Source organism: Oncorhynchus mykiss, chromosome 3 (genome assembly GCF_057628025.1).
Source record: "Oncorhynchus mykiss isolate SJ-2025 chromosome 3, ASM5762802v1, whole genome shotgun sequence".
Lineage (NCBI taxonomy): Eukaryota > Metazoa > Chordata > Actinopteri > Salmoniformes > Salmonidae > Oncorhynchus > Oncorhynchus mykiss.
This window is the reverse complement of record NC_143024.1, coordinates 66,864,604-67,008,782: the sequence shown is the minus strand read 5'-3', so window position 1 is coordinate 67,008,782 and position 144,179 is coordinate 66,864,604. Positions and strand designations below refer to the sequence as shown.

At 43.8% G+C, this 144,179-nt stretch overlaps 2 protein-coding genes across 5 annotated transcripts; both read left to right on the top strand.

The window, feature by feature from the left end:
* The first annotated feature begins 59,522 nt into the window (after positions 1 to 59,522).
* On the top strand, positions 59,523 to 74,520 carry LOC110520228 (isocitrate dehydrogenase [NADP] cytoplasmic). Of its 2 annotated transcripts, none has more exons than XR_016494782.1 (9): positions 59,523 to 60,000; positions 61,536 to 61,664; positions 70,177 to 70,468; positions 71,403 to 71,505; positions 71,928 to 72,105; positions 72,374 to 72,525; positions 72,967 to 73,107; positions 73,187 to 73,443; positions 73,543 to 74,520. XR_016494782.1 is itself a non-coding variant. In XM_021597395.3 (9 exons), exons 2-9 carry the CDS (start codon positions 61,543 to 61,545, stop codon positions 73,634 to 73,636), a joined length of 1,245 nt encoding a protein of 414 aa, XP_021453070.2. In that variant the 5' UTR covers positions 59,523 to 60,000; positions 61,536 to 61,542; the 3' UTR covers positions 73,637 to 74,520. The 2 variants fall into 2 exon arrangements, 1 of the variants encoding a protein (XP_021453070.2); XM_021597395.3 differs by having other exon boundaries at positions 73,281 to 73,443.
* Positions 74,521 to 83,984: 9,464 nt separating this feature from the next.
* Positions 83,985 to 137,266, top strand: LOC110520227 (pleckstrin homology domain-containing family M member 3). Of its 3 annotated transcripts, XR_005049715.2 has the most exons (10): positions 83,985 to 84,117; positions 86,038 to 87,093; positions 101,726 to 101,969; positions 102,194 to 102,975; positions 111,831 to 111,976; positions 112,365 to 112,558; positions 121,118 to 121,181; positions 128,785 to 128,942; positions 129,255 to 129,580; positions 132,277 to 133,028. XR_005049715.2 is itself a non-coding variant. In XM_036974620.2 (9 exons), the coding sequence occupies exons 2-9, from the start codon at positions 86,583 to 86,585 to the stop codon at positions 132,437 to 132,439; spliced, it is 2,262 nt and encodes a 753-aa protein (XP_036830515.1). In that variant the 5' UTR covers positions 83,985 to 84,117; positions 86,038 to 86,582; the 3' UTR covers positions 132,440 to 137,266. The 3 variants fall into 3 exon arrangements, 2 of the variants coding, with proteins under 2 accessions (XP_036830515.1, XP_090086082.1); XM_036974620.2 differs by lacking the exon at positions 129,255 to 129,580 and having other exon boundaries at positions 132,277 to 137,266; XM_090229956.1 differs by lacking the exon at positions 132,277 to 133,028 and having other exon boundaries at positions 129,255 to 129,708.
* The last annotated feature ends 6,913 nt before the right edge of the window (positions 137,267 to 144,179 follow it).

The following is a 144,179-nucleotide window of genomic DNA, read 5'->3' as shown; positions in this document are numbered from 1 at the left end:
GTAGCGGGGCAGGGGAAAAAGAGGGTGAAGCATCGGGGATAGCTGTATTAGAAGGGGTGGGAGATGAGGAAATGTTGGACGGGCAAGGAGGCATGGCTGAGTCAAATAGGAATCCTAACTTAACGAAGTGGTGATTAAAGAGCTGAGCCATGTGCTTCTTGTCAGTAACAACCACATCATCAACATTAAGGGACATGGGCAGCTGTGAGGAGGAGGGTTTATTCTAGACCCACAGAGAGACCCACAGAGAGAGAACTGCTCCTTAAAGTAACTAACTTTGGTCTTCCCGGATAGTGCACTTATTTCTCATTTGCCTGAACGATAGCCAGTCAACTTGAGTATGCGTGTGCCGAGCCTTTCGCCAAATGCAATTCTTGAAGTGGAGTAACTCTGCAAGATCACGGTCGAACCAGGGGCTGAACCTGTTTTTAATTCTCATTTTCTTTATGGGGACGTGTTTGTTAACAATACCACTGAAAATATCAAAAAAGAAGGTCCAAGCGTCTTCAACAGAGGAGATCAAGCTGATTCTATACCATTTTACAGAGGCCAGTTCATGAAGGAAGGCTTGCTCATTAAAGTTTTTTAGCAAGCGTCTATGACAAATCAGGACAGGTCGTTTCACTGAGCAGCCATTATGAACACAGGCTGTAAAACAGTGATCACTAAGATCATTACAGAAAACACCAGACTGATACCTATCAGGATTATTTATGAGGATAACATCAAGGAGAGTAGCCTTTTCTGGGTGTTTGGAGTCATACCTTGTGGGATTGGTGATAATCTGAGAAGGATTTAGGGAGTCCCATTGCTTTAGGTCACCTAGCAGGACAAATTCAGACTTAGTGAAAGGGGCCAGGAGAGAGCTAAGGGCAGGTGGGGTACAGGCCGGTGTTGACAGAGGACGATAGCACCCAGCAATAGTCAGCAAAGAGCAATTTTTTTTATATATATATTTTTGAACCTTTATTTAACTAGGCAAGTCAGTTAAGAACAAATTCTTATTTACAATGACGGCCTAGGAACAGTGGGTTAACTGCCTGTTCATGGGCAGAACGACAGATTTGTACCTTGTCAGCTCGGGGATTTGAACTTGCAACCTTCCGGTTACTAGTCCAACTTCAAATATAACCAATAATAATAATAATAATATAACCAATTTGAAAGTGTAATGCTTAAAACCAGCAAATCAAATCATGATGAGATATTTGTAACTATGTATGTGCAGTGGGGTCCAGAATTGTATAAAATGTATTATTCAAATACTGAGTCATATTATAAGGTCCAGAAATGGGGAAATGATATGATATACTAAAACAATTGCTCAATGAAAGATTTTGTATAACGAGTAATATTTTTGTTCCTCAAAAAGGTAGGGGTCCACATTATTGACACCCCTGTTTTCAATACCTCACCTTGCTAGGATAACGACACTTAGCCTTTTTCAAAAATGTTTTATGAGTTGGAGAAGACATTGTGAGGGATCTTACACCATTACTCCATACAGAATCCTTCCAGATCCTTGATATCCTTTGTCTGGCCTTTTGGGCTACCCTCTTCATTTCAAAACGTAGGTTTTCAATGAATTTCATGTCCGGAGACAATCCATTTCTTTGTGGATTTTGGGTTGTCTTTCTGGAAGATCCACTTGTGGCCAAGTTTTGGCCTCCTGGCAGAGGCAACCAGGTTTTTGGCAAAAATATCCGGGTACTGGGTAAAGCTCATGATGCCGTTGGGCCCCAGGACAAGTGGAAGCAAAATAGCCCCATAACTTACTTGGTAGCCCTTTTCTGCAGTCAATGACCAAAAGCTCGCTCTTTGGCTTCATGGGTGGAATGTTAATATATATATAATTTTTTTTTACGAGGAAGATCTGATCTGACAGTTTGGTTATATTTCAGTCTTCTGCGATATATTGATATACTGTAAATAATGTGTAATATTGTGATGCAAACTCACAATTGAACACATTTCAAGTTAATATCTGACTTGGTAGAGGCATCCTCTTTTCATAACCCTCCGTGAGGTGTATACTTTTGTTTCAAATAGGATTTGTTTAAGACTACCAAGAACCAGTCGGTGTTACCCTAATTCAACCCACTGCAGTAAAAGGTTGACCAAAATATCTTTCTTTGAGCAATTGTATTAGTATACATTGAATTTCCCCCCCAAAATGTGCATACAATATAGCTCAGCATTTTAATCATTTATTTTATGCAGTCATTTTTGCTCATCTTTATCAAGGGTGTCAATCATGTCATTCCCCATTGTATGTACACTGAGTGTACCAAACATTAGCAACACCTGCTCTTTCCCTGACAGACTGACCAGGTGAATCCAGGTGAAAGCTATGATACCTTGTTGATGTCACCTAAATTCACTTCAAATCAGTGTAGATGAAGGGGAGGAGACAGGTTAAAGAAAGATTTCTTAAGCCTTGAGACAATTGAGACATGGATTGTGTATGTGAGCCATTCAGAGGGTGAATGGGCAAGACAAAATATCTAAGTGCTTTTGAACGGGGTATGGTAGTTGGTGCCAAACGCACCGTTGCGTGTGTGTGAAGAACTGCAACGCTGCTGAGTTTTTCAAGCTCAACAGTTTCCCATGTACATCAAAAATGGTCCACCAACCAAAGGACATCCAGCCAACGTGACACACCTGGGGGAAGCATTGGAGTTAACATGGCCCAGCATCCCTGTGGAACGCTATCAACACCTTGTAGAGTCCATGTCTCGATTAATTGAGGATGTTCTGAGGGCAAAAGGGGGTGCAACTCAATCTTAGGAAGGTGTTCCTAATGATTTGTCCACTCCGTGTATGTATATACAGTACCAGTCAAAAGTTTGGACGAACTCATTCCAGGGTTTTCCTTTATTTTACCTATTTTATACATTGTAGAATAATAGTGAAGACATCAACACTATGAAATAACACATGAAATCATGTAGTTACCAAAAAAGTGTTACACAAATAAAAATGTATTTTACGTTTAAGATTCTTCAAAGTAGCCACCATTTGCCTTCATGACAGCTTTACACACTCTTGGCATTCTCTCAACCAGCTTCATGAGGTAGACATCTGGAATGCATTTCAATTAACAGGTGTGCCTTGTGGAATTTCTTTCCTTCTTAATGCGTTTGAGCCAGTCAGTTGTGTTGTGACAAGGTAGGGCTGGTATACAGTAGATAGCGCAATCTGGTAAAAAACCAAGACCATTTTTAGGATAAGAACAGCTCAAATTAGCAAAGAGAAAATACAGTCCATCATTACTTTAAGACATGAAGGTCAGTCAATCTGGAAAATTACAAAAACTTTGAAACTTTCTTCATGGGAAGTCGCAAAAACCATCAAGTGCTATGATGAAACTGGCTCTCATGAGGACCGCCACAGGAATGGAAGACCCAGAGTTACCTCTGCTGCAGAGGATACGTTTATTAGAGTTACCAGCCTCAGAAATTTCAGCCCAAATAATTGTTTCACAGTGTTCAAGTAACAGACACATCTCAACATCAACTGTTCAGAGGAGACTGTGTGAATAAGTCATTCGTGGTCAAATTACTGTAAAGAAACCACTACTAAAGGACACTAATAAGAAGAAGCGACTAGCTTGGGCCAAGAAACACAAGCAATGGACATTAGACTGGTGGAAATCTTTCCTTTGGTCTGATGAGTACAAATTTCAGATTTTTGGTTCCAACCACCATATATTTGTGAGACGCAGAGTAGGTGAGAGGATGATCTCCGCGTGTGTGGTTCCAACCGTGAAGCATAAAGGAGGAGGTGTGATGGTGTGGGGGTGCTTTTCTGGTGACACTGTCAGTGATTTGTTTAGAATACAAGGCAAACTTAACCAGCATGGCTACCACAGCATTCTGCAGAAATACGCCATCCCATCTGGTTTGTTTTTCAACAGGACAATGACCCAACACACCTCCAGGCTGTGTAAGGGCTCTTTGAGCAAGGGGAGTGATGGAGTGCTGCATCAGATGACCTGGCCTCCACAATCATCCAACCTCAACCCAATTGAGATGGTTTGGGATGAGTTGGACCACAGAGTGAAGGAAAAGCAGCCAACAAGTGCTCAGCATATGTGGGAACTCCTTCAAGACTGTTGAAAAAGCATTCCAGGTGAAGCTGGTTGAGATAATGCCAAGAGTGTGCACAGCTGTCATCAAGGCAAAGGGTGGCTACTTTGAAGAATCTAAAATATATTTTGATTTGTTTAACACTTTTTGGGTTACTACATGATGTTGCTACATATATGTGTTATTTCATAGTGTTGATGTCTTCACTATTATTCTACAATGTAGAAAATAGTAAAAATAAAGAAAAACCCTTGATTGAGTAAGTGTGTCCAAACTTTTGACTGGTATTGTAGGTATTAGTAGTTGTAGCAGTAGTTTTGTTAGCTGTAGGACTATTAGTAGTTGTACAACAACTTTTATTTGCTTTTAATGTAAGATTTTGTTCGAAATTATTATTATTATATCATTGTTATTATTATTATTATGTTGCTATATTATTCTTGTTACTAAGTATTGTTTGTTTTGTTTTTACATTTGGACACTTACAAATTAGATTCTGCATCTCAAGAGATTTCAACCTGCAAAACTTCAAATAATTAAAAATGTTTTTTGGGGTACAATGACATTCCTCTCCTCTCCTCCTCTTTCACTTCCTGTCTTCTTCCTTTTCCTATTCCTAGTGTATATGGATTCCTTTCATTAAGAACAGTGCATTTGTTGTGACACAATCCATGATTGTTTGTGACAATCTAATGAATGAATCCATCTGTGACACATACGCATTTTGTTACGTTACAGCCTTATTCCAAAATGGATTTTTTTTTAAATATCCTCATCAATCTACACATAATACCCCATAATGACAAAGTATAAAAAAAGGGTTTTTAGAAATAAAAAAACTGAAATACATGATTTACATCAGTAGTCAGACCCTTTGCTATGAGACTCAAAATTGAGCTCAGGTAATCCTGTTTCCATTGATCATCTACGAAATGTTTCTACAACTTGAATGGAGTCCACTTCTGGTAAATGCAATTGACTGGACATGATTTGGAAATGCACATACCTGTCTATATAAGGTCCCACAGTTGACAGTGCATGTCAGAGCAAGACCTCCATCATTATTAAATGGAAGAAGTTTGGAACCACCAAGACTCTTCTTAGAGCTGGCTGATGGTAAGTGATGTTTACTCTGACAGAGCTCCAGAGTTCCTCTGTAGATACTTCCAGAAGGACAACCATCTCTGCAGCACTCCACCAATCAGGCCTTTATGGTAGAGTGGCCAGACAGAAGCAGTAAAAGGCACATGACAGCCCACTTGGAGTTTGCCAAAAGGCACCTAAAGGACTCTTTTACAATGAGAAACAAGATTCTCTGGTCTGATGAATCCAAGATTGAACCTTTTGGCCTGAATGCCAAGTGTCAGGTCTGGAGGAAACCTGGCACCATACCTACAGTGAAGCATGGTGGAGGCAACATCATGCTGCGGGATGTTTTTCAGCTGCAGGGACTGGGAGACTAGTCAGGATCAAGGGAAAGATGAACGGAGCAAAGTACAGAGAGATCCTTGATGAAAAAAACTGCTCCAGAGTGCTCAGGACCTCAGACTGGGGTGAAGGTTCACCTTCCAACAGGACAACGATCATAAGCACACAGCCAAGACAATGTATGAGTGGCTTAGGGACAAGTGTCTGAATGTTCTTGAGTGGCCCAGCCAGAGCCCAATCGAACATCTCCGGCGAGACCTGAAAATAGCTGTGCAGCGATGCTCCCCAATGGGAGAAAGTCCCCAAATACAGGTGTGCCAAGCTTGTAGCGCCATACCCAAGAAGACTTGCGGCTGTAATCGCTGCCATAGGTGATTTTACAAAGTAGTGAGTAAAGGGTCTGAATACTTATATAAATGTAATTCTAATTTTAAAAAATGAAGAATTTGTCATTATGGGGTATTGTGTGTAGATTGATAAGAAAATAAAATATTGTATCAATTTTAGAACAAGGCTGTAATGTATCAAAATGTTAAAAAAGCCAAGGGGTCTGAATACTTTCCGAATTCACTGTAATTACTGTAGCTTGGCTGTCTTTCTTACACACACTCACATACATTGTGCACACACACATTGTACACCATACACATGATATACAGACTAGACAGATTTCCCTGGGCATTTTTCATTCATGCAGACAGCCGGCTACAAAGACTCTCCCCTGCCTGGTTCCATTCATGTATAATGTACTCATGTGCAGGCAGGCACGCTTCGACACACACAGCACAGTCAGAATGGTACCATACTTCATTCAGCTTAAATTGGACACAGACAGAGACCCAGTCATTCAAACATTCTCATACACACTCCAATGTAGCCTATCATCTCCATATCAATACAACAGGATATGGCCTTAACATTGCTTAGCACAAAAACACAGCTCTCTCATCAATGTCCAACCACACTGACACACAGGCACAAGCAACTACACACATGCACACACATCGTCACACCACCACTAACCATGCAACATGGAATCACCCAATGCAGAAAGGTCCATCTCATCGTTGGGGTTGTCTGTGTGTGGACATGGATTGTTGAATGCCTTCTGACAGATGAGGTGAAAGCAAAGCTCAGTAGGATGTAAAAAGGAGAACAGAAGGAACATTGTGGAATTGAGAAGATACAGTATATTAGACTTTCATAGTCCTGCTTTGAATCATGACCTTGGAATAATAAAACAAAGCATAGGACGTGGACAGAATCAGAACATACACAACATTCTACAGTGATGACACTCCTAAAAACCAAACGTGGAAGTGTAAGCTTAAAAGTTCCACCAATTTTATTCCACTGAATAAAATGATTTACCAAGTCAAAAGACCAAACTGGCACCCCTTCAGTCAGTGAAGTATAAAAGATGTACCCTTCCAATCAAGACCATTGTCTTTAGGTCGGCCCTAATTCAACACCCTCCAGCAAAACACTTCTAAGTACCAACACCACCGTATCAATCTATAAACGGCACATGGAAACACTAGCAGAAAATTAAAAGCTGAAATGTCTTGAGTCAATAAGTATTCAACCTTTTTGTTATGACAAGCCTAAATCTGTTCAGGAGTAAAAATGTGCTTAACAAGTCACATAATATGTTTCATGGACTCACTCCGTGTTCAATAATAGTGTTTAACATGATTTTTGAATCACTACCTCATCTCTGTCCCCCACACATACAATTATCTGTAAGGTCCCTCGGTCGAGCCGTGAATTTCAAACACAGATTCAACCACAAAGTTTAGGGAGGTTTTCCAATGCCTCACAAAGAAGGGCACCTATCGGTAGTATCCCTGAGTATCACTTTGAGCATGGTGAATATATTAATTACACTTTGGAAGGTGTATCAATACACCCAATCACTACAAAGATACAGGTGTCTTTCCTAACTCAGTTGCCAGAGAGGAAGGAAACCGCACGGGGATTTCACCATGAGGCCAATGGGGACTTTATAACAGTTACGAGTTTATTTATTATAGGGACAGTACACATTAATCAACATCCATTTTACAATAATGCAACATCCATGTAAATGTGCTGGGGTTAGCCAAAGTATAAATTGCACCCGTAGTCCCAGGGTAAGTAAGGACCATTACACAACCACAACACAAATACAAATACTCTACATCCAATACAATATGAATATAACAACAACTTATTTTTTTTTTAAAACACTATCATCAACTGTCGTCTTACATATGAGGAACCACAGATAACTTTGTGTACAGATGTGTACAGGTTTGGATAGATTTGAGCCATGTTTTCAATTTAAAATTACAATAATAATCAGTGCAAGTCCATAGGCATTGCATACCAGTATATTTTAGTACTAACAGAGAAGGCCGATTGACCGAGTTTACTGTGTTGAAAAGGGACAACACAATCCCCTCTAGTTACTGCCCTTGTTATCCTGGAGGTGCTTTCCTTCAGCATGATATGCCGGCATAGAGGTGGAGGGGCAAGACCATGCAGGATCTTAAAGACAATGCTTGCATCTACATACTACGGAAAGCTGTCCAGACTGAATCAATTATGTTTGTGAATGATGTGACAATGGTGGTAACTGTTTGGTTTGTTATCATAAATCTTAAGTGTTTGTTTGTAGAGTGATTCAATTGGTTTCAGAATAGTAGTTCCTACTTGTGACCAGCATGTGAGGCAATATCTTCAACGGCTGTGATAGAAGAAAACTGAGGATGGATCAACAACATTGTAGATACTCCACAATACTAACCGAATTGACAGAGTGAAATGTAGGAAGCTCGTACACAATACAAATATTCAGAAACACGCTTCCTGTTTCCAACAAGGCAATAATAATGCAAAAAATGTGGCAAAGCAATTACATTTTTGTCCTGAATACAAAGTGTTATGTTTGGGTCAAATCCAAGACAACACATTACTGAATACCACTCTCCATATTTTCAAACATGGTAGTGGCTGCATCATGTTATGGGTATGTTTGTAATCGTTAAGGACTGTGGAGATTTTCAGAATAAAAAAATGGAATGGAGCTAAGTACAAGCAAAATCCTAGAGGAAAACCTGGTTCAGTCTGCTTTACACCAGACCCCTAACACACAAGGCCAAATCTACACTGGAGTTGCTTACCAAGGAGACAGTAAATATTGAAAATATTGAAAATCTATGGCAAGACCTGAAAATGGTTGTCTAGCAATGATAAACAACTAATCTGACAGAGCTTGAAGAATTTTGAAAAGAATAATGGGCAAATGTTGCACAATCCAGGTGTGGAAAGCTCTTAAAGCCTTACCCAGAAAGTCTCACATCTGTAATCTCTGCCAAAGGTGCTTCTACAAAGTATTGACTCAGGGGTGTGAATACTTGTGTAAATTATATATTTTTCTATATTTTCTTTTTTTTATAAATGTGAAAAAATATATGTTTTCACTTTGTCATTCTTGGGTGTAGTCCCCACAAGGATAGTAAAACAAGGAAAATTCTACCTCGTTGAGAAATTAAGGAAAAAGGCTATTTTAAGCTCAGGGGTTAGGTTTAGGTTTAGGGTTAGGGTTAGAATTAGGGTTAGGGTAAGGGGTTAGTGGTTAGGCTTAGGGTTACGGGTGAGGGTTAAGGTAGGGTAAATAGGATTTTGAATGGACATTTATTTTAGGTCCCCACAAGGATAGAACATAGCGTGTGTGTGTGTGTGTGTGTTTGTGTGTGTGAGGGAGGGAGAGTGTGTGTGTGTGTGTGTGTGTGTGTGTGTGTGTGTGTGTGTGTGTGTGTGTGTATGTAAGAGCGAGCAGAGGATATCTAATGGAGTGAATAGGGTCCACGGTGCGCTGGACACTGCCTGGCGTGTGTTCTGGGAGAGGCCAATTAAGTGGTTATTTGTAGAAGCAGAGTGGCAAGTGTGTGCGCAAGCGTGCATCTGTGTGTGTTTGTGTGGCTCAGAGAACACCATGGCTTCTCCCAGGCGCTTGCTCTCTCATTCTGATTAGTTTAGCCCAGGGTCGGGTGGAACAGAGCAGGCCAAAGTGATTTCTAATTAATCTGCAGGGCCGAGTCATCAATACAACTGTATGGCTGGAGGAATGAGGATTGGAATGAATGGGCAGGATAAACACACCTTGTTCCTCATGGACTTAGCCCTAAGAGGGTTCAAAGGGGCGGAAAGGATGGTATTTTATCTTTATATTGAAGATTTTTGTGTGTTCCCTGGTCTAAATAATGCCTTTAATAATGAAAGAAAACAGGTTGACTTTCTACCTCAGGCCTAAGAGGGGTGATGGGATTGGGATTCTGGGATGGGATTCTCGTGGTATTATAATTTTATTGCAGGTTTTTGGACGGGTCTATTTTTCCTTGGTCTAATGGCTTTATTAGTTAATGGTTGTAAACAGTTTGACTGACACTGTTTATTTTGATTTATTTGTAAACAATCAATAACAACCTAATTGTCTGTGTGTCTAACTACCTTGTAAAAAGAGAAGGATCATGCGGTAGTAAACATATTTCATAGATGTTTACAATTCAAACCTTGGTCCAAATGTTCTAATTGATGAGGCATAACATAGAACAGCAAGGCGCCTGGACTGGGCTCATTTACAGTTGTTGGTGGTTTAATATAAACTGACCCCCCCCCCCCGTGAGACATGCTCTATAGCTCTTTTTTGGTTTTTCTGACTTTAATTATTCAGAGTCTAAGACGTTGGGGAGGAGGGGGTGACAAGCTGACATATGGAATTGTTTTAAGAAGGTCAAACTATGGATCATTTAGCTATTTGATTTATAATTGTATGATCCCTTTAGGTATTTAAAAAATATCCTCCCCAAAAACAATTGATAAAATATTGATTTTGGACTTTACTAGTGAAGCCCATAGAAACGCATTGAATAACACGTTCATAAACGGTAAAAAAGGGCAGTCAGAAATAAATCAGAAGAAAAACACATTTTTGTATATTAAAATAACATCAAATTGATCAGAAATACAGTGTAGACATTGTTAATCTTGTAAATTACTATTGTAGCTGGAAATGGCAGATTTTTTATGGAATATCTACATAGGCGTACAGAGGCCCAATGGTACGTTGCATTAGCTAATCCTAGTTTATCATTTTAAAACAGCCGCCTCACAAATACTCGACTGGCAGCTTCATTAAATAGTACCCTCAAAACACCAGTCTCAATGTCAACAGTGAAGAGGTGACTCCAGGTTTCTGGCCTTCTAGGCAGAGTTCCTCTGTCCAGTGTCTGTGTTCTTTTGCCCATCTTAATCTTTTATTTTTATTGGCCAGACTGAGATATGGCTTTTTCTTTGCAACTCTGCCTAGAAGGCCAGCATCCCGGAGTCGCCTCTTCACTGTTGATGTTGAGACTGGTGTGTTGCAGGTACTATTTAATGAAGCTGCCAGTTGAGGACTTGTGAGGCGTCTGTTTCTTAAACTAGACACTCTAATGTACTTGTCCTCTTTCTCAGTTGTGTACCGGGGCCTCCCAATCTTTCTATTCTGGTTAGAGACAGTTTGCGCTGTGCTGTGAAGGGAGTAGTACACAGCGTTGTAGGAGATCTTCAGTTTCTTGGCAATTTCTCGCATGGAATAGCCTTCATTTCTCAGAACAAGAATAGCTGATGAGTTTCAGAAGAAAGTTCTTTGTTTCTGGCCCTTTTGTGCCTGTAATCGAACCCACAAATGCTGATGCTCCAGATACTTGACTAGTCTAAAGAAGGACAGTTTAATTGCATCTTTAATTAGGATAAGAGTTTTCAGCTGTGCTAACATAATTGCAAAGGGGTTTTCTAATGATCAATAAGCCTATTAAAATGATAAACTTGGATTAACTAACACAACGTGCCAGTGGAACACAGGAGTGATGGTTTCTGATAATGGGCCTCTGTACACCTAGATAGATGTAGATATTCCATAAGAAAATCTGCCGATTCCAGCTACAATAGTCATTTACAACATTCACAATGTCTACACTGTATTTCTGATCAATTTGATGTTATTTTAATGGACAAAACATGTGATTTTCTTTAAAAAACAAAGACATTTCTAAGTGACCCCAAACTTTTGGACGGTAGTGTATATAAATATATTTTTTTACACATATTTAACTCCTTTTTTGGGCAGGCACAAAACTACTGTACATTCATACTTCCATTCATTCTTTTAACTGTTACCGGTTACCTTCAGGTGAGTCCCATGACAGTTGTGGGGGTCATAGAGCAAAACGTAGAACGCCATCATGTTCGTGAAAATCACCCATTTCCACAGTGAGCAATGGTTTGTAGCTCAAACGGTCCAGATGCCCGACTTCAGACGAGTCTCTTGACACTTGTGGGGGTCGTAGTGCAAAACAGAGAACACCATCTACCCTTTTCAAACCTGAGAAGACCAATTTTCAGAATGTCTCATTGTCTGATAAACACCGCTCTAGCTCTGCCACCTTAGATGCTGAAGTGCGATACTGGCGACTGTGGTGGAATGAGACGCACCCAATGCAAAACAAACTGATATCTCTAGCTTAAACTGACAGATTTTGATTGGGATTTGTTTGTTATGTAACTTAAATTGACACACCGGTGCATAAATCGACTCCAGGGGGTTAAAAGCTAGCTTGATTTTAATAACAGCTGACATCTTGAAAGCAAACAATTTCGTAAGATAGTACAAATAAATAAATAACATTGCTAATGTACTGTAAAGACCAGCAATGCCAAAAAATATAAACCCTGTTTATTCTCAATCTTTGCCAATACAGTTATAAATACAATCCAGTGAGGGTAGCCGAAATGTAGAACCTAGAGTAAGGGATAAACGCTGACGTTCTGAACATTACCTTGGAAATAATGGACTCCCTTTGCGGAGTCAATTTTTTCCAAGGTAATGTACAGAACGGAGGTGTTTATCACCAACTCATTGTTCTAAACAGAGGCATTTATCCCACTTATACCACAGTTGCCAAAGTAAACAATACTAAAGCGCAGATTTACCAGTTGAAAAAAAGTTGTATATTTTATATATATATTTTTTTAATAAATTTATATTTTTAAAACAGAATTCACTCTTTTTCATACTTTGGTTGCTAGAGACACAACACTGTTGTTCATTCTATATGTTCCGTTGCCATACTTGCTGGCAATGATCTTGAACTTTGCTTGCTAACCAGCCAACTAACTACGAATAACAAAGTCACGACCTCTGCAGCCAATTGAACACATTTGAACTCTATATCTGACATGGTACAGGTAGGTGTCTTCTTTTTAAGCCCAAAACTGTGTGCGATGTGTACACTTTTGTTTTAAAGTAGATTTGTTAAGACTACCAAGAAACACTGTGTGACTCGGATTTGGCCAACTGCAGTAAAAGTAAAGCAAAGAGAAATGACAGTCCATAATTACTTTAAGACATGAAGGCCAGTCAATCTGGAAAATGTCAAGAACTTTGAAAGTTTCTTCAAGTGCAGTCGCAAAAATCATCAAGCGCTATGATGAAACTGGCTCTCATGAAGACCGCCACAGGAAAGGATGACCCAGAGTTACCTCTGCTGCAAAAGATGCGCTCATTAGAGTTAACTGCAACTCAAATTGCAGCCTAAATAAATGCTTTGCAGAGTTCAAGTAACAGACATCTCAACATCAACTGTTTAAAGGAGACGGTGTGAATCAGGCCTTCATGGTCGAAATGCTGCAAAGAAATCACTACTAAAGGACACCAATAAGAAGAAGAGACTTGCTTGGGCCAAGAAACATGGGCAATGGATATTCGATTTTTGGTTCCAACCACGGTGTCTTTGTGAGAGTTGGTGAATGGATGATCTCCACATGTGTCGTTCCCACCGTGAAGCAAAGAGGAGGAGGTGTGAGGGTGTGGGGGCGCTTTGCTGGTGACACTGTCAGTGATTTATTTAGAATTCAAGGCACACATAACCAGCATTGCTACCACAGCATTCTGCAGCGATACACCATTCCATCTGGCTTGTGCTTAGTGGGACTATAATTTGTTTTTCAAGGGCAACGACCCACAACACACCTCCAGGCTGTGTAAGTGCTATTTGGCCAAGGGGAGTGATGGAGTGCAGCATCAGATGACGTGGCCTCCTCAATCACCCGACCTAAACCCAGTTGAGATGGTTTTTGATGAGTGGGACCACAGAGTGAAGGAAAAGGAGCCAACAACAACTCCTTCCGACAGTTGAAGTCGGAAGTTTACACACACCTTAGCCAAATACATTTAAACTCAGTTTTTCACAATTCCTGACATTTAATCCTAGTAAAAATTCCCTGTCTTAGGTCAGTTAGGATCACCACTTTATTTTAAGAATGTGAAATGTCAGAATAATAGTAGAGAGAATTATTGATTTCAGCTTTTATTTCTTTCATCACATTCCCAGTGTGTCAAAAGTTTACATACACTCAATTCGTATTTGGTAGCATTGCCTTTAAATTGTTTAACTTGGGTAAAACTCTTCGGGTAGCCTTCCACACCCTTCCCACAATATGTTGGGTAAATTTTGACCCATTCCTCCTGACAGAGCTGGTGTAACGGAGTCAGGTTTGTAGGCCTCCTTGCACACACACGCTTTTTCAGTTCTGCCCACACATTTCTATGGAATTGAGGTCAGGTCTTGTGATGGCCACTCTAATACCTTGACTTTGTTGTCCTTACGCCATTTTGTCACATCTTTGGAAGTATGCTTGGGGTCTTTGTCCATTTGGAAGACACATTTGCGACCAAGCTTTAACTTCCTGACTGATGTCTTGAGATGTTGCTTCAATATATCCACATAATTTTCCTCCCTCATGGTGCCATCTATTTTGTGAAGTACACCAGTCCCTCTTGCAGCGAAGCACCCCCACAACATGATGCTGCCACCCCCGTGCTTCATGGTTGGAATGGTGTTCTTCAGCTTGCAAGCATCCCTCTGATCCTCCAAACAAAACGATGGTCATAATGGCCAAACAGTTCTATTTTTGTTTCATCAGACCAGAGGACATTTCTCCAAAAAGTACGATCTTTGTACCCATGTGTAGTTACAAACCATAGTCTTGCTTTTTTTTATGGCGGTTTTGGAGCAGTGGCTTCTTCCTTGCTGAGCGGCCTTTCAGGTTATGTCGATATAGGACTCATTTTACTGTGGATATTGATACTTTTGTGCCTGTTTCCTCCAGCATCTTCACAAGGTTCTTTGCTGTTGTTCTGGGATTGATTTGCACTTTTCGCACCAAAGTACGTTTATCTCTAGGAGACAAAATGCGTCTCCTTCCTGAGCAGTATGACGGCTGCGTGGCCCCATGGTGTTTATACTTGCATACTATTGTTTGTACAGATGAACGTGGTACCTTCAGGTGTTGGGAAATTGCTCCCAAGGATGAACCAGACTTGTGGAGGTCTACCATTTATTTTCTTAGGTCTTGGATGATTTCTTTTGATTTTCCCATGATGTCAAGCTAAGAGTCACTGAGTTTGAAAGTAGGCCTTGAAATACATCCACAGGTACACCTCCAATTGACTCAAATTACGTCAATTAGTAGATTCTAAAGCCATGACACATCAGAAGCTTCTAAAGCCATTACATAATTTTCCGGAATTTTCCAAGTTGTTTAGAGGCACAGTCAACTTAGTGTATGTAAGCTTCTGACCCACTGGAATTGTGACACAGTGAATTAAGTGAAGTAATCTGTCTGTAAACAATTGTTGGAAAAATTACTTGTGTCATGCACAAAGTAGATGTCCTAACTGACATGCCAAAACTATGGTTTGTTAACAAGAACTTTGTGGAGTGGTTGAAAAATTTGTTTTAATGACTCCAACCTAAGTGAATGTAAACTTCCAACTTCAACTGTATGCTAAGAAAAAGCATTCCTCATGAAACTGGTTGCATTCCTCATGGAAAAGCATTCCTCATGAACTGGTTGAGAGAATGCCAAGAGTGTGCAAAGCTGTCATCAAGGCAAAGGGTGGCTACTTTGAAGAACCTCAAATATTACATATATTTTGATTTGTTTCAAGAAAGAATTGTGTTTACTACATGATTCAATGTGTGTTATTTCATAGTTTTGATGTCTTCATTATTATTCTACAATGTGGAAAATAGTACAAATAAAGAAAAACCCTTAAATAAGTAGGTGTGTCCAAACTTTTGACTGGTACTGTATATAGCAAGTCTGTCACACCCTGATCTGTTTCACCTGTCCCCATTATTGTCTCCACCCCCTCCAGGTGTCGCTTGTTTTCCCCAGTGTATTTATCCCTGTGTTTCCTGTCTCTCTGTGCCAGTGTATTTATCCCTGTGTTTCCTGTCTCTCTATGCCAGTTCGTCTTGTATGTTTCCAAGTCAACCAGTGGTTTTCCCGTTCGCCTGCTTTTTGCATTCTCCTTTTTCTAGTCCTCCCGGTTTTGACCCTTGCCTGTTTCTGGTCTTTGTACCCGCCTGCCTGACCATTCTACCTGCCTTGACCATGAGCCTGTCTGCCCCTCTGTACCTTCTGGACTCTGATCTGGTTTTGACCTTTTTGCCTGTCCACGACCATTCTCTTGCCCACCCCTTTGGATTAATATACATTGTAAGACTCCAACCATCTACCTCCTGGGTCTCACCTTGTGCCTTGATAGTCTGTTTGGTTACCAAGACAATACTGTAGCTATGTAGTAAACTTGCTACCTACTTCAATGGATGTTGAACACATTTCTACCTGCAAATGAACACATTTTCAGTGGTAAATCTTAGGGATGCACGATATCGGTAAGCATATCGGAATTGGTCAATATTAGCTAAATATGCCAATGTCGGCATCGTCCCGATGTCTAGTTTAACGCTGATGTGCAAAACCGATGTCAAAGATAGCGTGCATACCTATATAACGTAATGACATCACGAAAAATACAGCGCTACATGTGCAACACAGAATTCCTAACCTGGTCCACAATGTCTGCTGTGTGGATTTATTTTGAAGTTTCAAAGGAAGATAAAGGCTATTACTTCCCAAGGAGGGGAGAAAGTGAAATCTTTCAATACTACAAACCTATTTACTCAATTGAAAGTGCATCACCCCCAGACGTTCAGCGACAAAAGCAGAAAAAAACTAAGCACACACTTCCAACAACTAAACAAGTTAATGTCGAGCAGCCATTTGAAAGAGTAAGAAAATTTCAGTGAGACAACTCAAAGGTGAAATCATTAACGCCAAGATAATGAAATTCATTGCCCTTGACAATCAACCGTTCTCTGTCGTGGATGAAGTTGGCCTTCGCAGACTGGTCAAGCACTTCGAGCCCCGGTACACACTACCAAGTAGATGTTGCCCTGCCAGAGTTACACAGTATTGTTGAAACGCACATCCATGAGCTACTTGCTATGGGCGTCACTGCTATTAGCTTCACAACTGACATTTGGAACAGCGATGTCAGCCCCATGAGCATGTTCAGTCTGACAGCACAGTGGGTCGACAATGATTTCATACTGAGGAAAGCCGTATTGCATGCTCAAGAATGTCCTGGTTCTCATACCGCTGCTGCCATTTCAATGCCATTTGAGAACATGTTTGAAACTTGGAAATATTAAAAAAATATGGAAATACGCTCCATTCAAACAACTGACTCGCGAAATAAGCACCTCAACTGCGTCTGCAGCAGACGTGATACCCTCTGTCATGGCATTGAAACGTCTGGTCAACAAAACTGCCGACACAGACCGTGGGTTTAAAACTTGCAAAAGTACACTACTAGAGGCTGTGAACAAGCGAGAGTCAGTGGCATTCTCTCTGAGCCTCTTTACTGCATCGCCACCATGCTCGATGCAAGGACTACTACTTTGATGTAGACAAGAAACAGGGTTTACGTGAAATGTTACAGACACAGCTGGACAAGATGGAAATGGTGACAGTGACAGTGTGCACCGAGGAAGAGGACCCACGACAGAAGAGGCCATGGACAGACAGAGCTGAAATTTCACTGCTTGACGTGTATGATGAAATCCTGGTTGAGAATGAAACGACTGCACAAATGAACACCGAAACAGCACAGCAAGTCAGTGAAAGAAATAGGTTTTGATGATGTTTTACTGGTAATGGGGACATACGTAAATGCCAACAATAACTTTTTGGTCTGTGTGTGTGTGTTTCAACTATTTAACTGTACTAGAATGTTTAAGGCCACTAAAATGTTAAATATCAGTTATCGGTATCAGTTTTTTTGGCAAGGAAAATATTTGATATCGATATCAGCCAAAAACGTCATATTGGTGCATCCATAGTAAATTTATTAACTTATAGCTATGGAATAAAATGGATAATCAACTCGGGGCTTTATGCATTCTATAGAAAATAATGCAACTCTGTGGAAGCTAGTTTCACTCTGCTAGAGTTGTGGAACACACCTTCCACGTCGTTCATTATTTTCCATAGAACACATAGACTCTCGTTGATTATCCCTTGCATAATGCCCATCTAGTCCATAAACAAACACACACACGCCCACGTATAGTAGCAGGTACACACACAAATTCAGAAGGAGCATTTTCTGAGAGTGAAGAACTACCTCCGCTGGCAGTGTCTCAAATAGTTCTGTTTACCTTCCATCTCATCAGTGACTGGGATGCTAATGGGAGGTGACAGTCCCCTGGCTGAGTCTGCCATGTTGATTTACTACTTACAGGACATCAGTCACTTCCAACAGGACAGGATGAAGAGAGAACAGGATGGGACACTCCCTGTTTGGCTCACCACTTAAGTCGCTCAATGAGAGTCCATTGGACTCGCTCATTGAATGAGAGACCAACTGTAGCCGTTGGATGAAATGCAGACCTCAGGCCATGTAAATGCTTAATTTAAAAGCCCAATATTCATCTAAGGGTTGAGGGCTGGGAAGGTAGGGGAAACAAAGTAGCGTGGAGACTGGGTACATGGTATGGTGCAGGGCTCAATCACTACACCTGGAAATGATTGGCCGAGTGCCTGTGAGATTATTAACAGCATCATCCCCAGCTTCCAATTGGCTCATTCATCCCCTGTAACTACTCCCCCAGGTCGTTATTGTAAATGAGAATGTGTTCTCCGTCAACTTACCTGGTAAAATAAGAGTTAAATAAAATCAAATAAAAAAATCTTAGAGATAGCAGGTAGATTAGTACAATTGATAATCCTAGGAACTTGACATTAAATCAATAAATGATGGTAAACTGCACTGTCACTTTTTGGGTGACCTGATCAAATTCACATAGAACTGTGTTATATACATGTCAGTCATTCTCATTGAAATCAAGTCTAAGATGTGGTAGATCTGTTCTATGTGCTCTATCTCTATGCCTTCCGTTCTTAAGTTTTGGTTTTGCCTCTTACTCTCGTTTTTTTACACCAGCTTCAAACAGCTGGAAATACAATATCTTTGTTATAGAAAATATATTTCACAGCGGTTTAGACGGTACAATGATTCACTACAATATACTTGCTTGTTTTGTCACAAACTGAAATTAGGTGAACTATTAGAATTTTTGCAACCACGAAATGGTGGAGTGATTTCTGCATAGTGCATCTTTAATCAAAACATGGCACAGTATAATACTGGTTCAAATCTGGATTGTTTGCCCTTTTCACCCAATCTCTCTCGTCACCTTCTATCCCTCTACATTTTACCTTTCACTTGCCACTCTCGCCCCCCCCCCGCTCTCTCTCCCTTTCTTTATCCCTCTTCCTCCCTCGCTCCTCGTTCTCCTCTCTTTCCTTCCTCACATTTACATGTCTATGATAGCCTGTCTTGTCTCCCCTCTACCCAGTGGCCATTGGAAAGCCTTTGTCTCCCGTCTACCCGGAGGCCATTGGAAAGCCTTTGTCTCCCGTCTACCCGGATGCCATTGGAAAGGCTTTGTCTCCACTCTACCCGAAGGCCATTGGAAAGCCTTTGTCTCCCGTCTACCCGGATGCCATTGGAAAGGCTTTGTCTCCCCTCTACCCAGTGGCCATTGGAAAGGCTTTGTCTCCCCTCTACCCGAAGGCCATTGGAAAGCCTTTGTCTCCCCTCTACCCGGATGCCATTGGAAAGGCTTTGTCTCCCCTCTACCCAGTGGCCATTGGAAAGGCTTTGTCTCCCCTCTACCCGGATGCCATTGGAAAGGCTTTGTCTCCCCTCTACCCAGTGGCCATTGGAAAGGCTTTGTCTCCCCTCTACCCGGAGGCCATTGGAAAGCCTTTGTCTCCCCTCTACCCGAAGGCCATTGGAAAGCCTTTGTCTCCCCTCTACCCGGAGGCCATTGGAAAGCCTTTGTCTCCCCTCTACCCAGTGGCCATTGGAAAGGCTTTGTCTCCCCTCTACCCGGATGCCATTGGAAAGCCTTTGTCTCCCCTCTACCCGGAGGCCATTGGAAGGCTTGTCTTGTCTCCCCTCTACCCGGAGGCCATTGGAAAGCCTTTGTCTCCCCTCTACCCAGAGACCACTGGAAAGCCTTTGTCTCCACTCTACCCGGAGGCCATTGGAAAGCCTTTGTCTCCCCTCTACCCGGAGGCCATTGGAAGGCTTGTCTTGTTTCCCCTCTACCCGAAGGCCATTGGAAAGCCTTTGTCTCCCCTCTACCCGGAGGCCATTGGAAAGCCTTTGTCTCCCCTCTACCCGGAGGCCATTGGAAGGCTTGTCTTGTCTCCCCTCTACCCGGAGGCCATTGGAAGGCTTGTCTTGTCTCCCCTCTACCCAGAGACCATTGGAAGGCTTGTCTTGTCTCCCCTCTACCCAGAGACCATTGGAAAGCCTTTGTCTCCCCTCTACCTGGAGGCCATTGGAAGGCCTGTCTTGTCTCCCCTCTACCCGGAGGCCATTGGAAAGCCTTTGTCTCCCCTCTACCCGGAGGCCATTGGAAGGCTTGTCTTGTCTCCCCTCTACCCGAAGGCCATTGGAAGGCTTGTCTTGTCTCCCCTCTACCCGGAGGCCATTGGAAGGCTTGTCTTGTCTCCCCTCTACCCGGAGGCCATTGGAAGGCTTGTCTTGTCTCCCCTCTACCCAGAGACCATTGGAAGGCTTGTCTTGTCTCCCCTCTACCCAGAGACCATTGGAAAGCCTTTGTCTCCCCTCTACCCGGAGGCCATTGGAAGGCCTGTCTTGTCTCCCCTCTACCCGGAGGCCATTGGAAGGCTTGTCTTGTCTCCCCTCTACCCAGAGACCATTGGAAGGCTTGTCTTGTCTCCCCTCTACCCGGAGGCCATTGGAAGGCCTGTCTTGTCTTGCTTGAGGGGAAATACAGGGCTGTGCTCTCCCTCTCACACACTCCACTGCCTCCCACCCAGTCCCTTCCTTCCCCCAGCCTGGCCCAGCAAGCCTGGCCTCGCCACATTTTGTGTGCGTCCCAAATAGTAGTGCACATTAAAAGAAATAGTGTGCCATTTGGGATGCAGCCATGGTTTGAGTGCATTCAGAGAATGACTAATAACAGACTGGATGGAGGCCAGGCTATCCTCCAGGCATCTGGGGAAACAGCTCATATACTTGAAGTGGATTTGTCTCTGATGTTGGTCCCCCTTAAATGCTTTCTCTATTTTCTATTTCTATTTTCTATGAAGACATCAGTGAGTGGCAGGGCATTTCTTCCCCAGTGGACCTGTGAGGCTAATAAAGTACAGTGTTTCTCGCTCTCTCCCTTTCTTCCTCTCTGTCTCTCCCCCCCTCGTTGTCTCTCCCACCCTACATCCCTCTCTTTCGTTTAGCTTGTGTTCCATGTTAGTGCATTACTCTCTCTCTCTCTTCACTCCACCAATGTGCCTCCTGTCTGTTTCACTTTATCACCTTCGTTTAAAACACAGGCTGAGAGGCGCTGGGTCATTTTGTCTCATTCTGTCCTGTCATTTATTCTTCCTCGTCTTGAACACACCCCAACATCCTCTTTAACGACTTCATCTTGTATCTATTTTGGAACTCTCTCTGCTCCTCCGCAAGGTTGAATTGAGACACAGGGAGCTAAAATACTGTAAGTTAAAGCAATTGCCACGCTCAAATCAAATAAGCCCGAGGGGAGAGAGAAGGTAAAGAGACATCTTGACATTTGAACACCTGTGTGTGTGTGTGTGTCTCTCTTTCTCTCTCTCTCTTTCTCTCTGCCTCTTTTCAAAAACTCCTGGAGCTGGATCTATACCTGGCCCTTTATAATTTTGGATTGGTCGAGGCGAGCCACTCAATGTCATGACCCCTCTTCTCATTTGGTCTTTGTTTGCGCAGGAGTACCAGGCATTATAGGGAGGAGCAATTACAGGAGGGCTATACAGAACACAATTATGGTGACACAAGCCATAAACCTTAATGATACACTACTGAACACCAGCGTACCTCTGTGACACTATACTGTATGGCCAGTGCCATATCTCTATAGGCCTATACTAGAGGTCGACCAATTAACAATCGGTAATCTGCATTTTTGGAAGCCGATTATGGCCGATTACATTGCACTCCACGGGGAGACTGCTTGGCAGGCTGACTACCTGTTATGCGAGTGCAGCAAGGAGCCAAGGTAAGTTTCTAGCTAGCATTAAACTTATCTTATAAAAAACAATCAATCTTGACATAATCACTAGTTAACTACACATGGTTGATGATATTACTAGTTTAACTAGCTTGTCCTGCGTTGCAAATAATCAATGCGGTGCCTGTTAATTTATCATCGAATCACAGCCTACTTCACCAAATGGGTGATGATTTAACAAGCGCATTCGCGAAAAAAGCACTGTGGTTGCACCAATGTACCCAACCATATACATCAAATCCTTTCTTAAAATAAATACACAAGTATGTTTTTTTTAAACCTACATATTTAGTTAAAATACATTCATTAGCAGGCAATATTAACTAGGGAAATTGTGTCACTTCTCTTGCATTCTATGCAAGCAGAGTCAGGGTATATGCAGCAGTTTGCGAACTGTGTGAAGACCATTTCTTCCTAACAAAGACTGTAATTAATTTGCCAGAATATTACACAATTCTGACATAACATTGAAGGTTATGCAATGTAACAGCAATATTTAGACTTATGGATGCCACCCGTACGATAAAATACGGAACGGTTCCGTATTTCACTGAAAGAATAAACATTTTGTTTTCGAAATGATAGTTTCCGGATTTGAACATATGAATGGTATAAGGCTCGTATTTCTGTGTGTTTATTATATTATAATTAAGTCTATGATTTGATAGAACAGTCTGACTGAGCGGTGGTAGGGAAGCAGCAGGCTCGTAGGCATTCATTCAAACAGCACATTCCTACGTTTGCCAGCAGCTCTTCTGAATGCTTGAATACAGCGATGTTTATGACTTCAAGCCTATCAACTCCCGAGATTAGACTGGCAATTCTAGTGCCTTTTAGAACAATCAATAGTCAAAGGTATATGATATACAAATGGTATAGGGAGAAATAGTCTTAAAATTCCTATAATAACTACAACCTAAAACTTCATAACTGGGAAAATTGAAGACTCATGTTAAAAGGAACTTAAACATGAGCTTTTTCTACATGGCACATATTGCACTTTTACTTTCTTCTCCAACACTGTTTTTTGCATTATTTAAACCAAATTGTGCATGTTTCATTATTTTTTTGAGACTAAATATCTTTTTATTTATGTATTATATAAAGTTAAAATAAAAGTGTTCATTCAGTATTGTTGTAATAATTGTCATTATTACAAATATATATATATATATATATATATATATATATATATATATATATATATATACACATGTATATAAAATAAAAATCTGCCAATTAATCGGTGTCGGCTTTCTTTGGTCCTCCAATAATCGGTATCGGTATCGGCGTTGAAAAATCTTAATCTGTCAACCTCTAGCCTATACAGTATGTCTCTGTGTATGACCATACTAGTCTCATTTTATTTGTCACGTGGGCCCGATACAACAGGTGCCGTTTTTACAGTGAAATGCTTGGTTACGAGCCCTTCCCAACGATGCAGAGTAAAAAAAAAATATTATAATAAAAACAGTAACACAAGAGGAATAAAATACACAAGAATGGAGCTATACAGGGAGTACCAGTACCAGATCAATGTGGAGCTATATACAGGGAGTACCAGTACCAGATCAATATGGAGCTATATACAGGGAGTACCAGTACCAGATCAATATGGAGCTATATACAGGGAGTACCAGTACCAGATCAATATGGAGCTATATACAGGGAGTACCAGTACCAGATCAATATGGAGCTATATACAGGGAGTACCAGTACCAGATCAATATGGAGCTATATACAGGGAGTACCAGTACCAGATCAATGTGGAGCTATATACAGGGAGTACCAGTACCAGGTCAATGTGGAGCTATATACAGGGAGTACCAGTTCCAGGTCAATATGGAGCTATATACAGGGAGTACCAGTACCAGATCAATATGGAGCTATATACAGGGAGTACCAGTTCCAGGTCAATGTGGAGCTATATACAGGGAGTACCAGTACCAGGTCAATGTGGAGCTATATACAGGGAGTACCAGTACCAGATCAATGTGGAGCTATATACAGGGAGTACCAGTACCAGATCAATATGGAGCTATATACAGGGAGTACCAGTACCAGATCAATATGGAGCTATATACAGGGAGTACCAGTACCAGATCAATATGGAGCTATATACAGGGAGTACCAGTACCAGATCAATATGGAGCTATATACAGGGAGTACCAGTACCAGATCAATATGGAGCTATATACAGGGAGTACCAGTACCAGATCAATATGGAGCTATATACAGGGAGTACCAGTACCAGATCAATATGGAGCTATATACAGGGAGTACCAGTACCAGATCAATGTGAGGCTATATACAGGCAGTACCAGCACCAGATCAATGTGGAGCTCTATACAGGGAGTATCAGTACCAGATCAATGTGGAGCTATATACAGGCAGTACCAGTACCAGATCAATGTGAGGCTATATACAGGCAGTACCAGTACCAGATCAATGTGAGGCTATATACGGGCAGTATCAGTACCAGATCAATGTGGAGCTATATACAGGCAGTACCAGTACCAGATCAATGTGAGGCTCCAGTGCCTTGCGAAAGTATTCGGCCCCCTTGAACTTTGTGACCTTTTGCCACATTTCAGGCTTCAAACATAAAGATATAAAACTGTATTTTTTTGTGAAGAATCAACAACAAGTTGGACACAATCATGAACTGGAACGACATTTATTGGATATTTCAAACTTTTTTAACAAATCAAAAACTGAAAAATTGGGCGTGCAAAATTATTCAGCCCCCTTAAGTTAATACTTTGTAGCGCCACCTTTTGCTGCGATTACAGCTGTAAGTCGCTTGGGGTATGTCTCTATCAGTTTTGCACATCGAGAGACTGAATTTTTTTCCCATTCCTCCTTGCAAAACAGCTCGAGCTCAGTGAGGTTGGATGGAGAGCATTTGTGAACAGCAGTTTTCAGTTCTTTCCACAGATTAAATTGGATTCAGGTCTGGACTTTGACTTGGCCATTCTAACACCTGGATATGTTTATTTTTGAACCATTCCATTGCAGATTTTGCTTTATGTTTTGGATCATTGTCTTGTTGGAAGACGAATCTCCGTCCCAGTCTCAGGTCTTTTGCAGACTCCATCAGGTTTTCTTCCAGAATGGTCCTGTATTTGGCTCCATCCATCTTCCCATCAATTTTAACCATCTTCCCTGTCCCTGCTGAAGAAAAGCAGGCTCAAACCATGATGCTGCCACCACCATGTTTGACAGTGGGGATGGTGTGTTCAGCTGTGTTGCTTTTACGCCAAACATAACGTTTTGCATTGTTGCCAAAAAGTTCAATTTTGGTTTCATCTGACCAGAGCACCTTCTTCCACATGTTTGGTGTGTCTCCCAGGTGGCTTGTGGCAAACTTTAAACAACACTTTTTATGGATATCTTTAAGAAATGGCTTTCTTCTTGCCACTCTTCCATAAAGGCCAGATTTGTGCAATATACGACTGATTGTTGTCCTATGGACAGAGTCTCCCACCTCAGCAGTAGATCTCTGCAGTTCATCCAGAGTGATCATGGGCCTCTTGGCTGCATCTCTGATCAGTCTTCTCCTTGTATGAGCTGAAAGTTTAGAGGGACGGCCAGGTCTTGGTAGATTTGCAGTGGTCTGATACTCCTTCCATTTCAATATTATCGCTTGCACAGTGCTCCTTGGGATGTTTAAAGCTTGGGAAATCTTTTTGTATCCAAATCCGGCTTTAAACTTCTTCACAACAGTATCTCGGACCTGCCTGGTGTGTTCCTTGTTCTTCATGATGCTCTCTGCGCTTTTAACGGACCTCTGAGACTATCACAGGGCAGGTGCATTTATACGGAGACTTGATTACACACAGGTGGATTGTATTTATCATCATTAGTCATTTAGGTCAACATTGGATCATTCAGAGATCCTCACTGAACTTCTGGAGAGAGTTTGCTGCACTGAAAGTAAAGGGGCTGAATAATTTTGCACGCCCAATTTTTCCGTTTTTGATTTGTTAAAAAGGTTTGAAATATCCAATAAATGTCGTTCCACTTCATGATTGTGTCCCACTTGTTGTTGATTCTTCACAAAAAAATACAGTTTTATATCTTTATGTTTGAAGCCTGAAATGTGGCAAAAGGTCGCAAAGTTCAAGGGGGCCGAATACTTTTGCAAGGCACTGTATATACGGGCAGTACCAGTACCAGATCAATGTTCAGAGGTACAAGGTAATTGAGGTAGATAATTACATAAAGGCAGGGTAAAGTAACTAGGCATCAGGATAGATCTCCTCTTGTGACACTAGTACTTAAGTACGGCCAAATCAGCAATCAACAGGAGAGGACATCATTTACTACAACGTCACTCTCACTTTAAGCCCATTAGGCGATTGACAGCTAAGTGTAATTAAACAGTTTTGTTTCTAAAGTAATGCATTACCCCCCAGTCTTACAGGGCTCCAGAACATCAGTTCATCTTGGTGTTCGACATTCCCATCACTTTTAATTCAGTGGTGAGACCATCAATATTGATTGGCTTTAAACAACGTTGAAGCAGACAGTCATTGTTAATAATATATATGTGTTTGTGTATCTATTGATCCCAGAGAAGAGTGCCTACTTACTTCTTGACACGTAGGACTGTATATCTGACCTCACCCCAATTACTGGTGTGGTGCATATGCAGAAAATACTCTCATGTAAAAACTCCCAAAACTCCCATGTAAAAACAAGAAATGTGACATTCTGAAATCTTACTGCTAGAGGCAGTATTGTAACAACACTGAATGTGTGTCCCAAATGGCACCCTATTCCCTGATCAAAAGAAGCACACTATATAGGGGAAAGGGTGCCATTTGTGATGTAGTCTTATTGAATGACCCACTCTGTATGCACCCTAGACTGCAGTGTTTTAGTAGATAGTCCTCCTAAAACATAAAAACATCTCTCATTTCAATTAATTTACTACTGCAAGGTGATGACTCTACAATCTCCACATAGATAATACCCTTTTATAATCAGAATGACAACTTGTATGAAGAGACTCCCCCGCCCTCCTTTCGGCAAATAAGACCACGACACGATTTTGTTCCTCCCTCCCTATAGGCAGAAACTCAAAACAGGATGTACCCGTGCTAAGGACTATTCAACACTGGTCTGACCAATCGGAATCCAGGCTTCAAGATTGTTTTGATCACGCGAACTGGGATATGTTCCGGGTAGTATACGCTGATTCGGTGAGTGAGTTTATAAGGAAGTGTATAGGAGATGTTGTACCCACTGTGACTATTAAAACCTACCCTAACCAGAAACCGTGGATAGATGGCAGCATTCGCGCAAAACTGAAAGCGCGTACCACCGCATTTAACCATGGCAAGTCGACTGGGAATATGGCAAAATACACAGTAGACATTCCCTCTGCAAGGCAATCAAACAAGCAAAATGTCAGTATAGAGACAAAGTGGAGTTGCAATTTAACGGCTCAGACACAAGACGTATGTGGCAGGGTCTACAGACAATCACGGACTATAAAAGGAAAACCAGCCACGTCCCGAACACCATCTTGCTTCCAGACAAACTTAACACCATCTTTGCCCGCTCTGAGGATACCACAGTGCCACTGACTCGGCCTGATACCAAGGACTGTGGGCTCTCCTTCTCCAAGACCGACGTGAGTAAGACATTTAAACGTGTTAACCCTAGCAAGGCTGCCGGCCCAGACAGCATCCCTTTCCATGTCCTAAGAGCATGCGTAGACCAGCTGGCTGGTGTGTTTACGGACATATTCGATCTCTACCTGTTACGGACATATTCAATCTCTCACTATCCCAGTCTGCTGTCTCCACATGCTTCAAGATGGCCACCATTGTTCCTGTACCTAAGAATGCAAAGGTAACTGAACTAAATGACTATCTTCTGTCATCATGAAGTGCTTTGAGAGACTAATCACGGATAATTTCACCTCCACCTTACCTGTCACCATAGACCCACTTAAATTTGCTTACCACCTCAATAAGTCTACAAACGTGCAATCGCCACCTCACTGCACACTGCCCTATCCCATCTGGACAAGATGAATACCTACAATTGAAGTCGGAAGTTTACATACACTTTAGCCAAATACATTTAAACTCGGTTTTTCACAATTCCTGACATTTAATCAGGCTAAATTCCCTGTCATAGGTCAGTTAGGATCACCACTTTATTTTAAGAATGTGAAATGTCAGAATAATAGAAGAGAGAATGATTTATTTCAGCAATTATTTCTTTCATCACATTCCCAGTGGGTCAGAAGTTTACATACACTCAATTAGTATTTGGTAGCATTACCTTTACATTTTTTAACTTGGGTAAAACGTTTCAAGTAGCCTTCCACAAGCATTCCACAATGAGTTGGGTGAATTTTGGCCCATTCCTCCTGACAGAGCTAGTGTAACGGAGTCAGGTTTGTAGGCCTCCTTGCTCGCACATGCTTATTCAGTTCTGCCCACAAATGTTCTATAGGATTGAGGTCAGGGCTTTGTGATAGCCACTCCAATACCTTGACTTTGTTGTCCTTAAGCCATTTTGCCACAACTTTGGAAGTATACTTGGGGTCATTGTTCATTTGGAAGACCCATTTGCGACCAAGCTTTAACTTCCTGACTGATGTCTTGAGGTGTTGCCTCAATATATCCACAATATTCCTCCTTCATGAAACCATCTATTTTGTGACGTGAACCAGTCCCTCCTGCAGCAAAGCACCCCCACAACATGATGCTGCCACCCACATGTTTCACAATTGGGATGGTGTTCTTCGGCTTGCAAGCCTCCCCCTTTTTCCTCCAAAATTAACGATGGTCATTATGGCCAAACAGTTCTATTTTTGTTTCATCAGACCAGAGGACATTTCTCCAAAACATACGATCGTTGTCCCCATGTGCAGTTGCAAACCATAGTCTGGCTTTTTAAAGGTCGTTTTGGAGCAGTAGCTTCTTCCTTGCTGAGCGGCCTTTCAGGTTATGTCGATATTGGACTCGTTTTACTGTGAATATAGATACTTTTGTACCTGTTTTCTCCAGCATCTTCACAAGGTCCTTTGCTGTTGTTCTGGGATTGATTTGCACTTTTCACACCAAAGTCCATTAATCTTTAGGAGAAAGAATGCGTCTCCTTCCTCAGCTGTACGACGGCTGCGTAGGTCCCATGGTATTTATACTTGCATACTATTGTTTGTACAGATAAACATGGTACCTTCAGGCTTTTGGAAATTGCTCCCAAGGATGAACCAGACTTGTGGAGGTCTACAATTTATTTTCTGAGGTCTTGGCTGATTTGTTTTGATTTTCCCATGATGTCAAGCAAAGAGGCACTGAGTTTGAAGGTAGGCCTCGAAATACATCCACAGGTATACCTCAAATTGACTGAAATTATGTCAATTAGCCTATCGGAAGCTTCTAAAGACATGAGATAATTTTCTGGAATTTCCCAAGCTGTTTAAAGGCACAGTCAACTTACTGTATGTAAACGTCTTACACACTAGAATTGTGATACAGTGAATTAGAAGTGAAATAATCTGTCTGTAAACAATTGTTGGTAAAATTACTTGTGTCATGCACAAAGTAGATGTCCTAACCGACTTGCCAAAGCTATAGTTTGTTAACAAGAAATTTGTGGAGTGGTTGAAAAATGAGTTTTAATGACTTCAATCTATATGTACATACATTTCCGACTTCAACTGTATGTTAGCACAGCTGAAAACTGTTGTCCTGATTAAAGAAGCAATAAAACTGGCCTACTTTAGAATTGTCATGTATTGTCATGTTGTGTCTTTCTGTCCTTTCCTTTCACCCTGTCTCCCTCTGCTGGTCGTATTAGGTTACCTTTTCTCCCCCGCTTTCCCCCAGCTGTTCCTTGTCTCCTCTTGACTACCTCGTCACCCCTTCTCCCACCTGTTCCCCTTTTCCCTCTGATTAGTCCCCTATATCTCTCTCTGTTTTTGTTCCTGTCCTTGTCGGATTCTTGTTTGTTGTGTTTCATGCCTGAGCCAGACTATCGTCATGTTTGCTGTAACCTTGTCCTGTCCTGTCGGAATCTGCCGGTCTATCTGAGCCTACCTATGTTTGGTTATTAAAGAAGCTCTGTTTAAGTTAGTTCGCTTTTGGGTCCTCATTCACTCACCGTAACAGAAGAATCCGACCAAGAATGGACCCAGCGACTTCGGATCCTCTCCACTCAGCCGTCGAGATCCAGGGAGCGATGCTAGGCAGACACGAGCAGGAATTGTCTGCTGCTCGACATGCCGTTGAGACCCTGGCCACCCAAGTCTCCAACCTCACAGAACAGGTTCACCATCTCCGCCTCGATCCACCGGCCACTTCCAGGGCTTTCGAATCTCCGGAGCCCAGAATCAATAACCCGCCGTGTTACTCTGGGGAGCCCACTGAATGCCGCTCGTTCCTCACCCAGTGTGATATTGTGTTTTCTCTCCAGCCCAACACTTACTCCAGGAGCACTGCTCGTGTCGCCTACGTCATATCTCTCCTTATTGGACGGGCTCGTGAGTGGGGCACGGCAATCTGGGAGGCAAGGGCTGAGTGTACTAACCAGTATCAGGACTTTAAGGAGGAGATGATACGGGTTTTTGATCGATCTGTTTTTGGGGAGGAGGCTTCCAGGGCCCTGTCTTCCCTATGTCAAGGTAATCGATCCATAACAGACTACTCTATTGAGTTTCGCACTCTTGCTGCCTCCAGTGGCTGGAACGAGCCGGCTTTGCTCGCTCGTTTTCTGGAGGGTCTCCGCGCAGAGGTAAGGATGAGATTCTCTCCCGGGAGGTCCCATCCAGCGTGGATTCCCTGATTGAACTCGCTATTCGCATTGAGCGACGGGTTGATCTTCGTCACCGAGCTCGTGGAAAGGAGCTCGCGTTCTCCGTTGCCCCCCTCTCCGCATCACTACCATCTTCCTCTGCCGGCTCGGGAGCTGAGCCTATGCAGCTGGGAGGTATCCGCATCTCGACTAAGGAGAGGGAACGGAGAATCACCAACCGCCTCTGTCTCTATTGCGGTTCTGCTGGTCATTTTGTCACTTCATGTCCAGTAAAAGCCAGAGCTCATCAGTAAGCGGAGGGCTACTGGTGAGCGCTACTACTCCTGTCTCTCCTTCAAGATCCTGCACTACCTTGTCGGTCCATCTACGCTGGACCGGTTCGTCAGCTTCCTGCAGTGCCTTAATAGACTCTGGGGCGGAGGGCTGTTTTATGGACGAGACCTGGGCTCGGGAACATGACATTCCTCTCAGACAGTTAAGGGAGTCCACGGCCTTGTTCGCCCTGGATGGTAGTCCTCTCCCCAGGATTCAGCGTGAGACGCTACCTTTAACCCTCACTGTTTCTGGTAATCATAGCGAAACCATTTCTTTTTTGATTTTTCGTTCACCTTTTACACCTGTTGTTTTGGGCCATCCCTGGCTAGTTTGTCATAATCCTTCCATTAATTGGTCTAGTAATTCTATCCTCTCCTGGAACGTCTCTTGTCATGTGAAATGTTTAATGTCTGCTATCCCTCCTGTTTCCTCTGTCTCTTCTTCACAGGAGGAGCCTGGTGATTTGACAGGGGTGCCGGAGGAATATCACGATCTGCGCACGGTGTTCAGTCGGTCCAGGGCCACCTCTCTTCCTCCACACCGGTCGTATGATTGTAGTATTGATCTCCTTCCGGGAACCACTCCCCCCCGGGGTAGACTATACTCTCTGTCGGCTCCCGAACGTAAGGCTCTCGAGGATTATTTGTCTGTAGCTCTTGACGCCGGTACCATAGTCCCCTCCTCCTCTCCCGCCGGAGCGGGGTTTTTTTTTGTCAAGAAGAAGGACGGGTCTCTGCGCCCCTGCATAGATTATCGAGGGCTGAATGACATAACAGTTAAGAATCGTTATCCGCTTCCTCTTATGTCTTCAGCCTTCGAGATCCTGCAGGGAGCCAGGTTTTTCACTAAGTTGGACCTTCGTAACGCTTACCATCTCGTGCGCATCAGGGAGGGGGACGAGTGGAAGACGGCGTTTAACACTCCGTTAGGGCACTTTGAATACCGGGTTCTTCCTTTCGGCCTCGCTAACGCTCCAGCTGTCTTTCAGGCATTAGTCAATGATGTCCTGAGAGACATGCTGAACATCTTTGTTTTCGTTTACCTTGACGATATCCTGATTTTTTCACCGTCACTCCAGATTCATCTTCAGCACGTTCGACGTGTCCTCCAGCGCCTTTTAGAGAATTGTCTTTTTGTGAAGGCTGAGAAGTGCACTTTTCATGCCTCCTCCGTCACATTTCTCGGTTCTGTTATTTCCGCTGAAGGCATTAAGATGGATCCCGCTAAGGTCCAAGCTGTCATTGATTGGCCCGCCCCTAAGTCACGCGTCGAGCTGCAGCGCTTTCTCGGCTTCGCGAACTTCTATCGTCGTTTCATCCGTAATTTCGGTCAGGTGGCAGCTCCTCTCACAGCCCTTACTTCTGTCAAGACGTGCTTTAAGTGGTCCGTTTCCGCCCAGGGAGCTTTTGATCTCCTCAAGAATCGTTTTACATCCGCTCCTATCCTTGTTACACCTGACGTCTCTAGACAGTTCGTTGTCGAGGTTGACGCGTCAGAGGTGGGCGTGGGAGCCATTCTTTCTCAGCGCTCCCTCTCTGACGACAAGGTCCACCCATGCGCGTATTTTTCTCATCGCCTGTCGCCGTCGGAACGTAACTATGATGTGGGAAACCGCGAACTGCTCTCCATCCGGTTAGCCCTAGGCGAATGGCGACAGTGGTTGGAGGGGGCGACCGTTCCTTTTGTCGTTTGGACTGACCATAGGAACCTTGAGTACATCCGTTCTGCCAAACGACTTAATGCGCGTCAGGCGCGTTGGGCGCTGTTTTTCGCTCGTTTCGAGTTCGTGATTTCTTATCGTCCGGGCTCTAAGAACACCAAGCCTGATGCTTTATCTCGTCTCTTCAGTTCTTCAGTAGCCTCCACTGACCCCGAGGGGATTCTCCCTGAGGGGCGTGTTGTCGGGTTGACTGTCTGGGGAATTGAGAGGCAGGTAAAGCAAGCGCTCACTCACACTCCGTCGCCGCGCGCTTGTCCTAGGAACCTTCTTTTCGTTCCCGTTCCTACTCGTCTGGCCGTTCTTCAGTGGGCTCACTCTGCCAAGTTAGCCGGCCACCCTGGCGTTCGGGGTACGCTTGCTTCCATTCGCCAGCGTTTTTGGTGGCCCACCCGGGAGCATGACACGCGTCGTTTCGTGGCTGCTTGTTCGGTCTGCGCGCAGACTAAGTCCGGTAACTCCCCTCCTGCCGGCCGTCTCAGGCCGCTTCCCATTCCCTCTCGACCGTGGTCTCACATCGCCTTAGATTTTGTCACCGGACTGCCTTCGTCAGCGGGGAAGACTGTTATTCTTACGGTTGTCGATAGGTTCTCTAAGGCGGCTCATTTCATTCCCCTTGCTAAGCTTCCTTCTGCTAAAGAGACGGCACAAATCATCATCGAGAATGTTTTCAGAATTCATGGCCTTCCGTCAGACGTCGTTTCGGACAGAGGTCCGCAATTCACGTCTCAATTTTGGAGGGAGTTTTGCCGTTTGATTGGGGCTTCCGTCAGTCTCTCTTCCGGCTTTCACCCCCAGTCTAACGGTCAAGCAGAACGGGCCAATCAGACTATTGGTCGCATCTTACGCAGTCTTTCTTTTCGCAACCCTGCGTCTTGGTCAGAACAGCTCCCCTGGGCAGAATACGCCCACAACTCGCTTCCTTCGTCTGCGACCGGGCTATCTCCTTTTCAGAGTAGCCTCGGGTACCAGCCTCCGCTGTTCTCATCTCAGTTCGCCGAGTCCAGCGTCCCCTCCGCTCAGGCTTTTGTCCAACGTTGCGAGCGCACCTGGAAGAGGGTCAGGTCTGCACTTTGCCGTTATAGGACGCAGACTGTGAGGGCTGCTAATAAGCGTAGAACTAAGAGTCCTAGATATTGTCGCGGTCAGAGAGTTTGGCTCTCCACTCAGAACCTTCCCCTTAAGACGGCTTCTCGCAAGTTGACCCCGCGGTTCATTGGTCCGTTCCGTATTTCTCGGGTCATTAATCCTGTCGCAGTTCGACTTCTTGTTCCGCGATACCTTCGTCGCGTCCACCCGGTCTTCCATGTCTCACGTATTAAGCCCGTTCTTCGCGCCCCCGCTCGTCTTCCCCCCCCCCCCCCCCCCATCCTTGTCGAGGGCGCACCCATCTACAGGGTCCGCAGGATTTTGGACATGCGTCCTCGGGGCCGTGGTCACCAGTACCTCGTTGATTGGGAGGGGTACGGTCCTGAGGAGAGGAGTTGGGTTCCCTCTCGGGACGTGCTGGACCGTGCGCTGATCGAGGATTTCCTCCGTTGCCGCCAGGTTTCCTCCTCGAGTGCGCCAGGAGGCGCTCGGTGAGTGGGGGGGTACTGTCATGTATTGTCATGTTGTGTCTTTCTGTCCTTTCCTTTCACCCTGTCTCCCTCTGCTGGTCGTATTAGGTTACCTTTTCTCCCCCGCTTTCCCCCAGCTGTTCCTTGTCTCCTCTTGACTACCTCGTCACCCCTTCTCCCACCTGTTCCCCTTTTCCCTCTGATTAGTCCCCTATATCTCTCTCTGTTTTTGTTCCTGTCCTTGTCGGATTCTTGTTTGTTGTGTTTCATGCCTGAGCCAGACTATCGTCATGTTTGCTGTAACCTTGTCCTGTCCTGTCGGAATCTGCCGGTCTATCTGAGCCTACCTATGTTTGGTTATTAAAGAAGCTCTGTTTAAGTTAGTTCGCTTTTGGGTCCTCATTCACTCACCGTAACAAGAATAGTTGAGTATCTGGAGCATCAGCATATGTGGGTTCGATTATAGGCTCAAAATGTCCAGAAACAAAGACCTTTATTCTGAAACTTGTCAGTCTATTTTTGTTCTGAGAAATTAAGGCTATTCCATGCAAGAAATTGCCAAGAAACTGAAGATCTACAACGCTGTGTACTACTCCCTTCACAGCACAGTGCAAACGGGCCCTAACCAGAATAGAAAAAGGAGTGGGAGGCCCCAGTGCACAACTGAGCAAGAGGACAAGTACATTAGAGTGTCTAGTTTGAGAAACAGACGCCCCACAAGTCCTCAATTGGCAGCTTCATTAAATAGTACTCGCAAAACACCAGTCTCAACGTCAACAGTGAAGAGGCGACTCCAGGATGCAAAGAAAAACACACATCTCAGACTGGCCAATAAAAAAAAAAGATTAAGATGGGCAAAAGAACACAGACACTGGACAGAGGAACTCTGCCTACCGGAAATGTTTGACCCAAATTACACAATTTAAAGGCAATGCTACCAAATACTAATTGACTGGGAATGTAATGAAATAAATCATTCTCTCTACTATTATTTTGACATTTCACATTCTTAAAGTAAAGTGGTGATCCAACTAGCCTAAGACAGGGAATTTTTACCCTGATTAAATGTCAGGAATTGTAAAAAACTGAGTTAAAATGTATTTGGCTTAGGTGTATGTAAACTTCTGACTTCAAGTGTAATTGCAAAAGGGTTTTCTAATGATCAATTGTCCTTTTAAAATGATAAACTTGGATTAACTAACACAACGTGCCATTGGAACACAGGAGTGATGGTTGCTGATAATGGGCCTCTGTATGCCTATGTAGATATTCCATAAATAATCTGCCGTTTCCAGCTACAATAGTCATTTACAACATTACCAATGCCTACACTGTATTTCTGATCAATTTGATGTTATTTTAATTAACAAAAAAATGTCGTCACTACAGACCCTGGTTCGATCCCGGGCTGTATCACAACCGGCCGTGATCGGGAGTTCCATAGATTGGTGCAAAATTGGCCCATCGTCGTCCAGGTTTGGCCGGGATAGGCCGTGATTGTAAAATAAGAATTAGTTCTTAACTGACTTGACTAGTTAAATAAAGGTTACATTTTGTATTATTTAAAAAATTAAAAATCACAGAACTGGATCGCTTCTACAGACAGTGAGTCACGTGGCATGCTATATAAAGCAGGCAGATAGACATCGAGGCATTCAGTTAATGTTCGATTGAACATTAGAATGGGCAAAACAAGTGACCTAAGCAACTTTGAGTGTGGTATAATCGTTGGAGCCAGGCACACTCTTCTGGGTTTCTCATACGACAGAGTCTAGTGTTTACCGAGAATGGTGCAACAAACAAAAAACATCCATTCAGCAGCAGTCCTGTGGGGAAAACGGCTCATTGATGAGAAAGATTGAAGGAGAATGCCAAGAATCATGCAAGCTAACAGGCGGGCCACAAACAGACAAATAACGGCACAGTACAACAATGGTGTGCAGAATGGCAACACACAACTCGTCGATCCTTGTCACGGATGGGTTATTGCAGCAGACGACCACACCGGGTCCCACTCCTATCAGCTAAAACCAAAAAGAAGCAGCTCCAGTGGACACACAATCAACACTGGAGAATTGAGAAGTGGAAAAACATGTCCTGGATCAGGACAGCGAGTTCAGTTTACTCGACTGGCCTGCGCCATCCCCAGACCTCAACCCAATAAGCACCATCTGTTTGTTTGTAGCATGATTGTATCGCCATCCAATCTGCAGCAACTGCGTGATTCCATCGCGTCAGCATGGACCAACATCCCTTTGGAACGTTTCCAACATCTTATTTTGAAGGCAAGGGGGGGTCCGACCAGGTACTAGATAGGTGTACCTAATAAACTGTCAACTGAGCGTATACAGTGCCTTGCGAAAGTATTCGGCCCCCTTGAACTTTGTCTCCATCCATCTTCCCATCAATTTGAACCATCTTCCCTGTCCCTGCTGAAGAAAAGCAGGCCCAAACCATGATGCTGCCACCACCATGTTTGACAGTGGGGATGGTGTGTTCAGCTGTGTTGCTTTTACGCCAAACATAACGTTTTGCATTGTTGCCAAAAAGTTCAATTTTGGTTTCATCTGACCAGAGCACCTTCTTCCACATGTTTGGTGTGTCTCCCAGGTGGCTTGTGGCAAACTTTAAACAACACTTTTTATGGATATCCTTGGGATGTTTAAAGCTTGGGAAATCTTTTTGTATCCAAATCCGGCTTAAAACTTCTTCACAACAGTATCTCGGACCTGCCTGGTGTGTTCCTTGTTCTTCATGATGCTCTCTGCGCTTTTAACGGACCTCTGAGTCATCACAGTGCAGGTGCATTTATACGGAGACTTGATTACACACAGGTGGATTGTATTTATCATCATTAGTCATTTAGGTCAACATTGGATCATTCAGAGATCCTCACTGAACTTCTGGAGAGAGTTTGCTGCACTGAAAGTAAAGTGGCTGAATAATTTTGCACGCCCAATTTTTCAGTTTTTGATTTGTTAAAAAAGTTTGAAATATCCAATAAATGTCGTTCCACTTCATGATTGTGTCCCACTTGTTGTTGATTCTTCACAAAAAAAATACAGTTTTATATCTTTATGTTTGAAGCCTGAAATGTGGCAAAAGGTCGCAAAGTTCAAGGGGGCCGAATACTTTTGCAAGGCACTGTGTACAATAGTAAAGATGCACTTTAATTAGGAATGCAAGAACAACAAAGAAATGTGCTGCTATAGTAAAACACTTGCATAGTCACACAGCAGAAACACACTTTCAGAAATGATAATGACCATAACACTTATTAGCATGTACAGGCTACATGCAAACAATGCTAGCATGTAATGGTGCTAGAAAACAACATTACAACTTATCTTACTTATCTACAAACACCTAGCACATCACACCAAATATTCCCCAGAGAATATCCCCAAACTGACATGCCAGTGGATGCACAACACGTTAGTTAGGAAACAGCATGTGAAAGGACCGTCAGCATCAAACACTACTGCTTCTTTCTCAAGACGGCAAAACAATCTCTAACATAAGGTGTGCGGGGCGGAGCCATGGAGTGAGTCCAAGCGCCCTGATTGGTTGGAATGAGTGATGGCTTGAAAGTTGATTGACAGGGCTGCAGGCCAATCAGGTTGAAAGGGCCACCCTTTTTTACAGCCACCCCTGGATTTCTGGTGGAAATTCACACATCTTAAAAGGCCTCAGTGAAGGGCTTAGTCCTGAAAGGCAGGCCAGGGGGGCAGAGCAGTGAAGCAACAGACCGGGTCGAGTCCAGTCCTTGTGTGCATCTGGCCGAATTAGAGGGGCAGCTGATTACAACTGTCACTTTAGAGGACCATGGGTGCCCAGGAGGGTGCCTGCTCTGGTGCACGTAAGGGGCCACCCTGTGAGTAGGGTGCACAGCTTTGTGGGAGCAGTGTCTGGCCACCCTATGGGATGCCACAGAGGTGGCGGAGGATCCTTTAACTCAGCTGGTGCAGGGCCGCTGGGGCCCACTGAGTACAATGCCGGAGGCTGGCCACAGCTGAAAGAGGTGGCTTGCCTACCGTGACAGAGGAATGTGGCACACCGGCCACAACTGTCATTAGCAGCTCACTGGCTGCTGCTGGGGTGGGTGACTCTCTCACCACAGCTGGAGGCGATGGCTCCCATGGTGGAGCAGGTGGGGACCCCTGGGCGAGGCCCATCAGGGACCCGAAGGCAGGGGCTGGCTGGGCCCCAGAGATGAGGTCAGGTGGTTCCCTAGGTGCGGGGGCCAGAGGGTCTTCCATTGCAGGAGGTGGGCGGCCCCCCAGAACTGGAGACAGCAGGTCCCCCGGGTCAGAGAATGGTGGGTTCCCCAAGTCAGGGGACTGAGGGCCTAGCACAGCAGGAAACTCAGGGCCTGGCAGGAAACTCAGGGCCTGACAGGGCAGGGGACTTGGAACCTATTACTAGGTTGAGGACTGAGGACTGCAAGCTTGGGAGGCTAATTCAGTTTATGGATCTATACATGGCCAATGTCCCCTGAAACAACAAAATATGACGTTTTACAGTCAAAATACCTGATTTAAACATAAGTAAAGGCTCATGGATAATGGTAAAATATTTTTGTAATGTCATCTTGAGGAAGTATATACAGAACCCAACTTCAATTCACTGAAAAGGTAAATAATCTGCTATGATTAAACATACAGTATATAATAAATTAGAGCCACTGTATTTTCCCCATTTGTCACAAATGTGAACGCTAAGATATTTTCATATTTTCCACGAGCATCATGGATTTAATGTATTGAACATGAAGGCACAGTACCAGTCAAAAGCTTCGATACACCTGCTCATTCAAGGGTTTTTCTTATTATTTTTTTTCATGTCAATAGGTTTGTTTAGTGTCTCTTGCACAATGGTAGATCTGGTTTACGTGAGTTTTGCTGAATAGGCACAATGCACACTTTTACTCAGTCACAAATGACAGCTCCAATGAATAATCCCCCTATGGTGAACGACACTTGAATGAGAGATTTGTTTTCATCGTTCGCCTGTAGGGCGTTCTGCATACCCCCTATAGTGAAAGAGATGTGATCTAGAGGCTTGTAGATTTATGACCAAAGTTCCCTCTAAACTCAGCAGGGGAACAGTAGCCCCAAGAATGCTACGCATATCCCTGGGACTGCCGCGCAGAAGAAATACTGTATCAGCTCACAGATTGAACTTCACTCAATTTTCTAGAGTTTTCCCTGTTAGTTAACACTATCAATGTTTCCCTTTGCTGTGGCAATTGGGATCGAATCAACCCAATATTAGCCATGCTCAATGCAACATACCTAAACAAAACAAACTATGCAAAAGATTTTGTTGTAGGCAGAACATATCGGAGTAGGATTATATTGCAGTGATACACATGACTCAGCTTTACTCTACACAGACCAGTGCAGGCATAACCAGTCAGAGCTGCAGTAGGCCTACATGCAAATAGATCATTACATATATGTGCCATTTACTTTGAACTGGACTGTGTTTACAGCCGGGTAGTGAGGAGATGCTCTTGTTTTGAGCGGCATGTATCCAAGTGTGCACATTTTGTTCATATCCTTTGCTAGTTAGTGAGTTGTTAGCCCAGTTATAGATCATGTGTAGTCAGCAATAGGAGAGGGACTGCTTCCTACAAGAGCACAAAATGTGTACATCTTTGAAAAGTGAGTTAGGTAAAGAGCTTTTTGTATGTCTTAAAGGGGCAGTGTTGTATTTTGAGACAAGCTTGGATAAGCTAAGTAGCCAATAGGCAGAGGGTAACATAATTTGTCTGATTCTCTGTAATAATTGTATGGAAATAATAATGCATTTTATTTTGTCAAGTGGTTTCTTGCATCAAACACCACAACACTATTTTCAGCCCCCTCCTTGTCTGAAGGACAAATGGACAAACAGGTTAATGTCAAGCCCTGAATGTTGTTTTCAAAAGTCTCATGGAATGGAGGCCTACATTGAACACCACACATTGGCTTCTACTGTGGGCTGAATGATATAACAGCTATTTCCATGTTAAAATGTTTTGTGATGGATTTTCTCCATTGTATTTGATGGTAGGACACTCTGGTTATACATTATGATCAAATAGGTCACAGTATCCTACTTGGCCACTGTTAAAACTGTAACTTAAAGCGGGTACAGCCTCAGTGTTCACAGTAAACGCGCGTTGGAAGTTGCAAAGATTTTTCAAAATGTTCAAGTTTGAGCTCAGCAGACCTGAAATTTGATCAGTACCGAGAAGAATTTGAGGGAACATTGATCATGACTCTTTTCAGTTGATAGTTCCCCAGTAGGGGGTGCTGCATTCTCTGGGCATTACTGAATGAAATTAACAAAACGAGAAGAAACATTGGTTCCTCTACCTGAACCAGTCAAAAAGATCCATCAGTAAAAATAGCCAAATTTCCCATCACTACTCTCTATGTGTTCTGTTCCTCTCCGTGTCTGTCTGGCACCCCAACAGGCTTGCCCCGGCAAGAACCAATGGGAATAGGCAACTGTAGGCGCAATGGATTCTGGTCATTGTAGTCCCACAGTTGAGAGGACCGGCGCGTTGAGATGACAAAAAAAAAACGAACTAAATGGAATTCAAATAATTGAACCAACGTCAGTGAATTAGTTATTTAAAAAACTAAAATAAGCAAAACTTTTGGCTAATCGCTGAGCATTACTAGGCTATGTAGGGAATAGGGTGTCATTTGGGATGCACACCCAGTCATTATAAATGTGCAAGAGCAACCCTAATTGATGGGCTCATTAATTGTGCTCTTAAATCCCAGTCTGAATGAAAAATGCAGTTAGGCTATTGTGTCTCTCAGAGACATGAAACAATCTATGCTGTACTGCAGCAGGATCATGAATGTGTGTGTTGTTCTGTGTTCATCTGTCAAATCTTCTCTCCTTCTCCTCCCTCTCTCCTCCCCATTGCTCTCTCTCTTCACCCCACTCTCCCGCTGTGAGGCCTCTTCCCTGGGGCAGCCATGATCCTGTCCACAGATGATAATGAGAAGCAGATTGTGCCTCTGACCTGGAGCTAGTGTCCTGCCCTGGGGAGCAGCCTGGTAGAATACAAACACCCAACACAACACACACTCTTTATACAACACTACACTGCTTCCTTCTGCCCTGCAGCCGTTTACACTGAGCCAAAACTGCTGAAACGGTGTCTGTCTCCGTTCTTATTGGTATACGCCGTTGGTCCTGCGTGGCCATTCTTTCAATTAAATTGGAGATGTTTCCTTGACCATTCATCGAGAGACTACTAGTTGTTTCTACACAACATATTCAAATAATAATATTCTCTTTGTATCTAGACAAAATGTGTAGTGTGCATCGTTCCTGTCATAGTGTCATAGAGTGCATAGTGCGTACTGCGTAATACACTACAGCATGTTTCATACCAGTGGATACACTAAACCACTACCAGGGCCAGTGCCACATCACAATCTTTATCCCCCACCCAGAGAACACAATGATTATTGTCTAAGACAGCCCTAGGAAAGACACCTGGCTGTGATAACCATGCTCTGTTGCTAATCAGCCCAATTTCCCTCCCTACTTTCATCACCTCACAATGGACCACTTCAGCAGAGCAGGTGAAGAACACCTATAGCCTGGAGATGTGTGCCATACAGAAAACAGTCAATTGGAATGGGTGGTGGAGACTGGTAGAAAGGTATGTATGGGATGGAGAGGTGGTGGGAAGGGAGGTGGGGGGACTATGAAGGGAGGAGAGGGGAGTGAGGGGAGAGAGAGAAAGACTGGCAAGTGAGAGAGGAAGAGGAAGCGAGGGGAAAGGAGAGATTGTGTCTGGTCTGTCCCACAGAGGTCCATCTGCTGAACAGACGTACCCTAACCTGATTATCACAGACCGGGATGGCAGAATGAATATGGCTGATTGACTTATTAAAAATGTGAGTGGTTTATGTCTGATTAAGGGGTTTTAAGGGAGAAAGAAAATAAAGTGATTCTAATATAGGACTTGCAAGTGATGGTCATGGTGATGTTGATAGTTGTGATGGTCATGGTGGTGGTGGGTGTGATGGTTGTGGTCATGGTGGAGGTTGTGATGTCATGGTGGTGGTGGTGGTTGTGATGGTCATGGTGGTGGTGGTGGTTGTGATGGTCATGGTTGTGATGGTCATTGTTGTGATGGTCATGGTTATAATGGTGGTTTATGTGATGGTCATGATGGTGTTTGTGATGGTAATGGTGGTGCTGGTCATGCTCATGGTGGTGTTTGTAATAGTCATGGTGGTGGTGGTGACATATGGCAACTGTACATCCCAAAATACAGTCATGTTTGGATGGGGATGTGAGAGTGGGTGATGAGTCAATTACGTAACCACACCATGAAATACAGAAAGAGACTTTGTAGCTTGGCCTGTTGTTGTATATCAGAGAGTGGTGGTAAACGGCATGCGTCACACCAAGAGGGATGAAAGAAGGTGCCATCGCTCTCAACCAATTTGGGAAAAGTAAAAGCATACGTCATACGGAGAGGGAGCTGATGAATAAGGTCAGCATCATCATGTTTCCTTCCAGAAGTATGATTCAGGTTCGAGGTGTGACACTGGGGAGACAGGTGTATGAATGTGAGACTAGGCATGGCTTGGCTGTGGCCTTTAGGCCCCACAGCATCTGCTACAGTGTTATGATGAGGTGGATAAACATTCCTTGTGAATCTGGAGTCAGGCACTCAGTTGATCGTTTGGAGCCAACTGGGTTTGAACCGTTGTCTCCTGCGCCCTGTACTCTACAAGACTGTTTACTGTTTACTGTTTACTGTTTAAGGTTACTCATCAAACCAGTCTATGGGCCCTGGTCAAAGGTAGTGCACTATATAGGGAATAAAGTGCCATTTGGGACACATTCAGGGTAGAGTAAGTACAGACTAGAGACTGGGACAAAGCTAAACTCTGCTTTGATTCTCTCTCTCTTTACTGTGTTATTGTTGGCTTAATGAGAGCTTTAAAAGGTGTTGTGTTGCTCTGTATGTGTCAGACCGTTTATAAAACACAAATCTCTGTGTTTGTTTGTCGCAGGCAGCATCGAGATGCAAGAACAAAATGGCTTTGTATTTAGCTCCGCAGGTGCTTTGTAAAACGCTTAGGCTCCGACTCTCTGCAGATCCCACTTCTGACAGCACCAAGGCCATCATGAATCCTTGGCGTCCATGGGAGTTAATTGCAATGACTGCACTTAGATTGCTGGAGGTGGATAATTAGGGAGAAGAGTAAACAAACACCACAAATAGAAAGAAAAGAAAGGCCTGTGTCTTTGTAGCTCTAACAAGAGAGTGAGTGGATCTATTTTGGGTGAGCCAGAGTTCATTTGGATGCAGGATATTAGGAAAGAAAGTGTATGGAAGAGCCATCGTTCGTTAATCTGGATATCACTGTATACAGTTGAAGTCGGAAGTTTACATTCACTTAGGTTAGAGTCATTAAAACTCATTTTTCAACCACTCCACACATTTCTTGTTAACAAACTATAGTTTAGCAAGTCGGTTAGGACATCTACTTTGTGCATTACACAATAATTTTTCCAACAATTGTTTACAGACAGATTATTTCACTTATAATTCACTGTATCACAATTCCAGTGGGTCCGAAGTTAACATTCACTAAGTTGACTGTGCATTTAAACAATTTGGAAAATTCCAGAAAATGATGTCATGGTTTAGAAGCTTCTGATAGGCTAATTGACATCATTGGAGTCAATTGGAGGTGTACCTGTGGATGTATTTCAAGGCCTACCTTTAAACTCAGTGCCTCTTTGCTTGACATCATGGGAAAATCAAAAGAAATCAGCCAAGACCGCAGCCAAGAAACAATTGTAGACCTCCACAAGACCGGTTCATCCTTTGGAGCAATTTCCAAATGCCTGAAGGTACCACACTCATCTGTACAAACAATAGTATGCAAGTATAAACACCATGGGACCACGCAGCTGTCATACCGTTCAGGAAGGAGACGTGTTCTGTCTCCTAGAGATGAACATACTTTGGTGTGAAAAGTGCAAATCAATCCCAGAACAACAGCAAATGACATTGTGAAGATGCTGGAGGGAAAAGTATTTATGTCAACAGTAAAACGAGTCCTATATCGACATAACCTGAAATTCCGCTCAGCAAGGAAGAAGCCACTGCTCCAAAACCGCCATAAAAAAAAGCCAGACTATGGTTTGCAGCTGCACATGGGAGCAAAGATCGTACTTTTTCGAGAAATGTCCTCTGGTCTGATGAAACAAAAATATAACTGTTTGGCCATAATGACCATCGTTATGTTTGGAGGAAAAAGGGGGGGGGGTGGGCTTGCAAGCCGAAGAACACCATCCCAACCGTGAAGCATCTCAAGACATCAGTCAGGAAGTTTAAGCTTGGTCGCAAATGGGTCATCCAAATGAACAATGACCCCAAGCATACTTCCAAAGTTGTGGCAAAATGGCTTAAAGACAACAAAGTCAAGGTATTGGAGTGGCTATCACAAAGCCCTGACCTCAATTATATAGAAAATGTGTGGGCAGAACTGAAAAAGTGTTTACGAGCAAGGAGTTCTACAAACCTGACTCCGTTACACCAGCTCTGTCAGGAGGAGGGGGCCAAAATTCCCCCAACTTATTGTGAGAAGCTTGTGGAAGGCTACCTGAAACGTTTGACCCAAGTTAAACAATTTAAAGGCAGTACTAGCAAATAATAATTGAGTGTATGTAAACTTCTGGCCCACTGGGAATGTTATGAAAGAAATAAAAGCTGAAATAAATCATTCTCTCTACTATTATTCTGATATTTCACATTCTTAAAAAGAAGTGGTGATCCTAACTGACCTAAAACAGGGATTTTTTTACTAGGATTAAATGTCAGGAATTGTGAAAAACTGAGTTTAAATGTATTTGGCTGAGGTGTATGTAAACTTCCAACTTCAACTGTTGTCGTTGGAAGTTTAAACACAGGACAGACTTTTTCCCTTCTGATTTCTGGCTGCTCGGTGGATAGTTGAGTCACTTGGTTGGTTTGGACTACAGTCAAACTGATGAAGTGACTACATTGTGTTCTTATGACTGAGGGTGCCAAATGAATTAGGCTAAATGGTTTGGATAAAGTCAGTTACTGAGGGTGGGTGCTCAAACTAATGGTAGGCCTCAATCAAGTCTATATGGTAAATGATTTATTGTGCTCAATGAAAGTCTATGGTTTAATATCAAAGAACCTACAAGCAGAGATCAATTGTTCACGGGAATCACATCTTTGAGGAAATCTTGGTTTGAAAGACCCCTGAAATGATAAGCAAGGTCATGCATTCTAACTCAACAATGGAGCATCTCGCCTGCTCTCAAGAAAGACCAAGGACTGTTTTTCCTCCATAATTTAGTTTAGTTTTTTCAAAGGAGAGCTCTCTTGGAGTCATACAACACAATGGATGCACATGCCAATGACAGAGAATTGAATACAAATCATTACTAACAAGGGTGAGCAGAGGAAATGTCTAGGAAATCCATTGATTGACAGGTGAAGCACACCCAAACACATGCCCTCACACTGCAGCATACACCATTCAATAATAACAGACTACCCTGATTGCCCGTATCTATGTAGGCTTATGCTGGTGTTCCAATACAACAGTCCTTGTATTACAGAGACTAAATTACTGCATATACTGCTGAAGAGCCACATTAAGGTAGAAAACACAATTTGATTATTTCCAATATTTTCAACTAAATGAAAAAAGCTACCTAATAAGATTAGTTATAGCTTAAAGGGGTACCAATTTCCACCAGCAGTGCTGCCTCTGTCTATACCAGACTACTAGCTGTGCATAGGTGCTCCGACCACTAGGGGGACCCAAACTATTTTTTTTTTATATGTACATGGCATAAATCATGGCAAAAGGGCCCCAAAACGCAAGAGGGATCACGACCTGCCCACCAGACTAAGTTATTCCATATCAATCACAAGTGTTGGTAAAATGAGCTGCAGTGAGTGAGTGAGCCTTGTTCGTCGGCTCTTATCTTCCTCTAGAGGAGAGGGTGAGGACGGATCGTTGGAATGGATGAGATTGGATCTGCCTCTCTCATTGTTCACTCCGGTGTCAGATGGTGCTTTTATCAAGCTTTCACACATAAATGGTTTAGGGGAAAGACTCATTCACCCAACTCACAGACTAAGGCAGGCTCCATCACAATGGATCAAAAGGCATCTGCAAGTTTATGATGTTATTTTTATGTTTGATAATCCAAGATTCTTCACTAACAGTATGTGATGAATTTGTTTATAATTATTGCTAAATATTAAATCTATGAAATGAAATCCTTTAAGAAAAAAAAACATATTCAATATTTTTAAAGGTTTAATTTAAAAAATCATTTCCACATTGAAAAGGCCTAATGTGCTCTGTAAGAATAAGAAAGCATCTATTGATAGGCCCACTCTTGTGTTTTTGTTTGTAATGTTTTGTGTTAACAATTTTCACGAAGGATGTATAGATTTTTGTAACACACCTGAATTTGTGTTTTTCAAAATGCATGGAATTTCAATACAAATCCAAAATACACGCAGCGAGACACACAAGGCTCGAGCAGCCCTGCTTGGAACTTGACCGCCCACATCCCCAGCATGCGTCCTAAACCCAACCAACGCGCACGGGCTGCTCATCGCATCTGTTCACAACTACCCTCCTCTGACAGAAGCCGCTTTGAAACTCCCGCTTTCAGAAAGTGTTTACTGATTTAATTATATAAAAATAGGCAGCTTTAAAAGAACATGAATTAACATATCGTTCTCTGATCAAAACACATATCAAAGTTGGAGACAGCTGAGGTGAATGGTGATAGATGGACATCAGCATCCAGTGCATTATTAAACAATGGACCGCAGTATTGCAGTTTAACAGGTGCGCTATCGCGGTATTCTAATAACGCCGACACTTATTAATCAAGCGAGCCCTGTTTATCCATGTCTATCCACGTGCACAAAGGTATTAAAGCTTGGAAATGGTTTTATGCAACGTTGACGATCCAAACATGCGTACGTGTGCATGTGCGCTCATCGCTATCATAAAACTAGCACCTATATTTAAGATTAACCAACCCAATGATAACAAAATGCATATTTTCTTAGCGTTTTATTGTTCCCCTCGACAATATAACGTCCGTGATGAAGTCCAAATTATTAATACAAAAACTGATTTTCTGAATGTTAAATCAGTCATGTCCCGATGTAGGAATAACTGCATTTTGCTGTATTATTATGCAGCACATACTTAATAGTAAGCAGAGAAAGGGTTAGAATACGATGTGTTTACAAAAAGGCTACATAGACCGCAAAGCACCAGAACGTGCTCAGTTGCGCCAGACAGAAACCATTGAACAAAGAAATCCCACAAAGCTAGCCAACGCCAACTTTTATTTTAAGCCAATTTTCGAAAACGTCAGCTATCGATTATAATAATAGGTAAAGTCCAGACAATGCATTAACGCACGAAAATTGATGATACATTGAAGTGAAATCAATGTGGGTGCTTTGTCAATAACAGCGTACTGGGTAGGATATAAGCAGGCTCTGACAGTCCAAAGCAATAGAGGCTTTTAGGCGACCTATGACCTGGAGGTTGGCTACTTACGGGTGCCATCGAAGCGGGTGGCGATAGTGTCCAGGAAGGTGTTCTGCGGGGCCAGCAGACCCCTCATCACCGGCATCCTGGTCCGGGTCGACTGGGTCCTTCTGCCTAGGCGACCCGGGGCAGTGGACTCCTGGTCAGACCCGAACCCGGGCAAGAACCTGGATGTTCCGGGCGCGCATCCTAGCCCCTGGAGGAGCGCGCCGATCCGAGATACGCGTGGCTCCACTTTGAGACCGGGGTTGTGACCATATCCTTCAAAAGAAAACGTGCATACAGGGTCTTGGAGAACACAAACCTGGCACCAGCTTTTAGCTATAGACGACCAGCTATAAATAACTTAGTGTGTTCATCTGTTGCAATGACTCGGTTTCGGTGCTGAGGCTGTGAACTGAACTCCGGAGGAAAGCTCCTCCTCGGCAGTATACAGTACAGCGCGCGCTCTCCCCCTTCGCTGTTCCCTCTCCCCCTCGCGGTTGCTTAGTTTCTCTTAGTTACTTATGCGAGCAGATGTCATGTCACGTGATGCATTTGGGGGACTACTTCCAGAGACCTATGCTCCTGAGTGCATTGGAGAGGCTTGGCAGGGTGATGATCCCTTGTGATGCCCACAGACTTTCCTTTGGGTTGAATGAGGATTTGACACAAGTAGAGCCCTCTTGAACAGAATAAAGGAGCTCCACTGTTGTAAGCATGTCATATACCATATCTCTCCAACTCACTCCATAATCCAAAAGTGTCATTCCATGAAATGAGTGCTTTGTGTCCCTTTGACATTTTAAGTAGGAATTGTGCAACAATATGTAATTTTAAAAGCCTGCTATATTCAATGAAGTGCCCTTTAATATAGACCACATAGAGAATTTAATAAATCAGATTTCATATGAATAATGACTTCTGCATTTTGACATGTCCCTACATGCACCCTCTGTGACTTCCAATAATATTTTAATCCACTTAACCTCAAAGTTTTCACCATCATTGTAAGGCCCTAGTTATTTTGTTGCTTTGACAAAGTAATTTATGAAGATTATTTATTTAATGTGATTAATTTTAAGGTTAAAAAAAGTCCCTCAGTTTAAGGGCCACCCTGTTTCGTGAACCGATCTCTCGTTTTATTATGGTGAAACTATTCCTTTTCCACAAAAAAATTCTAAAGAATCATTGAACATCTAATAGTCAAATCATAGTGTAAAAGCAGGTGGGTTGGTTCTACCCTTTTTGGCAATGTTCCGGTGTTTTGTGGTACAAAACTGAGTGGGTCAAGCATAGCATGTCAACTCTGTTACCCATAGACAGACTAGACATTTTTAAACAATTTTTAAAAAATTGTGAAGCTTGCATTCAATTGCCCATCCATGTTGCACACAACAATATCTCCATTCCCCCTGTCACAAGCGGATTTATGGCTGATTTAAGATTAATTGTCAACCCTGCTACTTTATTTGGCACTTGTGTAGTTTATCCGACCCTCTCTGCCTAGTCATCGCCATTTTACCTGCTGTTGTTGTGTTAGCTGACTAGCTGTTGTTGTCTCACCTGTTGTTTTAGCAAGCTCTCCTAATCAAGACCTGCGATTACTTTATGCCTTGCTGTATGTCTCTCTCAAATATCAATATGCCTTGTATACTGTTGTTCAGGTTAGTTATCATTGTTTTAGTTTACAATGGAGCCCCTAGTTCCACTCCTCACACCTCTTGATACCTCCTTTGTCCCACCTCCCACACATGCGGTGACCTCACCCATTATAACCAGCATGTCCAGAGATAGAACCTCTCTTATCATCACCCAGTGCCTGGGCTAACCTCCGCTGTACCCGCACCCCACCATACCCCTGTCTGCACATTATGCCCTGAATATATTCTACCACGCCCATAAATCTGCTCCTTTTATTCCTTGTCCCCAACGCTCTAGGCGACCAGTTTTGATAGACTTTAGCTGCACCCTCATCCTACTCCTCCTCTGTTCCTCGAGTGATGTTGAGGTAAACCCAGGCCCTGCATGTCCCCAGGCACCCTCATTGGTTGACTTCTGTGATCAAAAAAGCCTTGGTTTCATGCATGTCAACATCAGAAGCCTCCTCCCTAAGTTTGTTTTACTCACTGCTTTAGCACACTCTGCCAACCTTGATGTCCTTGCCGTGTCTGAATCCTGGCTTAGGAAGGCCACCAAAAATTCTGAGATTTCCATACCCAACTATAACACTTTCCATCAAGATAGAACTGCCAAAGGGGGAGGAGTTGCAATCTACTTCAGAGATAGCCTGCAAAGTTCTGTCATACTTTCCAGGTCTATGCCCAAACAGTTTGAACTTCTAATTAAAAAAATGAATCTCTCCAGAAATAAGTCTCTCACTGTTGCCGCCTGCTACCAACCCCCTCAGCTCCCAGCTGTGCCCTGGACACCATCTGTGAATTGATCGCCCCCCATCTAGCTTCAGAGTTTGTTCTGTTAGGTGACCTAAACAGGGATATGCTTAACACCCCGGAAGTCCTACCAACTAAGCTAGATGCCCTCAATCTCACACAAATCATCAAGGAACCAGGTACAACCCTAAATCCATAAACATGGGCACCCTAATTGACATTATCCTGACCAACTTGCCCTCCAAATACACCTCTGCTGTCTTCAATCAGGATCTCAGCGATCACTGCCTCATTGCCTGTATCCGCTACGGGTCCGCAGTCAAACGACCACCCCTCATCACTGTCAAACGCTCCCTAAAACACTTCTGCGAGCAGGCCTTTCTAATCGACCTGGACCGGGTATCCTGGAAGGATATTGACCTCATCCCATCAGTTGAGGATGCCTGGTCATTCTTTAAAAGTAACTTCCTCACCATCTTAGACAAGCATGCTCCGTTCAAAAAATGCAGAACTAAGAACAGATATAGCCCGTGGTTCACTCCAGACCTGACTGCCCTCGACCAGCACAAAAACATCCTGTGACGGACTGCAATAGCATCGAATAGTCCCCGCGATATGCAACTGTTCAGGGAAGTCAGGAACCAATACACGCAGTCTGTCAGGGAAGCAAAGGCCAGCTTTTTCAAGCAGAAATGTGCATCCTGTAGCTCTAACTCCAAAAAGTTCTGGTACACTGTAAAGTTCATGGAGAACAAGAGGACCTCCTCCCAGCTGCCCACTGCACTGAGGCTAGGTAACATGGTCACCACGGATAAATCTGTGATAATCGAAAACTTCAACAAGCATTTCTCAACGGCTGGCCATGCCTTCCTCCTGGCTACTCCAACCTCGGCCAACAGCCGTTCGTATCATCTGAGATCTCCAAGGATTGGAAAGCTGCCGCGGTCATCCCCCTCTTCAAAGGGGGAGGCACCCTGGACCCAAACTGTTACAGACCTATATCCATCCTGCCCTGCCTATCTAAGGTCTTCGAAAGCCAAGTTAACAAACAGATCACTGACCATCTCGAATCCCACCGTACCTTCTCCGCTGTGCAATCCCGTTTCCGAGCCGGTCACGGGTGCACTTCAGCCACGCTCAAGGTACTAAACGATATCATAACTGCCATCAATAAAAGACAGTACTGTGCAGCCATCTTCATCAACCTGGCCAAGGCTTTCAACTCTGTCAATCACCATATTCTTATCGGCAGACTCAGTAGCCTCGGTTTTTCTAATGACTGCCTTGCCTGGTTCACCAACTACTTTGCAGACAGAGTTCAGTGTGTCAAATCGGAGGGCATGTTGTCCGGTCCTCTGGCAGTCTCTATGGGGGTACCACAGGGTCCAATTCTCGGGCCGTATATATCAATGATGTTGCTCTTGCTACGGCCGATTCCCTGATCCACTTCTACACAGACGACACCATTCTGTATACTTCTGGCCCTTCCTTGGACACTGTGCTATCTAACCTCCAAACAAGCTTCAATGCCATACAACACTCCTTCCGTGGCCTCCAACTGCTCTTAAACGCTAGTAAAACCAAATGTATGCTTTTCAACCGTTCGCTGCCAGCACCCGCATGCCCGACTAGCATCACCACCCTGGATGGTTCCGACCTAGAATATGTGGACATCTATAAGTACCTAGGTGTCGCTAGACTGCAAACTCTCCTTCCAGACTCATATCAAACATCTCCAATCCAAAATCAAATCAAGAGTCGGCTTTCTATTTCGCAACAAAGCCTCCTTCACTCATGCCGCAAAACTTACCCTAGTAAAACTGACTATCCTACCAATCCTCGACTTCGGCGATGTCATCTACAAAATAGCTTCCAATACTCTACTCAGCAAACTGGATGAAGTTTATCACAGTGCCATCCGTTTTGTTACTAAAGCACCTTATACCACCCACCACTGCGACCTATATCCTCTAGTTGGCTGGCCCTCGCTTCATATTCATCGCCAGACCCACTGGCTCCAGGTCATCTACAAGTCTATGTTAGGTAAAGCTCCGCCTTATCTCAGTTCACTGGTCACGATGGCAACACCCACCCGTAGCACACGCTCCAGCAGGTGTATCTCACTGATCATCCCTAAAGCCAAAACCTCATTTGGGCGCCTTTCCTTCCAGTTCTCTGCTGCCTGCGACTGGAACGAATTGCAAAAATCTCTGAAGTTGGAGTCTTTTATCTCCCTCACCAACTTTAAACATCTGCTATCTGAGCAGCTAACCGATCGCTGCAGCTGTACATAGTCCATCAGTAAATAGCCCACCCAATTTACCTACCTCATCCCCATACTGTTTTTATTTTATTTACTTTTCTGCTCTTTTGCACACCAGTATCTCTACCTGCACATGTTCATCTGATCATTTATCACTCCAGTGTTAATCTGCTAAATTGTAATTATTCTCTCCTATGGCCTATTTATTGCCTACCTCCTCATGCCTTTTGCACACAATGTATATAGGTAATTTTTTTTCTACTATGTTATTGACTTGTTTATTGTTTACTCCCATGTGTAACTCTGTGTTGTTGTCTGATCACACTGCTATGCTTTATCTTGGCCAGGTCGCAGTTGCAAATGAGAACTTGTTCTCAACTAGCCTACCTGGTTAAATAAAGGTGAAATAAAAAATAAAATAAAAACTTAATAGGCATTTACGAGTTTATGACAGAATATCAAAAGTAGGTGAACTCCAACGTTTTTCTCACCAAGTTACACATCTCAAAAGGCACTGCGAATTGGTGGAAAGACCCAAACATATAGGCAAAATCCAAGTATATTTTATTCTGGCTTAAACAAAATCCGCCCAAAAACAAAATAATATGTACAGATAGGCCAACAGCCCCAACATGTGTTTCTCTCCGGTGCAGTTGCTATGGTGGCAGGCAGCTGCTGTGCTTCAATGGTGCCGGTCAGATTAGGGAATCAATTTTGATCTGTCCCAACATACAATAACAAAACCACAATAGGCCTGTAAAACATGTTCACTGAAAAACGAAAACCCAATTATGTTCCCAGGGGAGTACTAAACTTTCCTTCATTGCTTGAATCAATGCCACAGAGGTGAAAGCCTTTGACTTGTTCCTCCCTTTCTATCTGTGTTTTGAGATGTTTGAGATGTTTTGGTGCCTCCTCGATAGTAAATAGGCTATATTCAGAACATGAAGACACGTAAAGGGCATGCAGTGGAGACGGTTCATCATCATGAATAAATAAACAACGTTTATTCAGTCCCAACACGCTTCCCTTGAATAGTAATTTGACTTGTTCATGTTTTAGTATTGATTAAAATAAAAGTTGGTTGCACAAACACATTTCGAAGAATTGAAAGTCCTTAACTAACAGTCCTCCAGAGAGGTAGCCTTTCTGCATGTACAGTGAAATCCTGCCATCTTCTGGCCAAGTTGCTCCTTATGGCTTCCCCTGGATAACACAGCCACGAAGTCAGATTCCAATGCCATAAAGTCAAAACTGGCTTTTTTGTCTTAATTTAAGGTTTGGGTTAGGCATAAGGTTAACAGTGTGGTTAAGGTTAGGTTTAAAAATTTTAGAAATGGGCGGGGTTTAGCCAAATGTATGACTTTGACATGTTAACCATAGATGACTAACAGGTGGTGCTGTTTTGACGCCACCGCAAAGCCGTTTTGGTACTCCTCCATTGTATATTTTTTTTTTTTGGGGGGGGGGGGGGGGGAGTTATAGAAATGCATTTATTAATGTCTACACTAGAGGAGAGGATTGGCAAACTCTGGCATGGATGACTGCTCCTTCTCGGGAGTACCAATATGGCGAATGGTGGCTTCAAAACATCTCATTTGCTATTACATAGCATCAGCAATACAGGCTTTGTACACATCATTGTTGCTAACCTACTGTAATAAGATTTTCACCCAGCCTGTATTGAAGTAGGCCTCTCTGTGCCTTATAGCCTACAGTATAGTTTTAGTTATTTCTCCAATTGATTATTGGCTCAATACAACCTCTATGAGCTATAGAGTTGAAAGAGCCTATATGTCATTAGACATTGTCCCTATGAAATGAAATGTGTTGGTAAAAGGGGCAATCTGTAGTTCAAACAATAACAAAGCGGCTATCTGCCTCAAGCTGAGGGATGGGGCTGGAGAAATGTAACCACTTAAATTCATAGACAGAATATGGATACAAGGACCAACAATCTATGATATAAAAATATACTTTCAACCATTTGAGGCTATACCGTAAGTTTACAATTACATTGTTTATAAACAATGTAGTAAAGCACTTATATTTTGGGTTGTGATGGGGTAGGCGAGTTTAACTAAGTTCATGTGGCATTTAGAAGTTATATTCTTCAAAAATTAATGGATATTGGGGTATGGATGCTAAAATGTGTCGAAAGTGTGACAGGGATGCTGGTCCATGTTGACTCCAATGCTTCCCACAGTTATGTCAAGTTGGCAAGATTTCCTTTGGTTGGTGGACCATTCCAAATAGATACAGGAAACAGTTGAGTGTGAAAAACCCAGCAGCATTGCAGTTCTTGACACACTCAAACTGGTGCACCTGGCACTTACTACCATACCCTGATCAAAGGCATTTAAATATTTTGTCTTGCCCATTCACCGTCTGAATGGCACATATACACAATCCATGTCTCAAGGCTTAAAATCCTTCTTTAACCTGTCTCCTCACCTTCATCTACACGGATTGAAGTGGATTTAACAAGTGACATCACAGGTGTCCCTGTTATGTTTTGTACTCTCAGTGTATATTATTAATTTAAAATTCCAAAAATGGACGCACCAATTGCAGATTGCCCCTTAATGCCAAAATCATTATTATTTAACCACCATCTCTCATTTGCGTATTCTTGCACTTGTGCAGCCCAATCTTTGCCGTGTAAAAGTCAATGTAGGCTAGGCTTAAAACGCACAAGGCTAAGCCAGATCAATAAAAGCAGGGTTATTCCTACAGTGGAAGAGTTGTTTGATATATTTTTGATATTTCCTAAAGATTCTTCCAGTTAAAGAGACAGTTCCCTGAAAAGTGAAATTAAAGGAACAGTTAAATTAACTAAAGTCAAAAAAGCCTAAATAATAATAATTTAACCACCATCGCTCATTTGCAAATTCTTGCACTTCTGCAGCCCAAACCTTGGCTTGTCGGCTAGGCTTTAAATGCAATTTACCCACAAAACAATGCGTGTCGTTTTAATTGATCTGGTTGAGCGTAATAACACCAGGGTTATTCCTACATTGGGAGAATTGTTCAGTATTTCCTAAAGAGTCTTCTTACTGCATGTGCATAGACTATCATCTCCGTTTTAGTGGTAATGAATGACAGCCATAATCTCTGACACTGAATCAGGCTACTAATCAACCTAGAACAAGTGTGGTAGCACATATTTCCATATTGAACCATGATAGGTTTATGCTTTCCTGGAAGTAGCAGGAAACAAGTGAAATGGTTAGTGTAATTGATCGTTAGACCGATATAACCCAATCCAAACGCACATCATTATAATAGTCCATGTTGTAGACTGTGGGACCGCAAGACATGTTATCATTTATATCAAAGGGGGTTTATTTAACCCTTCCAATTATTAATTTTGTCTATAAAACTATCCCCGATCCAGTGTAAAGAATAATAAAATAACTAAACATTTGTCTGCGGACCCATCACATATTTTTGCTTAAACTATCTGAATGTACGGGTTTTACGCCCCAACTAAACTTCTGGGAGAGCGCGATGATCCCCTTTAGATTGTCTAGCAACTTGTTCCCTCAGTTAATCACATCCTATCTAGCCAAATCACCAATGGCACCCCACCCATAATGTACAACGTTGCACTCTGAAACGAACCCTCCCCCCACGCAATAGCAACGACACCGCAGGAATCCTTTTATTTTCTAAACGTGAAGAAGGCAGCTCATAACAAATTAGGCTACTTCATTACAGAATGAATTTCGTTCGTAGACTACAAATTCACAGTTATGCGACTGATGCCACTATGGGCCACCTTCTCTTCCGGATTAACCTGTTACGCAATGTCTGCAGACGACGACACGCACGGCGATAAAGTAGGAACGCCAGAATTATTTGGTAGCACAGACAATCTACTATATTAACAAGATACTTCAGTGGCCTCTCTAACGATGAAAACAAACGTCTTCAAAAATCAAAGGCAATCGGGGGAGCGGCAAGATCAGGTGGGACCATTCTAGCCAATGAGAGGGCAGATACGCGGGTGCAACAGGCACAATGGTTTCCACTAGTTACCACAGCCAAAGTCAAAATTGGCTATATGGGTCATTCTTGGGCGCGGGCAATATTTCAGTCCCTCTGACTTTTTATATTATATTTCAAGTATTGGGTCCCAAAAATGAAATGTTAAAAGATGTTGTATATATATTGAAATGTCCAGTATAATGAATTGAAATAAATATACATTAATTTAAACTTTATTATGAAAAAAAATAATATTTTTTTAATTGACACTAAGAATTGTGTCATGTCCCCCAGGCATTTCACTTAATTTTTACTTGGGAAATGACTAGTAAAATGTGTACATAATTCATAAATATTGCCATTAATGCAAACATATATTTGTGTTCTTTTGTTGAGAAAGCATTTTAATCAAATAAATGCATAACTATTGATTCAAAATCACACAATTCCGCTCTGGCCCTCTGTCTACAACCCTGTCACGCCAACCAAACTCCGTCAATAAAAATGGTCAGTCCACCCTTATGTGCCATCATTAACAGGAAGTTACATCATTCAACAATTTTAAACTGCATGGTACAGAAACAGGCAAGTAATCACATTTTTTTATATCTGTATAAAAACATTTTAAAGTCAGGTAGGGATCATCGATCAGACCAACTCAAACCCGTTACATTAAATAACGATGGAAAACTAGTACTTATCAAAATTATACTTTAACCCATAAAAATATACAATCTATTAATTTCATGAACACTATGTGGTCTCCTGTCCTTCACCACATGAGGAGCAGAAGCCATTTTGAGCAAAAACCTCAACCCTTTCACATTTCATTGTAGCAGGGTTGCTCTAGATCCTAAACTACTCAAGGATTATAGTGGTTACATGTATATATTCTAAGGCACAAAGGCCCTCCTTCTATGTAAACACCTCGATCCAGTGCTAGACTACCTTCAGGCCACACATCCACAAGTGTCTGTATTGCACTTTTTCAGGGATGGGCCTTGCACACAGTATAAGCAGAGGCAACTTCCTGCTTTTCACAACAGAATTACACAAACGTGTATTCAAAGCTGGTACATGTAACTTTTTTGAGTCAAGCCATGGAAAAGGGGCTCCTGGTGGTGTGGGAGGAGCGTTGAAGAGAACGGAGGACAGGTTGTCTCTGTGAGACAAGCACATCAGTGAAGCTGTCCTTTCTGAAGAGTGCCGATGTTGAACGTATGATGGAGATGATGCCAAGCCCGATAAAAGCGGTGCCCTCCACCATGAGAATACACCAGGTCATCACCCTTGCTCCTGGTGAGCTGATGTCTCGTGATGTCGGCTGCCTTTGTTCAACAAAGAAGGACCTAAACTGTACATGCTTTAACTCACTTCAGTTTCAGGCTGCTCCAGAACAGCCAACCAATGAGGGAAATCCACAATCTGTGGATGAAATCCAGTGGGGAAATCCAGGTCATCTTGGACAGTGGTGTGTAGTGGAATATTATGATGACCTTTACCCAGGCATCATCCTCGGCACGGATAAAATGAGTGTACAAATGAAATGTATGCATCGTGTAAAACCAAACAGATTTTTTTGGCCTTCTCGAGACAACATCCACTAGTATCAGTTTGATGAAGTCCTTGATGATTCCACCCCCACAGCGTGTGACATCCCACCACGTAGAGCTTGAGAGAGATCTGTGGGCCAGACTCTCAGGAAGAAAACCATGAATTAATGAATATGGTGCTCCTGGGAAGAAGGATAGTCATGCTGATACTAGTGCTGTAGTTACAGCTGTTCTAGCATTCTAAATGCCATTGGAAAATGTTCCTACAGTTTGATGACACTTTTCTGATGAAACCTGTTGAATGTTATTAATTAGCTTAATCTTGATGTTTTTATTTGTTTCAATATTTACTGCAGTTTGGTTAATAAAACCCCAATTATTTTTAATATATCTAATTTCCTTATTATATGGTTGCATACAATGACATGCAATGTTTTGGGGTAAATCTTGGGAGGGATTTTGATAGTAAACTCAATACCGTTACAGTATTCAACCATGTCACCCTAGTCTCAACCCTGTCACATGACAATATTTGTTAAATAAAATGGTAAAGATGAATAAATAGGAATTGTAAGTTTTCTGAGTTCAGTTTGAAATGTTAAGGACAATCCTAAAAAGATTTGATAGGTTCAAATTCTAAAATACATTTTATTTAAATTATGATCCCACTGACACATAATGTGTCTATTTCAGGGTTTAATATAGCAAAATTCTGAGATTTTACATACATTTTATATGTATAATTGAATTGGTTTAGGGGACACATGAGCATTAGGTACATGTTGATTTTTATAAGTATCTTTCAGAATCATATTCAGACAACATATTCAACGGGGTTGAAGATAAATGGTTTCCATATCTGACAAAAATGGACAATAAAAGAGCTTTATTTAATGCCTGAGGTGGGAAAATATGTTTTCTTGAAGGTTTAATATGTACTTAATGTTGTGCATTTATTCTTTATTTAAAAACAATATTACTGTAGCGCAATAATGACTCCTGTCATAAAAACATTGTGCTTTTTGGTCTTAAATTAAGGTTAGGCATAAGGTTAGGTTTAAAACAACTTTTTAAGAAGATAAATTGTTGAAATGGGTGGAGTTTATGACTTTGGCTGTGGTGTAAAGACCAGGCACAATTTTATGTTTTCAAAGTTACCAGGATTTCACGTGTCCTACTTATCAGTACACTCGTAACAAACTAATCATTACGAAACTTCTATTTGATCAAATAAGCCACGTAGCAATAAGCCCTTCATATTTTAACCAAATTCGACACTCATTGACCACCATACAAAAACGAATGACTTGGTGAACGAAAAACGCCACCTGCTGGAGAACACCGATTTCTGGCCCAGTTATCCTTCTCGTTTAGCCCTTTGCTCTTTGGTGATAGCCTAGCAACTACATCTTTTGAAATAGGTTTATTTGAAAGCGCATGAATGTCATATGACTCTTTTTTGTTGTCAAAATCTACCGCAGATTATCTAATCTATGAATTTCTAAACAACTTGGTTATGAACAGGTTCTTATGTTGCAATGAGTAGCACAGCACAAACCGACCCTCTATGAACAAACACCTACCCGACACCCGCCCATAAACACGCTCCCACTGCTGTGTGGGTTACTGTATTGGCTGTTTTAGATTATACATCTCCGTTGATTGGTACAGGGAGTGTCTTTCGAGCGGGCGAGTGCACGGTTGCCGACGAGGTTGACGCCTCTGTTGATACTTTTGGAAGTCGGTGTAGAACAAGACGTTCTACTGCTTCATCGAATATTACTTGTTCAGGCAGGAAACAAAGGTAGGCATTCATAACATCTTCTTATGCATTTCAGGAGAGTTGCTTATTATGCCTTAAAGCTTACATGTGTGTTCATCGCAAATCCCCATTGTGTTCTGCAACAGTAACCATTGTTGGACTAAACAAAAGCTATTGGGGTCATTTAAACCATGAAACGGGAATGTACACTGCACAATGCATTGAAATGTTGCTTTCAGATCATTTAATGTTGCCAGAGATGTAGGCCTGTTAAATCATTCACACGTGTGGAGCTTTGTTGTAAAGGATGATAATGACATCTCTTTTCACACCCGGCTCATATACATTCAGGAAGTAGAAAATCAGGATTAACATTAGGTCATTCAGACAGACTGTAAAGTGAGATGTAAAGTTTATAACTTCGTCTAGTCTTTGCCAATGTATCCCTCCCTATACTACCAACTCCTCCTCGTCATATGATGTCCATGTGTGTTATCGTGTAACATTCTGGGGCTGCTCTTTCTGGGTCGAATGATTGAACATTGATACAAAGTTTTCAGAAGAAGCAATGTAGGTTATCTACTCCAAACTAGCACCAGTAACGTTACCGCATTGTTGATTGGTTACATTTTATCTCCAGGGTTGTTTTTTTGTCGAAGTAACTGAACATATCCTACCTGTCATGTATCCCATGTTCACATTCAGATAAATAGTTGTATAAATACATTTTGGTCGAGGTATTTGTTAGACTGAAACTTGTCACCCAGAGTTTATATTATTTTACCTGTTATTTAACTTAGAAAAGTTCAAATTTTAGCTGGCCACCGGAGGACAACATAACCAATGGGATTTGATAGGAGTGACGCCAAAATCAAATCCGGCTTCCGTTTACTTATTTATTTTTTTGGTGCGCCAGAACAATTCACAGTTGAGCTTGCTCAAAGCTGATTGGCAAATGTTGTACTATCAATGGCCAAATGCTTGCTGGCTTCCCTTGCCTTCAATGCTACGGGCGGCAACAATGTCATACTTGTTTGGACCAGAAAGCATCAGATATATGGCCTACATGTAGAGAGACAGAGGGGCGTTGTTTTGCTCGCTCGGATGCTTTCTCCTGTGAGTTACATTCATCCTCTTGCAAATTGATGGAAATTTATGAAACGCAGAGAAACTTAAGATATTTATTTATTTTGTATACATTTGGGGAGTGGGGGGGCTGGCTTTCCTTGGCATCCGTGAATACACGCCACTGGTAAGTGGCGGGTAGCCTACAGGTTTTTGGGCAGTAAACAAAAGGTTTCTAGTTTGAATCCCCAATCAGACTAGGTGAAAAATCAGTAGGTGTGCCCTTGAGCAAGGCACTTAACCGTAATTTCTCCTGTATGTCGCTCTGGATTAGTGTCTGCTAAAAGACTAAAATGTACATATAGCTGGCTAAAATGGTCATAACAGTATCACTCCTGAAATAACTTCCAACGCTCAAAAGGCCTGGCAGTATAGTCTCAAGCTTGCCAGTTGCCCCTTTCTTGTTACCATTGACCCTGACTCTCTCTTCCCTTGTCTATCTCTCTCCCAAGTTCCAGGATGTCTCAGAAGATTAAGGCAGGGTCGGTGGTGGAGATGCAGGGGGATGAGATGACCAGAGTCATCTGGGAGCTCATTAAGGAGAAGCTCATCTTCCCCTACCTGGAGATGGACCTGCACAGGTGAGTTATTACCTGCTGACTGTATTCATTAGTGAACACCGTAGAAAAGCATTTTGTAACGGGAAACGTTTTTCAATGAAAATGAGCGCTACTTATTGGAGAAATTCACGTAGCCCCTCCCAGTTCGGGGGGAGGGGGGTTGGGGATGGGTGTAGAAGACACCAGATGAGCTTGTCAACATCATTTCCCTGTAATTTCCAGGAGTACACACAAGTGATGTGGAAATGCTGATAGTCGCTGTGCACTGCACTACGCTAACCCTTGACACTAGCACAATATCACCAAGGACACACCTGCATATTATTGCGCATTATACAACAGGTGGGTCTAATCCGGATTGCTGATTGGTTAAAAATGCATTCCAGCCGTGTCTATTCCACCAGCTAAATCTGACGATAAAATGCCTATTTACTGATTGTGCAATCCACTGTCTCATCAGCCCAGTCAGTCAGTTGAAATCGTGAATCAGCTGGCATCATTTTTATGGATATATACAAATAAATGTCAATTGAAAAAAGGTAAAATGAAACAGTGCAGCTAGTTTGCAGACTTTCCAGCTTCAGTTTGAAGTGATTGTGTTAGCTGTCTTGTTGACTAACTCCTCGGAACAACAGTGTCCTGACGAGTGAACAAATGTTGTATGCCAGACGAAATCACACCTCATTAGCTCATTGTTATGGATGTATCCAAATAAATATCATTAGAAAACAGCGTAAAGAAATGCAAATGTGGCTACTTGACTGTTATTCTGGCTACACTTTTTGACGCGACTGTAAGTTAGCCGTAGTTGGCTAGCTAGCAAGCAAGGGATAAGAACATTGCCAGCCAGTATGGTAATGGAACATTTAGAACAAACGACTGGGACACGTCCATAGATGAGGAACAAAAAGACTGAACGATTGGGTCGTGTCTCTCCAAACTGATTGGCTTGGGTAGCAACCCTAGATTTGTTTCTGGACTATATCTTGTGGAAGGATGAAATAGTATGAATAAATTCATAAAGTACTTGTTTTTATGAAAATATGTCAATCATTTGAATGTGTTGGTAACCCGTTTTATAGAAGTGATAATACCCGGTGTTTGGAGGATATAATGTCACGGTTTGCCTAACATCACCCGTGCCAATATACCCTCCAAACACCGGCTTCTCTGGCATTATCACTTAAGCCTGTTCTTTATTGTACTCTTATGCTACCCTGTGTTAGATGTCTGTTCAGCATGTGTGGAGTGTTTTTAAGTATTAGATAAGAGAGAAGTGTGCTTCTGTTGTGCTGCCCAGATCAAAGGGGGTTGGTATAATAATTGATCACTTGAATAGACAAATGCATATTCAAATTCTGAGGACAAGTCTGTCCCTAGGTGTAGCATAAAAAGCCATGTGTTATCCAAGCCTGCAGACAATCTGATCACATGACATCAGCAGTCTACTGTAGTTGCTACTCTACTGACTGACCAAGGACAATCAAGAAAATATCATTTTCAAGATGTACAACTCTGGTCTGTATATCTGAACAGTTATAGTCTCATTCTCTAGTACCGTCCATTGAGTTCCCACTCCTCCTTTTTGCACAGCCAATATATGCCCTTTAGACTGTGGACTGATGACACACACACCAGTGTTAATCTTGGCACAATTTATTTTTATTTAGTCTAGTCTTTTTTCATTAAGTCACATTTTTGTCATTTGAATATTGATTCAGTCTAGTTATTGTCAAAATGACAAACAGTGGGCCATTTTAGTAAACTAAAAGCCCTTTAATTGTAGTCACATAAATCACTGACTTCCATGTGCACAAACATCGTTTTCTGCATTACACTCTATTGCATGATTCTCTTCCCAACAGCCAAATTGGCAGAAGAACACATTACTCAGCAGCAGATTGAAAATCCCCCCTTGACAGGGCTCCAGACTAGCATTTTTCTCCTGGTGGCACTGGTGCCAATTACTTTTTCAGTTGGCATCACCAGCCCATGATTTGGTTGCACCAATTTTCCCCCGTGGCGTCACACCATATAAAAAAGGTGTTATCACATCATTCACAGTGCTTTAGACTGTGTAATAGACTACTGAGGTGGTAGGCTATTCAATAAATAAGTTGTTTCATCTAACATGTCCAAGCAGGAATGCATGATTCACTCGGAATGGCCGATGCATGCTTCCTATCTTAAAGCCATATCAAATATCTTGGTTGTAAAATAGTTGCTATTGAGCTCAATATTAAGAGATGACAAATAAAATAAAAAATATAGCCAAAGAAAGTTGAGAACAACAGTAGTTGCATCCAAAGCTTTGTATTTCCCACAATTGCATCTTGAAATGTACAATCAGAAGCCTTTTTTTTTTTCTCCTCTCCCAGTGCGCACATCCGGAGAGAGAGAGGCTCGCTCATTATTGAAACAGGCCCCAGCGAAACAGGCCCAGGAGCTGGGTAGACTCTTTCATTAAAGGAATTGTGAGGATAATGCACTTTACTGTTTGACCAAATCATGCTTTTATCTGCCGAAAAATAGGACGTTTTGAAACGTTTGATTAATGTGACCATAAGGATGATCAAATGGCACTGAAGCAACCAAGTCAAAATGTGACTAAATGTTTGCAGTCTGGAGCCATGCCCCTTGACATACTGTAGCTCAATTGCAATCCAAGTTCTGTCAAGTAGTGGTCTGTTAGGTTGGAGCAAACTAACTAGCTAGCATTATAAATATTTTATTACCTGAACATATACGGTATATTGGGATGGTGCGCTTTCAGATTTCTCTTGAGGTTGGTAGTATTTTTCCCAGTCAACTTGTGGTGCCTTTGCTGTCTACTCCAGTGGTGGAATAGCACTTGAGTAAAAGTCTAAAAGTATTTGGTTTTAAATATAAGTATCAAAAGTTACATTTATAAATAATTTCACATTCCTTATTAAGTAAACCAGACAGCATGATGTTCTTATTTGAAACACTCAGACATCATTTACATACAAAGCATTTGTTTTTAATGAGTCTGCCAGATCAGAGGCAGTAGGGATGAGCAGGTATATTCTCTTGATAAGTGTGTGAATTGAAAAATGTTCCTGTCCCGCGAAGCATTCAACATATTACAAGTACTTTTGGGTGTCAGGGAAAATGTATGGAGTAAAAAGTAAATTTTCTTTAGGAGTGTAGTAGGGTAATATAAACTCATCAAAAATAGAAACGTCCTCTCCCTGTCAACTGCGTTTATTTTCAGCAAACTTAACGTGTAAATATTTGTATGATTATAACAAGATTCAACAACTGAGACATAAACTGAACAAGTTCCACAGACATGTGACTAACAGAAATGGAATAATGTGTCCCTGAACAAGGGGGATTCAAAGTCAAAAGTAACAGTCAGTATCTGGAGTGGCCACCAGCTGCATTAAGTACTGCAGTGCATCTCCTCTTCATGGACTGCATCAGAATTGGCTAGTTCTTGCGTGAGATGTTACCGCACTCTTCCACCAAGGCACCTGCATGTTCTCGAACATTTCTGGGGGGAATGGCCCTAGCCCTCACCCTCCGATTCAACAGGTCCCAAACATGCCCAATGGGATTGAGATCCGTGCTCTTCGCGGGCCATGGCACAACACTGACATTCCTGTCTTGCAGGAAATCATGCACAGAACAAGCAGTATGGCTGGTGGCATTGTCATGCTAGAGGGTCATGTCAGGATGAGCTTGCAGGAAGGGTACCACATGAGGGAGGAGGATGTCTTCCCTGTAACGCACAGTGTTGAGATTGCCTGCAATGACAACAATGATGCTGTGACACACCGCCCCAGACCATGATGGGCCCTCCAAATCGATCCTGCTCTAGAGTACCGGCCTCTGTGTAATGCTCATTCCTTCGACAACAAACGTGAATTCGACCATCACCCCTGGTGAGACAAAACCGCGACTCATCAATGAAGAGCACTTTTTGCCTAACTCGGGCAGTTGTTGTTGCCATCCTGTACCTGTCCCGCAGGTGTGATGTTCGGATGTACCGATCCTGTGCAGGTGTTGTTACATGTGGTCTGCCACTGTGAAGACGATCAGCTGTCCATCCTGTCTCCCTGTAGCACTGTCTTAGGCGTCTCACAGTACGGACATTGCAATTTATTGCCCTGGCCACATCTGCAGTCCTCATGCCTCCTTGCAGCATGCCTAAGGCACGTTCACACAGATGAGCAGGGACCTGGGCATCTTTATTTTGGTCTTTTTCAGAGTCGGTAGAAAAGCCTCTTTAGTGTCCTAAGTTTTCATAACTGTGACCTTAATTGCCTACCGTCTGTAAACTGTTAGTGTCTTAACGACTGTTCCACAGGTGTATGTTCATTAATTGTTTATGGTTTATTGAACAAGCATGGGAAAAAGAGTTTAAAACCTTTACAATGAAGATCTGTGAAGTTATTTGGATTTTTACGAATTATCTTTGAAAGACCGGGGCCTGAAAAGGGGACTTTTCTCTTTTTAATGAGTTTGGAGAGCTGTTCAATCTCTCCAAAAACTCTTGCCCATTCCATTTACTAGTCAGATTTTAGTCTGAGATAATTTAGTCTAGTGTCATTTTCATCAACTGAAATTAAAAATTATTTCCATTGAGTTTTTTCTGGGTCTATTTAGTCTGTTATCTTCTAGTTAATTGCCACTGAAAATAGGTGTTTGATGAATTTCATTATTTTTGTTGACAGAATTAACACACACACACAGGAGTTCAGCTGCAGTGCAGTTAATATCACAATTCACATGACCTCACCCTCTGTCTTAACTCAACTTCAAAACTGAGTTTTGGACCGTTAAGTTAAAGGCCCGGAATATATCCATAAGGTCGGTTTGTAAGAGCTTATGAGTTCGTGCTTTTTTCCCACAATATTTTCAGTATTAATGCAAGAAGATAAGGTGTAATAGTAATTATATGAGCACAGTCAAGTCATACAAACCTCCAAGCGTTCCAAACCCATGACCTAACCTCTATCATTACAAATGTCCAGGGAAGTTTTTTATTTTTTTAGTAATTAAAAAAAAAAATCAAATTGTGGCATCTGTGAAGTTGGTCATGCAAGAATGCCTAACTGATAGCTTGAGGTGGGGGGGCTTCTTGGTGGGTTGTGTTATTCCTGCTGTCTCGGTTTCTGTGTGTCTGTAGGGCACCCTCATTAGTTTTAGGAATGGATTCATTGTGGTGGGGGATGTGGTGTGAGTGGAAGGGTCATTTTGGTCAATCCCTCAGACTTCATAAACAGCCCTCTCAGGAGGCAGTGCAGCTTATCTCCATCACACACAATTACACAAAGCCTGTAGTGCTGTTTCACACCGTCTCAGAGATTGTGTGTGGTGTTTCACAGTGACATTGAGTTACACCTCTACTGTGTGCTGATCTGTGGTTGTGTATCCTAATATTTCTTATCTAACGTACAGTATTTCTGTGGTGCAGCACATTGTTGTAATACTAGGCTAAGGAGGAGAGGAGGGGAGTGGAATGAGAACTGGATGAAGAGTAGTTTCTGAAGGCCTCAGTTTCCACAAGGAAAGGCCTACAAGCAAATTCTGGGTATTTATGCTTAGTCTTGTCTTTTAGGAAGTACGTGTGCACACAAAGTTCTATTTTTGTGGGGTGATGAAACTGGTGTTCCTTCCTACACTACCTTGTTGTTGTGAGCAGAGCATCCCCATCCCTTGCGAGGATGTGTTGGGTCTTTCAGAGGAGCAATTAATTTGTTCAGTCACGCAGCAGCGGGTAAAGATGGAGTTTTGTCTGTTAGAATCTTCAACAGTGCCTTCAGAAAGTATTCATACCCCTTTACTTTTTCCACAATTTGTTAATAAGTAGGATTAAAAATGTTTTTAATTGTATTTTTTTGTCAATGATCTATACAAAACACTAATGTCAAAGTTGATATGAAAAGGGGGGGGGGGGGGAAACACTAATACATCTTGATTTTGGTAAGTATTCAACCCCCTAAGTCAATACTTGTTAGAATCGCCTTAGGCACCGATTACAGCTGTGAGTCATTCTGGGTAAGTCTAAGAGCGTTCCATACCTGGATTGTGCAACATTTGTCCATTTTATTAATTCTTCAAGCTCTGTCATATTGGTTGTTGATCATTGCTAGACAACCATTTTCAGGTCTTGCCATAGATTTTCAAGTAGATTTTAAGTCAAAACTGTAACTCGGCCACTCAGGAATATTCACTGTCTTCTTTGTAAGCAACTCCTGTGTAGATTTGGCCTTGTGTTTTCGATTATTGTCCTGCTGAAAGGTGTATTAATCTTCCAATGTATGATGGAAAGCAGAATGAACCAGGTTTTGTTCTAGGATTTTGTCTGTGTTTAGCTACATTCTGTTTGTTTTTTATCCTGGTAAAACTCCCCAGTCCCCAAGCATACTCATAACATGATACAGCCACCACTATGCTTGAAAATATGGAGAGTGGAACTCAGTAATATGTTGTATTGGATTTGCCCTAAATGTTACACTTTGTATTCAGGACAAGTGAATGAATTGCTTTGCCACATTTTTTTCTTCAGTATTACTTTAGTGCCTTGTTGCAAACAGGATGCATGTTTGAGAGTATATTTTTATTCTGTACAGGCTTCCTTCTTTTCACTCTGTCATTTAGGTTAGTTTTGTGGAGTAACTGTTTTTCATCCATCCTCTGTTTTCTCCTTTTACAGGCATTAAACTCTTAACTGTTTTAAACTCACCATTGGCCTCATGTTGAAATTCCTGAGAGGTTTCCTTCCTCTCCGTCAACTTAGTTAGGAAGGACGCCTGTATCAAATCAAAGTTTATTTGTCAAGTGCGCTGAATACAACATGTCACTGAATTTACAGTGAAATGCTTACTTACAGGCTCTAACCAATAGCGCGAGGAAAAAAAGGTGTGTGTGTGTGCCAAAGAAATAAAACAACAGTAAAAAGACATTTGAAAATAAGAGTAGCAAGGCTATATACAGACACCTGTTAGTCAGGCTTATTGAGGTAGTATGTACATGTAGGTATGGTTAAAGTGACTATGCATAAATGATGAATAGAGAGTAGCAGAAGTGGAAAAAGAGGTTGGCGGGTGGTGGGACACAATGCATCTTTATAGTGACTGGGTCTATTCATACTCCATCCAAAGTGTAATTAATAACTTTACCATGCTCGACGGGATATTCAATGTCTCCTTTTTTTTTTACCCATCTACCAATAGGTGCCCTTCTTTGCGAGGCGTTGAAAACCTCCCTGGTCTTTGAGGTTGAATCTGTGTTTGAAATTCACTGCTCTTCTGAGGGACCTTACAATTATCTGTATGTGTGGGTCATTCAAAAATCATGTTAAACACTTATTGCACACAGAGTCCATGTGATTTGTTAAGCACATTTTACTCCTGATCTTAGTTAGGCTTGCCATAACAAAGGGGTTAAATAATTATTGACACAGGACATTTCAGCTTTTCATTTGTAAAAATGTCTAAAAACATTATTCCACTTTGAGGTATTGTGTGTAGGTTACTGACAAAAATGTTAACCGAAAGGCTTTGTTTCCTGGGTCCCATGCTGTTTTGCTACAGTGTGGCTCTGTGAACTGGTAGAGCAGGGGACAGGGAACTCATGGTGAGGTGGTTCAGTCATCTGAGGTAGCGGTTTGGATTGGGAATTCCCACGGACTTCATTATAGAAGGTTTAAAACCACGAGTCAGGTGAACTACTGTTCGGCGGTCTGGGGAAATGCATCATCAAGTGAAGTTAGGAGGCTGCAGAATGCACAGAACAAAGCAGCAAGGATTGTTTTCAGGTGGAGATATGATTCTTCTGTTGCAGGTCATGCTCAGTGTTCTTGGTTGGTCATCAATCGACAAGACAATTGGGAAAAAAACATGCTTATTTTATTTCATAATATGCATCATTTAAAACGGCCAAGTTCTATTCACAACGGTATTCAGTTGGTAAGAGACAGACATTCTGTAAATACTAGGAATAGATTGTCCACCATCTATGCATTATTCAGACAGAAAAGAGAAATAAGCAAAATAACATTTTGATTTAGAGCCATAAAGAAATGGAATAAATTAACTGAGCAAACTAGAAACCTTTCAATATATACATTTAAACATTATTTTAAAACAATTTTAAATATAATACATAGAAATGTTGTGGGACTATAGTAGATGAAGAATCAATATTTTTTAGATTGAGTATTTATTGGGTCATTATGTTAGTATATTATGCATGTTTGTAATAGTGTGTTATATGTGAAAATGTGTTTGTATTTTAATGTTTAAGGACTGTTTAAGATTAGTCCAAATGGGGACTAAAATAGATCCAAATCAAACTTAAAAAATACACCAATTGTATCATAATTAAATATGATTGTATCATAGAATAGCCAACTGTAAAACAAATAATAATATGTCAGAGATTAGTTTCACAGGCCCACACACTTTTCATGGCATTTGCCCGACTGTAACTAAATTCTACTTTCTCCCTACCCCCTTCCCTGCCCCTCTCTTCTGCTACCCCCTCCCTGCACTTCCATCAGCTACGACCTAGGCATGGAGAACCGAGACGCCACGGACGACAAGGTTACCGTTGAGGCGGCGGAAGCGACGCGACGATACAACGTGGGCATTAAGTGTGCCACCATCACGCCGGATGAGAACCGGGTGGAGGAGTTCAAGTTGAAGCAAATGTGGCGTTCGCCCAATGGAACCATCCGTAACATCCTGGGAGGCACCGTGTTCAGGGAGGCCATCATCTGTAAGAACATCCCTCGCCTTGTGCCCGGCTGGGTCAAACCCATCATCATCGGCAGGCATGCCCACGGAGACCAGGTAACCTTTTACCAACCGTTCAGCAGTAGAACCCTTACTAACCATTCATCAACCCTTCTTTACTCCCTACACCCCTAATGAGTCTCAAGGTCGCTCTCTAGGCCCTTCTTCCTACCTCGCTTCCTTAAATCTACCATTTTTTAAGGTAATTGATTCCCTCAAAGGTGGAAGGATGGATGCTAGGCCGTAGGTAGACGACGCAGTGTTTATTAGTTCCTTGTATCTGTTAACACGTTTTCAATGAAGGGAGATCTTGTACACAGGTCTCAAAATCAGTAACCGACCCAGTTGATCACATGTTAACCTCATGCCGACTAGAGCTGTGGTTGTCAGGCCTGCTCACAGGGAGACAGATGGTCAGGCAGGGGCCTGGTGTTGTCGCTGAAGGCTCAGTCAGTCACTGATTAAGTGGATCTGTTGCCCTTTGGACCATGATGTTGATACTTGTCTCCCTGGATCCAAGTCTGAAACTGCTACATCATTCATACTGTACAGCAGCTAGAGGATAATAGAACATGTACTTGGCACCATGCCATAGTTAATATGATCAAATGACAAATGAGGTGAGCGCTGGGTTGGTTACTGATTGTTGAGAATCGTGTCACGTTACGGCCTGGATGCATGATACATGTTTTGTTTTACTGCTATTTCTCGATTTGCTTGTTCTGCTGCATCCACACTCCTGATTTGGTAGAAGCCATTCGGAATAATGTTTCATATTAGCCCAATATACAACAGCATTGTAACCTGTCATCTATTCATAAAGAACTGTTAGCATATCCCTCTGAGATGCCCTTGGAGAGTGGGGTCACAACCAGGGTCTGCCATTATTGCCTGTTGCATCAGACAGGGGGTGGCATTGCTGTTTTCCTCCACTAGATGGAGTCCTGTCTGTATTACAGCTATTGACCTGTTCTCCTGCCTCTTTTCACAGTACAAGGCCACAGACTTTGTAGTACCAGGGCCTGGGAGATTGGAGATGAAATTCACACCCAAGTCTGGGGAGCCAATGAACTTTGTTGTCCACGACTTTGAAGGTCAAGCAACATGTTTACTTGTCGATGAAAATATATATCTTTGTTCTTGTATAGGCAATAATGTCCAGTACAGATTGTCTCCCTTATATAACACTGTGTTAGTCAATACGATGTACCCAGGCTGGCACCATAGGCTATCTTTACATTATGTGTGCAGTGTAAATATTACAAAATGAGACCAGCGTTATCTGATTTAACTCTGCTTGTAGGATAAATCTGCCATGGACCTCCCTTTCCTGAACCTACTCTAGACAAACCTTGAACTTTGATTTAAGGTTGGCGCCATCGTTCTGTTTGAGTGAGAAAAGGCTGTCTTAATGAGGCTGTGTGTGTGTGCATGCATGTTTCTTTGTGTGTGTTTGTGTGATTGTGTACCGTATCTACATGAGAATGATGCATGTGTCTGTCTCTCTGTCCTCCAGGTTCAGGTGGTGTGGCTCTGGGGATGTACAACACCGACAGCTCCATCAGGGACTTTGCCCACAGCTCCTTCCAGATGGGCCTGGTTAAAGGCTGGCCTCTGTACCTCAGCACCAAGAACACCATCCTCAAGAAGTATGATGGACGCTTCAAAGATATCTTCCAGGAGATCTACGAGAAGTAAGACTGCCTAACCGCAGAACATTTAATCAAGTCGGGTAAATCATTATTGTCCCTATTAGCAATATATTTTTCAGGAAGTAGATCATACACATGAAACATGATCATTATCAATAAAAAATGGTTGATATATGGTCAATGGCAGGCAAGCCCCCCCCCCCCAACTACCATGCCTCTTTTCAATGTATGACTCACTAGTTTAGAATGGACAGTTTGAGGTTTAGGTGTGCAAACCCTGTCCTCAGACCTGTTCCCGTGTGTGTCGCAGGGAGTACCGCTCTAAGTTTGAGCAGAAGGGGATCTGGTATGAGCATCGTCTGATTGATGACATGGTGGCTCAGGCCATGAAGTCTGATGGAGGATTCATCTGGGCCTGCAAGAACTACGACGGAGACGTTCAGTCTGACTCTGTAGCACAAGGTGAGATTGTGTACTACAGTAGCTAGCTCTGAGGGATAAACAGTAGCACAAGGTGAGATTGTGTACTACAGTAGCTAGCTCTGAGGGATAAACAGTAGCACAAGGTGAGATTGTGTACTACAGTAGCTAGCTCTGAGGGGTAAACCGTATCATGAAGTGAGTTACTGTTTAGCTAGGCTTTCTGAATGAAAACAATGTAATTGGCTACATTGCTATATTTGCTATATTTCTCACCTTAGCTCTAGGTTTTCAAGGCAGACTATACACTGTATTCTGATTAGAAATTGAGTTACACTTTTAGCAACAGGAGTTCCAGGATAATGAGGAGAATGAGGCAAAAAACAACAACTAAATAAGCAGTCGCCCCTTCTGGCTGTACAAGCTTTTAGCTCTAGTTTGCTGTTCAGCACTTTGCGACAGATGTATTTGTGTGTCCACCAGGCTACGGGTCCCTGGGTATGATGACCAGCGTGCTCATCTGTCCTGACGGTCGTACAGTAGAGTCAGAGGCTGCCCACGGTACAGTGACACGCCACTACAGACAGCACCAACAGGGCAAGGAGACCTCCACCAACCCCATTGGTAAATAGAAAAAATGGTATCTCTATGACTGATAATACCTGCTCTTAAATCCTCTAGTCTAGCTTCTTCCTTTTCACAGTTTTTAGATCTGAATGTACCAGCCAAGAGAAATAAAGGCAATACAAGGACCTAGGAAAAGATGTCCCTTATGTGTTATGGTCGCGTGTGCGCAGCGTCCATCTTTGCGTGGTCGCGGGGGCTGCTGCACCGGGCGAAGCTGGATGACAACGCAAAGCTGCGTGTGTTTGCTGAGGCCCTGGAGGTTGTCTGCATTGAGACCATCGAGGCTGGCTTCATGACCAAGGATCTGGCTATCTGTGTCAAAGGAATGGCAAAGTGAGTCTCACTCACACTCACACTCACACACACACACAGTAAACCTGATTATGAAACTAGACATTCAAACTTTCTTACTTTTCCCCTCTCCTTTCTTAGTACCAAACGCTCAGACTACCTGAACACCTTTGAATTCTTGGATAAGCTGGCGGATAACTTGAAGATCAAGATGTCCAACCAACCCAAACTGTGATCTCCTTAGCTCTCAATTACACACACACACACTGTTGACACCCAGGACTATGGGTCCCAAGCCAACACTAAACCACTGACGGAGGGACTGTTTGACACAGTACTGAATCAATCGTTCCCATCTCCAGGAGTCTGTCTGCTAATGGAGGTTCCTTGTCCAGGAGGAGGGGATGTAGGCTGAGCTGAGGCCCCTCCATCGATCATTCACCACTATAGCAAAGCCATATCTTCTGGTAACACTCATCCAGTCTAAGTGTCCTGAATCTTAACTTGAGATCCATGAGCATAACTCATGTTTATCATGATTTAAGAGTTAAATGTGATTATCCAAGTTAGGATTCTGCCAAGTATGATCTTATGACTGTCAATACATCACATACAGATGGTTCCAGAAATCAGACTGGACACAGTCAGTAATATATTTTGCGATAATTGCACTTTTTATTTTATTTTTTATGACGTGTGTGTTTTTAAGTGTTGTCAGTCAGTGATCAGTAATAGTGGATTGTCCTGCCTGAGTTTGTTTGAGGGTCGTCTTACCCTTGTTGCCTTATTTGTTTTATGTCAAGTAATTGATCCGTGTCACACATAATATATTCCATGTCGACTACTGTGGTAGACGAAAGCCTGCTTGATTTTTGACTGTTCACGTGGTCTTTGATTCACACAAAGGTGTTCTCATCACTTACTCCTTATGGATGGTTGTGTAAGGGGTTGTTGTGGGCCTGCGTGTTATCTTTGTGTGTATAATCCATAGCTTAACACTTTACTCCTCAAATACAGAAACCAGTGTCAATGTACGTCTGCCAGTATCGGGTTGTTGGTTGGTACTCGACGGTGTGTGTGGTTAGAATATTAACTCAATAAATATTTTATTTTATTGTGGTCTTGTGCTTTTAGTTTTTCTTGTCTCTTAACCAATCAATCCAAATGTTTTAAAGGGAAAGAAAGAACTGTTTATCTAGCTCCACTATATCTTCTGGAAATGTGTGGAAATACCATTTTCCTCTTAAAGTTTGCCACCAGATGGTGCCATTGTAATCCATTTGACATTGTCATGACGATGTATGTGCATATTCCTTTTAACTGCTCTCAAAACTGAATATAATGGTAGGTTTGCAAAGTAACACTGGGTACAAAGCAGTATCCATGTAATCATACAAACCAACATGACTATTAATGTACCATATCACAGGTTGTCAGATTGAATCTGACATCCAGGACTGAGCCATTACTCAGTCACTGAAGTGGAATGAATATATCATCTGTAGCTTCTTTAATATCATGCAGAGATAGACAATAGGCGCTTCATATCCAATGTATTATCAGCTGCAGCACAACATCCATATAATCCTAATATATCACTGTATGGATGACTGTCTGGGTGATGCATCCACATTGGGAGTATAGGCCTACAGCAGTGCACTGTCCTCATACACACTCAGGGGCACCCTTGACATGATTAGCTTTTTGCACCAGATGGCATCCACTTGGTTAATCCTAGTGGAAGCCGAGATGGATGGCTAGATAGACACCGAGGAAGGGAAAGCAGAGGCACTTGGTTCTCTCCATCCTCTATTGGATGTCCAAGGTTTCCAAAAAGGTATCCGAGCCTGCAGGGCTGCTACTATTGTCCCAACGTAATTGGATTTTGTCCGGGGGAAGGAAGTCTCATTTGCCAGTCTGAGGCTCCACAAAGATGGCTGTGCCAATGAAAGAGCAGGATCATTATCTGTGAATGTGAACAGTGGTTACTGTTTTCAATCAGGGATGGATGGGACAACGTAGCATGTTGCTTGTTGTTGATGTCTCTGTCTTATTGATCTGTCAGCCCTCAGAGGGAGTAAACCCAGCTAGCACATAACGTTCTGAAAATGTTTCTTAGAGCTTGGTGAGAGTGTGGTTGTCCCTTCATTATTTTAACAGAACATTTACTGAAAGTTAGAACATGGTTACATTTAATGTTGGTAATGTTCTAGGGACATTATCCAACTGGTTTGACATTGGGAATGTTTTCAGATGGTTCCCAGAACATTAAGAAGCAACATTATGCTGTGGGAATGTCAATACTTCAGCATAACGTTTCCTCGTGGTTCTATTTAAAGTCATGTTCTCATATTGTTCCAAGAACAAAGAAAACGTTCCATAAAAAACACAACTTTAGTAACGTTCAGAGAACATTCTAGGAATGTTATTTAAAAACATATGTTCCATTCTTAGCATCAGCTAAACTCTTTGTCCTCTTGTTCAGGTGTGTTGGCCTCGCCCGCTAATTGGCCACACCTGATCTTAATGAGTTCTTGTTTCCTCTGAAATGGGGTATGTTTGAATAGACAAAAATTAACAAGTTTATATGTGTAAAAAAAAAAGCAAGGCACTACCTCCATCCTGGTGGTGCAGTGGACTTATTCCATTGATAGAGAACAGAAGATTATAGGTTTGAAACTCACTGATGCTGCTGAGGGGAGCGCCGCTCACAATAACGTCTGGTATGGGGTGAATGGAATGGCATGTAACACACAGAATCCATGTGTTTGGTGTACAGTATTTGGTACCATTCCACTAATTTCCCTCCAGCTATTACCACGAGCCCGTCCTACCCATTTTGAGGTGCCACCAACCTCCTGTGCTTTCTATAGCTGTATCTCTATGGCGACTACACATTTAGCACATCATGCTGTGAGCTTGGTTAGAGTGTGGTTGTCCTACGGTTACTTTGCATGCAACCTTTCCACAACTTTCTCGGATTGGTGCAGGATAGTTGCTTGGCTTTAAGGACCTTGACAAAGAAAACATTATTTACTTGGTATTTCATTAATGTAGCCCTTTAAGCTTTTTGATTGGTGTCTAAATTTAAACGCAGCGGCTGTACAGGAACATTCTATACATGACGTCAGAGCTCAGGTTCTACGCTTTACAGCTCTGATTCAGTTTTGACTGACAAGAAGTTGCCCCCATCCTTCCCGCTAATTGGGCAGCTTTTGTAAAAGACAAATGTTGTACGAATGAGGGAAATACTGTAAATGAAGGGAACTCAATGCATTTTAAAAGATGAGAGGATTATTTTATAATTTTTCACATCTTTTTTTATTCTGCTTTCTCAGTATCCAATTGGTCGTAACAGTCTTGTTTCATTGCTGCAACTCCCGTACGGACTTGGGAAAGGCGAAGGTTGAGAGCCGTGCGTCCTCCGAAACACAACCCAACCAAGCCGCACTGCTTCTTGACACAATGCCCACTTAACCCAGATGCCAGACTCACCAATGTGTCAGAGGAAACACCATACACCTGGCAACCATGTCAGCGTGCACTGAGCCCAGCCCGCCACAGGAGTCGCTAGTGCGCGATGGGACAAGGACAACCCTGCCGGCCACACCCTCCCCTAACCCAGATGACGCCAGGCCAAATGTACGCCGCCCCATGGATCTCCTAGGTTGCAGCCGGCTGCGACAGAGCCTGGACTCAAACCCAGAATCTCTAGTGGCACAGCTAGCGATGTAGTGCCTTATAGACCACTGCGCCATTCGGGAGGCCAGGGTGTCATTGTCAATGGCGCCCTGAGACCACTAAGTAAAAGATAAAAAATATATAACAAAATACAATAACAAGTACACCACACCAAAACATCACCAACATCACAGCCATAATAAATAAGTGACTAAATAAATCAAAAAAGAATTGCACACCTCGGTGAACTAATTTATCATCAGGGTTTTAAAATGCCCTAGTGGTACCAGGGAATCCAAATGTAATTCATTTTGTAAGTGATTCCAAAAATGTGGAGTTTGAAAACGAAAAGCCCTAAGAACGGGTTTGGTATGTCATTCTTTTATATGTTAGCAATGAAGTTAGGTCAATCAATCAAATTTATTTATGAAGACCTTTTTACATCAGCAGATGTCACAAAGTGCTATACAGAAACACAGCCTAAAACCCCAAACAGCAAGCAATGCAGATATAGAAGCACGGTGGCTAGGAAAAACTCCATAGAAAGGCTGGAACCTAGGCTCTGAGCGGTGGCCAGTCCTCTTCTGGCTGTGCCAGGTGGAGATTATAACTGTACATGACCAAGATGTTCAAACGTTCATACAGTGCCTTGCGAAAGTATTAGGCCCCCTTGAACTTTGCGACCTTTTGCCACATTTCAGGCTTCAAACATAAAGATATAAAACTGTATTTTTTTGTGAAGAATCAACAACAAGTGGGACACAATCATGAAGTGGAACGACATTTATTGGATATTTCAAACTTTTTTAACAAATCAAAAACTGAAAAATTGGGTGTGCAAAATTATTCAGCCCCTTTACTTTCAGTGCAGTAAACTCTCTCCAGAAGTTCAGTGAGGATCTCTGAATGATCCAATGTTGACCTAAATGACTAATGATGATAAATACAATCCACCTGTGTGTAATCAAGTCTCCGTATAAATGCACTTGCACTGTGATAGTCTCAGAGGTCCGTCAAAAGCGCAGAGAGCATCATGAAGAACAAGGAACACACCAGGCAGGTCCGAGATACTGTTGTGAAGAAGTTTAAAGCCGGATTTGGATACAAAAAGATTTCCCAAGCTTTAAACATCCCAAGGAGCACTGTGCAAGCGATAATATCGAAATGGAAGGAGTATCAGACCACTACAAATCTACCAAGACCTGGCCGTCCCTCTAAACTTTCAGCTCATACAAGGAGAAGACTGATCAGAGATGCAGCCAAGAGGCACATGATCACTCTGGATGAACTGCAGAGATCTACAGCTGAGGTGGGAGACTCTGTCCATAGGACAACAATCAGTCGTATATTGCACAAATCTGGCCTTTATGGAAGAGTGGCAAGAAGAAAGCCATTTCTTAAAGATATCCATAAAAAGTGTTGTTTAAAGTTTGCCACAAGCCACCTGGGAGACACACCAAACATGTGGAAGAAGGTGCTCTGGTCAGATGAAACCAAAATGTAACTTTTTGGCAACAATGCAAAACGTTATGTTTGGCATAAAAGCAACACAGCTCATCACCCTAAACACACCATCCCCACTGTCAAACATGGTGGTGGCAGCATCATGGTTTGGGCCTGCTTTTCTTCAGCAGGGACAGGGAAGATGGTTAAAATTGATGGGAAGATGGATGGAGCCAAATACAGGACCATTCTGGAAGAAAACCTGATGGAGTCTGCAAAAGACCTGAGACTGGGACGGAGATTTGTCTTCCAACAAGACAATGATCCAAAACATAAAGCAAAATCTACAATGGAATGGTTCAAAAATAAACATATCCAGGTGTTAGAATGGCCAGACCTGAATCCAATCGAGAATCTGTGGAAAGAACTGAAAACTGCTGTTCACAAATGCTCTCCATCCAACCTCACTGAGCTCGAGCTGTTTTGCAAGGAGGAATGGGAAAAAATGTCAGTCTCTCGATGTGCAAAACTGATAGAGACATACCCCAAGCGACTTACAGCTGTAATCGCAGCAAAAGGTGGCGCTACAAAGTATTAACTTAAGGGGGCTGAATAATTTTGCACGCCCAATTTTTCAGTTTTTGATTTGTTAAAAAAGTTTGAAATATCCAATAAATGTCGTTCCACTTCATGATTGTGTCCCACTTGTTGTTGATTCTTCACAAAAAAATACAGTTTTATATCTTTATGTTTGAAGCCTGAAATGTGGCAAAAGGTCGCAAAGTTCAAGGGGGCCGAATACTTTCGCAAGGCACTGTAGATGACCAGCAGGGACAAATAATAATAATCACAGTGTTTGCAGAGGGTGCAACAGGTCAGCACCTCAGGAGTAAATGTCAGTTGGCTTTTCATAGCCAATCATTCAGAGTTAGAGACAGCAGGTGCAGTAAAGAGAGAGAGTCAAAAACAGCAGGTCCGGAACCAGGTAGCACATCCGGTGAACAGGTCAGAGTTCCATAGCCGCAGGCAGAACAGTTGAAACTGGAGCAGCAGCACGACCAGGTGGACTGGGGACAGCAAGGAGTCATCAGGCCAGGTAGTCCTGAGGAATGGTCCTAGGGCTCAGGTCCTTTGAGAGAAAGAGAGAAGGAGAGAGAGAGAGAGAGAGAGAGGGAGAGAGAGAATTAGAGGGAGCATACTTAAATTCACGCAGGACACCGGATAAGACAGGAGAAAATACTCCAGATATAACAGACTGACCCTAGCCATCCCGACACATAAACTATTGTAGCATAAATACTGGAGGCTGAGACAGGAGGGCTCGTGTGACACTGTGGCCCGATCCGACGATCCCCCCGAACAGGGCCAACCAGGCAGGATATAACCTCACCCACTTTGCCAAAGCACAGCCCCTACACCACTAGAAGGATATCTTCAACCACCAACTTACTACCCTGAGACAAGGCCGAGTATAGCCCATGAAGATCTCCCCCACGGCACGAACCCGAGGGGGGCGCCAAACCTGGACAGGAAGATCACATCAGTGATACACCCCTCCTAGCGACGGGATGGAAGAGCGCCAGTAAGCCAGTGACTCAGCCCCCGTAATAGGGTTAGAGGCATAGAATCCCGGTAAATTGGAAGTTAATGGCAGGGATGCAGGACTGTGTTCCAAACAAAACAACTACAAGCATGCTTGCTCTAGTTCCTCAACGGCACAGCTAGGAGAGCTCAAAAACGCACCTTATAGTTGAAGAGTCTTCTTTGAGTCATAAAAGTGCATTGAAATTACTTGGGAACTGTGCACACTGTGTCACTTGGAGTCACCAGTTTGACCTCTCACTCAAACCCTTGTGATTTTTTTGTCTTATGTTGCACCTAACCCAAATTGTCCAAGAATATTCTTATCATATTACTGAATGTATCCAGAGTATTTTCAGATTTCGTTGTCGACAAATACGGCGAAAAGTACAATAAATGTAAAATGCACATAAAATCAAAAGTGTCATGTTTGGATTCAGTCTTGTGTCAGGTGAACTGTTGTCCTCACCTTTAGTTTAATAATGTTTCCATAATCTCCAAACTGTTCCCTTTTAATTGCTATCATGGTTATGTATATGCTTCATATTTCTTCTATGAGACACTTTTCAATTTAGCCCTATCCATATAGGCCAATTCCCACTAGTGTAAAGGGTTAACAGAATGTTTCCTGAAAGTTCAAACATGGTTACATTTCATTTCAAATTTGGTAATGTTCTAGGAACGTTCTCCAACTGGTTTGACTTTAGGCATGTTCTCAAATAGTTCAGTGAATGTTAAGAAACAACATTCTTCCGTGGGAATTTCAGTACTTCAGCATAATGTTTCCTGCAGGTTTCCTCATGGTTCTGTTTAAAGTCATGTTCTCAAATAGTTCTGAGAATGTTAAAAAAAACTTTCCATGAAAACCACAAGAAAACTTTAGCAATGTTCAGATAACGTTCTAAGAATGTTATTTAAAAACATACATTCAGTTCTCAGCATCAACAAAACTCTATCTTGTTAATTGTGTTCAGGTGAGTTGGCCGCACCCACTAACAGATCTTAATGAGTGCTTGTTTCCTTTGAAATCTGTTTGAATAGACTAAAATTAACAGCCTTGTATGTGTAAAAAACATGGCATGCTGGCGGGGTGTACTTATTCCATTGACAGAGAACAGAAGATTATAGGTTCAAATCTCACTGATGCTGTGTCACAATAAAAAAATAGTTTTCATGATTCATGTCTGATTAAGTCAATTAAGTTCCATGTGTCCTATCTGTGCTTGTAGTTCATAAAAGTTAACTCAAAATAAGCTAGCAGTGTTACTAAAAGTCATATTGAAACATTCAGTGAAAGTTTTAAGGAAAGTTTTAAGGAAGTTATTCAAAAACCTCCAAATAACCTATAATTTCCGTTCTCAGAGCGTTAATAAAACCTCCCAGGAAAATGTTCAAGGAACCAGAGTAAAACATTCTCAGAACCTCCGTGTAACCTGTAAATAATATTCCCAGAAAAGTCAGGAAACATATGGCTTTGTTCCCACAACCAATGTGAAACTAAAAACATATATGTTCCCACAACTTCCAAGGAACCAAATGTGCCAGCTGGGTACATCCCGCCAGGAAGCTGTCTCTTCAGGTTGGTCATATGTTGATACTGTTGGTTTAGTCAGTGCTTTGAATGAACACATTCAGGAGGTCTAGTCTTGTAGTCCTAAATGTTTACTGCTATACATTTGGCCGCCTTTCAATTAAGTCTTTGTCCATCCTCCCTCTCATATCCTATAGTCATGATATTCATAATTACAACATACTATGCCCTTTACATGCCCCTATAGAACAGCATATATAATGGCAACATAATGGCATGATTATGATTGTTCTGTTTTACCTTTTTACATAGGATTGAAATGTACTAGATGTCTACCGGTATGTGACTTAGCCTTGCATAGCAAACAGACACCCTGGTAAAAAATGCCATTCCAACACGAAAAAAAAAACAGATCATAATACATAGTCAAATTGCCCCTATTTCTCCTGAAATCACTTCCTTTTCACAGATTTATAAGATAAGAGCTGTGTTTTCCTTTGTGTTCTTCTGTCTGTATTCTAACTCTGTCTCTATTCTGTGGTGAGGACACCTTGCTCCGGTAGGGAGGACATAAGAGGCCCCTGTGCTGCCGTTTCCATGGGGACCCAACAGCCACTCTACTCTTCAAAAGCGGTCGAGCAGAGCAGAGGTAGCGGGCCCTTTGTGTTGGAGAGGGAGAGAGCAGAACAACACTGGCCAGATGAAAGCACTGCCATCCTTAAACCCAATCATAATTTAGTCATCAGAACAGGAGGGTATAATCAAAATATAGGGGGGAGATGGATGGGAGAAACAGACAGAGAGAAAAGAGATATAGATAGATAGAGTGGAGTGGAGTGCGTGGGTCAAGAAACGAGAGAGGGAAAGAGTGCTGTTAGATGGAAAAATTAGGGGGATACGGATAGAAATGGTCTTGTTCTTGATGTTGATACTCAACCTTATTTGCAATGTCAATCTTGTATCCAGGCAGCGCACTTAGATTGAAGGTTTTGTTGTGTCTTGCTGGATACAGACACTGTGGGAGGAAGATAACATATAAAATGTATTATTGTATACACAAATAAAATCATTATGTGACAAATTTGCATTTATACTTTACTTGGTGAATGAACAATAGTTCCTTCAAGTCTCTGAAGGAAGCAACCAATACCATTCACTGTTAGTAGTGTCCATGCTACAATGTTAACATGTGTTCAATGCCGTGATGTCCTTGAGGTTATCACATTATATACTGCTCTATTAATGTGTATATTATTTCAATATAATCCCATTTCAAAGGGTATTTATCCATTATACTATTGAGCTATCAAACAGAACTACAAGTCCTTCTCTGCCTCCTCCTGCATCTCTCCCAAAAACAGCTAGGCCTAATCCCTGACTGCCATAATTGACTCTCCTCTCAGAACAAAAAAAAGAGAGGAGAGTTTCCTGGGACAAATAGAATTGAGCAGGAATTCACATGCAGCTCTATGTAGGTCATGCACAATACGGCGTCTGCAAGTTTACACCTGGGGCTCATAGCACCATTATCCCACAACAATGCTTCGGAGAGGAACTTATTTGAGCCCATTAGCCCGGGCCAGTCCCCCTCATTAGAGAAGGCTTTTTAAATGAGCCTAGACAATAAGCACACAGAAAGGGTACAGTGGAGCGCTGAGGGACCGAGTGAGGGGAGGGGAGGTCGGAGGTTTAGCCAGAGAGCTCACGATAATTACTGTGTTTCTCTCTCTGGCCTGAAAGAGACTTGAATAATGTTTCTCTTTCTGTGGGGCAAGCACAATGGACGCTGGGTAGCTTCAAGGACCGTTAGCTCTGCCCTATTAGGAAAAAATATGCTCTGTTCTCTTTCCTCCACCCCTCCACTCAGATTCATCATTAGAGAAATGTCTTTATGACCTCTGTAGGAGGACTGTCAGTTTGAAATGTTCCCCCCGCTACTGTCACCTGCCTTAGTCAATAGATTGGTATTATACTGGTCTCGAAACAACTGTAGGTTAATTTGTGTGAATTAAAAAATACAATAAATGGTTAAAAAAAAAGAAGAAAAAAAAGAGGTGATTGTGACAGAGGGATACAAGGTTTAGCAACTCACCAAAAGGTTGTCGATTATTATTACACACTTAGGTTCTTTCGATTAATGTTGAAATTATAATAACACCAGCATTATCATGTTAATATTATCATACTATTACATTATTACTTATACAATAATTCATTACTATGCATGATATTGATGAATTTACAACTCTGTACAGTAATTATTCTGACCTGATCTGGGATGCATGGCAAACTTCTACCATTCTCTAGAACGCATGGCAAACTTCTCTAGAATGCATGGCAAACTCACACAAGTTGTAAGACCATGCAATAACTCCCCCGGCAGAATTGAGACGGAACATTTAATGACGGAACTATTAGTTCCATCCGGTGAACGTTTTCGCTGACGGACCAGAAAATTACATATTTGTAAACAGATTCAGGTGAGTCACGATTTATATATTTGTTTTTTTCTCGGAGACGTGCCTGTGGGTATTTAGCTAGCTTTATGTTGTTTTTGAAATACAATGTTAACAAATATTTATAAATATTTGCGCGTGTAGATGGTTTTACCCCTGCTATCAAAATGACATTGTTCAAGGATGGAGGCTAGCTAACGTTAGCTTGCTTGCTAAGTTAGCTAGTTACAGTAGATGATGGACATTCACACCTGCTAGCTAGCTGAGTCGTTTATCTAGATTGGTACCGTGAGGCAAGCTCTACAAGCTAGGTAATTATTGTTTCAATGACGAATGTTGGAAGTTGTCTAATATTCTGTGCTAGTTTGGGGCTAGCTAAATAGCTTGCTAACTAGTTATGTCAGTGAACCACTCAAGCAGGATGCAGCTGGTCAGGATGTCTAACCTTATGTAAAACTGTAATACTTGCGTTGATAACAACTAGTCGACTGAAGTTCTAAGAAAGACACCTGTCTTGACTGCGCTTTCCCCTTGTATTGATCAAGGAATCGCTAACTGCACTAGAGACACTTCCTCTGTTAGCTAGTTAACGTTACCACCATTTCAAATGAATATATAAAATAAAGAAGTGTATACGCATGGTTAGCAGATGTTATTGCGAGTGTAGCGAAATGCTTATGCTTCATACCCTAAGGGAGGATGCAATGCCTGCTGTGTGCTGCTGTGTGAGAGGGATATAAAAAGTCAGTGAGGAGGCACTGTGTGCTTCTGTGTCACACAGGGTGGTCTGCTGGGAAGGTGAGGACACAGTCGTGACTCAGCTGCTGCTTGCTGCTGGGGGTGCTGCTAGCCTCAGACAGTCATGCACTTAACCCATCACATGCAACCAAGCCTTTTTGAGTCAAGGTCACTCATGTCAAATGTTATGATTTGTGTTTTCCTTTTTACCGTTTGCTCTTGGGGATGGTTGAATATGTTTTCCTAGTGTTGGGCGTACTCTTTAGTGCAGGATGATTGTCTGGATGTTAGTTTGCTATGAGCATACAGTACATAGCCATGACGACATAGTGTTTCATTAGATGCAGTGAGGTCATTGCTGAAGAGACATTGATGAGTCCGATAGCTGCTGAAGCTGGAGTCACAACCTGCCCCAGCCTCTGGCCAGGGTTGTTGTCACGGAGACAACATTCCTAAGCACAGCCTCATCTGGCCTGCCTGCTTACTGATCGATCCACCTCCCCACCATCACCCCCTTCCTCCACATCACCCTTTCTAAGTGAAGTACTGACTGTATGCCGTCCAGCGATTGGCTAATGGTGATGTAATGCCCTCTAAATAATTCATTACTGGAAGAAAGTGAAAGACCCTGAGCCGGGAGGGGCAAGGGAGGGAGGCAGGGAAAATCGATGGGCCTGTCAGTGAGAGAGGGGGAGGTAGCGATAGATGAGGAGTCAGAGGTTGCATCGGGGAGGAAGAGAAAAATAACAACAAACAGTGAGAGGCTAAACTGGCTGGGCAGATGAAAGGGAACACCGCTCCAACCAGGTTGGTCCATGCCTGAGGCACAGGTTGGCTGTGTGTTAGACTCCATTTACTCCCTCAAACTGGGATGATCCGAACAGTTGAGGGAGCGTCCGATGATGAGTCTGACTTTGAGGAGACGTCTATTTGAGACCCTTTTTAGGTGATGATTGAGGGTAGGTTCAGATTGATTGTAGGTAATTGATTTACAATGAGTTAAAATTGCTGGTAGTGAGTGTTTAACTATTTTTAGGCTATCTGTCAGAATAATTAGCATGTTCTATGATAATGGGAAATGTGAAGCTTGCTTAGCCTCGTTCAGTGCTAAACCTAACTGATGTTGACCCTGTTCTGTGTTTCTTACAGTCCGATAATCAACCCTGACATGCTTCCTTTTTTTGTTCCCTCTTTTTCATGACACAGTGAATCTTCATATTGACCCCTTTTGTTGACATCATCACCCAATGTGGAGGAGGAGCATTCTTCTTTGTTACACACATCCATATGTGGATTCGTGTGAAAGCTCTCTCTCTCTCTCTCTCTCCCTCTCTCTCACACACACACACAGCACCACAGTTCTTCAAGTGTGTGTGTGTATCGGCCTGTGTAAGAAAAACAGTGCCACCAAAAACTGTGCCATGAGAATTTCTGGCAAAGGCCAGACCTACTCCTCTTACTATGCCAATCTCTAGCATTAACTCAGTAGGATCATCCGCCTCTAGCTAGTTGATTAACAGAGCTGTGTTAAAGAGGGATTGTTGTCCTGGAAGGAGCTTCCTGCCCTCGAGGAACACCATCCGCTCAGACTGCCTCCCTCTGGGGCTCAGACGGCAGATGCTTCGCCTGCAAGTTCCAGAGCCACCCCGCCCCATAGAGGACCATCCCACCCCATAGAGGACCATCCCACCCCATAGAGGACCACCCGCCTGCCCTAACAGCCTCTAGGAGGGACCCACCCCAGGAGCACCATGGAAGGGCTGGATGTGGAGGACATCAGTCCTGCCCTGGAGGCCACTGAGGACTTCCTACACTGCCTGGATGGGGGTGGAGGCCAAAGCCACTGCCAGGGTGGGGATGGGTTCCGGCAGCCTAGGCAACACCACCCCAAGCTGCAGGAGATGTCTGCAGCCCTGGGGAAGCTGAGCTCTAGCGGGGTGTGGGGCCTGCTGGCCAGGGAGCAGGGGACCGAGGTGTCCCCCCGTAACGTGGCCTGGGCTGACCAGCCCTCTGCCTTCAGCGTGCTGGCTCTGAGGCAGGGGAAAAGGAGTCGTGCTCGTTCCACCAACGACCTGGCTGCCCACACCAAGGACACCAACAACACCACCTCTAACTCCTCCAACACCGCTTTTAAGAAAGGCCACAACCGCTCACGTTCTGATGTCAACTACCGGCCGTCCTACACAGACAACGCTAATGGCCTGCCTGCTGTGGACAAGAACATGCTGAAGAACATTGCTCTCAACGACCAGAGAGAAGAAGGTAAGGCTGGAAGGAAGAGTATGTCCTTCTTCTTTGGTTAGCTGATAAGGACACACAGCTTATGTATTATTGGTTAATAATAGGGCTGTGGCGGTAATTGAATAACCGTGTGACGGTTATGGAGGAAGACAGTCATGAAAATAAAATAACTGTCAAAACCATTTAAAAATAGGCCTACATAAAAAAAATTGAAAAACATTTTTAATAACTATATTTTCATGTAGATAAACTTGACCTATTAGCGGTATTATTTGCTAAAGATTATAAGCAATTGTTTTGCTAATTAAGTCTGTCTATTAAACTGTCTACATCTCCTCTTTCCAACGGTCGTTTGATGCTCCAGCAGCTAAACCGCTAACGTTAGATGCGCGGGGGTGTAGAAGCGCTGATGAGTGGACTTTCTTTTATACAATGCATGTTAATAGACTCTTCCCCCCCCTCCCAACGATTATGTCAGTGACCGACCGTGTACATTGCCCTGGCCAATTACCGCAACCTCAAATTCCAAGACCTTCACAGCCCTAGTTGATACTCAAGTCAATGCTAGTGTCTTTTTTAAATATTGGATGAATAGACTTATGCTATCATGACATGTACTTTTCCTTGTTGTGTCAGAGACTAGATTAAGGTTAGGACTAGTTTCCACCTTTGTGTAAATGAAGATAATTTCAGCGTCCTAGAGAAAACGAATAGGCCTAGGCTATGACACAGCTGTACTGCATGCTGCAGACAGTATTGTATTATTCTGGAACACAGCAATGGCCACTCAGGATCAAATAAATCAAATGTTATTTGTCACATGCTTCATAGACAACAGGTGTAGACTAACAGTGAAATGCTTACTTACGGGTCCATTTCCAACAATGCAGAGTTAAAAATGTATAACAAAATAGAAAGTGATGAGGAATAAATGCACAGTGAATAATGAGTAAAAATAACATGGTTATATGTAGGGAGTAGAAAATAACATGGCTATATGTAGGGAGTAGAAAATAACATGGCTATATGTAGGGAGTAGAAAATAACATGGCTATATGTAGGGAGTAGAAAATAACATGGCTATATGTAGGGAGTAGAAAATAACATGGCTATATGTAGGGAGTAGAAAATAACATGGCTAAATGTAGGGAGTAGAAAATAACATGGCTATATGTAGGGAGTAGAAAATAACAGGTCTATATGTAGGGAGTAGAAAATAACATGGCTATATGTAGGGAGTAGAAAATAACATGGCTATATGTAGGGAGTAGAAAATAACATGGCTATATGTAGGGAGTAGAAAATAACATGGCTATATGTAGGGAGTAGAAAATAACATGGCTATATGTAGGGAGTAGAAAATAACATGGTTATATGTAGGGAGTAGAAAATAACATGGCTATATGTAGGGAGTAGAAAATAACATGGTTATATGTAGGGAGTAGAAAATAACATGGCTATATATAGGGAGTAGAAAATAACATGGCTATATGTAGGGAGTAGAAAATAACATGGCTATATGTAGGGAGTAGAAAATAACATGGCTATATGTAGGGAGTAGAAAATAACATGGCTAAATACAGGGAGTACCAGTCGGTGTACGGGTACGAGGTAATTGAGGTAGCTACAGTATGTACTGTACATACAGTACCAGTCAAGTTTGGACACCTCTTTCCAAGGTTCTTAATTTTTACTATTTTCTACATTGTAGAATAATAGTGTAGACAAATTGTGAAACAAATTTAAATATATTTTATATTTGAGATTCTTCAAAGTAGCCACCCTTTTTTGCTTGATGACAGTTTTGCACACTTGGCATTCTCTCAACCAGCTTCATGAGGTAGTCACCTGGAATTAATTTCAATTAACAGGTGTGCCTAGTTAAGTTAATTTGTGGAATTTATTTCCTTAATGTGTTTGAGCCAGTCAGTTGTGTTGTGACATGGTAGGGGTGGTATACAGGGGATAGCCCTATTTGGTAAAAGACCAAGTCCATATTATGGCAGGAACAGCTCAAATAAGCAAAGAGAAACGACAGTCCATCATTATTTTAAGATGAAGATCAGTCAATCTGGAAAATTTCAAGAACTTTTAATGTTTCTTCAAGTGCAGTCGCTAAAACCATCAAGCACTATGATAAAACTCTCTTTCATGAGGACCGCCACAGGAATGGAAGACCCAGAGTTACCTCTGCTGCAGAGGATAAGTTCATTAGAGTTACCAGCCTCAGAAATTGCAACCCAAATAAATACTTCAGAGTTCAAGTAACACACATCTCAACTAGAGGTCGACCGATTATGATTTTTCAATGCCGATTATTGGAGGACCAAAAAAGCCGATACCGATTAATCGGACGATTTTTATTCATTTATAATAATGACAATTACAACAATAGTGAATGAACACTTATTTTAACTTAATATAATATAAATAAAAATCCATTTAGCCTAAAATAAATAATGAAACATGTTCAATTTGGTTTAAATAATGCAAAAACAAAGTATTCTGCCCTTGAGTTGCGTTCCCATGCAAAACTAGACAGATAGCTAACAACTAAGTCTTCAATAAAACTCCCAAGGCGTGACTTTTCTTGAATGAATATATTGAAAACGTTTATGTTGTGAAACTGCAAAATACAGAAAAGAAAATACTTTAGTATTCAATTCACACCGAAACACTGTAGCTGTACATTATATATTTGAAGTTGCATAAATACAAAGCACGCGCTAAGGTACCATGCATCTGGCATGATGCCAACCCACATAGCTAATTGTTACTCATATGGTAATTGGCTCCTTTCATTACTCTAATAATGTACAACCATTTATGTAGAATAACAAAGCATATTACACTAGGAACAGTAACAAAACTACAGTATTGTATATTTTACAATTTGTTTGCATGACGCACGAGCAAAGTAAAACAGCTAACGACATACATGAAAGGCATTGCAATTTGTGAGGAAATGCAACCAACATTGATATGTAAGCAACTCTATCAATAACAAGATTATAATCATTAGCTAAATGCTTGAATTGAACTTAAACAAATATACTCCAAGGCTGAAGCGTGACAAGAAATAACTACATTGAAAGACCTGCACCGTAGCGTTGTTTGTAGCTGCTTCTATGCGTGCAGAACAAATTCTCTACTTCCTGTTTGCGTAGTCTTTCTAAGTACCAGAAATATCCACTAGGGGGCAAATAACACCATTGAACACAATGAAAATCCAATTGAACCATTGTAATAAAATAATCTGTTACCTAACAGGATGGCAGCACACAAAGTGTTGGAGAAGTAAATTGTGCACTATGTGCCATGTAAAAAAGCTAACGTTTGAGTTCCTTGCTCAGAACATGAGAACATATGAAAGTTGGTGGTTCCTTTTAACATGAGACTTCAATATTCCAAGGTAAGAGGTTTTAGGTTGTAGTTAATATAGTATTTATAGGGCTGTTTCTCTCTATACCATTTGTATTTCATATACCTTTGACTATTGGATGTTCTTATAGGCACTATAGTATTGCCAGTGTAACAGTATAGCTTCCGTTCCTCTCCTCGCTCCTCCCTGGGCTCGAACCAGGAACACAACGACAACAGCCACACTCGAAACAGCGTTACCCATCGCTCCACAAAAGCCGCGGCCCTTGCAGAGCAAGGGGAATAACTACTCCAAGTCTCAGAGCGAGTGACGTTTGAAACACTATTAGCCTGCACCCCGCTAACTAGCTAGCCATTTCACATCGGTTACACCAGCCATTAGGCTGATGGGCTTGAAGTCATAAACAGCACTGTGCTTGTGAAGAGCTGCTGGCAAAACGCACGAAAGTGCTGTTTGAATGAATGCTTACGAGCCTGCTGCTGCATACCATTGTTCAGTCAGACTGCTCTATCAAATCATAGACTTAATTATAACATAATAACACACAGAAATACAAGCCTTTGGTCATTAATATGGTCGAATCCGGAAACTATCATTTCGAAAACAAAACGTTTATTATTTCAGTGAAATACGGAACCGTTCTGTATTTTATCTAACGGGTGGCATCCCTAAGTCTAAATATTCTTGTTACATTGCACAACCTTCAATGTTATGTCATAATTACGAAACATTCTGGCAAATTAGTTCGCAATGAGCCAGGCTGCCCAAACTGTTGCATATACCCTGACTCTGCGTGCAATGAACGCAAGAGAAGTTACACAATTTCACCTGGTTAATATTGCCTGCTAACCTGGATTTCTTTTAGCTAAATATGCAGTTTTAAAAATATATACTCATGTGTATTGATTTTAAGAAAGGCATTGGTGTTTATGATTAGGTACAGTCGTCCAACGATTGTGCTATTTTCGCAAATGCGCTTTTGTTAAATCATCCCCCAGCGTTGCATCGATTATATGCAACGCAGGACACGCTAGATAAACTAGTAATATCATCAACCATGTGTAGTTATAACTAGTGATTATGATTGATTGATTGTTTTTTATAAGATAAGTTTAATGCTAGCTAGCAACTTACCTTGGCTTTTACTGCATTCGCGGAACAGGCAGTCAGTCTCCTTGTGGAGTGCAACGAGAGGCAGGTGGTTCTAGCGTTGGACTAGTTAACTGTAAGGCTGCAAGATTGAATCCCCCGAGCTGACAAGGTGAAAATCTGTCGTTCTGCCCCCAAACAAGGCAGTTAACCCAACGTTCCTAGGCCGTCATTGAAAATAAGAATGTGTTCTTAACTGACTTGCCTAGTTAAATAAAGGTATTAAAAAATAAAATGTAAATACCGATTTGCGATTGTTATGAAAACTTGAAATCGGCCCTAATTAATCGCCCATTCCGATTAATCGGTCGACCTCTAATCTCAACATCAACTGTTCAGAGGAGACTGTGTGAATAAGGCCTTCGTGGTCAAATTACTGCAATGAAACCACTACTAAAGAACACCAATAAGAAGAGACTTGCTTGGGCCAAGAAATGAGCAATTAGACCAGTGGAAATCTGTCCTTTGGTCTGATGAGTCCAACCGCCGTGTCTTTGTGAGATGCAGAGTAGGTGATCTCCTCCATGCTTCACAGTGGGAACCACAGATGCGGAGGAGGTGTGATGGTGCTTTGCTGGTGACACTGTGATTTATTTAGATTAAGGCACACTTAACCAGCATGGCTACCACAGCATTCTGCAGCGATATGCCATCCCATCTGGATTGGGCTTAGTGGGACTATCATTTGTTTTTCAACAGGACAATGATCCAACACACCTCCAGGCTGTGTAAGGGCTATTTGACCAAGAAGGAGAGTGATGGGGTGTTGCATCAGATGACCTGGCCTCCACAATCACCCGACCTCAACCCAATTGAGATGGTTTGGGATGAGTTGGACTGCAGAGTGAAGGAAATGCAGCCAACAAGTGATCAGCATATGTGGGAACTTCTTCAAGACTGTTAGAAAGCATTCTATGTAAAGCTGGTTGACAGAATGGCAAGAGTGTGCAAAGCTGTCATCAAGGCAAAGGGTGGCTATTTGAAGAATCTCACATATATTTTGATTTGTCTAACACTTTTTTGGTTAATACATGATTCCATATGTTATTTCATAGTTTTGATGTCTTCACTATTATTATACAATGTAAAAAATAAAGAAAACCTGGAATGAGTAGGTGTGACCAAAGGTTTGACTGGTACTGTATAGGTAGGGGTAAAGTGACTAGGCAACAGGATAGATAATGTGGTGAATAATACAAACCTCCCTGATGCATGTTGTTTAGTCTGCTTGTTTGTATTTGTTTAGGGAGAGACCATAATATGTCATTCTGTCACCAAATGTACTCAAATGAGGAGAAAGAGAGGCCCAATTATCCCTCATATTAGGAGGGATTAGCATACGACTGAAAAGACATTAGTTGGCTCAAGGCAGGGAGAGGGATGGATAGTTAGGCTTCACAAGAGGATAGTAAAATCATGGGCTGCATTCAACAGCACTTAGCATCCGAACAGATACTGCTGTTTGCCAGTCATTATAGTTGGCAATGCTTTTATGTAGGCCTAATTGTATTCTTTCTTGTCCTGTACAACATATTTCAATGACATTTGATTGTGTGCACTGTGTAGGTAGGCCCCTAGGAGCTCTTTTACTCCCTTTTTCTCCCCAATTTCGTGGTATCCGATTATAATCTTGTCCCATCGCTGCAACTCCCGTACAAACTCGGGAAAGGCAAAGGTCGAGAGCCATGCGTCCTCCAAAACACAACCCAGCCAAGCCGCACTTCTTGGCAGAATGCCCGCTTAACCCGGAAGCCAGCCGCACCAATGTGTCGGAGGAAACACCTGGTGACGTGTCAGCGTGCATTACACCTGGCCCGCCACCGGAGTCGCTAGTACGCGATGGGACAAGAATATCCCTGCCGGCCTAACCCGGACGACGATGGGGCAATTGTGTGCCGCCCCATGGGTCTCCCGGTCGCAGCCGGCTGCGACAGAGTCTGGACTCAAACCAGGATCTCTAGTGACACAGCTAGCACTGCGATGCAGTGCCTTAGACCACTGCGCCACTCGGGAGACCCAGACTGTCTCTTCTTAGAACAAACCTTAGCAGAAAACCATGAAATCCCCACCATCTTGAACAATGTGACTAAAATGGGGATCCACCGCAGTTGTTGTCACATTAGATGCAACAGGGAAAGGAGGCTTTGGTGCCACTGGTATGCAAGAATGCTTCCTCCCTTTCCCACTGCCAGCGGTAAACGTTCCCTCATAAAGACCCCAGCCCACGTACTCCTGCAGAGTCCCCGTGGGGTGATATTTACTGATTTCCTCAGCAGCAACACTCACTCACTAATGCTGATGGATCTGTTGATTTCAGCATGGCCAGAAGCTAGCCAGTGAGAGTGGGCTTCACAGCGACCTTCAGCTGTCAGTGCTGTAGGGATTTTACTTAATTTACCAATCTACTCGTTAAGGTTTTATATGGTTGTTTTAAGACATTAGACCAGACATGTACTTCTGGGATTTTAATGTATAGCCTAGCTTTATTAGCTGTTAATTGGTCTTTCAATTTGTTCACCTCATCTAATGAATCTCTCAGTTCTGTTGACTTTTCATCAACACTGAACAAAAATATAAATGCAACGTGTCGGTCCCATGTTTCATGAGCTGAAATAAAAAAATCCCAGAAAATGTCCATACGCACAAAACGCTTCTCTAAAATGTTGTGCACCAATTTGTTTACTTCTCTGTTAGTGAGCATTTTTCCTTTGCAAAGATAATCCATCCACCTGACAAGTGGCATATCAAGAAGCTGATTTAAACAGCATGCTCATTACACAGATACACATTGTGCTGTGGACAATAAAAGGCCACTCTAAAATGTGCAGTTTTGTCACACAACACAATGCTACAGATGCCTCAAGTTTAGAGGGAGAGTGCAATTGGCATGCTGACTGCAGGAATGTCCACCAGAGCTGTTGCCTGAGAATGGAAAGTTAATTTCTCTACCATAAGCCAACATAATTTTAGAGAATTTGGCAGTACGTCCAACTGGCCTCAACCGCAGACGGTTGTAACCGACTTCAGAGGGCAAATGCTCACCTTCGATAGCCACTGGCACCAGTGGAGGCTGGTGACTTGAAAAATTGAGGAGGATGGGAGACCCACGGTACAGGCACGGGACGCACAGAGACATCAAAGTGTGTTTCAAAAATCATCAAAGTAATTATTTTAACCTAAAGCATTTAATATTGTACTATAAATGTATATTATGGGGAATGGGAAGGCTAATTAGTGTTGGGAAGGGATCACAGCAGTGATTGAGGGTATGAGGCAGGTGTTGAGGTGTTCAGAGGCTTAACTTCAGGGTTTGACTGGGAAGAAAAACTATAATAAAACACACCACACAGACTAAAGAGTTAAGAATGAGTTAATCCAAGCAAGTAAAATCTATGTGTAATTGTGTATGTGATTGACTATATACAGTAATGAGAGAAAATTGATAGGGGTACTCTGTGATTGGAGAGAAAAAGTTCAGTGTGCCAGTGGATGAGCGGGCACATGAGACGTGGCTTCAGTTCATGTCTTGACAGAGTTGACAATGGTAGTAGTGTGGAGTGGTCATCACATCTTAATCAGGGAACAGGAGAGGACTTAGTTGGAAATACAAGTAGCAGATACAGTTGAAGTCAGAAGTTTACATACACCTTAACCAAATACATTTAAACTCAGTTTCACGATTCCTGACATTTAATCCTAAAAAATCCCTGTCTTAGGTCAGTTAGGATCACCACTTTATTTTAAGAATATGAAATGCCAGATTAATAGTAGAGTAATTTATTTAAGCTTTTATTTCTTTCATCACATTCCCAGTGGGTCAGAAGTTTACATACCGGAACACTCAATTAGTATTTGGTATTACTGCCTTTAAATTGTTTAACGTTTCAGGTAGCCTTCCACAAGCTTCCCACAATAAGTTGAGTGAATTTTGGCCCATTCCTCCTGACTGAGCTGGTGTAACTGAGTCAGGTTTGTAGGCCTCCTTGCTCACACACATTTTCTTTAGGATTGAGGTCAGGGCTTTGTGATGGCCACTCCAATACCTTGACTTTGTTGTCCTTAAGCCATTTTGCCACATTTGGAAGTATACTTGGGGACATTGTCCCATTTGGAAGACCCAAGATTGAACTTCCTGACTGATGTCTTGATGTTGCTTCAATGTATCCACATACTTTTCCTGCCTCATGATGCCATCTATTTTGTGAAGTGCACCAGTCTCTCCTGCAGCAATGCACACCCACAACATGATGCTGCCACCCCCGTGCTTCACGGTTGGGATGGTGTTCTTTGGCTTGCAAGCCTCGCCCTTTTTCCTCCAAACATAACGATGGTCATTATGGCCAAACACTTCTATTTTTGTTTCATCAGACCGGAGGACATTTCTCCAAAAAGTCCGATCTATGTCCCCATGTGCAGTTGCAAACCGTAGTCAGTCTTTTTTATGGCGGTTTTAGAGCAGTGGCTTCTTCCTTGCTGAGCGGCCTTTCAGGTTATGTCAATATAGGACTTGTTTTACTGTGGATATAGATACTTTTGTACCTTTTTCCTCCAACATCTTCACAAGGTCCTTTTGCTGTTGTTCTGGGATTGATTTGCACTTTTCGCACCAAAGTACATTCATCTCTAGGAGACAGAACGCGGTTCCTTCTTGAGCGGTATGACGGCTGCGTGGTCCCATGGTGTTTATACTTGCGTACTATTGTTTGTACAGATGAACGTACCTTCAGACGTTTGGAAATTGCTCCCAAGGATGAACCAGACTTGTGGAGGTCTACAATTTTTTTGGAGGTCTTGGCTGATTTCTTTTGATTTTCCCATGATGTCAAGCAAATAGGCACTGAGTTTGAAGGTAGGCCTTGAAATACATCCACAGGTACACCTCCAATAGGCTAATTGACATAATTTGAGTCAATCAGAAGCTTCTAAAGCCATGACATAATTTTATGGAATTTTCCAAGCTGTTTAAAGGCACAGTCAACTTAGTGTATGTAAACTTCTGACCCACTGGAATTGCGATAGTGAATTGAGTGAAATAATCTGTCTGTAAACATTTGTTGGAGAAATTACTTGCGTCATGCACAAAGTAGATGTCCTGACTTCCGGCGCCGACAGAGATGGCCGCCTCGCTTCGCGTTCCTAGGAAACTATGCAGTGTTTTGTTTTTTTACGTGTTATTTCTTACATTAGTACCCCAGGTCATCTTAGGTTTCATTACATACAGTCGAGAAGAACTACTGAATATAAGATCAGCGTCAACTCACCATCAGTACGACCAAGAATATGTTTTTCGCGACGCGGATCCTGTGTTCTGCCTTTCACCCAGGACAACGGAATGGATCCCATGCAGCGACCCAAAAAAACGACTCCGAAAAAGAGGGAAACGAGGCGGTCTTCTGGTCAGACTCCGGAGACGGGCACATCGTGCACCACTCCCTTGCATCCTTCTCGCCAATGTCCAGTCTCTTGACAACAAGGTTGATGAAATCCGAGCAAGGGTAGCATTCCAGAGGGACATCAGAGACTGTAACGTTCTTTGCTTCACGGAAACATGGCTCACTGGAGAGACGCTATCGGGGGCGGTGCAGCCAGCGGGTTTCTCCACGCATCGCGCCGACAGAAACAAACATCTTTCTGGTAAGAAGAGGGGCGGGGGCGTATGCCTTATGGCTAACGAGACATGGTGTGATGAAAGAAACATACAGGAACTCAAATCCTTCTGTTCACCTGATTTAGAATTCCTCACAATCAAATGTAGACCGCATTATCTACCAAGAGAATTCTCTTCGATTATAATCACAGCCGTATATATCCCCCCCCCCCCCCAAGCAGACACATCGATGGCTCTGAACGAACTTTATTTGACTCTTTGCAAACTGGAATCCATTTATCCGGAGGCTGCATTCATTGTTGCTGGGGATTTTAACAAGGCTAATCTGAAAAGAAGACTCCCTAAATTTTATCAGCATATCGATTGCGCAACCAGGGGTGGAAAAACCTTGGATCATTGTTACTCTAACTTCCGCGACGCATATAAGGCTCTGCCCCGCCCCCCTTTCGGAAAAGCTGACCACGACTCCATTTTGTTGATCCCTGCCTTCAGACAGAAACTAAAACAAGAGGCTCCCACGCTGAGGTCTGTCCAACGCTGGTCCGACCAAGCTGACTCCACACTCCAAGACTGCTTCCATCACGTGGACTGGGACATGTTTCGTATTGCGTCAGATAACAATATTGACGAATACGCTGATTCGGTGTGCGAGTTCATTAGAATGTGCGTTGAAGATGTCGTTCCCATAGCAACGATTAAAACATTCCCTAACCAGAAATCGTGGATCGATGGCAGCATTCGCGTGAAACTGAAAGCGCGAACCACTGCTTTTAATCAGGGCAAGGTGACTGGTAACATGACCGAATACAAACAGTGCAGCTATTCCCTCCGCAAGGCTATCAAACAAGCTAAGCGTCAGTACAGAGACAAAGTAGAATCTCAATTCAACGGCTCAGACACAAGAGGCATGTGGCAGGGTCTACAGTCAATCACGGACTACAACTGATTTCCTTATATGAACTGTAACTCAGTAAAATCTTAGAAGTGTATGCATGTTGCATTTATATTTTTGTTCGGTGTAACTAGGAACCAGCGAATTAAATAGAACATTAATAATGTATATGTAGGTTTGGGATGTTTTCCTTACTGGAAAAAACATTATTCCTTTCTGTTCTCTTTGAGTCTGTCTGTCCTGGTTATGGTATCCAGGATTCACCAGGGGGTCCATTGGTAAAACATCTCGTCTCTAAAGGCCAAAGTTATAAAATGGCACTTGTTCTGTTGTGATTGGCTGTCCTTGGTCTGTCTGGGTGTGGCAGTCAGTCATTACAGTAAGAGTGACTGCTCTAGCAATTCTGTCTGGACTTTGGCAGCCTAACCGGTACTCCCTATTCCTGGTACAACCCTCCCCCCCAAATTACACCCTAGCCCATGTACAGTGTTTATTGTCACGTCCCCATGTAAGCCTTAAGGCAGCTGCTTTAGTGTGATTACAGCTCTGGATGGACTGATATCCTATTTCAGCGTTTTAGCTGCAGGACTGAGGCAAGCGTTAGCTATGTGTTGGTGGTTTTACAGAATGTCAGTTTTGATTTCAGGCTGTTGGGGCCCAAGGCTGCGTGGCGTAACGTTAGCTTGTTCATGTCTCACAGCGTTACCGGAGCATGATGTCACGGCACGCAAGCAGTGGTGTAGTAATTGAACAGTGTGTGTGTGTGTGCGTGTGTCTCACCTCTTAATGTCTCACCTCTTAATTCTGCTCCACTCTCCACCAAGCGTGGCGACTGTCGAGCGGAGGCTGAATCTCAATCGGGATCCTGGCTGCATTTACATATTTATTGGTCCCTAAAGAGTATTTAAGCATGCAAGTGCAAGACTCAAAGTGACACCTTGTCTGTCAGTGTTTTTGTGCAGTAAGATGGATGGGACACCCCACCACCAACTTCGTTTACCTCAGTAGTTAAGAAAGAAGGAAGGAAAGGGACCATTGCCCATTTGAACCACATTTAGCCTCGTTTCTAGAAGTATTTTCCCATCTTATTAGGCTAGCCGAGTTCATCTAGTGAATCTATTATACTATCACTAGGGGACAAGGCACAGCTAAACCACACAGTTTTGAGTTGAGTATAATATGAACTGATGGCTCAGACACCAACAATGAGTTCATAACAAGATGTCCTCTCCTCACCTGCCTCTGGGCCAGACCATTCACATCACGTTAATGTTAAGTCCCTGTGACGTTTCAGCAACGCTATCGCATCAGGTGGCACTAACGGCCATGCAGGGCCAGGTCAGGACAGCCAGTTCAATCCAGGGAGGTGTAGGGCCGTGTAGGGCTAGGATGCTGCTGGTTGACCAGGCCCAGCAAAGCAAAGCGCCGACTGCGACTCTACTAATTGAGTCATGTCCGTGCGCCTCGCCTCCTTTGTAGCGTGAAATGAACAGTGACCTACACCGCACCCACGTGCTCACAGGAGCCTTTGAAGCCCAGGGGGACAGGCGAGCCCCCTAGCACCCCCAACCTTTGCCTGAGGGGCTCCCGAAGGCCAAAGCACAGCGGCCAACCGTCCCGGCCGTCTGGTCGTCTGTCCCGGGCTTCTGGCATCTGCTCTCTCCGTCTGACAAACGTAGACAAATTAGCCTACAGACCCACAGATGCCTTTTGCCACCCTCGATTGACAGAGGTGAACAGGGACTAGGTTGGGTCAGAGCCTATTGGGTTTTTAAAGGGGAGTGAAACTGCAGGTAGGCTACATAACAGTATAGTACAAGATACATTGAACTGAACTCCAGAAATATTTTTTATTTTTTGGTCAGTTGATTATCAGTTATCATTGATTGGTCAAAGATTACACCCACCTGTGAACCCTGGTATAACAACATTTCTGATAAGGATAAAAACAAGTATACGTCAAGGCTGCGAGTTGTGCTCCAATGACAACTAATGTATGCTGGAGCACTACAGATAAGGAAAGTGGCTCCTATATGTCTCACAGACATTTCTATTTACGTGCAATGCTATTTGGCTTCAGCAATGCTCCTGGGCCACTGGTAGGTGGAGACACGTCTGCCCTTCTACACCCTACGTGCAGCCACAGCACAAGTCAAAATCCACCAAACCCCTGAACAGGAAGCTGAGAGATGAGATGCAAAAAGGAGGAATGGAAAGGAAAAGAGATAAAGAAAGGAGTGTGTAAAAGAAACGGATGGAGGGAGGAAGGGCAGAGAGAGGGTGTGCCCCAGATAAGTGAGTTTCTCCTGGTTCTCTGTGTTTGCACAGCGTTCTGGGTAACAATGCTGTTTCTTCCTGCTGACCTCACAGGAAGCACTTTCAAAGCTAACTGTGCTAGTTGCTATCACAAACCAAAATATCATCTCTCACGTTCAGACCTGAACATCTGTGTTTGGCTCCGATAAATAACGTGTCAAAAGTGCTATCAGATTTGTGGCCCTCAAATGGTGGGAGTTGCATGGTAGCCTAATTCATTTAGTGAAAACGCTGGCTAAGCAAGCTGACCCAGAATAGGCTAGGCATTTAGAAGTTTGCCCTGCTCTTAGTAATGTGTCGCATTTGAGTTGTTTAATAAGTTGAGAATTCTAGGCTACGCTTTGAAGATGTGTCCTTAATGATGGGAGAATGAATGTCCTACGCGGTATATTAGCCAAGAGCACACTTCTGAGTGCTGACTGTTGAATGGAGGCCAGTGTTATTGATCCAATGAGCAGATAATAAGATGAAATTGTTGCAGAGACATTCTGTGAGTGGTAATAGCATGTGTGGCTGGCAGCCTAGCCCATTGCCCCCCCCACACCGCCGTACCCATTTGCAATCAGATAGTCGCTGTTCTTTTGTCTGCCCTCTGAATCTTTCTAAGGCTGTTATCTTCTACTTGTAACCTCTTCCAGTAGCTATACATTGTTCAATATAACAAGTAAAGTCTAATAAATGTAGTTCTAGCCTATGTGTTTAGCAGTGGGGTAAAAAACACTTTCAAGTACTACTGAAGTCGTTTTTTTGGCTAACTTTACTTTACAATTTATATTTTTAACAACTTTTACTTTACTACATTACATTCTTAAAGAAAATAATGTACTTTTTAATCCATACATTTTCCTTGTCACCCAAAAGTAGTCGTTACATTTTGAATGCTTAGCAGGACAGGAAAAATGTAAAAGTTACACACTTATCAAAGAGAACATCCCTGGTCATCCCTACTGCCTCTGATCTGGCGGATTCACTATAAACACAAATTGTTTGTTTGTAAAGATGTCTAAGTTTTGAAGTGTTTCCCTGGCTATCTGTAAAATGGTGCCGCTTGATTTGCTTAATATAAGGAATTTGAAATGATTTATACTTTTACTTTCGATACTTAAGTACATTTAAAACCAAATACTTTTAGACTTTTACTCAAGTAGTATTTTACTGGGTGATTTTCACTTTTACTTGAGTCATTTTCCATTAAGGTGTCTTTGCTTTTACTGAAGTATGACCATTGGCTACTTTTTATACCACTGATGTTTTGCTGTATATCAAATAGTGTTTTCTGCAGATGATCCTGTTGTGTTTGTTCCAGCCCATAAGGACAGCAGCAGCGGCAGTGTGGTGAAGCAGGGCTCCCTGGAGCATCGTGAGGGTCAGAAGGGTCGTTGGAGCATCTGCCACCTAGAGCTGACCCCCTGTGAGCTGCGTCTCTACAGCCTGGACAGCAGTGGTAACCGTCAGCTCTGCACCGCCTACTCCCTGTCCCACTGCCAGGGGGTTAGCCAGCCCCAGCCACCACAGGACGGACGAGTCCTCCAGGCCCTCTTCTTCAACAGGTAAAATAACGGTGCTCAACTCTTAGGAGACCTCTTGCCAGGTCTCCTTCCTAAAATAGGTCTTCTAACCTGAACGGAATTTCCTGGATAAATAATGGTTAAATGAAATAAATCAAAGATTGTTGAAGTCAACAGTCAATTACATAAACATGAGTTGCAATTTAAGTTATTTCTCTCATAACAGCATGTTTTAATAGACCACTCACTGACCTCATCTTCAACAGCTCCACCCGCCTGCAGTTACGTGCCGCCTGCCAGTGGGAGGCGCTAGACTGGAGGAGGCAGATCTGGGAGAGAGTATTGGCTGCCCGGCCCGCCCACAAACAGGCAGAACCGCCTCCAGTCTTATCCCCGTCGTCATCCATCTCCTCTGGAGGTCTCGACACCAGACCAGACCCCATTGGTCCTGCTGAGGCTGCCCTGACCCCTCATACCTCGCATCTCCCCCCAGCCCGGCCCACGGCCCTGCCCCTGTTTACCAAGCGCTGTGCTGATGTCCTTAAGGTGGATCTGCTCCACCAGCAGACTGACCTCAACAACTGGAGGGCTTTCACTTTTGTGCTGAGTCGTTCCACGCTGCAGGCCTTCCCAACCGAGGGCCGGGGGCCCGTGTCCGAGCCTGTCCTCCGCTACCCGCTGGCCTCCTGCCTGGCCGTGCAGAGGGACGAGGGGGCCAGCGCCGCCCGTTTCCAGGCAGTCTTCCCCAAAGAGGTGCTCCGTCTGCGGTCTGAGAGCCAACTCAAGGCCCAGGACTGGGTGGAGGCCCTGCGGACGGCCGTGGCGGCCCAGAGGCCCCAGGGGGAGGAGGGTCAGGGCTCCAGCCAGGCCCAGCCAGGTGCAGTGTCGATGGGGACGGGGGTGCTGCTGAGGACCAAGCCCTCCAGGGAGAGGAGGCAGAGGGATGCCCAGAGGGCCAAGAGACAGTCAGTCACCACCAGCTTCCTCAGTATCCTCACCTGCCTGGCTGTGGAGAAGGGCCTGACCACCCAGAGCTTCAGGTGTGCAGGTAGAGACCTCCGCCTGTTACCACACAGACACACACACAGTCAGTCTGTGCAAGGCACTTACCCCTAATTGCTCCAGGGTCGCCGTTGATAATGGCTGACCCTGGCCGTGACCCCACTCTCCCAGGGTCTCTCAGGGGGAGTTGGGAACGCTAAAAGCACATTTCCAAAACAAAGGTTACATTTTAAAAATCCAATGCACACATGCATGTTAATACACACTTGCACACGTGTAAAATATAAACCCCCGGAAAAGTCTTTTTTTACACAGACACTAAAGTGACACATTCTTCACTAAAGTTCCAAAAATATAATCTGTCACATCACTGGTTCATCTACATATCTCTACTCTTTATGGTAAGATGTTTTATAACATAATCCATCAAACCCGTGGCTTTATATTGACTCAAGGAGTAACCCCTGTCATTAGTCAAAAATCTATTGATATTACTACAGAAAGAGACAGCATACTTCAGTAGTGCTCTGCAAACACATGCATTACACAATCTCAGATGCATACTTCTGTGAGGGTAGCTAGCTAATGACTGTCAGATGGTGCAATATAGGCCTTGTATCTCTCAATCCTATCTACAGGGCCTTCAGGAAGTATTCACACCCCTTTACTTTTTCCACATTGTGAATTTAAAGTCTGAATTTAAAATGGATTACATTGAGGTATTTAGTCACTGGCCTACACACAATACCCCGTAATGTCCAAGTGGAATTATGATTTTCCAATTTGTTTTACAAATTATTTAAAAAAAGTTGAAATGTCTTGAGTCAATAAGTATTCAACCCCTTTGTTATGGCAAGCCTAAATAAGTTCAGGAGTAAAAATGTGCTTAATAAGTTCCATGGACTCGCTCTGTGTGCAATAATGGCATTTAACATAGTTTTTTTGATGACTATTTCATCTTGTCTATAAGGTCCCTCAGTCGAGCAGTGAATTTCAAACACAGATTCAACCACAAAGACCAGGGAGGTTTTCCAATGCCTCGCAAAGAAGGGCACCTATTGGTAGATCAGTAAAAATAAAAACAGTCATTGAATAGCCCTTTGAGCATGGTGAAGTTATTAATTACACTTTGGATGATGTATCAATACACCCAGTCAATACCACTTTCCCTCCAACAAAACAAACACAATCAGACAGATGAGCAGCATCCCTCCAATGGAACACTTGGTAGACCCACAGATTTTTTGGGGTCTGTAATTTTATGAGTTCACCTCACCACAACCCAAATAAACACACACCCCTATTTTGTTTCTCTTTATTTTTCACTGCACGACGACATGGCATTACCCAGAGTCCTGTGCGGTGGCGTTACCTTTGTTGGCAATGCAGCTTTGTTGTGGTTGGCTTCAAAAGGGCGGCTGGGAGACGGCTGGGGATCAAGGTGTCTGGGGCTCTCACCCACAGCCACAAGTCCTTTGAGCTTAGACCAGTCACCTGTTACACCACTGGGGGTCACAGACCCCCCTCCCTAAATAACCAGCTTTCTCACTCACCCACACACACACACACACACACACACACACACTGGCTGGCTGACTGTAGCAGTTTTTGTATTAACTAGGCTTATGACCTGACCTGTATGTTTGTAGGAGTTATAGAGAGGTAGCTACAGTTCATAGTTCCCCTTAGAGATGTCTCCACCATTACATCTGTTTCGTTCCCTAAGCCTCAGTGGACCATAACTGATATCTCACTACCAGATAGCCCCTTCTTCTGTCTGACAGCTCAGTAAATGGAGCCATGGCGGCTCTGTGTTTGGTCTTTCTGGGTGTGAAATCTGTGCTTCCTAAAAGGGGATGAATGAGGTGGTTTCCTCCTTCTCTTCTGTAACCAGCTCTATTAATGCACGCCATCTGAAAGGGCCACTGAACAAGGGGAGCGGGCACCTGACGATAATTGGCCGGCATAAAGCAGAGGGAAAAAAATCATTTTTTATAATCAAAGACAGGCGCCCGGGAGGCTGGGATGCTATCGTCAATGCGGAAGCTAATTGTTTGATACAGGGGCTCTTTTTGCTCGGGCTGCAGACCTCTTTGAATGAGACACAAGCAGAGAATAACAGCTGGATACAGCTTGTCCCATGCTCTGTTCACAAAACCCTTTAATTATGCGCTCTCTTTTTCTCCCTATTTCTCCTTTCTCTCTTTCTCGTTCATTCAGACTCACACAGTCTCTCATGCTGTCACTGTGCTCACTGAACTCTACTCTTTCTCTCTGGCTCATTCTCTCCCTCTGTCCCCCCTCTATCTCCCTCTCTCTCTCTCTCTCTCTCTCTCGTGCTCTCGCTCGCTCTCTTTTTCCTCTCTCTATCTCTTCCCGCCCTCCCCAATCCCCTTGCCTGGCTCCTTGGTAGAGTGCCAGTTTCCTTTTGACTGCTTGTTCTTGTCAGTCACTTAGCTTTGGATGGAGAGTCAGGAGCCAGCCTGTTGTATTACAGTTTAATGGCTTTTCCCTAAACAAATATCCCTGGCCTCCACGGCTCTGTTAGGGGGATTAGGGGACATGCGATGAGGAGGGGTGAGGACAACAGGCAAATAGAGGGAAAGTGAGAGAGTGGGAGAAAGAGAGGAGAGTGGGAGAGAGGGGAAGTTACCATTGTTGGGTCTGACAGAGAGCACAATGGCCAGGGAGTGTAGGAGGGGGGCGTGGGGGTTCAGGGGTCCCCATTACTGTAGCTTTCGCCCCTCTGTCTATTTGGGGGCTGTGATTGAGCACCCTGTGCCTCTTCTGTCCCCCGCCTCCCCACCGACCGACACCCTCTGGCACCAATTTGTTAGCCCCCATAAAGGATAGATGATGGATGGTGGATTGGCCCCGCCTCCTCCTGTGCCTGTGTGTGTGATTCTGGGGGGAAGGTTGAGGGAGCATGTGCACCCTCTTTTCAACTGGGCTCTGGTGTCTACTAATTACCCATCAGACCTCAGCAACTTAATGGTCTAGGAATTTGTAAAGAGGCCAGAGCACAATAGGCCAAGAAATGCAACAAAACAACCAAAAACAATCCTTGAGTTGAATCTTCTTGCCTTCATTCCCCCTGTCTTGCCTTGCTCTTCCCTGTGCTAGCCAAATCATCAAATGTATTTATAAAGTCATTTTTACATCAGCAGATGTCACAAAGTGCTATACAGAAACCCAGCCTAAAACCCCAAACAGCTAGCAATGCAGATGTAGAAGCACGGTGGCTAGGAAAAACTCCCTAGAAAGGTAGGAACCGAGGAAGAAACCTAGAGAGGAGCCAGGCTCTGAGGGGTGGCCAGTCGTCTTCTGGCTGTGCTGGATGGAGATTATAAGAGTACATGTCATTAAGGACAAATTGGGGAGGAGAATCTGACTCAAATCTCATGTGCTTTACCATTTCTTTCTCGGCTGTTCTTTTGACTGGAGAGTGAAGTCAAAATATCCTTGTTAGAACAGCGGTCGGTAATGAGGAGTTTTGGCATGGCGTCTCAAAGCTTCACATGAAGGGTCTTCATTTGATCACCCTGTTATTGCAGAAAACTTGATGTGTATTCTAGGTTTAAAAATGCTTCTAAAGTTTGTAATTTCCACATTAAAATATCAGACTTAATTTACCTTAACTAAAAATATATCAACCCCTACGAATTTTTTACAATTAGAATCCACACAATAATTTACATTTTCACATTATATGTTCCTGCTGCGAGAAAGGGTCAAATTAAGATCTTACATCTGTATTCACGTGAATCCAGAAGAAAATAAATCAAAAACAATTCTGGGCCTGGCTGAACACACATTTTTTAAAATCAGTTCTTGATGAATATTGAACTGTGACCTAAATGCATCTATAAGATTGTCACTGGTCAGATGAATATGTGAATGCACTATATTCAGGGTTGGGTAGTTTAAAACATATATTTTTTTTAATGTAATCCGTTACTAGTTAATTGTCCAAAATTGTAATCAGTAAGGTAACTTTTAAATTACCCAAACTCAGTAACGTAATCTGATTACATACTTTTAGAAGACAAAAATATATGTTACCATTTGAACGACATCTGTTGCAGGATAAATCCATGTTAAAGTTTACCTAGCTGGCCATATATGGATGTTACATTTGACTTTATGGGTTGGTTATGTAGTCTTTTTCTAACCCATCACTTTCTAATACATATAATACAACTACTAAATTATATCTATACATTAAAAACCAAAGTCTATCAGAATTCCAGTCATTCCAATAAATGTTATACCCCTTGATCTTCAAGAATAGGACTTGGAAATATGGAAGTATAGATTAGCCAAATTGTTTTACCTGAGTATAACCCAAAAACTAAAGACTCATTATCCAGTCATCAAGGCAAAGGGTGGCTACTTTGAAGAATCTCAAATATACAATATATTTTGATTTGTTTAACACTTTTTTTTGGTTACTACATGATTCCATATATGTTATTCCATAGTTTTGATTTCTTCACTATTATTCTACAATGTCGGAAATAGTCAAAATAAAGGAAAAACCCTTGAATGAGTAGGTGTGTCCAAACTTCTGCAAGACACAAATAGCTAAATGAGAGAGCAGCTGTGGTGATTACCTCGAACGTTTATTCCCCATAGGAAGACACGGGTGGGACTATAATAGCCTACAAAAGCCTATTCCTGCTTTTTTCCCGCAATCGATCAAGCACATTTGGCGTGTCATTATAGTGATCTCTGACTTGTGGTTAGATTCGCTCAGGTGGAACAAATGTTAAAAAATTCGGGGCTTATTTGAATGTCATTTGGAAAAGTTCTTTTTTTTCCGCTAACATCCTTTCTGAATTTAATTATCTCGATTTTCAAAATTATCTGTAATCGGATTAGAATATTTTTGCTGGTAGCGTAATGGATTACAGTTACCGTGTTTTTGTAATCCGTTACATTTATCATAAAAAGAAAAAAAGAACTATTTCTAGAAATACTACTTTTTTAAGAAATACTATAACTACTATTTCATATTGTTAGTAATTCTAGGTAATATTAGATATCTGGAATCACTGGGCAGTTACTTTTGCTAACCAGTCATGCAGTTCAGGACCCTACCATGAAAGGCCAGTGACCCTCCACCTGTGTGTTGTCTTTGTCCTTTTGTTTCATAAGAATTGCGCCACATACATATGCGACAAGTGATTGTTCACATCAAACCCATACTGAAACATAATTTAATTAGCAATATTTATTCAGCTAACTGCACATGGGGAAACACATGGTTGTTTTTCTGTTGCCGATGTTCATTTGAAGCCTGATTACCCCCCCCCCCCCCCCCTCCTTTACCCTTCTATAAGGGGCTGAATATACCCCCAGGTTCCTCTCAAAGTTTGCTTGACCCCGGTCTTTCAGCCTGTGTGGATTCACAGGGTCCTCAGAGGAGAGGGCTTTGTAGGGACGAGGAAGAGAGGAGGACTGGAGTATCCAGAGGGACAACCAGGGAGAGGAGGTTGAGAAAAGAGATGCTTTGGGGTTGGGTGGGAATCTGTAGGTGGAAAGGGGTGTTAGGGGAAGAGGTGGGCGTTCACATCAAAAGATGGGCAGCGCATCCCCCACCCTCCCCACACACACAAGCACTCTCACTCTCTCTCACACACGATTTTCTCCCTCACACACAAGTGTTCGTCTGCCTGAATGAGACACATCAAAGCAGAGGCCTCTTGTCTTTGCCCCCTGTGCATGCACACACATACACACACACACACACACACACACTGGTCAATGTCCACTCAGCAGTGCGGTGGTGTAAAACGTCGGACAGTTGAAAGCGTGGTTGAGTAGGAACCCCTCTCTGGGGACGACAGAGCAGAATTGACCCTCTCTAGCTGTGGGACTGGGACCTGAGGGGCCACAGTTTCATCATAGCAGCAGGTAGACCTGGGGTGCCTCAGTATTACAACAGTGGATTTCTCTCACGTTCCATCTCCTCCCATCACCTCTCCTCCCCTCAGTGTCAGCCATTTTGAGGCAACACTGGAGGTTTTAGGGAATCCTTACAGTGGCCTCTCAAGTGGGAGCTTGAGATGGTGGGTCCATGGTTTTATTCCTCTTCTTTCCCACACTGGTGGGCATAGACAATCCTAGAGGGCATGTTGTTCCCATGAGCACCACTGCTCTGTCCCTCTGCCCTCTGCACTCTACACTAGAAGGCTACTAGAATGTACCTAGCTCTGTTAGGGAGCTGTGGCTTTAGGGAGGACATAACCATGAAGTAAGCTCCCGTGTGGCTTAGTTGGTAGAGCATGGCCCTTGCAACCCCAGGGTTGTTGGTTCGATTCCCATGGGGCACCAGTATGAAAAGTATTAATGTATGCACTCATTACTGTAAGTTGCTATGGATAAGAGCGTCTGCTATATGACTAAACTGTAACCATGTAGATCAATATGCATTTGTTTTTTTGTGTGAGGGTTTTTGTTGTTTGTTTTTTTTACTGACAGTGACAGCAGACCCAGCGGCCGTTCCAGCTGTGGTTTGCTAGTGGCCAGCTCCTTCCCAGCAGTTACACAGCGTTTGGCCGCTGGCACTGACCATCCTCTCCTCTCTGCTGGACATTGCCCATGGAGGCCCTAACATCCATCACACACTCACTAAAATAAGCCACATCATCCACATCATTAGTATAGGATCTGTATTGCCAAGGCACCATCCAACACAACAAGTTACCGTCCAGATTTAAACATGCTGGATCCTATTTCGGAGAATCGAACCTATACAGAAGCCAAGGTGTAGTTCTGGAAACGACAATGTTAGTGAATGCTATCAATAATTTCCGAGAACACTTGGAAGAGCCCTTTTCAGAAAACCCCAATGGCTAAATCCAGCCCTAGTGAGTTGAGTTGATGGGCATCAGAGCAGCAGCAGGCTGGTTTGTTTTCTGGGGGAGTGGATGGGATGTGTGTATTTATGGAGTGGAGTGGTTAGTGTGGGTTTGTGCTGCGCTCCTACACTGATTACAGGGCAGCCCCGACACACGACACCCCGCCGCATGGTCTGTGGTACACGCCACACTGCAGCCTCCTGTGTGTGTGTGTGTGTGTGTGTGTGTGTGTGTGTGTGTGTGTGTGTGTGTGTGTGTGTATAAGCTCGAGGATGGATGGTAGAGGAGGAGGGAGGGAACTAGAGTTGAGGGGGGAAGACACCAACTCTCTTTTTATAGCTTGGGGTCCCTGCCACAAAAACCTCAAGTTGACATTAGCTCCAGCCTGATCGGCTGATTGGTGCATGGCTAACTCCTTACCTCAGCCAGTGGCAGTGCAGCCCCTGTGTTTATGCCATATTGCCTTGGATTTAGGAAGGCATAAGGAGGAGATGGGTTCTCTCTCCAAGAGAAACGGACACACCACATCGGTCCCTGCTTAGTCATTTATCTGACTCATTGGGGCCTCTTATATTGCTTTGGGTTGTGTTCTCCACCGGCTTTCCCTCTGACTGAATCATTGTAGAAACCAATAGGCCTCAAAGTTTGTCCCCAGAGTTTGAGGTAATTAAGATGTTGGCTGGAGAGGCTATTGGGTTAATGTAGTGTTTGCGATCTGTAAGGTTTTTACATTGGTGTCCCTTATGTACACAGTGGTGAATGTTAAACCAATTACTCCCAAATTGATTTTACACCTGGACTAAAAAGCATGCTCATTGAAGAATCTCCATTACAAGTGCTCGGCCTAATGTCCAGAAATAGGCTTGAGCCGCCGGCCCGATATGTTTTTATTTGAGACGCATTACCCTTTGGTTTCTCTCTGTAGTCATAGACTGTCACTAGTGCTCTATCAGGTACTTCAACAACAACATCCCATAGAAAGCCTCCGCAGATAAAGCAGACGAAATCAGAGACTTGTATTATGTTCATTCTAAGTCTCTCAGGTCCTGATCTGCTGCTCTGATAGCTGGCGTTGGTGTCCGGCTATGGAGACGATGTTTTCCTCTCCTCTCTCTCTTTTCTTTCCTTCTCTCTATCCAAGTCTGATCTCTTTCCCCTCTCTTGTCTCTGTGAAGTAAAGAGGAAGGCACCACGCTCCATCGAAAAAGAGCAAGAGCGTGCAAGTCTTTATCCATCTGAGGTCCTTCCCCCTCTCCCTCCATTGCCTTCTCCCTCTTCTCTTGTTTCTTTCTTCCTCTGTGGCGCTCCCGGCCCCACCAGATCATCCTGGGGATAAGGGATACCTGCCGTTGCCCCTTTCACCTGTTTGGGTTCCAATCGTCACCCGTGGCGTGGGACCTGAGTATTTGGGGGAATGCAGACAGGAACAATAAAAGAGGGTTTTCAGAGGATATCAGCACTACTAAACAACCTCAATGGAATCCTAAGATCTCTCTCTTTAGTGTTCATTAGACAGCAGAGCATTGAAGTCCCTTCTTGTTGTGACTGCAGGTAGGACTGGGGAAACCTATTGATCTCTGCCTCAGTCTCAACTGGGTTTGAGGGATTTACTGAACAGGTGATGTGGCTGCAGTTTAATGGTTCTCATAGTTATAGATGTTTGTTTGCTTGGTTGAACGTGGTTAGTGTGGCAATTAAGAGGTGCCATAAACTGCTACATATTAACACTGTGCTTAAGAGCCCAGACTGACTGGGTCTCTCCTCTCTAATCATTAGCCGTAGCAAATGGGATTTTCAATCTCCTGACAACAGCTTCTCTCTGTGACCTGAATATGAGCTGTCTTTAGTGTCTTACCCAACAGGTCATTTCTAGTAAATGAGGGACTTTATTGCTCAACTTGGAGCTCCAGATACACAGAGCATTTTGTGCTTTAGTTCAGCTGTAGACACACACACCGACACACACGCAGACACACACACAAACAAACAAACACACACACACACACTTATCCAGTATCTCCTCTCTATCTCTGTGCAGGGTGTCAGAAGCCAGTAGGGTTGTCACGGGGCAAGGCCAAGGTGTGTCGCTACAGTGGCTGGTACTACTGCCAGAGCTGTCATCAAGACAACCTGTTCCTCATCCCTGCCCGCCTGCTGCACAACTGGGACACCAACAGACACAAGGTGGGAATCAATGGTGATAAATGCACAATGTCCAGCTTATTGAGATACACTCTGAAATACACTTGGGAACGTTCCCTAGTTACACACATTCGTATCTTAAATTGGGTGGACCCATGGACGTGGGGTTGTGTGCCCCCATACAGTATAGAGAATGCTGCCAGGTTACATTTTCCCTCCAAACTACCCCATGTGGTCCCACAACTCATACACACATATACATACATACACACACACACACACACACACACACACACACACACACACACACACACACACATACACATACATACATACATACGCATATGTATGTATACACAGTCACAACCCCACATCCCTATGTGTTCTCCACCACTCAGCCCTCCCATCCCTCCCCCTGTGTCCTGTCCAGGTGTCCAAGCAGGCCAAGGAGTTCCTGGAGTTTGTGTATGAGGAACCCCTGCTGGACGTGCAGCAGCTGAACCCGTGTCTGTATGAACACTGTGAGGGCCTGGCTGCAGTACTGCGCCTGAGACAGCAGCTCCAGTCCCTCAGAGCATACCTGTTCAGCTGCCGTGCTGCCGTGGCCGAGGACCTCCGTAGAAGGTGAGAGGGGGGCAATTTCCAAACTGTAGTAGACCCAGTTCCTCCTCAGAGCATACCTGTTCAGCTGCTGCTCTGCTGTGGCCGAGGGGGGCTTTGAAGTCGAGGGGCATGGGGAGAGGGGAGTACTTAAGGAATGATTAATCAAGGCCTTGATTGTTGAGTCAGGTGTATGAGCACTGAACTGATACTCCAAGACCATCTTTAGTGACTACAGATATAAAGAGTTGTGAATGGGCAAGATGTTGGGGGGCCATGACAGTGAAGGGTGATGTGAAGGAGGAAGAGAGAGAATGGTGTGTAATGAGACTGCAAGCATCAGGATTTCATAAAACACAGGAATATAGTGAAGACGCTTGGAATGGTGATTGTATGTCTGATGCCCTTTGAAAGACCCTTTGTTGACTTGATTCCTAGCCCACGTTGAGTATGACTGTCTGTAGGCCTTAAGGCCCCTACATGCTCTCTCCGTATGATGGGAATGAGGGGATTGTGTTTATGTGAGGGGGTCCAGACTAAAAGGCCTGTCTCTGGGGTGATGGATGCTCACTGCCCTGTATGGGGTCACTCCCATGGACTACAGACACTCTTCGTACCCCTCCCCACACTATACTCTTGTACTCGCACTTTGTGAAGTACACTCAACACATCTCTAAAGAACTGGTTAGTAAGCTTCTCATTTTGTCCAGGTTAGTAATATTGTTTTTAAAGACAGTCCTGGTCCATATACTTGTGTCTAAAACATGTCCTTCTTTATGTGCTTTTGAGAGTCTGACTGGCAGGTTTATGTCCTGTGTCTACAGTGAGTGTGTAGGTCGGTGTAGACTGCAGACATCCCAGGTTCACCTGTCCTTTTGATGTCTGTCTCTACTGTGCTGAGGTCTGTTTGAAGTAACCTACTGACAGAAACCAACAGAGAGGGTGGGGCTCTGAGACCCTCCTACTCCTCCACACCCACCCTGGGCCCTCAGAGCCATCCCATCTGGCTGTCGGAAAGAGGGTGTAACTTCATCTAGCTGGGATGTTTACGGCAGTGGTGGCGACCCCGGAACGATGCTCGCTCACCGGGTCCCATGTTTACCGCTACACCATTAGCCCACAGCGGCTAATGCCCCACACTTCAAAACATTACAGGATTAATGAGGCCGGAGGCGCTAAAACCTTCCCCCGGCCATCCATCGGCCCTCCATAGGCCTGCCATGGCCCTGGACAGGGCTAAAGGGCTAGGGAGCTCGGAGGAAGCCTGCCCTGTGTTTATACTCAACCCCTGGGAGATGGGAGAGAGCTGTCACGGCCCACACTGTCTGTGCTGATCTAACGCACACCTCTGAACCCCACGGGTACCCCACATACACAGACACACAGAAACGCTGCAGACGCTCAGACACACAGAAACGCTGCACGTGTGGATAGTCTGCACACATACATATGAACACAGGCATGCACCATACTGTTTACAGTGTACAATACTTTATCTCCTATTCACATAAGCCGACGTCATAACCTCCATTAAACAGTGAACCTGTTGTATTCAATATATAATAGTTGTAGTCTTATCAAACCACACACTGACTGACTGGCTGTGATCTTACCCCAGCAGGGTGTGCTGGTCGGTTACTGCCAGAGCCAGAGCCAGCGCTGATACCCACAGGAAGAGTCAACACTGCAGAATCAACAGTGTGTGTGTGTGTGTGTGTGTGTGTGTGTGTGTGTGTGTGTGTGTGTGTGTGTGTGTGTGTGTGTGTGTGTGTGTGTGTGTGTGTGTGTGTGTGTGTGTGTGTTTAAATAAAGTGTTATTGGTCACATACACATGGTTAGTAGATGTTAATGCGATTGTAGCGAAATGCTTGTGCTTCTACTTCGGACAGTGCAGTAATATCTAATAAGTAATCTAATGTTTCCCCAACAACTACCTAATACACACACATCTAAAGGGGTGAATGAGAATATGTACATATAAGTATATGGATGAGCGATGGCCGAGCGGCATAGGTAAGGTGCAATAGATGGTATGAAATACAGTATATACAGTGCCTTGCGAAAGTATTCGGCCCCCTTGAACTTTGCGACCTTTTGCCACATTTCAGGCTTCAAACATAAAGATATAAAACTGTATTTTTTTGTGAAGAATCAACAACAAGTGGGACACAATCATGAAGTGGAACGACATTTATTGGATATTTCAAACTTTTTTAACAAATCAAAAACTGAAAAATTGGGCGTGCAAAATTATTCAGCCCCTTTACTTTCAGTGCAGCAAACTCTCTCCAGAAGTTCAGTGAGGATCTCTGAATGATCCAGTGTTGACCTAAATGACTAATAATGATAAATACTATCCACCTGTGTGTAATCAAGTCTCTGTATAAATGCACCTGCACTGTGATGGTCTCAGAGGTCCGTTAAAAGCGCAGAGAGCATCATGAAGAACAAGGAACACACCAGGCAGGTCCGAGATACTGTTGTGAAGACGTTTAAAGCCGGATTTGGATACAAAAAGATTTCCCAAGCTTTAAACATCCCAAGGAGCACTGTGCAAGCGGTAATATTGAAATGGAAGGAGTATCAGACCACTGCAAATCTACCAAGACCTGGCCGTCCCTCTAAACTTTCAGCTCATACAAGGAGAAGACTGATCAGAGATGCAGCCAAGAGGCCCATGATCACTCTGGATGAACTGCAGAGATCTACAGCTGAGCTGGGAGACTCTGTCCATAGGACAACAATCAGTCGTATATTGCACAAATCTGGCCTTTATGGAAGAGTGGCAAGAAGAAAGCCATTTCTTAAAGATATCCATAAAAAGTGTCGTTTAAAGTTTGCCACAAGCCACCTGGGAGACACACCAAACATGTGGAAGAAGGTGCTCTGGTCAGATGAAACCAAAATGGAACTTTTTGGCAACAATGCAAAACGTTATGTTTGGCGTAAAAGCAACACAGCCCATCACCCTGAACACACCATCCCCACTGTCAAACATGGTGTTGGCAGCATCATGGTTTGGGCCTGCTTTTCTTCAGCAGGGACAGGGAAGATGGTTAAAATTGATGAGAAGATGGATGGAGCCAAATACAGGACCATTCTGGAAGAAAACCTGATGGAGTCTGCAAAAGACCTGAGACTGGGACGGAGATTTGTCTTCCAACAAGACAATGATCCAAAACATAAAGCAAAATCTACAATGGAATGGTTCAAAAATAAACATATCCAGGTGTTAAAATGGCCAAGTCAAAGTCCAGACCTGAATCCAATCGAGAATCTGTGGAAAGAACTGAAAACTGCTGTTCACAAATGCTCTCCATCCAACCTCACTGAGCTCGAGCTGTTTTGCAAGGAGGAATGGGAAAAAATGTCAGTCTCTCGATGTGCAAAACTGATAGAGACATACCCCAAGCGACTTACAGCTGTAATCGCAGCAAAAGGTGGCGCTACAAAGTATTAACTTAAGGGGGCTGAATAATTTTGCACGCCCAATTTTTCAGTTTTTGATTTGTTAAAAAAGTTTGAAATATCCAATAAATGTCGTTCCACTTCATGATTGTGTCCCACTTGTTGTTGATTCTTCACAAAAAAATACAGTTTTATATCTTTATGTTTGAAGCCTGAAATGTGGAAAAAAGTCGCAAAGTTCAAGGGGGCCGAATACTTTCGCAAGGCACTGTACATGTGATATGAGTAATGTAAGATGTGTTAACATTATTAAAGTGGCATTATTTAAAGTGGCATTGTTTAAAGTGACTAGTAATCCATTTCTTAAAGTGGCCAGTGATTGGGTCTCAATGTAGGCAGCAGCCTCTCTGAGTTAGTGATTGCTCTATAGCAGTCTGATGGCGTTGAGATAGAAGCTGTTTTTCAGTCTCTCGGTCCCAGCTTTGATGCACCTGTACTGACCTCGCCTTCTGGTTGGTAGCGGTGTGAACAGGCAGTGGCTCGGGCAGTTGTTGTCCTTGATGATCTTTATGGCCTTTCTGACATCGGGTGCTGTAGGTATCATGGAGGGCAGGTAGTTTACTCCTGGTGATGCGTGTTGCAGACCGCACCCCCCTCTGGAGAGCCTTGCAGTTGAGGGCGGTGCAGTTGCCATACCAGGCTGTGATACAGCCCGACAGGATGCTCTCAATTGTGCATCTGTAAAGGTTTGTCAGGGTTTTGGGTGATAAGCCACATTTCTGGTGGACCACACTCGAGAGGGAAGGAGAGTTATTGTCCAGCCCTTGTGGACTGGCAGGCAGGCCCCTGAGAAAATGACAATCACACAAACCAGGGGATTTAACAGGGATTCACACGGCAGACTGGGTGGCTACTGGATGTCTCTATTGGAGGCTTAAACACTCAGGTTACATATCACAGGTTATGATGCTGATGTCTTTTTTTAAAACACTTTTTCTGTCTCCAGTGATTTGTTGTTTTGGGAAGGAGTTCTTCGGGGGTATGTTCTTTACAACGTAGAACAAAAGTGAGTGAAGATGAAGATCCATAGTGGGTTGTCATGTCATATGGCCAAAACATATTTTGCAGCAATCAGGGTGAGAGGCAGGTAGTCTGCCCTAAATATGTCTGTCAGTAGACATACACATACACTATGCTCCTGCTTCCTTGAACATAACACTGATATCCTCCAATTAAAGCTGTTGTCCGTCTGCTGAACCCTGTACTGTAGCAGTTAGATTAGTCAGTTATGGCATGGACTGTACATTCCCTAGCTGTATGTCTGGTATGTATGTATGCTCTATGTTGTTCTGACTCTGGTTGCGTTCCATATGGTACCCTATTCTCTATGAAGTGCGCTACTGTTGTCCAGGGTCCATAGGGCTCTGATCAAAAGTAATGCACTATGTAGGGAATATGGTGACGTTTAGGACGAAGCCTCTTGACTGCTGGCTTCACTCTCTCAGTAGGGGATAGTCTCTCTGACATTCCCCCCAACTCCCTGTCTATCTCTTACTGACTGGAAAGCAACACACACACCTCCCTGGCTATCGCTTAACTGTAAAGCTTCCCACAAACACATGAAAAGGGAATTCATCCTCAGCTAAACAAATAGCCCGCCCTCTGAGCCTGTGTGTGTGTCAGGTTAGTGCTGTAATGAAGCCTGTCTAATGAGGCCTGAGGCTGATGTGTGAATGGGGCTTTGCTCTCTCTGACTAGACCTTTGCCATGCCTCCTCACACAATGACCACATAAAATCTGCCTGTCTGTGGGCATACACGCACACGCTCTGCCTCTATATCTGAGCAAACTCATACATGCTTGATCACACACTCTCTGTCTCTCTGTCTCTATCTCTCTCTCTCTTTCTCTGTCTCTCTCTGTCTCTCTCTGTCTCTCTCTCTCTCTCGCTGTCTCTCTCTCACTCACTCTGTCTGTCTCACTCTGTCTCTCTCACTCACTGTCTCACTCACTGTCTCTCTCTCTCTCTTTCTCTCTCTCTCTCTCTCTGTAGAATACTGATGTATACACACATTCCACATCATTTATATAGATATTGCAACCCTCTTCAGATAAAGGCGTGGCATAGAACCTGCATAGAGCTGTGTATGTGTGCGCCTCTCTCCACTCTCATGAGTCACATTAGAGTTGTGTGTGTGTCTCTTTTCACATTGTTACTAGTACAGAGAGTGAGTGCACCCAAATTGTCCATGTGATCCCATATCTTCCCCTCTCCATCTTCTACTCTCTCCCGCTCTCTCTGTCTCTCTCTCTCTCTGTCTCTCTCTCTCACTCTGTCTCTCTCTCACTCTCTCTCTCTCTAACTGTGTCACTTTGTTGATCCTCGAGCTGAAATGTGAGCTAGCGTGGGCGAGAGTGTGTGTGTGTTTGTCTGTGTGTGTATGTGAGTATGTATGCTAACGTTTGCGTGTATGTAGTTCAAGCAGATGAGCGTAGAGAGGACTGTAATAGCGAGACGGGCAGGATGAAGAGATTATTGAGGGTACCCCGCTTCACCTCGTAATAAAGGCAGAGGGATTTTAAACCCCTAAACCCCAGCCTCCACTGCCACCCCATCCCAGCTCCCACTCTATTGAATTGACCCCCATTTTCAGGGCAATTTGGCCACTCGTTGCCACAGTTACACAGGCCCGATCATGGCGTGTGTGTGTGAGACGTGACTCATGGTGTACATTCTGTTATCGTCCTAAATTAATCTCAACATGAAAGCAGAATCTCCTTTCTGTCATGTATGATACTGTCATGTTGCTGTATGGATATACTTTCATGTTTAATATGCTGTATGTAATACTGTAATTAATAATAATAATAATTTCACCTTTATTTAACCAGGTAGGCCAGTTGAGAACAAGTTCTCATTTGCAACCACGACCTGGCCAAGACCAAGCAAAGCAGTGTGACAAAAGCAATAACACAGAGTTACACATGGGATAAACAAAAGTGCAGTCAATAACACAATAGAATAATCTGTATACAGTGTGTGCAAATGAAGTAAGGATGTAAGGCAATAAATAGGCCAATAGTGGCGAAGTAATTACAATTTAGCAATTTACACTAGAGTGATAGATGTGCAGATAAGGATGTGCAAGTAGAAATACTAGTGTGCAAAAGAGCAGAAAAACAAATATGGGGATGAGGTAGGTAGTTAGTTGGATGGATGGATGGTCTATTTATTGATGGGCTGTGTACAGGTGCAGTGATCTGTAAGCTGCTCTGACAGCTGGCACTTAAAGTTAGTGAGGGCGATATAAGTCTCCAACTTCAGTGATTTTTGCAATTCGTTCCAGTCATTGGCAGCAGAGAACTGGAAGGAAAGGCGGCCAAAGGAGGTGTTGGCTTTGGGGATGACCAGTGAAATATACCTGTTGGGGCGCGTGCTACGGGTGGGTGCTGCAATGGTCACCAGTGAGCTGAGATAAAGCGGAGCCTTACCTAGCAAAGACTTATAGATGACCTTGAGCCAGTGGGTTTGGCGACGAATATGTAGTGAGGACCAGCCAATGAGAACATACAGGTCGCAGTGGTGGGTAGCATATGGGGCTTTGGTGACAAAACGGATGGCACTGTGAAAGACTGCATCCAATTTGCTGAGTAGAGTGTTGGAGGCTATTTTGTAAATGACATCGCGGAAATCAAGGATCGGTAGGATGGTCAGTTTTACGAGGTTATGTTTGGCAGCATGAGTGAAGGAGGCTTCGTTGTGAAATAGGAAGCCAATTCTAGATTTAACTCTGGATTGGAGATGCTTAATGTGAGTCTGGAAGGAGAGTTTACAGTCTAACCAGACACCTAGGTATTTATAGTTGTCCACATATTCTTAGTCAGAACTATCCAGAGTAGTGATGCTAGTCGGGCGGGCGGGTGCGGGCAACGATCGGTTGAAAGCATGCATTTAATTTTACTTGATTTAAGAGCAGTTGGAGGCCACGGAAGGAGTGCTGTATGGCGTTGAAGCTCGTTTGGAGGTTTGTTAACACAGTGTCCAAAGAAGGGCCAGATGTATACAGAATGGTGTCATCTGCGGTGGATCAAAGAATCACCCGCAGCAAGAGCAACATCATTGATATATACAGAGAAAAGAGTCGGCCCGAGAATTGAACCCTGTGGCATCCCCATAGAGACTGCCATAGGTCCGGACAACAGGCCCTCCGATTTGTCACACTGAACTCTATCTGAGAAGTAGTTAGTGAACCAGACGAGGCAGTCATTAGAGAAACCAAGGCTGTTGAGTCTGCCGATAAGAATATGGTGATTGACAGAGTCAAGCCTTTGCCAGGTCAATGAAGATGGCTGCACAGTACTGTCTTTTATCGATGGCGGCTATGATATTGTTTAGGACCGTTTAATGTATGAAATACCATTAAACGGTGTTATACATTTACATACGTTTTCTTTTGAAGCTACCGGTCAGTTTAGTTCAAGCGTGCGAGACAAAATTACACAAAGTGTCTGTTAAATGGTATGTATTATTATATATTATGAAAGGATATAAGTCATGGTTCTAAGAAAATATTCCAATAATTGAATATATACCGTAAAGAAGTCAATCTAACTCGACCAAAACAATGGAAATGCATGGGAAAAGATCTGTGCGGGGAAAGATTCAGAATATCCTCATTGCCCCCCCGTAAAATTAGCCTACATTTAGGCTATTATTCCTGTTTATTTCACACTATGTTGAGGTAGAAATCTGAGTATAATGCTTGTATGGATGTTAACCCCAACACATGTTCATGTCACCTTAACCAATCAACTGCATTACAGTTCAAAATGTCCTTAACTACCACCACCAATTTTTGATGCTAGCTATGCTACCAGCTTATACGAACGGGAGTTAGCATTTAGCCGTCACTTCTTCTAAACCTTAAAAAGGCCCATTTCTAAATGTTATGCAGGGAAAACAGCGAAATAGATACACATCGGACTTTAGTAACCACATTGTGGGCCTGTTGCTTATACCAATCATTACGGATTTGACAAATATATCTACTTTGTTAGATCAGATTTGTTAAATGTGCACCAATCCAACGTCCTCCTTCTATTCCCCAGTCTGCTTTCCATTGACCTCTTTAATGCATTTTGCATTGATGTAATGCTCTCTCTCTCTCCCCATAGGATCTTCCCCAGAGAATACCTACTGCAACACATCCACCTGTACTCACTGGCTGACCTGCAGCAGGTAAGACACACAGGCTGCTTTTAGGCCATGTCTACACTTGATAGTTGATGCAGCTTTTGTATTCGGATCATGGAGTTCTGATCATGGAATTACAAACATGTCATGCATGCTTCTACACTAGGGATCATCAACTAGATTTTTTTTCTTGAGGGGATGGTCAGTGAGACGGAATATAATTACAAATCATTTGTAGACTGCAAATTGACTGCAAGAAGCACAAACGGATATAATATTTGACTAAAACATAATCATTTCAAACCTTGCTTACGTTTGTTTACGATCACGTGTCTCTCTATTATGCGTGGGAATACTTGGGAGCAGAATTCCAAAATTAAAATCACTTGGAGCTGATTTCCTGGTGTTTTTACAGCCTCATGTTTTTTTTAATTACATTTACTTAAACTTTGGGGCTAAATAAAACCACTCGTGGGACAAATTCGACACGAGGGCCACCAGTAGGGGAACCCTGGTCTACACCTACATTTTAAATATGTCTACCGTGTCCACATTGTGTCCTGATTCCCTTATCCCACACTATATTCAAATGCCTGTATGCATTCTGAAAACGATGGAAAAGGCTAAATCTGATAATAACACAACAGTAGCCAACTACTGTAACTAACTAGTCAGCTAACCTCTCTAACTAGCCAGCAAGCTAGCTAGCAAAGCTAAAGGGGTTGAAAATAAGTTAGCCTTTATGAAGCCAGCAAACACATTCCTCATACACTAGAAATGCATTTCCTCTGACGTTTAAAAGGAGACTTTGGGATTTTAGCCATGAGGTCCTTTATCTACTTCCCCCAGTCAGGTGAATTTTTACGTCTCTGTGTCCAGTATGAAGGAAGTTAGAGGTATTTATGCGAGCCAATGCTAACTAGTGTATGCTAGCAGATACCCATAGACTCCCAGTCATTGTGCTAACGCTAGTTAGTATTGGTTCACAAAACTACTTCTAACTTCCCTCTTAACTCTGGGGAAGTAGATATTTGGTATTTTATTAGGATCCCCATTTGCTGTTGCAAAAGCAGCAGATACTCTTCCTGGAGTCCACACAATACATGAAACATAATACAGAATGACATAATGCAGAACATCAATAGACAAGAACAGCTCAAAGACAGAACTACATAAAAAAAATGTAACGGCACACGTAGCCTACATATCAATGCATATGCACAAACTATCTAGGTCAAATAGGGCCTCATTGACAAAATATAGATAAAGGGCCTCATTGACAAAATCCCGAAGTATCCCTTTATTAACCCCCTAAATTCAATCGAATTAGCATAATTAAACAATTCTCTGAATTATCACAGTGAATTATTATAACGTTTGTTTATGTGTGAAAAAAATGTCATTCAAAATGTAATTCGTTCAGTCAGTTTAAACTAGAGATATCTGTTTTTTTGCATTGGATGCGTCTATATGTTGTTCCATGTAGGGAATCTGTTATTGAGTGCGTTTGTATGGGCTGATGGCAGTTTTTTTTCATCAAATGTTTTCTCATTTTTTTTGTTATGCTTCAAGGGGTCATAAAATTCTAAATCAAATAGCAAAATTATCCTTGGTATGACCTTCTTAAAACAATTCCATATACACTATATATACAAAAGTATGTGGACACCCCTTCAAATGTGTGGATTTGGTGTGGATTTTGATTTGGTATATAAAATCGAGCACAGAGCCATGCAATCTCCATAGACAAACATTGGCAGTAGAATCACCTTACCGAAGAACTCAGTGAGTTTCAACCTTTCCAACAAGTCAGTTCAGAACATTTCTGCCCTGCTAGAGCTGCCCCGGTCAATGGAAATGCTGTTATTGTGAAGTGGAAACGTCTAGGAACAACAACGGCTCAGCCACGAAGTGGTAGGACTCACAAGCCCACAGAAATGGACCGCCGAGTGCTGAAGCACGTAGCGTGTAAAAATCATCTGCAGCACAAGAACTGTTCGTCGGGAGCTTCAATAGACTGGGTTTCCATGGCTGAGCATCCTCACACAAGCATAAGATCACCATGCGCAATGCCAAGTGTCGGCTGGAGATCTCGCCACCATTGGACTCTGGAGCAGTGGAAACGCGTTCTCTGGAGTGATCAATCACGCTTCACCATCTGGCAGTCCGACGGACTAATCTGGGTTTGGCGGATGCCAGGAGTACGCTACCTGCCCCATTGAATAGTGCCAACTGTAAAGTTCGGTGGAGGAGGAATAATTGTCTTGGGCTGTTTTCATGGTTTGGGCTAGGCCCCTTAGCCCCTCCTCCTTAGTGGAGGGAAATCTTAATGCTACAGCATGAAATTACAATCTAGCCTATTCTGTGCTTCCAACTTTGTGGCAACAGTTTGGGCATGACAATGTCCCCGTGCATAAAGCGAGGTCCATACAGAAATGTTTTGTCGAGATCGGTGTGGAATATTTGTTTAAATATTTTTATATTGTTTTGTATTTTTTACCTCTTTCTCCCCAATTTTGTGATATCCAATTGGTAGTTACGGTCTTGTTCCGTCACTGCAACTCCGAAACACAACCCTGCCAAGCCGCTCTGATTCTTGACACACTGTTCGCTTAACCCGGAAGCCAGCCACACCAATGTGTCTGAGGAAACACCGTACAACTGGCAACCGAAGTCAGCATGCATGCGCCGGCCTGCTACAAGGAGTCGCTAGAGCGTTGTGTGGAAGAACTTGACTGGACTGCACAGAGTCCTGACCTCAACCCCATCAAACATCTTTGGGATTAATTGGAAGCCAGGCCTAGTCGCCCAACATCAGTGCCCAACCTCACTAATGCTCTTGTGGCTGAATGGAATCAAGTCCCCGCAGCAATGTTCCAACATCTAGTGAAAATCCTTCCCAGAGGAGTAGAGGCTGTTATAGCAGCAAAGGGGGGACCAACTCCATATTAATGCCCATGATTTTGGAATGACATGTTCGACGAGCAGGTCTCCATATACTTTTGATCATGTCGTGGGGTACCACTCACTCCCTCTCTTTCTCTGACCCCCCCCCCCACCCCCTCTCTTAACAACCCAGGGAGAGTCCATAGCCCTCTTCTCCCCCTTCCCTGCTCCCTCCATGTCCCCCTCTCCCCCTGGCCCGTTCACTAATTACACACATTCAGAATCAACAGGCAGAAAAACAAGAGTGTGACAGTCCACCATTCTTCCCTACATCCCCTGCCCTGACACTGTCTCTCTCTTCCCCCTCTTTTGCTATCCTTCTATCTCCTTTCTCCTCCGCTTTACCCCGTCTATTGCTCTGTACTTCTATCCCCTCTCACTCCTCTCTCTATCCCTCTCTCCCTCTTTCTCTCTCTGGGTGTCTGCGTGTGTCACTGTCACATTCTCCAGTGGACTGCACACAACACTCAGACAGGTTATGATGCCCATGTCAAACAAACTCTAATAGATGGCTTAAAGATTACCTCAAGTTGAGGACACCGCAGCATGCTACAACAGACATGCTGCTATAGGCAACTTACTCGGGGCTTGACAACTGCTTTAAAAGTTGCAAACAGCTCAACAATTCAGTGATAAGCAATGATAAATTGATGGATGGCTGCATTTGTTTTCCCCATAATTGATAAACTATATCAGAACCTATTTGCCAAGTATACTTTTCCCCATATATTTTCTCTCTCGCTCTCTCTCTCTCTCACACAGCTTCTTAATTGGCTTTCCATATTAACGAGCTGTTTCTTTTATTTCACCTGAATAATCAGAGCTCCTTCATCAAGCCTGGCTTTTATTGTTGCCCAGCGAGATCAGTGAAGACTGAGCCGTCTCTCCCTGGCTAGTTATTGACTAGACCCAGTCCTTCATAGAAAGCAGCAGTGCACTTGGCTCTTTACTATTGAACTCCCAACAAACGCGTCCTATTTGGAGCAGCCTCTGTCTTTAAACCATCAGACTGTTGGCCATATTTGTTTGCCCAGGGCCTGCCCAGAGGCTGGACTTGTTTGGCTACTGGCCCTTTTGTTGCTTCATTGAAATGTTTTTTTGCTTTTCCAGTTGTAAAGTAGTGGGATGGGGAGATAGGCTTGTTTTGGAGGACTGAGGAGTACCATATAGATGCTAATTGTATTGTGTGTCGTGTACCGGGGCAGCAGTCCTAGTCCTGCCAACGACCTACAAACAACTGGAGGGGACAAAGGGGCATTGAGCAGCCCCGGCCCGGCCCGGATTGCACGGTGGCCATGGTGACACGCACATACGTGCAATAGGGCAGATTCCCACACTGACACCCTGGCATACGACTTAAGCACACCACAGGCTATCTAGTAGCCACACTGACGAAGACACAAGGACTTCCTAGTTGAGCCCAGATACAGGCATAGACACAGGCATTAGGCATGTATGCCCTTACACTGGCACGCTCATTGGAATAGGGGCATGTTGGTCATCTTGAGAGCTGTTGGGTAAATGGTAATTTTTCAGCGTTTTCTGAACTGTAAGATATTGATTTTAAACTCAAAAATTGCACATATTTCTGAATATTTTTGAATTTTTTAAAACTCAAACACCGCTGCCTCTCAGTCCCACACAGACATACACGGACATTCTCTCTATCTCTCACTCGCTCTCATCCATAATCACACTCCCCACTACACGTCTTACACACACACACACACACACACACACACACACACACACACACACACACACACACACACACACACACACACACACACACACACACACGGACTGGTAGTAATCCTGTTTGGTGAGAGGGGTGTTATCCAAACAGAGCTCACCCTGTCTTTATGTGTGTAATCCGGGTGGCTTTCTGAGCATCACTAATGGAGGCCCGGCCTTCATCAGCGGAACACTAGAGAGGGATAACGTAGCGGGTGTTAAACAGAGGTTTTAGGGGATTAAGCCGTTTGGACCACAAAGCCCCCTGCACGGGACAGGGCCAGATGGGTGTGACTTTATGAGGGGTGGGGGGTGAGGAGGATTTGATTGAGGGGTGTTGGTGGAATGAGGGGGGGGGGGGATGCTGGGGCTGGTGTTCCAGGAACATTCACATTGACACTGCAGCGAAGGAAGGCAGCTGCAGGCAGGACAAACGAATGGTAGCCTCTCTCTTCCCCGCTCTGTCTGCACCCCTCCCTCAGACCGGCTGTAGGTGTGGTTTCACTTCTCTGAGGAGAATTTATCCACCTGGTTGGCAAAGAAAGGGAAACCTGGGGCTACTGCCATTTTCTGCTTTTTTTCCCCTAAAGCATCTCCCATTCACACTTCTCCTGCCCTTTCTCTCCCTTCAATTCCAACTCTCTCTATCTCTCTCACTTCCTCACTCTCTCCCTCTGCAACTTTTGCCTTCTCTCTGTCCCTTTCCCTCCTCTCTCTCTCTCTCTGTTTCCCTTCATCTCCCTCTCTCCTTGTCCACTGAGCATCAGTCCCAGTCAGAACCCAGTGTGGTGTGTTGCCAGTCGTGTCTTAATTACCCCTGGTGTCAGCATTGATCAGGGGTGGTATATATCATCTGGGTTAGGCTTGGCTAGGGGATGGGGAACACTGCCTGGCTGGCTGGCAGGCTGCTCTGCCTGACTGGCTCTCTGGATTGCTGGCTGACTCACTGACTGGCTACTCTGCCTCACTGCTCCACACTACACACAGCCTTTGATTGCTGGGCTACAGCCTGGCTCATGTCACCATGCTAGACAGCATTATTCACAGTGTTGTAGCTCTCCCAGACTGGGGTTGCCACAGCCTCCGGGCTGGAGGGATGGAAAGATGAAGGGATGGAAAGATGGAGGTGTGGTGCGTTTTCAGCCACTGCTTGAGGAGTTATTAGGACTGTTCCTGGTTGTCGCCCATTCTCTAGGTAGTTAGTCATGAGCTGTTGTAGACCAGTTAGTATTACATTATGTAATCTCTCATTCTCTGTCCAAACCATACAGACATAACGTCCACCTCCCCTGCAGAGCACCTTTTCAGTTATCCATCCATTGTGTGTATGTATGCATGTGCGTGCGTGTGTAGGAGTGGGGGTCGGGGTGGTCTCCTCTCCTTTCTTCGTTCTCCTTTCACCTTCAGCCCCCCTCCTCACCCCCATCCTCCTTCTTCAGCCTCTCCTTCCCTCTGTCCCCCTCTCCCTCTCTCTCGTCTTTTCTCCTTCTCTTCTCTCCTCCAGGCTGAAGAATGCCTGGCAGGCCTTAATTGGTGCAGCCCCAGCGCTGCCAGGTGTAGCCACTTGTCTCTGCCCCCTCAGCCTCCCTCAGTGTTCTCTGGAGGTCCACTCAGGCCCGTTCCCTTCCCCAGCCCCATTCAACAGAGCCACAATGCTCTCTACCAGGCCCTCACCAATCAAAGGCCCTGCCGGTTTTTAACTACTCGCCCACCGGCATTCACATATCATTTTTTGCTAAAACGGCCCCCAAAAAAAGGAATTCCCCCCGCCCCCCAGGCCTCTCCAGCCAGCCTTTCTCCCAGGGCCTTCATTAGTTTTGATGTAAATTCCCGATGTGAATTCCTGACGTGAACTCTTGTCCATCTCCTCTATGTGCTGCGCTGCAGTGGCTCCCAATGGGACCTGTATTAAAAGTGTTTATCCTCACAGGGAAAATGCTGCTGTCTTCTCTCTGTATAGTATAATATATTACAGCAGTACATTCTTATAGATGGGACATAGAATGGTTGAATTAGAATGAAAATGTTGAAAATGTTGAATTTGAATTCTATCGTGGAGAATGAGGAAGAGAATGTTTTGGAAAGTACATTTAATTTCACTTCTTTCATTATTCCCTTTTTTCCTTCTCTCTCTCTCTCTCTCGCTCTCTCTCTCTCTCTCTCTCTCTCTCTCTCTCTCTCTCTCTCTCTCTTGTCTATCTCCATCTCCTTCCTTCCCTACCTCTCTCTCTCTTGTCTATCTCCATCTCCTTCCTTCCCTGCCTCTCTCTGTCTCTTGTCCATCTCCATCTCCGTCCTTCCCTATCCCTCTCTCTCTCTCTCTCTTGTCTCTCTCTCTCTCTCTCTCTCTTGTCTATCTCCATCTCCTTCCTTCTCTCTCTTGTCTGTCTCCATCTCCTTCCTTCTCTCTCTCTCTCTCTCTCTCTTGTCTATCTCCATCTCCTTCCTTCCCTGCCTCTCTCTGTCTCTTGTCCATCTCCATCTCCTTCCTTCCCTATCTCTCTCTCTCTCTCTCTCTCTCTCTCTCTCTCTCTCTCTCTCTCTCTTGTCTCTCTCTCTCTCTCTCTCTCTCTTGTCTATCTCCATCTCCTTCCTTCCCTACCTCTCTCTCTCTTGTCTATCTCCATCTCCTTCCTTCCCTGCCTCTCTCTGTCTCTTGTCCATCTCCATCTCCGTCCTTCCCTATCCCTCTCTCTCTCTCTCTCTCTCTCTCCCTCTCTCTCTCTCTCTTGTCTCTCTCTCTCTCTCTCTCTCTTGTCTATCTCCATCTCCTTCCTTCTCTCTCTTGTCTGTCTCCATCTCCTTCCTTCTCTCTCTCTCTCTCTCTCTCTCTCTTGTCTATCTCCATCTCCTTCCTTCCCTACCTCTCTCTCTCTCTTTCTCTTGTCTATCTCCTTCCTTCCCTACCTCTCTCTCTCTCTTGTCTATCTCCATCTCCTTCCTTGCCTACCTCTCTCTCTCTCTACAGGTGATTGATGGGAAGCTGGCCCCCTTTCTCTCCAAGGTGATTAAGTTTGCCAGTTCCCACGTCTTCAGCTGCAGCCAGTGCAGAGAGAAGGGCTTCATCTGTGAGATGTGTCAGAACGGACAGGTCATCTATCCCTTCCAGGAGAGTGCCACTAAGAGGTGAGGCCCCTTCATGCTAGGATCAGCTCAAGACTTCAACAATCTTAACCTTTTTAACTATTCAGGGTAGCAGAGAAAACAGATGTTAGATCAGCGACTTGCGTGATGGCATCCTGGAAGAGTGAATGGAGTAAAGAGCAGTGTTAATTACACGCTGGCAGGGGCACGGGTGACAGGGAGAACATGGTGTCCTGCTGGAGAGGAACAGTTCATCCCCATATTGCCTTGCTCCGTCCCTGTTTCTGTCCTTGTCTGCCTCTGCCTGAGCCTTATGACATGCCACTGTTAAGGAATGGCCCTCTCTCACCTCAGGGAGGTTTCATTCACTTTGAAGAGAACAAGACAGGAAGGGGGAGAAGAGGAGGAAAGAAGATCCTCTCTTTTACAGGAAGAGGATGGTGGAGATGAGGAGAAGAGAGGACACAGAAGAGGACAGCGTAGAGGACAGAGGAGAGATCGCCAGACGTGGCTGTGCTGCTCTTGGCCAGAAGCCCGAGAGCGAGACAGGCAGATAAAACATTCATTAATGTCTAGTCTGTCCACACACTCTTAAATTATTGATCTCTGCTGCCTCAGCTCACACATCTCTCTTCTGGGTTAACGGAGAGCCTCTGAAGGCAGGGCCATGAGAAGCAGAGGTGTGTGTGTGTGTGTGTGTGTGTGTGTGTGTGTGTGTCTCTCTGTCTGTCTGTCTGTCTGTCTGTCTGTCTGTCTGTCTGTCTGTCACAATCTTTGCCGAAGTGAATAAATGATATATATTAATCTAGCTTTAAAGGTATCGACTCCCCACATAAATGTTATGCTGTTTCTTCAGCTTACAGAAGATGCTGTAGACTAGAGCTAATGATTTAATTGCAGTGCTTGGTACACACACACCCTTCACTATCAGGCTGGATGGCACACCTGAACTTTTGACCAGGGTTTATTGCCCTTGGCAAGGAAGGATCACGTTAACTGATAGTGATAGTAAACCAGTTATACTGTAGTAAGAGTAACAGCTTAGTCAGACTTTGGCCCCCGAGAGTAGGACCTGCTCCTTTCCTGGTTGCATCAGCTTTACCACCTCATCCATGACATAGCCTGGGACACTCAGTTCGTTAGCCTGCCATATAGACTCTGTTAATCATCAATAGGTGAACAATTGGATTCTTTGGGACCGGTGCCCCATTTTGATTCGAGTGGCTATGAGTATGTTGTGTCGGATGCATTCCATAATCATTTCTGAAATATGTTCTACATTGTTTGTTCCAATTTATGGTCTTCTTCTTCTTCTTTTTTTTTTACCTTCTAAATGTCACTACAAATGTATTTATTTTCAGGCAAAGTAAATGCTTTCACCATTCTATGTTCCAGAAGTTTTAAGGTGAACTGTGTAGCCTAGTTAAGTGGATGCTGAACAAGGTTTCTCTCGTCTTATCTTCTATACATACAGTGGGGCAAAAAAGTATTTAGTCAAGTTCTCCCACTTAAAAAGATGAGAGGCCTGTAATTTTCATCATAGGTACACTTCAACTATGACAGACAAAATTATAATAAAAAATGCAGAAAATCACATTGTAGAATTTTTTATGAATTTATTTGCAAATTATGGTGGAAAATAAGTATTTTGTCAATAACCAAAGTTTATCTCAATACTTTGTTATATACCCTTTGTTGGCAATGACAGAGGTCAAACGTTTTCTGTAAGTCTTCACAAGTTTTTCACACACTGTTGCTGATATTTTGGCCCATTCCTCCATGCAGATCTCCTCTAGAGCAGTGATGTTTTGGAGCTGTTGCTGGGCAACACGGACTTTCAACTCCCTCCAAAGATTTTCTATGGGGTTGAGATCTGGAGACTGGCTAGGCCACTCCAGGACCTTGAAGTGCTTCTTACGAAGCCACTCCTTCGTTGCCCGGGCGGTGTGTTTGGGATCATTGTCATGCTGAAAGACCCAGCCACGTTTCATCTTCAATGCCCTTGCTGATGGAAGGAGGTTTTCACTCAAAATCTCACGATACATGGCCCCATTCATTCTTTCCTTTACACGGATCAGTCGTCCTGGTCCCTTTGCAGAAAAACAGCCCCAAAGCATGATGTTTCCACCCCCATGCTTCACAGTAGCTATGGCGTTCTTTGGATGCAACTCAGCATTCTTTGTCCTCCAAACACGACGAGTTGAGTTTTTACAAAAAAGTTATATTTTGGTTTCATCTGACCATACGACATTCTCCCAATCTTCTTCTGGATCATCCAAATGCTCTCTAGCGAACTTCAGACGGGCCTGGACATGTACTGGCTTAAGCAGGGGGACACGTCTGGCACTGCAGGATTTGAGTCCCTGGCGGCGTAGTGTGTTACTGATGGTAGGCTTTGTTACTTTGGTCCCAGCTCTCTGCAGGTCATTCACTAGGTCCACTAGGTGTGGTTCTGGGATTTTTGCTCACCGTTCTTGTGATCATTTTGACCCCACGGGGTGAGATCTTGCGTGAAGCCCCAGATCGAGGGAGATTATTAGTGGTCTTGTATGTCTTCCATTTCCTAATAATTGCTCCCACAGTTGATTTCTTCAAACCAAGCTGCTTACCTATTGCAGATTCAGTCTTCCCAGCCTGGTGCAGATCTACAATTTTGTTTCTGGTGTCCTTTGACAGCTCTTTGGTCTTGGCCATAGTGGAGTTTGGAGTGTGACTGTTTGAGGTTGTGGACAGGTGTCTTTTATACTGATAAGTTCAAACAGGTTCCATTAATACAGGTAACGAGTGGAGGACAGAGGAGCCTCTTAAAGAAGAAGTTACAAGTCTGTGAGAGCCAGAAATCTTGCTTGTTTGTAGGTGAATGCTTACTTTCCACCATAATTTGCAAATAAATTAATAAAAAATCCTACAATGTGATTTTCTGGATTTTTTTTCTCATTTTGTCTGTCATAGTTCAAGTGTACCTATGATGAAAATTACAGGCTTCTCTCATCTTTTTAAGTGGGAGAACTTGCACAATTGGTGGCTGACTAAATTATTTTTTGCCCCACTGTATGCTCAGCAGATCGCTAGATACTGCCACCTGTGTATAATGCTGTCCTGTCCAACAGATACCTGGGAGGGTGGTAACGTGATCAATCTTCCAGGCGGGGCTGGACAGGGCTGGGTGAAACTAATGTTTATCCAGTCTTTTAGTACAGTGATGTGTTCATCTGGAAATGTATATCTGGAAATGTATATTTCCAGCTCATCCAGCTCATACATTTCCGACATCAGTGACCAACCTACAAGCTGAAACTAATATGCTTTTTCCCCTCGCTTCAGATTTGTGTTGTATTGATGTTTGTGACTCTGTGCTTGGTCTGTATGTGTCCAGATGTGATGGTTGTGGAGCGGTGTTCCATACAGAGTGTCATCAGAAGGCCCAGCCGTGTCCACGCTGCGTACACAGAGAGCTCCACCATAAGAGAGCCTCGTCTTTCTGGAGCCCTGACGACGATACACCAGGCTGCGTCACACTGCCTTACCAGTACACCTGATCACAAATACACACACACACACACCCGACACCCGGAGATCACACACACACACACACACACACAGATTGAAACAGCGGTGCCACTCCACAGAGCTACACTCACCAAAGTCAATGGAAGCATGTGTGTTTGTGTGTGTGAGCTGGCCAGGATACACAGTGAGAGTGTTGATGACTAAGAAAGGGTTATGCTCTCTCACACACACCTGCTTTGTGAGCTACGCTGACGTCACTCTCACCTGGAAGAGATGGATCCTAACGCAACACCCACCGGAGAGGAACTGCTCTGCCTCTTAGCCTCTCTGCTATGTGCTATCTTCATAGTGCTGCATACACACACAAACACACAGAAACACACACTCACAAACACAAACACAGACAACATAAATAAAGGGAGAGGGACTGCTCTGCCTCTTAGCCTCTCTGCTATGTGCTATCTTCATAGTGCTACACAAACACAGAAACACACACATACACACTCAAACACAGACAACACAAATAAAGGGAGAGGGACTATGCTGACTCAACAGCAGTAATGCGTCCTCTTGACTTTCTGGACACAGTCGCTCACACACACACACACATCTGGAAATGTATATTTCCAGCTCATACATTTCCGACATCAGTGACCAACCTACAAGCTGAAACTAATATGCTGTTGGTGTGATGTCACTATAGCCTATATCTATAGCCTATATCTGGACTCTGTTGGTGTGATGTCACTATAGCCTATATCTGTAGCCTATATCTGGACTCTGTTGGTGTGATGTCGCAACTCGCTATATATTTGGACTATATATCTGAACTCTACATGTCCGTACTTCACCACGCTGTCCCTCTGCCCTTCACTCTCTCTTTATCCTCCCCTTCACATGTTTTTGCACTATTTATGCATGTTCATTAGGATGTCAAGCCACAGACTGGGTTAGTAGCCACTGTATTTAAGGATGAGTTTGCTTATTTAACTCACCTATTAGCTGTTAGAGCCCCTCTAACCAACCAACCTTTATCCAGACATATTCAATAGGAGGGTCCAAGTGGGGGACGCTTATTATGATCAGGACACACTTGAAACTAGAATGAGATTGAGTCATAGTAATGTTCAAATCGCATATCATCCTATCATGTATACTTTTTCCTTGAGCGTGATAGGGGCAACTACTCCCTACTGCTGTCCTATGGGGCTAGAGGCTGGTGGATGTATTGACTGTCTCCATTATATTCAGTAGGAAAGGCTCCATCAGGTCAGCCCTACATCTCCAGGCCTCAGCCACAGAGGGCCCAAATTACAGTCCATGGAAAAGACCATGCAGGGATTAGTTATGTTACGCAAGCCATCTCAAACCCGCAGGAGCTAGGACTCATTCTGCTGCTATGACTCAGTGCTCTCACTCATATATATATATATATGAGTGAGAGAGAGAGATTTGGTGAGGGGTGTCTATGACTCCCAGTAGTGTGACTGGTCTAAGCTCAAAGGACTGGCGGTGGAGGATGAGAGCCCCAGTGTGTGTACTGTATGTGTGAGAGCCCCAGTGTGTGTACTGTAGGTGTGAGAGCCCCAGTGTGTGTACTGTATGTGTGTGTACTGTATGTGTGAGAGCCCCAGTGTGTGTACTGTAGGTGTGAGAGCCCCAGTGTGTGTACTGTATGTGTGAGAGCCCCAGTGTGTGTACTGTATGTGTGAGAGCCCCAGTGTGTGTACTGTAGGTGTGAGAGCCCCAGTGTGTGTACTGTATGTGTGAGAGCCCCAGTGTGTGTACTGTATGTGTGAGAGCCCCAGTGTGTGTACTGTATGTGTGAGAGCTCCAGTGTGTGTACTGTATGTGTGAGAGCTCCAGTGTGTGTACTGTATGTGTGAGAGCCCCAGTGTGTGTACTGTATGTGTGAGAGCCCCAGTGTGTGTACTGTATGTGTGTGTACTGTATGTGTGAGAGCCCCAGTGTGTGTACTGTATGTGTGTGTACTGTATGTGTGAGAGCCCCAGTGTGTGTACTGTATGTGTGAGAGCCCCAGTGTGTGTACTGTAGGTGTGAGAGCCCCAGTGTGTGTACTGTATGTGTGAGAGCCCCAGTGTGTGTACTGTAGGTGTGAGAGCTCCAGTGTGTGTACTGTATGTGAGAGCCCCAGTGTGTGTACTGTATGTGTGAGAGCCCCAGTGTGTGTACTGTATGTGTGAGAGCTCCAGTGTGTGTACTGTATGTGTGAGAGCCCCAGTGTGTGTACTGTATGTGTGAGAGCCCCAGTGTGTGTACTGTATGTGTGAGAGCCCCAGTGTGTGTACTGTATGTGTGAGAGCTCCAGTGTGTGTACTGTATGTGTGAGAGCCCCAGTGTGTGTACTGTATGTGTGAGAGCTCCAGTGTGTGTACTGTATGTGAGAGCCCCAGTGTGTGTACTGTATGTGTGAGAGCCCCAGTGTGTGTACTGTATGTGTGAGAGCCCCAGTGTGTGTACTGTATGTGTGAGAGCTCCAGTGTGTGTACTGTATGTGTGAGAGCCCCAGTGTGTGTACTGTATGTGTGAGAGCCCCAGTGTGTGTACTGTATGTGTGAGAGCCCCAGTGTGTGTACTGTAGGTGTGAGAGCCCCAGTGTGTGTACTGTATGTGTGAGAGCCCCAGTGTGTGTACTGTAGGTGTGAGAGCCCCAGTGTGTGTACTGTATGTGTGAGAGCCCCAGTGTGTGTACTGTATGTGTGAGAGCCCCAGTGTGTGTACTGTATGTGTGAGAGCCCCAGTGTGTGTACTGTATGTGTGAGAGCTCCAGTGTGTGTACTGTAGGTGTGAGAGCCCCAGTGTGTGTACTGTAGGTGTGAGAGCCCCAGTGTGTGTACTGTATGTGTGAGAGCCCCAGTGTGTGTACTGTATGTGTGAGAGCCCCAGTGTGTGTACTGTATGTGTGAGAGCCCCAGTGTGTGTACTGTATGTGTGAGAGCCCCAGTGTGTGTACTGTAGGTGTGAGAGCCCCAGTGTGTGTACTGTATGTGTGAGAGCCCCAGTGTGTGTACTGTATGTGTGAGAGCCCCAGTGTGTGTACTGTATGTGTGAGAGCCCCAGTGTGTGTACTGTATGTGTGAGAGCCCCAGTGTGTGTACTGTATGTGTGAGAGCCCCAGTGTGTGTACTGTATGTGTGAGAGCCCCAGTGTGTGTACTGTAGGTGTGAGAGCCCCAGTGTGTGTACTGTATGTGTGCTTTTGGATCCCCTTTTTCCATTACTTGAACTCTACTTGGGCAAGAACATGTTTTCTCTGCATTGTTGCCTTTTCCTCTCCTATCTTTCTTCTCCTGCTTTCTGAGGTACTGTGCTTTAATCATACAAAACTTAACAAGACAGATGCTTTAGCTAGAGTCATGTCTTCCTTATGCAGCTGGGCCTTTATATTCAGATTCTGCTTTCCCTAGAATGTCTTTGTTTATCACTTTCCACATTTCTTCCCGTTTTGTCTCATCTCTCCTGAAAGGGCCTTAGTACTCCTTAAGCTGCTCATCCAAGTTTCAGTTTGTTTATGTATTCATGTATTTGTATGTAAGTATGTATGGTTTACATTTGAAGTTACAAGTCATATCACCTTCTGGAAAAAGGCTTGATAGAAAGCTGGATAACAGCTAACTCTGGTTCAGGCTGTTTGTGTGGCCTGCTAACACTGAGCCAGTGTTACCAAGCAGCACTAATGCCCTGGACAAGAGCAAGATAACAGCTAGCTAAGTGGCAGTGCTTGTTTAAATGCAGCTACATTATCATTTGGTTTTCAGTATTTTAACATTTTGCACTATCAATTATTTTGCTGTTGTAATGTTTGGGGTTGTATGCTATTATGTCCAGTAAATCAATCGCTTGTTTTTTGTGTGAATTATAATGACCTGTTCTGACAAATTCATTCATGTTATTTATTGAGTGTCTTTTCGCCTGCCTTAAAATGAAAGCCAATCCTGTTACAGCGATAATGTAGTTTGTGTGAGACGTGTGGGCTTCCATCTTTAATCATCAAAATGCCTCAGATGCCCATGTAGTATTAAGCCATGTGTCTGTTTTTCATTGTATAGAAGAGATCCAAAACCGATGGTCACTGTTGCTTGAATAAAGGTGTCTACTCCAATCTGGAAAGCAAAGGAGATAATATCTTAAATTTGTTTTGTTTTTTTTTATTTGGCTTCAACAAAGCTCAATGTACTAAGAGCAGAAAGGGAAGGCTTATAAACGGTCTGTTCTTTGAAGTAAAACTCTGCATACTTGTAGTCAAATGTACATAACTGAAGTCTATCAGAGTGCAGGCTCTCATAGACTGTCTTAAAAAGCTTAAATGACTAGGAGTGTTACTGCTTCTCTTAATGTATGTTGAGCTTAAACATCAGGAATTCATTATACTGGAAATGGTGGACAATACAGTCTCTACTGAGGGACTGATGAGGGCAATGAACCTAAGGGAAGTATTCTCCTGGACATGTTTTTCCTGTTCAGATGCACCGCCAAATAGGGATATCTTTCTTTCCACATACTTTCTCCAACCTTCACACCATGAGCACTTGGTTTCTGGATTAATGAATACACCCTGCTTTTCAATACTGGGTTTTTATTGTGGATTTTACTCTGCCTTCGTTACATTTTGTTATTTTGTGTCACTTATTTATTTGATTTATGTTGTGCACCAAGCAGCACTTAGGACTTAAGCACTGTTTCAGGTTTCCCTACTGTTCTATCTTTCTGTTTCGATATGTATCACAGCCAACCTCTTACAGAGACTTGTGTTTCAGTACCTGACCCCTCCTTCCTCCTGCTTTTCTTTGTCTTTTTTTACCACTGATGCCAATAAAACAAACAACTTAATACAGGCTGGTGTGGACGGTGATTTTCTGATCTGGAGTGAATACTCATTGGAGACAGGTGTATGATGATACTATAGGGACAGGAGTTTCTCCATAAAGATGGAGAATGTACAGATGTACCGATGTACCTTCAATGGTCACATGGTCTGTAAAAACTGGTCCTAGTTAGATAATGCATTTGTGAAGTACATAAATCCCTGCTTGTGAGTCAGAACCAACCGAAGAATGGTGACAGTGGAACAAATGATTCAGTCCTGTCTATTTCTATTCGTAGTCCTGTTGATCGCCCTGAATGACGTTCCATATTGGGCTTGGTTAGGCTTGGTTTGGTTTAGGGCCAGAGCAGGTCCAAACACTGACTCTCTGACTCTCACTAATCCCAAATTACAAACCTGACTGAATGTATCAGGTTCCTTTCCTCATGGAGGAGAACCAAGACCCAGCCAGCCTGAGGACCTGTGACAAACCACACTTTACTAGCAGCCTTGTAATCGTCAAGGATCTGACTGAGTTCTACCACTCGCTTTGTGTCTTTTTTTAATAGTGAATTGCCTTATTGTTTATGCTGGCACAGGCTGATACATTACCTTGTTCTGTCCTTATTCAAAGGTTAAGATCTGAAAGAATCCTTGAAAGAATGGATTAATCCAATGGCATGCCCTCATGGGCGAGGCAGGGTCCACCTGGCATCACCCAGCCACACCTCTCCAGCCTGGCATAGGATTGGGGAGGAGTTGTTCCTAACCACTGATACGGGGTCAGATATTATTTCATCTAACCCAATGGTTAACAGTAGGACTGGATGCAGGGTAGTCTCGTCCTAGATATGTGGTTAGGGCCAACTTCTACCTCGAGCCCTGGCATACAGCAGCCAATGGGATCCCTGCTCCATCTGTCAGAGCAAACCACTGAGTCCACACAAAGCCTGAGAAACCCACTCTCCCACCATCACCCCCACGCCCCCCATTCCTCCCTGCCTTTTTGGCAGCAGCCATTCCTCCAGGTCTTGTCCAGGAGAGAGCACTAAAGCTTTCCACCTGACAGACAGTAATCCACCGGGATCTGAGGCCCGCCGATGGGCCGGAACATGCCCGCCCACCGTGTGTGCGTGTGTGTGTGTGTGTTCGCCACTTTTTTTTTGTTCTCTGAAGTGGCAGAGAGGTTTCGGTGGTTTTTAGAGGGGCCTTGAGCCTCGCCGCTCTGTTGATTCCAAACTCCATTAAGTTCTTAATGTTGGACAGGCCAGAGTTGATCTCTTCTCTCTCCCTCTCCCTCTCTCTCTCTCTCTCTCTCTCTCTCTTTCTTTTCCCCTTCCCCCTCCCCCTTCCTAAATGGAACCCTCACACATTTCTTTCCCTAGGGGACACGGGGGTTCCAGGCATTGTAACCCTTTACGATTTTAAACAGATTTTCAGTGTGAGGTATTAACGACACCAAGTGTTTGTACTTGTATGCAATGAGTGAATGGAGGGGTTGACACATTCCTTCCCTTCTATTGGAAATATATCTACTGTAGTTACCAGAGGAATGAAAGCCCTGTAAAATGTCATTGGACTTTGAAACAATAACTCTGTATGTAAATTCTGTATGTAGTTTGCCGACATGACAAAAGATGTGTCCAAACATGGTTGGGAAAAACTGTTGCTCAGCCTTTATAGTTCCTGTCCTTATTCTCCTCCCAAGTCTCTCAGCAAGCTTCCCAAACAAGACGAGTACAAGTGTAACATAACTGTGTGTGTGTGGATGTAAGTGTGTGTGTGTGTGTGTGGGGGGGGGGGGCACGTGCGTGTGTGTGTGCAGACTGTGTATTGCCTGACTCATTTGCCTGTGATTTGTATTGAGGAGAGGGCAAATTGAACCTGAGTGTCGACCGCGCTTAATTGTCATCGCCAATTAGTGCATTGTCAACGGCCACAATGGCTCAACTGTACCGAGTGGAACACGGTCCTTTGTGCTTCTCCAGTGGCCCGGGGGCCAGTCAAGACTCATTTAGGGCCTTGACAACAAGAGAAGAGAAATGCAATAAAAAAAAAAGATAGAAAACAAAAGGCGGTTTAAAGAGAAAAAGACGATTGGAGAGAGGAGGGGTGGAGAGAGGAGGGGTGGAGAGAGGAGGGGTGGAGAGAGGAGGGTTGGAGAGAGGAGGGGTGGAGAGAGGAGGGGTGGAGAGAGGAGGGGTGGAGAGAGGAGGGTTGGAGAGAGGAGGGGTGGAGAGAGGAGGGGTGGAGAGAGGAGGGGTGGAGAGAGGAGGGTTGGAGAGAGGAGGGGTGGAGAGAGGAGGGGTGGAGAGAGGAGGGGTGGAGAGAGGAGGGTTGGAGAGAGGAGGGGTGGAGAGAGGAGGGTTGGAGAGAGGAGGGGTGGAGAGAGGAGGGTTGGAGAGAGGAGGGGTGGAGAGAGGAGGGGTGGAGAGAGGAGGGGTGGAGAGAGGAGGGGTGGAGAGAGGAGGGTTGGAGAGAGGAGGGTTGGAGAGAGGCGGGGTGGAGAGAGGCGGGGTGGAGAGAGGAGGGTTGGAGAGAGGAGGGGTGGAGAGAGGAGGGTTGGAGAGAGGAGGGGTGGAGAGAGGAGGGGTGGAGAGAGGAGGGGTGGAGAGAGGAGGGGTGGAGAGAGGAGGGGTGGAGAGAGGAGGGGTGGAGAGAGGAGGGGTGGAGAGAGGAGGGGTGGAGAGAGGAGGGGTGGAGAGAGGGTAGAGGGAGGAGGGTTGGAGAGAGGAGGGGTGGAGAGAGGAGGGTTGGAGAGAGGAGGGGTAGAGGGAGGAGGGGTGGAGAGAGGAGGGTTGGAGAGAGGAGGGGTGGAGAGAGGAGGGGTGGAGAGAGGAGGGGTGGAGAGAGGAGGGGTAGAGGGAGGAGGGGTGGAGAGAGGAGGGTTGGAGAGAGGAGGGGTGGAGAGAGGGTAGAGGGAGGAGGGTTGGAGAGAGGAGGGGTGGAGAGAGGAGGGGTGGAGAGAGGAGGGGTGGAGAGAGGGTAGAGGGAGGAGGGTTGGAGAGAGGAGGGGTGGAGAGAGGAGGGGTGGAGAGAGGAGGGGTGGAGAGAGGAGGGGTGGAGAGAGGAGGGGTGGAGAGAGGGTAGAGGGAGGAGTGTTGGAGAGAGGAGGGGTGGAGAGAGGAGGGGTGGAGAGAGGGTAGAGGGAGGAGTGTTGGAGAGAGGAGGGGTGGAGAGAGGAGGGGTGGAGAGAGGAGGGTTGGAGAGAGGAGGGGTGGAGAGAGGAGGGGTGGAGAGAGGAGGGGTGGAGAGAGGAGGGTTGGAGAGAGGAGGGGTGGAGAGAGGAGGGGTGGAGAGAGGAGGATTGGAGAGAGGAGGGGTGGAGAGAGGAGGGGTGGAGAGAGGAGGATTGGAGAGAGGAGGGGTGGAGAGAGGAGGGGTGGAGAGAGGAGGGTTGGAGAGAGGAGGGGTGGAGAGAGGAGGGGTAGAGGGAGGAGGGGTGGAGAGAGGAGGGTTGGAGAGAGGAGGGGTGGAGAGAGGAGGGGTAGAGGGAGGAGGGGTGGAGAGAGGAGGGTTGGAGAGAGGAGGGGTGGAGAGAGGAGGGGTAGAGGGAGGAGGGGTAGAGGGAGGAGGGGTGGAGAGAGGAGGGGTGGAGAGAGGAGGGGTGGAGAGAGGGTAGAGGGAGGAGGGTTGGAGAGAGGAGGGTTGGAGAGAGGAGGGGTGGAGAGAGGAGGGGTGGAGAGAGGAGGGGTGGAGAGAGGGTAGAGGGAGGAGGGGTGGAGAGAGGAGGGTTGGAGAGAGGAGGGGTGGAGATAGGAGGGGTGGAGAGAGGAGGGTTGGAGAGAGGAGGGGTGGAGAGAGGAGGGTTGGAGAGAGGAGGGGTGGAGAGAGGAGGGGTGGAGAGAGGAGGGTTGGAGAGAGGAGGGTTGGAGAGAGGAGGGGTGGAGAGAGGAGGGGTGGAGAGAGGAGGGTTGGAGAGAGGAGGGTTGGAGAGAGGAGGGTTGGAGAGAGGGTAGAGGGAGGAGGGGTGGAGAGAGGAGGGTTGGAGAGAGGGTAGAGGGAGGAGGGTTGGAGAGAGGGTAGAGGGAGGAGGGGTGGAGAGAGGAGGGGTGGAGAGAGGGTAGAGGGAGGAGGGGTGGAGAGAGGGTAGAGGGAGGAGGGGTGGAGAGAGGAGGGGTGGAGAGAGGGTAGAGGGAGGAGGGGTGGAGAGAGGAGGGGTGGAGAGAGGGTAGAGGGAGGAGGGGTAGAGGGTGGAGAGAGGGTAGAGGGAGGAGGGATGGAGAGAGGGTAGAGGGAGGAGGGGTGGAGAGGGTAGAGGGAAGAGGGGTCGAGAGAGGGTAGAGGGAAGAGGGGTGGAGAGAGGGTAGAGGGAGGAGGGGTGGAGAGAGGGTAGAGGGAAGAGGGGTGGAGAGAGGGTAGAGGGAAGAGGGGTGGAGAGAGGGAAGAGGGGTGGAGAGAGGGTAGAGGGAAGAGGGGTGGGTAGAGGGCGGAGGGGTGGAGAGAGGGTAGAGGGCGGAGGGGTGGAGAGAGGGTAGAGGGAGGAGGGGTGGAGAGGGTAGAGGGAGGAAGGGTGGAGAGAGGGTAGAGGGAGGAGGGGTGGAGAGAGGATAGAGGGCGGTGGGCAGCGGTAACATGGGATGGAACGCAAGGCTGAGGGTCCTTTTGAAAGGGGGAAGAGAGTATTGCTACAACCCCCCCTTACTAACCCTCCCCTTCTCTGACACACACATACACACAAACTGGCCCTCTGACATGGGGCAGCCACACAAAGGCACACAGGACTGCTGTTCTGGGTGACCTGGATCAGAGGAGAAAGAGTAGCTAGTACTTCTGCTCTCTACAGTTACAACTGTTGCCTTATGGTGCATTCTGACTGGGGCCTCTAGCATAGACCTATGTCCATGTGTAAAAGCCTATGAATCTAAACTAGGTCATTGCTCTGCTCAGTGCACGTTATCAAAAACATTGTGCTTTACTCAAGTGAGTAGCTACACTATTTTGATTGGTTGGGTCAGTTCCATTTTATTTCAATTAAGGAGATACAGTACATTGAAATTCCAATTCAATAATTTGAAAGAGGCCATTTATTTTCAATGATGATTTCTCCATTCCCGAAGTGGAATTCCAATCCACTTTCTCTAGTTTACTGAATAGAGATGGAGTTGACTCTAGCTCTGGTTGCTAATGGCTACTGATGTTTGCTGTGATTGTTGCTTTCTGTTTGACAGACAGGGAAAGACAGTGATGGACTGCTACGAACACACAGCAGTTTAGCCATCTCTGACAGGAAAATTCAGTGACTTCCCCAGGTAGACGCTAAATTCCCACAGCAGCACCCTAACCAACACCAACCCAACCCTCTCTACAACATGTCACACCACTCTCAGTCTAGTGATGCTCTCTTTTCCCTCTGACTAAAGGTTTGAACTGGTTTGAAGTCATTTATAGGGCCCAGGCTCATGGATAGAGTCACATAGCAGGATATACTCCTGGCCCCAGGTATGTGTTATAAATAGGGCCAGGGATGTTTTCCTAACCATGTTAACTGACCAGGAAAAACTCATGTCCTAGCTGAGGCTCCTCACTGTATGTCAACACTAAACAACACTGAAAATACTACTGTTATTCAAAACACTCAAACTGTTATAGAAGTGGGGATTGGAGTTACATAATCTTATCACACAAAAAGTGGGATTTACACATGATTGTAGGTCCCTAAATGTGGGATTATAATTGTTTTGAGTAATTATGTCCGGTATTGTGTAACCCTGACCTCATGTCTATGTATACTGTATAAAGGTTAAATCAGAGAGTGGGAGGGGGAGTGGAGACAGGAAAATGAGAATGCATTTACAAATGTAACATTGTGTGATTAGTCTTTTGTGTGTTTGTGTGTGTGTCTATGGAGAAGGCTGAATGAGGAGCAGGATAAAGGCTTTTGTGTAGACACCTGTACGGGCACGTAGGCTCATCCCTGGCCCTGGAAAGAGAGAGGGAGGTGGTGAAGGAGAGAGGGGAGGGAGGGGAGGGAGGGGGACGGAAAAGCCAGCGAGCGGAGCATTGTGCCACAGATTTTGCCACAACACTCAATTTTACTCACATACCCAAGCTAACTGATATGGAACCCACAATCTTTACTGTGTGTGTTTTGTAGGTGAGCTCAGGTTGTTATTTTGATTCCAAAGAAATCAGAAGACCTAAATAAACTGACCTGTGATTAGATGTTGTGTCCAATCTCTGAGCAGCTCCGCCTGTGTGGTCAATTGTTGATTAGGTTTGCCTAGCTGTCAGATTGGTTGATATGCTGTGCTCTGTAACCCGTGGTTACCAGACTGGTCAATGATGCAGGTCAGGGTTTGTTTGAATGTGTCAAGTCTTAGTCAAACATCTCAGGTACCAGGGAAATTTAGCAAGAGTGACCCAGCGTGTGTGTTTTTGTGTGTGTGAGGTTTAGTGTGTGTGTGTGTGTTTGTCACAGGTTTTTATAAAGTAAAAAAAACAAAAAACATTTAACCTTTATTTAACTAGGCAAGTCAGTTAAGAACAAATTCTTCTTTACAATGACAGCCTGCCCCGGCCAAACCCTAACCCAGACGACGCTGGGCCAAATGTGCGCCGCCCTATGAGACTCCCAACCACGGCCGGATGTGATACAGCTTGGATTCAAACTAGGGACTGCACAGTAGTGACGCCTTTTGCACTGAGATGCAGTGCCTTAGACCGCTGCGCCACTCGGGAGCAGTCTTTTGATACCAGAGTCTTTCAGGAATGTGGTCCTTTCTATTGACTCATTTATCTTGGTAACATGCAGTTTATCCAATAGAATCTGGGTGTTAACAGGCAATAGAAACACTTGACTTGGCAGTTAAGAAAGACACAGTCAGTCAGACAGACACATAGTCACATTTGTGCACATACACACACAAACACACACACACCCTGCAAGACCTTTGGACTTCAGAAAGCCTCAGCACCTCTGTGTCACCTGGGCAGGAAATGTGT

Coding starts and splice junctions, on each gene's coding strand:
- LOC110520228 (XM_021597395.3), top strand. CDS start 61,543: ATGTCTCAGAAGATTAAGGCAGGGTCGGTGGTGGAGATGCAGGGGGAT. Junction 71,506..71,927: donor TGTTGTCCACGACTTTGAAG/GTCAAGCAACAT, acceptor TCTGTCCTCCAG/GTTCAGGTGGTGTGGCTCTG. Junction 73,444..73,542: donor TGTGTCAAAGGAATGGCAAA/GTGAGTCTCACT, acceptor CTCCTTTCTTAG/TACCAAACGCTCAGACTACC.
- LOC110520227 (XM_090229956.1), top strand. CDS start 86,583: ATGGAAGGGCTGGATGTGGAGGACATCAGTCCTGCCCTGGAGGCCACT. Junction 87,094..101,725: donor CAACGACCAGAGAGAAGAAG/GTAAGGCTGGAA, acceptor TGTTTGTTCCAG/CCCATAAGGACAGCAGCAGC. Junction 121,182..128,784: donor CACTGGCTGACCTGCAGCAG/GTAAGACACACA, acceptor CTCTCTCTACAG/GTGATTGATGGGAAGCTGGC.